Raw genomic sequence first — 144,179 nt, 5'->3', positions numbered from 1 at the left:
TGACTCCACCTATACTTCTCGCTGCCTCGGGAAGGCAGCCAACATCATTAAAGTCCAGTCCTACCCTGGTTATAATCTCTTTCAGCCTGTTCCATCAGGCAGAGATTACAACAGCTTAAACGCACATATCATCAGATTCTTCCCTGTCTGATTGGATCTCTCAAATTTCACACCTAATGTTGACCTCACTTTTTGTGCACCTTCTCTGCAGATGCACCATTATATTCCTCGCTCTGTTCTATTACCTTAATGCACTATGGTATGATATGCCTGTACTGTGCTCAAAACAAAATTTCTCACTGTAACTAGGTACTTGTGACAAGAAGAAACCCAAATTAAATCAAATCTTAGAAAAAACAATTTACTTGACCAGAACGGCCCCCTAGACCCCTTTATTACCTTGTTTGTGTCATAGGTGCAGCTTGTCTGTGGACATATCTGATAGCCACATGGGTTGCAGCAGTGAAAGCTGAAACGGTCCATGCAAGCAGAGTATGAATTCATGTGAGGCCTGGAGTAATCAATGCATGGCTTGATGGGAGGAACGCATCCTCGATAGTGATCCATGTAGGTGGTTGGGATGTTTGGGTTTATATTTGGAATCTTCAAAGAAGAGAAATATAGACTGTTAGACACTCATAAGGTGGGATTTCATTAGGAGCACTAGAGTATGCAAAATAAGCAGCACAAATTCATCCACACAGCACTGGTAAAAGCTTATCCTTACCTTCCCTTTTATTTTGTCCTTAAGTGCGGTTCAGCAGCATCCTTAGAAGGATGCAGATAGCCAGGGAGAATGGGCAAGACTGGGACAGTTGTAATTTTACAAAGGGAAGTGTGAACTAATACCCTTCCACTTAGGAAGACTTGGACAACAATCAGGCTTCAGCTGGTAAATGACAAGCAGCATTGATGCTACACGAGTCCAGGTAATGACACTTTCCAATAAAATCGAATCTAACCATTCCCCCTCGACATTTCAACGCTGAGTCACCTTCCATGGAGATCATGGGAGTGACCATTGGTCACAAACTTGCAAAAGCATGTCAGAAACCGGGCATTCTGCAACTGGACCCTGACTCCCCAAAGCCAGTGCACCATCGACGTGCATACGTCAAGCTTGATGGTCTCCATTTGCCTCATGAGTACAGCTTCAAGTACACTCCAGAAGCTTCAAACCATCCATCGTTTAACATTCAACCTGATTGGCACCTCATCCACTTCCCTGATGGTAAGACCAGACGAGCCAGATCCCAGGTTGAAACTCGACTTGATAGGTCCAAATTTTAATGTTTGTGGTTGGTTGCTGCGGTAGTTCATCACTGATCATATGTACATTTAAGGCTTCAAATGTTGTTTAACAAAAAATCAAAAGATTATTACATTGTATAGCATATCTGAAAGTGAAGAAAAGATATTAACACAAACAGCAAAACAAAATTTCAAACTATTTCCCAACATCATCCTTTCACAGATTAACACAACATCAGACAAAGAAACACTCCTATCACAGGATAATAAAATGTGAGGCTGGATGGACACAGCAGGACAAGCAGCATCTCAGGAGCACAAAAGCTGATGTTTCGGGCCTAGACCCTTCATCAGAGAGGGGGATGGGGTGAGGGAACTGGAATAAATAGGGAGAGAGGGGGAGGCGGATTGAAGATGGAGAGTAAAGAAGATAGGTGGAGAAGGTGTGGGTGGGGAGGTAGGGAGGGGATAGGTCAGTCCAGGGAAGACGGACAGGTCAAGGAGGTGGGATGAGGTTAGTAGGTAGGAGATGGAGGTGCGGCTTGGGGTGGGAGGAAGGGATGGGTGAGAGGAAGAACCGGTTAGGGAGGCAGAGACAGGTTGGACTGGTTTTGGGATGCAGTGGGTGGGGGGGAAGAGCTGGGCTGGTTGTGTGGTGCAGTGGGGGGAGGGGACGAACTGGGCTGGTTTAGGGATGCAGTAGGGAAAGGGGAGATTTTGAAACTGGTGAAGTCCACATTGATACCATTGGGCTGCAGGGTTCCCAGGCGGAATATGAGTTGCTGTTCCTGCAACCTTCGGGTGGCATCATTGTGGCAGTGCAGGAGGCCCATGATGGACATGTCATCTAGAGAATGGGAGGGGGAGTGGAAATGGTTTGCGACTGGGAGGTGCAGTTGTTTGTTGCAAACTGAGCGGAGGTGTTCTGCAAAGCGGTCTCCAAGCCTCCGCTTGGTTTCCCCAATGTAGAGAAAGCCGCACCGGGTACAGTGGATGCAGAATACCACATTGGCAGATGTGCAGGTGAACCTCTGCTTAATGTGGAATGTCATCTTGGGGCCTGGGATAGGGGTGAGGGAGGAGGTGTGGGGGCAAGTGTAGCATTTCCTGCGGTTGCAGGGGAAGGTGCCGGGTGTGGTGCGGTTGGAGGGCAGTGTGGAGCGAACAAGGGAGTCACAGAGAGAGTGGTCTCTCCGGAAGGCAGACAAGGGTGGGGATGGAAAAATGTCTTGGGTGGTGGGGTCGGATTGTAGATGGCGAAAGTGTCGGAGGATGATTCGTTGTATCCGGAGGTTGGTAGGGTGGTTTGTGAGAACGAGGGGGATCCTCTTAGGGCGGTTGTGGTGAGGGCGGGGTGTGATGGATGTGTTGCGGGAAATACGGGAGCTCCGCTCAGTTCGCAACAAACAACTGCGCCTCCCAGTCGCAAACCATTTCCACTCTCCCTCCCATTCTCTAGATGACATGTCCATCATGGGCCTCCTGCACTGCCACAATGATGCCATCCGAAGGTTGCAGGAACAGCAACTCATATTCCGCCTGGGAACCCTGCAGCCTAATGGTATCAATGTGGACTTCACCAGTTTCAAAATCACCCCTTCCCCTACTGCATCCCTAAACCAGCCCAGTTCGTCCCCTCCCCCCACTGCACCACACAACCAGCCCAGCTCTTCCCCCCCCACCCACTGCATCCCAAAACCAGTCCAACCTGTCTCTGCCTCCCTAACCGGTACTTCCTCTCACCCATCCCTTCCTCCCACCTCAAGCCGCACCCCCATCTACCTACGAACCTCATCCCACCTCCTTGACCTGTCCGTCTTCCCTGGACTGACCTATCCCCTCCCTACCTCCCCACCTACACTCTCTCCACCTATCTTCTTTACTCTCCATCTTCGGTCCACCTCCCCCTCTCTCCCTATTTATTCCAGTTCCCTCTCCCCATCCCTCTCTCTGATGAAGGGTCTAGGCCCGAAACGTCAGCCTTTGTGCTCCTGAGATGCTGCTTGGCCTGCTGTGTTCATCCAGCCTCACATTTTATTATCTTGGAATTCTCCAGCATCTGCAGTTCCCATTATCTCTGACTCCTATCACAGGAGTTGTCTTTTAGTTATTTTTGGATGGGGGCCTTGCTGACTGGGTCAGCATTTATTGCCCATCCCTCGTTGCCCTTGAGAGAAGGTGGCAGTGATCTTCCTTCTTGAACCACTGCTGTCCATATGCTGTAGGTGGACCCTCAATGCCATTATGAAGGGAGTTCCAGGATTTTGACCCGAAGGAACCTATGGCCTAGAGTCATAGTCATATGGCATTGAAAAAGGCCCTTTGGTCCAACTACACCAATTATGTTCCCAATCTAAACTAGTCCCACCTACCTTCATTTGGCCCATATACCTCCAAACCTTTCCTTTTCCTGTATTTATCAAATATCTTTTAAACATTGTAACTGTACCTGAATCCCCCACTTCCTCTGGCTGTTCTTTCCATATATTAACCATTCTCTGTGTGAAAACGTTGCTTCTTGTGTCCCGTTTAAATCTTTCTCCTCTCGCATTAAAATTGCCCCATAGTTTTGAACTCCCCACCTCAGGGAAAATACCTTTGTTAATCAATTAATCTATGTGCCTCATGATTTTATAAGTCTCTGTAAAGTCACCCCACAACCTCCTATGTTCCAGGGGAAAAATCCCAGTCTATCCATCCTCTTCAGCATACCTTTATGACTCAAATCCTCTATTCCCGGCAACAGCCTGGTAAATGTTTTCTGAACTCTTCCCAGAATAATAATACTCTTTCTATAACAGACGACACCAATCTGTTTTGTCTGAACGTTTTTTCAATTCTGATAGCCTCTTTATAGTTCTGACAGTTCTGCAAATTCTCAAGCCCTCACACCCTGGAAATTCCACTAATTCTAAGAGCCATTCAGGACTGAGATGAGGAAGAATTTCTTCAGAGAGTTGTGAACCTGTGAAATTCTCTCCCACAGAAAGCTGTTGGGGCCAATTCATTAGATATATTCAAAAGGGAGCTAAACATGTTCTTTGTGGCTAAAAGGATCAAAGACTATGGGGAAAAGTTTTGCATCAGTCTTTCCCATGTCAAACCCACCTACACTCCTGAACACTGGTGGCAATTTAGCATGGTCAATCTTTGGACTGTGGGAGGAAACCCACGCTGACACGGGGAGAACGTGCAAACTCCACACAGACAGTCACCCCAAGCTGACATCAAACCCCAGCCCCTGGCACCGTGAGGCAGTGGTGCTAACCACTGAGCAACCGTGCCGCTCTGATTGTTTCATACTAGAGCCGCTCTGATACAACACGATAGTTCCGTTCTTGTGCGATCTCGCGTTACAGAAAAATGGCGCAATTGCCTTTCCTTTAAACAAGTGGGGCCAGAACTGTGTTGTAGCCAGTACAGGTGAGGAAAGTTCGTGTTCTATAAATAACGGTCTAAGTTCTTCAATTGTGTTAAAGCCAATTCACATTGAAGAAACGCGCGTTACTGCAGCATCACCCATACCTTTGGAAGAGAAGGTCAGCTGGATTGCACCTTAGATCGTGTGACTCTGTCTTCATGCCTCAGAGGGTCTTGGCCTTTTCTTTGACTTGACCAGCACTAGACAGTTGTCAGTCCACCGCATCTGCTGAGTGGGCTGCAGGCAATTGTGACATCACCTCGCCCTCCCCTCCCCCTCCTCACTTTTGCCAGAAATATATGTTATCCTTTAATTATCCTACTAGGCTTTCCAGGAGATTTTAAGTGAGGGGAACCATCCATGGAATCATTGGAAAGACTACTGTCTTTGAGTTAGAAGGTGCAAGGTTCAAATGCCCTTCTTGAACTGAGTATAATATCAATTTTAAAAACTCATTCATGGGATGAGGGCGCTGCTGGCCAGTTCAACATTTGTTGCCCATCCCAGAGGGCATTTAAGAGTCAACCACATGTAGTCTAGACTGGGTAAGGATGGCAGTTTACTTCCGTAAAGGGCATTTGTGAATCGGATGGCTTTTCCCAAGCAATAATTATGCTCTTAAATCCAGACTTATTTTTAACCTTTTCAAATTCCACCATCTCCCACGGCAGGATTTGAGCCCAAGTCCACAGAGCATTAACTAGATTGCCAGATTAAGAATCCACTGCTAATACCACTTGGCCATTACCTCCTTGATGCATCAACAGAGGTTTGGGGAATGGGTTACCATTCACCAGAAACTCAAATGGACTAAATTTATATTCATAATGTCCTTTAAAGAAGAAAATCTGCCATCTTTGGCTTGCCTGGCCTACGCATGTTGCAGAGTCACAGCAATGTGTTTGACTCTTATCTGCCTCTGAAATGTACCTTACAAGCCATTCAGTTCAGTAGGCAATTGGAGATATTCAATCACCTCAATGAGCCTGCTCCACCCTTTAATCTAATTGTAACCAACTCCATGTTCCAGCCTGCCCTCAAAATCTCACAACTCCCTTGTTAAGAATGTTTCTAAATTTGCCTTAACAATACTCAATGAGCCTAGCTTCACTCTTCCCTGGGGAAGAAAATTCCACAGACACACGTTCGGGGGAAGTTTCTCCCCTCTTCTTTGTCTTAAATGCAAGAACCCTTATTTTCAAACTGCGCCTCATTATAGTCTCCCCGATAAGGGGAAACACCTTTTCAGCAATCATCCTATCACAGGGTCAAATGAATCTTTTCTGAACGGCTCCTAATGCAATTATTTCCTTCCTTAAATAGGAGGCCAAAGCTGTAGGAAGTGTGTGGCCTCACCAATTGAGCAAAATATCCCTCCTTTATGTATTCCATTTTCTTTGCACTCAGCAACAATATTCCAATTGCTTTTTTAATCATCTGCTGTAACTGCTTACCAACAATAATGCAATTCCATATTGCAGAGGATCGAGATCTATTGGAACTGCAGATCTCTGTTTATGTCTCTGTTAAAATAATGTGCTACTTTCTGTTCCACCTGCCAAAGTAGCCAACTTCACATTTTCCCACAATATACTCCATCTACCAATTTTTGCCTATTCATGATTCTGCTGCAGACCTACCCCTTTGTGGACTCCTCATGTTGTCTTCACAACTGACTTTCCTATCTTTGTGTCAAGGGCAAATTTAACTACCATACCTTGGTGCCTTCAGCCAAATCATTGGAACAAGCTGTAAACAGTTGAGCCCCCAGGCGGCAGCAGTGTTGGGTTGAGGATGATCAAATCAGCCATGATCTCATTGATTGGCAGAGCAGACTTAATGGGCTGAATGGCTTCCGTCGCTCCCAAGTTTTATGGCCTTAATGTCACTGATCCCTGCGGCTCTTCATTTCTTTCATCCTGCCTGCCTGAAAATGGCTTATTTATGCCTACTCTGTTTTTCATGTTAGTTAACCCAATCCTCTCTTCATGCTATTGCAATCCTTGCCACACGACAAAGTCTTACCTTGTGTAATCACCTGTGATCTGATACCTTGTCCGAATGAATGTAAGTGCTTTCTTTCCTATTGTAACAGTGGGAGCACATGCTTGTGGTCAGCAAGGTGGGGCTCAGCTCTGGCCAATAATTATTGTAAATTAGCTAAAGTAATTTTCAGACCATGTCCCATTGCTCTCAGCTGCATGAATATTGGTTGCTATAGGTTTTAAAATACATCAGTGACTATAAAGGTACTTCACAGACTGAAAAGCACATTGGACACCATGAGCTCTTAAAAGGCACTGTAGTTCTCATTCCCTTTCCTTTTTGGAGGAGATGGACACAGGACTGATGGGCTGAAGTTCTCTTGTGTTCTGAGATTCTGAGTGAAGAGGGAGTCTTGGTCCCCGGTTCAAATTCCAGAGCAGGGGTCCCTGGATGGCTGTAGGTATGGCTGTAAACGGCAAGGTGAAGCAAAATGAGGTTCATAAGGGAGGCAATGTCCTGGTGGGATTGTCACAGACCCAGATAATGTCCTGGGGACCTGGGTTTGAATCCTGCCATGGCAGATGTTGGAATTTTAATTCAATAAATGCTGAGCACAAAACCATTGCTCGGGAAAAGCCTTTGTGGTTCACTAATGCCATTCAGGGGAAAGAAATCTGCCATCTCGCCTGGTCTGGCCTACAAGTGACTTTGGACACACAATATTGGTTGACTCTTAAATTCTCTCTGGGCAAGATAGATGGACAATAAACCTTGGTCTAGCCAGGGATACCCATATCCTGTAAATGAGTGAAGGAAAACGATTAGTGGAGACATGGTTGCATTGTAGGGGATGGAAGGGTTTACAGTGACAGATAGAAAGGGCTAGGCAATTTTAAAAAAAATTTCAACAGTCACCACAGCCAACCCTGACACCTTAGCAGCAGCACCACTAGACCACTGTCAACAACCCACACTCAATTGCTGTTCACAACAGGGATTTAAGGCTCAGTTGCTCTTTCCCTTCTTGAGTTAACCCCGAGGACTGGGAAGTCCAGTTTTAGTTTATTCCTTCAGTATATGGTATCTTAGCTTATTCCTTGTTACCTCAGGATTGATGTGTTCCTTGATTTTCCCAATGGGAAGGTTATAAATTTGCTGCCTCCGACGTTCCTTCAGTGGTTTATAATCATCCATGTAAGTAGTTGGATACGATTCCTTGTAGTCATCCTAATCGGAAAACCACACACAGATAATATTAGATATAGAGATAACAAGGTGTGGAGCTGGATGAACACAGCAGGCCAAGCAGCATCTCAGGAGCACAAAAGCTGACGTTTCGGGCCTAGACCCTTCATCAGATGACCCCTCTCTGATGAAGGGTCTAGGCCCGAAACATCAGCTTTTGTGCTCCTGAGATGCTGCTTGGCCTGCTGTGTTCATCCAGCTCCACACTTTATTATACAATTTGTGCATCTCCTCGCTGACCTATCTGGCCCACCCTTCCCATGTCGTATCTCCACAATCCCCCAACCCCAACCACCTATCTCCATCTCACTTACCTTCCCCTAGCCCCACCCTCCTCCCTCAATTTATTTCTGAGTTCCCTTCCCCCTCCCCATTCCTGATGAAGGGTGTAAACATGAACCGTTGACTTTCCTGCTCCTCTGATGCTGCCTGACCTGCTGTGTTCCTCCAGCTCCACACTGTACTGGCTAAAGGGTTAGTAACCCGACCGCATGGGTTTCAAAGGATTGACAACAGAAACGGAGATGACACGGGGGAAAAAGAAGTCACCAAGTTTTATGCAACATGTGATTATGATTTGGTGGAAACAGATTCAAAAGCAGCCTTCAAAAGGGAATGAGGCAAATATTTAAAAGAGCATAGCCATTGCAGGAATATGGTGGCTGGGGGTGGGGGAGTCCCTTCTGAAAGGGCCACCTTCTGTGCTATAATTTGACGATGACATATGTAAAACGACCTGGAGGTGTCAGCTTTTCGCAGAAGGCAGGAAGTGGTGGGGACAAGGAAGTTGGGTGTGGGTTGACTTCCCAATGCATTTTAGGAGATGCCATCTTCCAGCTTGAACCAAGGTCGCATCTTTCCAGTTGGACAAATGGAAAAGTCTCACAGGCCTCTTTTGGTTTTGGGAGTAGTAGCCATGTTCTCCAAACCCAGGCCCTGGCTTTCTGAGCCACACGTGTTTCTGCTTCCAAGACACCAGTTGTGGTCTTAGAGCAGGTCATCTGGTGTAATTTGCCCACCTTGATTTGCCTGGAGAAGGAATAAGATACTACCCATCCAGGGAAGAGGTGAATGGTGGTGAAGCATTACATAGAAATTAGAACAGAAGCAGGGCTTTTAGCACAACTAGTGTTTATACTGTACACAAGCCGCTCTTGTGGTCTCTGTCACTCTTTCTTCTCCATTACCATTGGAATTGTCAAGTTGTCACCCTTCGGTCTGGCTGGTTCATCTTTTGCCAGTTTGGCAGCAGACACCGAATATTTCTTATAATCATGCATGTACGTTGATTCTGGCTCTGAATCCTTTATTTAGAAATATAAATATAAAAAAACCATTGGTTAAAGAAATGAATATATTGGAAAGCAATTAAATTGAAGAGTCAGGATTTTCCTCCTTTTAAGTGAGGCAGGTTTTGGAGGGATTGAGGGAGTTGGAATGAGAGTTGGAAGTGGGGTGGGGGCGATAGTAGGTGTGTAAAATCAGGAGGGCCCCATTCTAAAGCCAGCACACTTTACAGGGTTCGCATAGCGTGTCCCGCGGAATGGGCTCGCAGATCTGAAAATAAGGGACATAAGGCGATCTAAGGGCCAACCTTGATTGGGAGTTCACCGAGACCGAGAGCTACTTCTGCACAAAGTGCACCAGGGCTTCACAGCCCCTCGGCCTATCAGGGTGACAAGGAGGCGTCAGTTCAGGTCGGTTCTGAGTTAAGCAGCTGTTGCTTAAGGGAGCAGGCTTTCATAGGTAGGTCATGCCTTAGGGAAAAGGCACCGGAGCGGGTCATTTAGACCTTTGAGCCTGCTCCACCACTCAGTATGATCACGGCTGATCATCCAATCAGTCCCCTGTTCCTGCTTTCTGCCCATACGTCCCTTGATCCCTTCAGCCCTAAGAATTGTATCTAATTCTTTCTCAAAACATTCAATGTTTTGGCCTCAACTGTTTTCTGTGGCGGGGAATTTCACAGGCTCACCATCTCCGGATGAAGAATTTTCTCCTCAAGTCAGTCTTAAATGGCTCTACATCCTTAAACTGTGGACCTTGTTTCTGGGCTCCCCAATCATCAGGAACATCCTTCCTGTGTTACTGCTATGTAATCCTGTTAGAATTTTATGGTTTCTATGAGATAACCCTGTCATTCTTCTGAACTCCAGAGAATATAGTACAAACTGATCCAACCTCTCCTCATACAGCAACCCTGCCAACCTGGGAATCAGGATGGTAAGCCATTGGTGCACTGAACTCCCTCTGTAGCCAAACCATCCTTCCTTATATATGAAGATCAGAACTGCAAACTGTATATCATATTGCAAAGAGGCAGTATGTTCAAATTGCTAGGCTTTAGGGCTGAATTCCCACGGGGATAAGGGGCTGCTGGCATTTGGTTACAGCGTAAGGAAGCTCAGTGAAGACGTGTGGGGTGGTTAGATGAAGCATGTAGGAGAGTGACCCTCCAGGGAGAGAGTGTCCAACAAGATCCGAGTGATTACCTGCCTGGCATTACCCACTCTAAGTGGTTCAGATGGTAACAACCCTGTCACCATCTGCAGTGGGACCCTTGTGCTGGGGGAGCTACAGGAGTCCTCAGGGAAGATTAGAATTAAAATTAGAATAGGTTTATTGCCACGCGTATTCAAGTGCAGAAGTACAGGAGTACAGTGAAATAATGTCACCCCACTGTGGCACCATCACAGGGAGGTGATGGCCTAACGGTATTATCACTGCACTCTTAATCCAGAGACCCAGGCAACATTCTGGGGACCCAGGTTTGAATCCTGCAGATGGTGGAATTTGAATTCAATGAATATCTGGAATTAAGAGTCTAATGATGACCATGAATCCATTGCCAATTGATGGGAAAAACCCATCTGGTTCACTAATGTCCTTTAGGGAAGGAAACTGCCATCCTTACCTGGTCTGGCCTACATGTGACTCCAGACCCACAGCAATGTGGTTGACTCTGGGCTATAAATGCTGCTTAGCCAACGACGCTCCTATCCCTTGAATGAATAAAGGGTCTTAGTTGCAAAGTAACTAGGCACAAATCTCAGAATACGAAATAGAGAGATAAAAAAAAACTTACATTTCCTTGCAGTTATTCATAGTATAAGTTAGGAATGATAAGAACTAAACTTAAAATGATAAACATCTCCAAAGGAGATCAATGCAGGAGCCTTCCACTCATGGTGTGACTGGGCTCACAAGTTGCAGACTGCTCGCACTGGTCCCCAGTCCAACTGCCCTCCCTGCTCTGGGCACACTGGTCATCCCCGTTCTGGTCCAGACCTACAGACCACTCAGATGATGTCATCGCCACTCCAAGGTAAGTTTTTTAAACAAAAACACTAAAACCAACCTTTAAAAAAGAGAAGAAGAACTAGAAAAGAAAAGAAAATCAGATGGAATGAGGCCTGAGTTGAGGAGGACAGACTCTGTTGCTGCCATCTTGGAACAGCTATCAGGATAGGGAGACATCCACCCGCCCAGCAAGGGTCCTTCGAGAGGGGAGTGGCTAACACCAGAAGCCAAAACATCCCTGTTCTGAAAGACCATCACACATCTTTGCACCATGATAGAAGTAAAGGCAAGACTTCTCATGGCCAATCTGCCATTATTCATTGTTGGTAAAGTGTTGGAAAAAGTTGTAAGGGGTAGGATTTATAATCATCTAGAAAAGAATCAATTGATTAGGGATAGTCAGCACGGTTTTGTGAAGGGAAGGTCGTGCCTCACAAACCTTATTGAGTTCTTTGAGAAGGTGACCAAACAGGGAGATGAGAGTAAACTGGTTGATGTGGTGTATATGGATTTCAGCAAGGCGTTCGATAAGGTTCCCCACAATAGGCTATTGTACAAAATGCGGAGGAATGGAATTGTGGGAGATATAGCAGTTTGGATCGGAAATTGGCTTGCTGAAAGAAGACAGAGGGTGGTAGTTGGTGGAAAATGTTCATCCTGGAGACCAGTTACTAGTGGTGTACCGCAAGGGTCGGTGTTGGGTCCACTGCTGTTTGTCATTATTATAAATGACCTGGATGAGGGCGTAGAAGGATGGGTTAGTAAATTTGCAGACGACACTAAGGTTGGTGGAGTTGTGGATAGTGACGAAGGATGCTGTCGGTTGCAGAGAGACATAGATAAGCTGCAGAGCTGGGCTGAGAGGTGGCAAATGGAGTTTAATGCAGACAAGTGTGAGGTGATGCACTTTGGTAGGAGTTACCAGAAGACAAAGTACAGGGCTAATGGTAAGATTCTTAGTAGTGTAGATGAGCAGAGAGATCTCAGTGCCCATGTACACAGATCCTTGAAAGTTGCCATCCAGGTTGACAGGGCTGTTAAGAAGGCATACAGTGTTTTAGCTTTTATTAATAGAGGGATCGAGTTCCGGAACCAAGAGGTTATGGTGAAGCTGTACAAAACTCTGGTGCGGTCGCACTTGGAGTATTGTGTACAGTTCTGGTCACCGCGTTATAAGAAGGATGTGGAAGCTTTGGAAAGGGTGCAGAGGAGATTTACTAGGATGTTGCCTGGTATGGAGGGAAGGTCTTATGAGGAAAGGCTGAGGGACTTGAGGCTGTTTTCGTTAGAGAGAAGAAGGTTGAGAGGTGAATTAATTGAGACATATAAAATAACCAGAGGGTTAGATAGGGTGGATAGGGAGAGCCTTTTTCCTAGGATGGTGACGGCGAGTACGAGGGGGCATAGCTTTAAATTGAGGGGTGAAAGATATAGGACAGATGTCAGAGGTAGTTTCTTTACTCAGAGTGTAGTAAGGGAACGGAACGCTTTGCCTGCAACGGTAGTAGATTTGCCAACTTTAGGTATATTTAAGTCATCATTGGACAAACATATGGACGTACATGGAATAGTGTAGGTTAGATGGGCTTGAGATCGGTATGACAGGTCGGCACAACATCGAGGGCCGAAGGGCCTGTACTGTGCAGTAATGTTCTATGTTCTATGTTCTATTCCGGCATGGGTAGAAATTGTGCACGGAGACCCTGTGGAAGTCCAGTGTGCCCACAGCAGGCTCCAAAGGAATTGCCTGAGAAATTGAAGATACCACTGGGAAATTCCTCTGTCCTTGCAAATCTCTGAAAGTACCCATTCAAGTCAGAGAATTCCAATGGAGGGCTCAGTGAGGTACAACAGTTACTCAGGAATTAAATACACAGTCTAACTCCTGAGCAACTATTCAACTGAACGCATAATTAGTTCACACGCCCCCAAATGATCCTCCAATTCTCTGGACCGACTCCTGCCTGCAGACTGACACTGTTCGTTAACGCACTCTGGACCCGAACCCTCCTTTTGCCTGTTGCAGATCTGGCACCCTTTCCTCGCCTCCCACACCACCCTATTCATGCACCCACACCTTCCCAGGCAATGGGCATGACATCTCTTTCCACTGACCCACCACTCTCCCCAACCTACACTGAACATCACGTCCCTTACTTGGCATCCTTCCTACCTTGCATCCTGGCATTTGATCAACTGGCACTCTGTCCCTGGCCATCCACTCCTTTATCCCTTCGCATCATACATCCACTACATATCTGCAGTTCTACTTACCTGGCACCCTACTTATCCAACACCTTAACCCCCCTCACTCACTCTCACCCTACCCTCCTGACACTTTAAAACTATGCCTAACTTATGTACTTAACAGTTCAGAACATACGTCAAAGTTGTTGTCTGTGATATTTTCTTTTTTATCCATTCATGGGATGAGGGTGTCGCTGGCCGGGCAGCATTTATTACCCCATCCCTAATTGCCCAGAAGGCAGTTAAGAGTCAACCCCATTGCTGTGGGTCTGGAGTCACATGTAGGCCAGACGAGGTAAGAATAGTAGTTTCCTTCCCTAAAGGACATTAGTGAACGAGGTGGGTTTTTCTGACAATTGACAATGGATTCACAGTCATCATAAGATTGTTAATTCCAGATTTTTATTGACTTCAAATTCTGCCATTTACCGTGACGGGATTCGAGCCCAGGTCCCCAAGACATTACCTGGGCCTCTGGATTAACAGTCCAGCAATAATACCACTAGGCTGCTGCCTCCCCGGAGGATCTTTGCATTTAAGGATATGGAGGTCACTGCGGTAACGCGGTGATGTGGAGCACTTTCAATGTTACAAGGGGACTGTCAGAATGGAAGTGCAGCCTCATATTTGTGAAGGAGGCCTGACTGGAACCTCCTGTCAGAAATGTGGTGTTCTCTCTTTTCACAAAAAAAGGGGCAGAGTGGCATTCTGTCTGAGCTTGCCTTCCTTAGAAAACTCTGCTTATAGAAAATATGAGCAAGAGTAGGCCATTCAGTCCATCGAACAATTCAATGTGACCATGGCTGATCCTATCCTTTATCTCCACATTATACTCTCACTCTCTTTGTATGTTCCTTGACTCCTTCACTGTACAGAAATCTGTCTATTTCTTTTCAAAACATATTCAGTCACTTGGCCTGTATTGTTTGATGTGATAGAGAATTCCAAAGGTTCACCTCCCTCAAAGTGAAAAAAAATCACTCCCCATCTCAGTCCTAAGTGGTCTACCTGGTGTCCTGAGACAATGAGGTGTCCAAAACTGCACACCACATTCCAGATGTAGTCTCACCAAGGCCTTGTGGCAAGACTTCTTCTTGCAATGAAGGCCAACATACAAGTTGACCTTCACTTCTGAAGAAGGGTCCCACCAACCTGAAGTGTCAACTTTCCTGCTCCTCTGATGCTGCCGGATCTGCTGTGTTCCTCCAGCTCCACACTGTGATGTCTCTGACTCCAGCATCTACAGTTCTTGCTATCTCTAACATACAAGTTGCTTTCCTAACTATTTGCTGCACCTGCCTGCTTGCTTTCTGTGACTAATGTGCAAGTACTCCCAGGTCCTTCTGTGAAATAACTCCATTAAGGCTGGTATGCCACACAAAGTCATCCGTTAATTACACGTGTATAATACATGACACTGACCCAGCTAGCAAGGAGCTAGCTGCAAGAATGAGCAAAACCCCAACACCCCTGTGTCTATCTGTCAGCCAACACTCCTTAATTGGACCAAGTTAACAGACCCAATCAGGGAACTCATATTCAATGGATCCACCTCATTCCAATCACTACACTTTGTAGATCAATGTTTCCCAATGTATAACTATTTAAATAATACTCCACTTTCTGTTTTTTCCTACCAAAGTGGGCATTCAACGGTGTTACCATCACTCAACTCCCCCACTGTCAACATCCCTGGGGGTTATCATTGACCAGAAACCTAACTGGACTCAACACATAAACACAGTGGCAACAGGAGTGGGTCAGAGGCTAGAAATACTCCCCTCCTCACTCCCCAACGTCTGTGCACCATTTACAAGGCACAAGTCAGGAGTGTGATGGAGTGACTCCCCACTTGCTTGGATGGGGCCAGCCCCAACAATGCTCAAGAAACTTGACTTGACAAAGTAGCTCCCTTGATTGGCACAAAATTTGCAAGCATTCACTCTCTCTAGCACTGACACTCAGTAGCAGCAGTGTGTACTATCTATAAGATGCACTGCAGAAATTCACCAAAGACCATTAGACATCACTTTGCAAACCTACAACCATTCCCATCTAAAAGGACAAGGGTGGCTGCTAGATGGGAACACTAGCCCATGCAAGTGCCTCTCCACGCCATTCACCACCCTGACTTGGAAATGTAGCACATTTCCATCACTGTCACTGGGTCAAAATCCTGAAATTTCCTCCCAATGTGCATTGTGGGTCAACCCACAGCAGGTGGGCCATGGCGGTTCAAGAAGGCAGCTCTCCATCACCTTCTCAAGGGCAACTAGGGTCAGGCAATATATGCTGGCCCAGCCAGTGACACCCACGTCCCACAAAGGAATTTAAAATGATCAGACAGATCCACTTTGTATTGCATCTTCCATGTATTTACCCTCTCAATCAACTTGCTTAAGTTGTCTTGAATCCCCTTTACTCTCTCCTCACTGTTCAAAATTGCTCATAATCTTGTGTCATCAGCAAACTTGGAAATATAACACTTAATTCCTTCATTTAAATTATCAATCTATATTGTGGAAAGCTCAGGTCAAAGTACCCCACCAGTCCATCAGTCACCAATTTACATTGTGAAAAGGACTCATTTATTCCTGCTATCTTTCCTGACTGCTAATTAATTCTCAATCCAAGCAGTATACTACTCAAAGTCCCTTTGAGTTTGAATTTGATGTTGCACACTAACCTCTGACATGGTACTTTATCAAAAGTTTTCTGAAAATCCAAGCATATCATATCCATTGGCTTTTCTTTCTCTGCTAGTTATGTTTCCAAAAATCACCAGTACGTTTGTCAAAAATGATAGCCCTTTCACAAATCAGTGTTGGCTCTGTCTAATCCTGTTGGTATTTTTGACATATTATCACATGCTTTATAATGGAATTTGGCAATGTTAGGCTAACAGAAACCAAAAGATCTATGGATACATCTGCAGTTCTTTCTATCTCCATGTCCATCATTTCCATGGCCACCTCCTTTTTCTATCCTGGAATGAAGATACTGAGGCCTGGAAGATAATGGGAACTGCAGATGCTGGAGAATCCGAGATAACAAAGTGTGAGGCTGGATGAACACAGCAGGCCAAGCAGCATCTCAGGAGCTCAAAAGCTGACGTTTCGGGCCTAGACCTTTCATCAGAGAGCTCTTCATCAGCTTTTGTGCTCCTGAGATGCTGCTTGGCCTGCTGTGTTCATCCAGCTCCACACTTTGTCATACTGAGGCCTTGGGTCTTTTTTTGTTTTAGTTCTATTAATTTCTTGAACACTTTGTTGTTAATCAATACTAATTTCTTTCCCTTCATAATTCTCAGTCGACTTTTACTTCCCTAGCATTTCTGGGAAGTTATTTCTATCTTATTCTGTGAAGACAGATCTAAGTCAGTCATTTAATTCCTTTGCCAGTTCATTGTTCTCCATTATCAATTATCCCTTTCCAAACTGTAAATGCCCTCCATTTGTCCTCACTAATCCTTTTCTTTTTACCTACTAATAGAATTTTTTACAGTTCATTTTTATGTACAGGAGAAATTGAATATTATTTTAATACTCAATTACTCCTGTCTTAAGTAATGTTTTTGTCCACCTTTGTTGAATTCTAAATTGCTCCCAGTCCTCAGGCTTGCTATTTTTCCTAGCAACTTCGTATGACTCCTCTTTAGATCGAATAATATCCTTAATATCTTTTGCTGAACATGGTTGTATCGTGCACCAGAAAGGAATGTACAATTGATAACATTGCATGCATTAGTTCTTTAATTGTCAGCATTGCCTATCCACCATCATGCCTTTTAATGAAATTACCCAATCTATCACAGCCATTGCGCACCTTCATAACTTCTTTATTTTTAGGATCTGAGCTTCAAATTGGATTACTTCACTTCCTATTCCATAGAAGAATTCTATCAAGTTATGATCACTCTTCCCTAAAGGACCTCAGTCAACAGTATTCACTCCTTTTCATTGCATAATATCAGTCAAATATAGGACAGCATGTCCCCCATCCGTTTCCTCGATGAAAATCTTGATCACTCTCCAGGAATCCTTTCACCACCTGATTATTGCACTGCAGTTTGCCCAATCTGTGCATGGATTGTGATAATGAATGAGCTGAGACACTTTGACATTGGTGAACATCTGAAGTCACTGCAAGTAAAAGTCAATGTGGCTGTTAACTTCCCCTGCACATTGCCATCCCTAGATTCCTCCAGGTACAGGGTGGTGTTTAATTGTACTCAAGTGACCATCACAGCTCTCACAGGTCTTCCTGTAGCCTTTGTTGAAAAGGATTGCATTACCTCAACATCCAATACATCCTGCAGGTATTTGCACTGTATCCATGAAGGAACCAGAATATACCCTTACACTCCCCGAGTTTTTCACTCCCACTTCACCAGGTACCTTCAAGGAGGGATGTCCGTTAATGAGACAACACCTAACTCCAGCGAGGGAGTCTAGGACACAAACAGTGAGGAAACACGACAACAGACCCATGGCTGACCTGGGCCACCATCGAGCAGGGCAAACACTCTCCTGAACACAAGATTCAGATGCCTGGATTATTCTGGTGAAGCAATTTGACCTGTCCCAGGGACAGTCTCATGTGGGAAAGTGGTGATCTCCTCTTCATACAAAACCTGGCAGAGCATGTGTGTGTGTGTGTGTGTGTGTGTGTGTGTGTGTGTGAGAGAGAGAAAGAGAGATGGATGCCCCATCCAATGAGGATATACTGGGTCATGAGGCATCCTTAGATGAGGACAATGAGAGGGCTGATAACTAGCCACACCATTTTAAGACATATTGTGTGAAAGGCGAATGACATATGCACGATGTAATTTTGGCAGAGACTCACACACACACCCGTATCACTGAGCACTTCTGCAACTTCTTACAGGCACTTTGCACCTCCCCAAATAAACATTGTAGCAAGTCAGATAGTGCCAGCATTAGATGGAAATGAAGCATAACGTGTTTGTTACAAATGTAAGCAAACACAAGCAGTAATGGACTAACAATCTGTGCGACCCAAGTGTTTACAGCTAAAGTTTTTAACATTTTTGTTCCTAATGCTGCCAGTTCTTCCACATTGCAGGGGGGCTGATGACTGTAAAAACCACACCCACCCCTCAACTCCAGCCAGGCCTGGATGACCTTGGCAGATGTCCTCTGGCTGTCTGAGACTTGGTGGGCACCGACCGACCAAGGGGCACAGCCCCGAACTGGCAGAGGGGCTCAGCAGTTGCACTCCACACTCTCAGAGTCTTGACAAACCGCTAGGTGCAAAAAGCAATCGCCCCTCACCCCTCCACTGGAAAGCTGGGACCTCTCTGTTGTCTTGAGATGCACAAGGAACTATTGGAGATCCACAGCACCTTGCCCACCTCTTGATGACAATACACCATTGAGCTGATGGCCTGGGTCTCCATGAAGGCTCCCAATTTCTCAATGGAGGAGGGCTCTCAAGCAGATGAGAGGAAAATGGCCTGAAGGATCTCCTCACATTGTCCAAACCAGGCCACACATACCCTCTGCTGATCATACTGAGCATCCAGCATTTACTGACTCAGTGAAGGCATGTCATCAGCAATAGCATGGCTGCCCATCGTCCTCCAACTGTCAGAGACCATGATTATCAAAGCTCCAGACAACTGGTCCGGCCAGAGAGTGGTGATCGCACCAGGTTGTGACTCGATGTCCAACCACAAACTGACGTGAGAGTATCTGCAGTGGGTGCAGGTTGCGAGAGAACAGTTTTACATTGCACCCTCCGAGACTTCTTCCTCCCACTCAGAGGTGGTGACCTCAAAGTCAGCAGCTTTGGTTTTTGTTGTTGCCCTACATGAGAGAAAAGAGAGGTCAAATGATTTTGCCCTTCCAAACACGTGCCTTTAGAAACGGCCAACGCTCAAATTGATGTATATCACCTGGAGACACAGGGCACACCATCCCTGCAGCACAAGTGTTATGAAGATGTTTCAATCCTAAATCTTTTTGAGGATTCATTTTAAAGGACTTTGGACAGTGGTTCATTTGCACGACTGAACCACTTTTTTACCGTGAAGGTTCACTGAAAGGACAATGGGAATTCCCCTCTGGGATTTTTTTAGAAAACACTTGGAAATCACATGGTTTAAGCTTGTTAAAGTTGATTACAGAGAATCACTTGTCTTGGTTCATAGCTTTTTTTGGATGTTTTTGAGAGAGAAGCTATTCAGCCGTTTTGGAGTGAAATACTGAATAAAAACCGAAAGAACTGCGGATGCTATAAATCAGGATCAAAAACAGAAGTTGCTGGAAAAGCTCAGTAGGTCTGGCAGCATCTGAGAAGAAAAATCAGCGTTAACGTTTTGGGTCCAGTTCTGAGGAAGGGTCACCGAAACCGAAATGTTAAATCTGACTTTTCTTCACAGATGCCACCAGACCTGCTGAGCTTTTCCAGCAACTTCTGTTTTTGTCCCTTTTGGAGTGTTCAGGCCTAAAACAAAATTGATGCAAATGTTCTCCTGAAAAGTCCCTGAATTAATCATTTCTTCAAAATTAACCTTCATAGAGAGGGATCTTTCCCTTTTCATTTAATTAGTGTGTGACGTGTGCATAGGTGCTGTTATTTCATGTAAATGTTTATGCTTCCAATTTCAAACTTTGTCTAAATAAGCTTTACAACTTCACCGAATAAGTCCTGTTCTTTTATTTTTTATCTCTCATTTTATTATTTTTTTTTATTAAAGAAAGCTGGTTGATCTTTTAAAATTCAAAACCTAATGTGTAGAATTGTATATATTATCAACTGGGCAAAGCATTTACATTTATATGATGACCAGTGGAGCTTAGGGACCAGGCACTTTTCAGTCTTGGCTGTGATACCAATGATGAGGATGCTCACTCTTGCTCTTGCATTCCTCCCTTGATATCTGAGGTGGAGTAGCTACTGTGCTGTGCTGCCACTTGTAGATCCTCTTTCCCGTGCTGCTAGACCCATGGGAAATGAGATTGCAGCATCAATCCTTACCTTCTTTCTTTGAGCCTATCCAGCTCTCTCTTCATGCAGGAGAAAAGGATGAGGGATATTAATTACCCCACAGTAATTTCTAAGTGTGTGGGTGTCTAGCCATGAACTCTGGGTTGGTGGGGTGGGGGGGGGTGGCACCTGAGTGTTTTAGGCATTTAGCCACTCTGTCATGACGTTGCAAGGGCCGGTCAGACTAAGAGAAGTTCCCATTGACTAAACTGCATCCATTCCCTATATAGAGGCCCTGACCCCATTGCACTATGAATGGGCTCTCCCTCCCCAGCAACCTGTTAATGTCTGGACCTGTTCATAAACAAACAGGAGCTGAGCTGGAAGGTACTCACCTTGGCGTAATGAAGAATGCTATTTATTTGCTTGCAGCTCTGCCTCCATCTCCACAATCTCCTGAGAAACGCTGTGGGAATATCTGTCCAGGCTTGCTTGGACAAGGAAGTCTCTAGTTTCTGTCCTGGGGAAATGGGCCTCCCACCTTTCCCCAGTCACTGGGGTAGAATGTGCTGGGAGTCACCACTGAATTGCAGGGTTACCCAGGGATTTACTTTCTACTTTATTGACAAGCCCCCTCAATCTTCAGGCCCTCAGCACACTGCTGCACTACCTTCACAGCCACTGGAAGGTTGGGTTGGATCTCCAGGGAAGATTCTTAAAAGACGGCAACAACACATCTCTCAGCATCGAATGACTCCACAGCAGCCTCCTCACTGCCTTCCTCTACCCCCAGAGTGAATGCTCTGGACATGGGAAGAAAGACAGGGAGAGATAGTGATAGTGGCATGATCGGGAATCAGACCAGAGGCCCCAGGACCACCAGGTTCCACATTTGGCAGCTGTTTCTCGATGCAGCACAGAAAACTGCTACAAAGCGTCCAAAGGCAGCGCTGTCATGAAAACAAGTACAAACCTCTCAGTGATGCTTGAGATTTAACTCATTTAATTCCCATAGATTTGATTTGAATGATTTGATGTATTCCAGTCGCATGTACCTAAATACAGTGAAAAGCTTTGTTTTGCAAGCAGTATATGGAACTGATTGGCCTCATTCTGCACCTCAGGACTCCGTTCTGTTACTATGATTTAGGCTAGAAACCCATGAAAACCTTCCTGCTCCCTTGTACCCATGACACCCTTATCCAACTGAAACCTATTGATCTCAGTTGTGAAAGTGTGAATTGGCCCTTTCAGCACCTTTACACCATGGACACAGTGACGCGCATTTGTATCAGAGAGTTCCAAACTTCTACCTGTCTTGGCAGGTAAACTTCACTCCAATCTTTAAAGATACAGTTCCCTAGACTCCCTAGACAGTGTAAATAGCTTTGAAAAATAGTTGATCAAATGACTGCCCAACTTTATGAATTACAGGAAGCAGCCTGTGGTTTGCATAATCTCTAATCAATAAAAAACAGGAAGTGTTGGAGAAACTCAGCAAGTCTGACAGCATCACCGGAGAGAGAAACAGAATTAATGTTTCAAGCCCAATGCGACTTGTTTTCAGCAGGTGCTGCCAGACCTGTTAACCTTCTCGACCATTTCAAGTTCTGCATCTGAATTACCATCCCTTCCCTGGTCATCCTCCTATTCTTAATGAACTAGTAGAATGAAAAAGATCTAAGGCTCATACCATTGATCTTTTGCTTATAAATTCTGCATCTGGTACGACCTCTCTCGTTAACACCTGAAGAACGACTGACACTCCGAAAGCTTGTGTTTTGAAATAAACCTGCTGGACCATAATCTGTCGTTTGTGTGGTTTTCGACCTCGTCCACTCTAATCCAACACTGACACCTCTACATTATGGCAATATCCAGAAAATGTTTTTGTATATTCTCTTTGCTGTCCTAATTTCCTTTCTCATTTCCACCGTATAATTTCTATCTTCCTCTAAGCTTAAGGTACTATTTTTCTAAGGTTATCACAGCCCTGTTTTTCTGCTTAATTCTGTGCTCTTTTATTCCTGTGTACTTATGGATAACCTGGGGACTCTGGATTGGTATTGCCACTTCTTTTAAATCGAGTATGTGTGCTGTGTCGTTAGAATCTCACTTTTAAATGTCTCCCTCTGATTTTCTCCAGATTGCCTTCACGTAGCTGTAACTGTTCACATTCTCTAGGCCATCTCCATAAAGTTTGCCTTCCCCCAATTTAAATGTTTTTATTCAGTCATGGGACGTTGGCTCTGCTGGCTGGCCAGCATTTATTTTCACTGGAGCTGCACCCATCTAGGCAAGTAGGGGGTATTCCAATCACACTTTTGACTTGTGCCTTGTAGATGGTGGACTGGGTTCGAGGAGTGAGGAGATGACTTATTCATGGTATACCTACCCTGTGATCTCCTCCTGTAACCACTGTATTTAAAGGTGAGCCCAGCAAGTTTCTGGTCAATGGTAACCCTAAGGATGTTGAAAATGGGGAAATGGTGGCACATTGAACATCAAGGTTCAGTGGTTAGATTGTCTGTCATTGGGAATGATGGCTGTCCAGTATTTTTGTGGCTTGAATGTTACTTTCCACTTGCCAGCACAAGCATGATCTTGTCTAGAACTTGTTGTATTTGAACATGCACTTTTTCAATATCTCAGGAGGTAAAAATGGTGCTGAACATTGTGCAATCATGAGTGAACATCTCCGCTTCTGACCTTATGATGGAGGGAAGTTAATTGATGAAGCAGCTCCAGATGATTGGATAGATGATCATTGGATAAACATATGGATGATAATGGAATAGTGTTGGTTAGATGGACTTCAGTTTGGTTTCACAGGTCAGCACAACATCGAGGGCCGATGGGCCTGTACTGCGCTGTAATGTTCTATGTTCTATTTTCTGTTTTTATTTCAGATATGCAGCAGTATTTTGCTTTTATTTGTTCAATCCCTATATTGTGTCTCATTTAATCCTGGGAGCCCAGGTTTCATTCTGGTAAATTCACGCAGCATAAGACTGACTTCTCTCCCTAAGGCTCTCAAAAGGAAAAGGAACTTTCTGCAGAACAAACAGCTCAAAGTGCATTGGGAGAAATGTCAAGGAATTCCAACTGGGCTGAAGTGAAAGGGATTGTTTACCTTGAGGTGGAATAACAGAGGGCCATCAGCGCCGACTCTACCCAATCCTCCCACAGTAGTCTGACCCTGGCCTGCCTCTTTTGGGATAAAATTACACTGACAGAGAAAGAAGCCATGAACATGGGAGAGCTTTGGGATCTTACCATAACGTCTGTTGAAAAGTTGCAACTGGTTTGGAGAAATTCAGATGCCAATCGCAGATGAAGGAAAAGAAAAACATAATTAAAATCACATCATCTCAAGGTGCAGAAGCAAAATGAAAATGCAAGAAAGAAGAAACATTTATTAGGATTATTCCACGGCACAACATCGTGGGCCGAAGGGCCTGTACTGTGCTGTACTTTTCTATGTTCTATGTATACCAAGGGGAATTATTTTTAGCCCTGTTTAAAAATGTGGCATCTATTGCCTATCCCTAGTCGAGTACTTTGCAAGGCCATTATTCATGAATGACACTAATGTAGGAATGTTGTCTATAGCTCCCCTCCAGATGAGGACAACAGATTTTCTGACAGATTTGAGCCATATGTTTGGCTTTTTTGATGTTATAACAGCTTCATAATCAATTTACTGGACCGGTTTTTCTGTTCAAATTGCCTTGGTGGAATTTGAGCTCATGCTCTAACTTGAGGGCGGCACAGTTGCTCAGTGGTTCGCACTGCTGTCTCACAGCGCCAGGGATCTCGGTTTGATTCCATCCTCAGGCAACTGTCTGTGTGGAGTTTGCACGTTCCCCCTGAGACTGTGTGGGTTTCTTCCCACTGCCCAAAGATGTGCAGGTTAGGTGGATTGGCCGTGCTAATTTGGCTGTGGTGTTCAGGGATGTGTAGATTAGGGGGATGGGTCTGGGTGGGATGCTCCGAGGGTCAGTGTGGACTTGGGCTGAAGGTCCTGTTTCCACACTGTAAGGATTCTATTAAAATTAAAATAGATACTGGTCCAATTAAATCACTGTGCACCTAATTCAGATATTCCTCTGCAAACTGTCATGTAGCCATGATATCAGAATATCACAATAAGGAACTTGTTCCATTAATGGAACCCCAGGGACCAGCCCACCAGTGTCTGGATATCCTCCTACAAAGATTACCTTTCTCTTTAATATGTCTCACTTTGAAGTACTAAATCAGCAGATGCTTGGGAACACCATCACTTCAAGTCACACTGCAGCCTATGTAGAGCTGCTTTGTCACCATCGCAGGGTTAACATCCTGGAACTCACTACCTTGCAGCAACATTCTCATCTGGCCTGTGGCAATACAGTAACACTTACCATCTCCTCTGCAAGGGATACCTGGGCAATAAACCTCAGCTCTGCCAGCAATTCCCACATCCTCTGGAATGATTTGTCTTTTTAAAAACAACAATTAAGGGACAATGTTAATCTGAGGTGTTTCTTTAGAGATCATGGATTACCTCCTTGCAAATTGTCCGAGTAACTCTGCAAGTCTCTTTGTCTTGCTTCTTCAAGGATTTATGTTTTCTTCTGAATTATCTGGCATGAGTCTGTGTGTGTGCTTATTTGTCTGGAGATGAGCTGTGCTGTTACATTTTATTTTACAGCAAGAAATATAGTGCATTCATTATGATGTCAGTGCCTACTCCTGTGACATCATTCCCCACAGCAATGTATTTTGCCAATTTTTGTTCCCCTCTTGTGGAGCTCCTGTCTCTCCTATGGGGTGGGGCTCCCGTTGTACACTGCTATCCTGCCCAGATGGGCACTCATCATGCATTTAGGTGGCTAAGTAGGTATCCCAAATCCCAAGAGTCAAAAAGTCACGATTCAAGTCTTATTCTTGTGGCCTCGAACGTGCAGACCAAACTAAAGATTCCAGTGCATGACTGAGGGCACTGTACTTGGAGCGTACACATACTGTGGTGTCATCTTATGCGTGCGTCTTATTCTGCAGCAGCAGCAGCAGAGGATGCTGGATCACTTAATTTTAAACGTTAGATATCTTTGCTTAGCAAAAATTTATCAACGGGTTTGGGCCAAAGCTAGGTGTAGCAGCCAGGCCACAACTCATCCATGATCTTGTTGAATGGTGGAATGACCTTCAAGGCCTGAATGACCTGGGATGGCGCAGTGGCTCAGCGGTTACTGCTGCTGCCTCCATAGCGCTGGGGACCTGAGTTTGATTCCACCGTCAGCAGACTGTCTGTGTGGAGTTTGCGTGTTCTCCCCACCTCTGTGTGGTTTCCTTGGGTGGTCCCGTTTCCTCCCATGGTCCAAAGATGTACAGGATAGGTAGATCGGCCAAGGGAAATACAGGGACATGGTAGGATGCTCTTCAGGGGGCTGAATGGCCTGCTTCCACACTGTAGGAATTCTGGTAATCTGTGATCTGATTTTGTTCCTAAATGTTAAACTAAGACCAAACCTGCCCTCTTGTGCTGATGTAAAAAATTCCATGGCACTATTTTGAAGACTACTTCTTCAAAATTGGCTGGCACATTTCCCACATTACATTTCATCACTTCAAAAGCACATAAGTCTAAAATATTGTGGGCGCTGGGGGGGGGGGGGGGGGGGTGGGTCTGAAATAAAAGGCATTTTACATGTATTTTCAATTCATTATAATTTATTCACAATTTATGTTGAGCTGTCATCTGCATTAGAGAAATTAAAGAGAGATTGGATGATCACATTGCGAAAAATCTTTTCTTAAATTTACTCATTCAACCAACGTGATTTGCTGATCTAGAATTTTACTGCCTGTCCCTAGCTGCCCTCGAGAAGGCGGTGGTGAAGTCAGTGTACCATGGGTACAATGTCATTAAGAGTTACAGAATATTGATCCAGCCTCACTGAAGGAACGTCACACAGGGTGGTGAGGTTCCCATGCATCTGCTTCTTTGCAGACAGCAGTGGTCATGGCCTTGGAAACAGCTGGATAAGCAGCCTTGGTGAATTTCTGCAGTGCATCTTTTAAAGCATACACACTGCTGTCAACATGCATCAGTGGTGGAGGGAGTGACTATTTGAAGATGTGATGCCAGTTAATGGTCCGAGATGGTGTTACGTTTCTTGAGTGCTGAGTTACACTGACCCAGGCACATGGGGAGTATTCCATCACACACTTGACTTATGCCTTGTAGGCAATGTACAAAAACTTTGAATAAAGTGTCAAACATAATTCCTGTCACACAACACTGCGTACACTGCCTGATTGTATTGTCATTTTCTCTTAATAATAGGTTCCAGCATTGACAGAAGCTTAACTGGTGTGCAGCTTTCTCTGTACTATTTTCCACCTTCCTTCAACAAAGGTTTAACATTTGCTTTTCTAATTCACCAGGGCCCTTTCAAAATCTAGGGAATTATGCAAGGCTTTGATCATGGATTCATTCATTTTCTCTGCAGCCAATTATGTTTACATTTAAAGATGCATTCCAATTAAGTGCACGTTAGGCGAGTCTAAAACTAGCAGGCATAGTTTTAAGGTGAGAGGGGAGAGATACAAAAAGGTCCAGAGGGGCAATTCTTTCACACAGAGGGTGGAGAGTGTCTGGAACAGGCTGCCAAAAAAATAGTGCTAGAAGCAAGTACGATTTTGTCATATAAGAAACAATTCGACTTGTACATGAATGGGAAAGGTACGGAGGGATATGGTCCAGACATGGGCAAATGGGACTAGTTTAATTGTGGAAACGGGCCAGCATGGGCAAGTTGGGCCAAAGACCCCGTTTCCTCGCTGTTGGCCTCTAAACTCTAAGTCAAAGGAATTCATCAGCCTTTGCTGCTACTTTTTCCTCTCACAACCACGAAGCTCCTCCTGCATTGTTGCCCTTTCGTGTTTCACTTTTTTTGGGATTGTTGAGACTTTTACCACAAACACTGCTGCTACTCGCATCTACTCCTCTCAGATCTATTGTCATGGTATATTACTATTTTGCATTGCACTGCATCATCCCATTTACTTCTTTCTCATTCATTCCCATTTTATCCTCAAAAGAACTAGTTTACTTTAGCTACTCTCTTCCTTTTTATATACACTTGCCAAACATCTTGCTGTTTATTTTTAATATTTAGCCTTACTCACATTCTAATTTATCTCTGTTTGCAGGAGTGCACATTTCCTCTGGTTCAATCAACTTCCTTCCTTAGGCTTTGATGGCGCATACTTCTTGTAGAGTTTCTCCACAGAATTTCTTTGTTGTTTTACAAAACATCTCCTTAAATGCTTGCCACTACTTATGTACTGTTTAATTTGCTTTCTCATTCTACGTCTAGCCAACTGGAGCTTCATTCCTCGTAACTACCTTTGTTTCAGTTTAAGGCTTAAGGTTTAACATTCATAGAACATAGAACAATACAGCAAAGAACAGGCCCTTTGGCCCTCGATGTTGTGCTGACCTGTGAACTAATCTAAGCCCTTCCCCCTACACTACCCCATCATTATCCATATGCTTATCCAAGGACTGTTTAAAAGCCCCTAATGTGGCTGACTTAACTACATTGGCAGGCAGGACGTTCCACGCCCTTACCACTGAGTAAAGAACCTGCCTCTGACATCTGTCTTAAATCTATCACCCCTCAATTTGTAGCTAAGTCCCCTCATACAAGCTGACGTCATCATCCTCGGAAAAAGACTCTCACTGTCCACCCTATCTAATCCTCTGATCATCTTGTATGTCTCTATTAGATCCCCTCTTAGCCTCCTTCTCTCCAAATGAGAACAGACCCAAGTCCTTCAGCCTTTCTTCATAGGGCCTGTGCTCCAGACCAGGCAACGTCCTCGTAAGTCTCCTCTGCACCTTCTGCAATGCTTCCACATCCTTCCGGTAATGGGGCGACCAGAACTGCACGCAATATTCCAAAATGAGGCCGCACTAGCGTTTTGTACAGTTGCAGCATGACATCGCGGCAAAGTATTCTTCCTTAGCTGAATGTATATGAAGAACCTTTTGATATTTTTCATTGGAAAAAATCTCTCTTCCATCTGCGTGTGCAAAACAGAGAAAGAGAGATAGTATCCTCATAGAGAGCTTGGTAATTGAGTCAGACATTTTACAGGTGGTGAATTCTCTGATCAGGAATGTGTACGATGCAATTAGATCTCAAGTAAACTTTTTTTTGTCAAAGCGTGAAAATATACAAAAACCAATCAATTTTATAAAAAAGGGCAGGTTGAACGATATCACCATCTCTGATTTCCAAGACCATGACTTCACTGGTCAGAGCTGATCACTTCTCTGTCTCTAGAGTGTGAAGCAGTGTTCGAAGAAGATATCTACATTGTCCGCATAGTTCATCGGTAAATTATAACCAACGTGCCTAGCACCAAGACTCGTTGCACCCACTGCTGAAGAGCATTTCAGCTTCATCATGGTAAACTTGCACACGTTCTTTGCCATTGGTCTTTCCTTCAACACTTCTAGAAAGCCTGGAAGAAAGGAAAGAGTTTGCATTTATATAGCACCTTTCACAACCAAGGCATCCCAGAGTGCATTTATTTTAATGCCAATCTGCTCACAGCAAAGTTCCACTTTCAACCATTTTATTTATGAATGGACATTGCCTGACTAAGACACTGGAGAGAGAGCCTGGCTCCTTTCCAGACATACTCAGGGATCTTTAACAACACCCAAGGGGACCTGGGCTTACAGACGTTTCTAAAAAGGAGTTTTATTAATCCGGGGATAAGAAGCTTCAGCTCTGTGGCGAGACTGCGGCAGATGGAGTGTTTCCTCCCTGGAGCACAGGTGGTTTTATGAAGAAAAAAAAGGTGAATGAAATATTGAGGAATAATATATTGGAGAAACTCAGTAGGTCTGGCAGCATCTGTGGAGCCTGAAACAGAGTTAACGGTTCAGGTCCAATACCACCCCTCAACATTGCGGCCTCCACCATGTTTTGCATTTATTTAAAAATGTTGAGGAATTTGGACAGCCAATAAGAAGCCATTTCCGATCACAGGAATCAAAGTCCAAAGATTTAAGCTGACTGGCAAAGGAAACATAAGAAATAAGTGATAATGGGAACTGCAGATGCTGGAGAATCCAAGATAATAAAATGTGAGGCTGGATGAACACAGCAGGCCCAGCAGCATCTCAGGAGCACAAAAGCTGACGTTTCGGGCCGAGACCCTTCATCAAAGAAATAAGGTTCTTTAGATCAGTGATTATTGATGATTTGGAATGCACAACCTAATTGAGTGGTTTGGAGCAGATTTCGTGATGACATTAGATTCCCTACAGTGTGGAAACAGGTCCTTTGGCCCAACAAGTCCACACCACCCCTTGCAGCATCCCACCCCTATAACCCACTCACCCCTGAACACTACGGGCAATTTAGCATGGTCAATCCACCCTAGCCTGCACATCTTTGGACTGTGGGAGGAAACCAAAGCACCTGGAGGAAACTCACACAGAAATGGGGAGAATGTGCAAACTCCACACAGACAGTCACCCGAGGCCGGAATCGAACCTGGGTCCCTGGCACTGAGAGACTGCAGTGTTAACCACTGAGCCACCGTGCCGCCTTTTATTTCCACAATGCTGTGGATCTGGACTTAAGGGGATCTGGGTAAACAGTTGAACAGGATAAAAGAACAGAGCTATGGGAATGAGTCGGACAGCAGAACTAACCCAGTACACAGGCAATGAGCAGAATGGCATTTGGATGTGCTACAAGGTGGCTCAGTGGTCAGCACTGCAGCCTCACAGCACCAGGGACCCAGGTTTGATTCTTGCCTCTGGCGACTGTCTGTGTGGAGTTTGCACATTCTCCCCGTGTCTGCGTGGGTTTCCTCCAGGTGCTCCGGTTTCCTCCCACGGTCCAAAGATGTGCAGGTTAGGTAGATTGGCCATGCAAAATTCTCCATAGGTTCAGGGAGGTGTAGATTAGGTGGGTTATAGGGAGATGGGTCTGGGTGGGATGTTCTGAGGTTCAGTGTGGACTTGTTGAGCCGAAGGGCCTGTTTCCACCCTGTAGGGATTCTAATTCTAATTCTAAAAATATAAGGTTCTGGTATGTGACCAAAGCTGAAATCAGATGACGAGGTAGTTTGAGGAGGGAATCAGCTTCAGCAAATTACTTACACTACAGGTTGATCACAGCAGGCCTCCTCCAGCACACACAGGGCTGCCCATCACCACTTACCATTTTTCAGCAGGTCCCAGCTGTTCCACACGGATCCCACACAGACTATAGGCAGACCAAGCTTCCCATCAAGCAGCTTCTGCAACACAAAGTGGAGCACAGTTTAAACCAAAACACACACTCAAATCATTCCAACAAAACAAAAAGCCAGAGCTGGTTCCAACAGGCACCTACTCTCAGAGATGGAGATGTAACACAGACATCTCAGCGATTCTGTCTCAAAGTTCAACCTTCGGGGGGGCGGGAGGGGGGTTGGTGTGCGCCCCGAGCGATATCAGACCGAGGTCCCATGAATCAGTCCCCAGCCTGACTTCACCAGCAGCACAGCCTCTGCAGTTTTTGTTCTTTATACACAGTCACGGGGTGTGGCATCTCTGGCCGGTTCACTATTTATTGCCCATCCTTAGCTGCCCAGAAGGCAGTTCAGATTCAACCACATTGGTGTGGGTCTGGAGTCACATGTAGGCCAGATCAGGTAAGGATGGCAGAATTCTTTTCCTAAAGGACGTTAGTGAACCAGATGGATTTTTTCAACAATTAACAATGGTCATCATTAGACTCTTCATTCCAGATTTTTTATTTTAATTTAACCAAATTTAAGTAGCACCATTTGCCATGGCAGGATTAGAACAACGCCCCCTGAACATTACCTGGGTTAAGAACCTAGTGATAATACCGTAGGGTCAACACCTCCCCTTGTTCAGCCTGCCTGTTCAGATTGACAGAAGATTCACTGCTGTTAAACAGGAGGAAGACCAAACCCAATGTTTTTGTTCTCTCCCACAATTTCTGTTTTCTACCCACTTACTCCTCACCTCTTCCTGGGTGAGGACATTCAAACAGACTTCACAGTCTCCCACAGTAGCAACCAAAACAGAATCCCCCTCATCCTCACATACCATCCCACCAACCTCCGGATCCAACGCATCATCCTCCGACACTTCTGCCATCTGCAATCTGACCCCACCACCAAAGACATTTTTCCCTCCGCACCCTTACCTGCTTTCTGGAGGGACCACTCTCTCCGTGTCTCCCTTGCCCGCTCCACACTCCCCTCCAACCCCACTACACCCAGCACTTTTCCTTGAAACCGCAGGAAGTGCTACACCTGCCCCCACACCTCCTCCCTCACCCCACCCCAGGCCCCAAGGTGGCTTTCCACATCAAGCAGACATTCACCTGCACATCTGCTAATGTGGTATACTATATCCGCTGTTCCCGTTGTGGCCTCCTCTACCAAGCGGAGGCTTGGGGACCGCTTTGCAGAACAACTATGCTCGGTTCGCAACAAACAACTCCCCCTCCCACTCCTTGGACAACATGTCCATCCTGGGCCTCCTGCACTGCCACAATGATGCCACTCGAAAGCTGCAGGAACAGCAACTCATATTCCGCTTGGGAGCCCTGCAGTCCAATGGTATCAGTGTGGACTTCACAAGTTTCAAAATCTCCCCTCTCCTGACCGCATCCCAAAACCAGCCCAGCTCGCCCCCGCCTCCCTAACCATTCCTCCCACCTCAAGCCCCACCCCCATCTCCTACCCACTAACCTCATCCCGCCTCCTTGACCTGTCTGTCCTCCCTGGACCGACATATCCCCTCCCTAACTCTCCCCACCTACATTCACCTTTACTGGCTCCATCCCCACCTCTTTGACCTGTCTGTCTCCTCTGCACCTATCTTTTCCTCTATCCACCTTCTATCCACCTCCCCTTCTCTCCCTATTTATTTCAGAACCCCCTTCCCCTCCCCCATTTCTGAAGAAGGGTCTCGACCCAAAATGTCAGCTTTCCTGCTTGGCCTGCTGTGTTCATCCAGCTATTCCAGCTATTAGTGTGAAATAACATCCTGCTTTCCTACTCATTCTGCCAAAGTGGATGAGCTGATGTTTTGCCACGTTATACTCCATTTAGCAAATGTTTGGCTAATCACTTGATCTGTTTGTATTGCTTTGCAGGAAAATTACTCTCCTTGGTAGCATCAGTCATATTAGTAACATCTATTTGACTTCTCCATCCAAGTCATTTGTACAGATAATAAACAGTCAAGAACCTAGCACTAATCCCTATGGCACTGCACTGGTTAAAGATTGCCAACTCGAACTTTACTCATTTCGACTGATCTCCATTAACTGACCAAAGCTCTATTCCTGTTAATATGTTAGCCCCTAAATCACAAGCTCCTACTTTGTCCAGTCATTTTCATGTGGCACCTGCCCAAGAGGTTTTTAGAATTCCAAGTACATCACTTTCAGAGGTTCCTCTATCTATATCACTTGTTGCTTCCTCAAAACAATACTAAATTACTCAAAAGGACTTCCCCTTCACAAAGTCAAACTGACTCCATTTAAATTCATTACAATGTTCTTAGTGCTCTACTATATCCTCCTCACTAATAATACGATTCTAATGCTTTCTCTGTGTTAAGCTAGCTGCCTGCTAGCTTTGTCTCCTACCTTTCTTGAACAGAGAAGTTACATTGCTATATGATGGGGCCCCTTTAATCTAGAAACATAAAAACAAACCTATCTACCAAGATAACAAAGTGTGGAGCTGGATGAACACAGCAGGCCAAGCAGCATCTCAGGGGCACAAAAGCTGACGTTTCAGGCCTAGGCTCTGATCACAATTTTAACCCCTATCTACCATGCTATATTTTTAATCAGGAAGAGAATCAAGGTTTGTGGGGTAAAGGCAGGGAAGCAGAGCTGTGAATTATCTGATTAACCACGATGTCACTGAATAACAAAGTGGACTCGATGGGCAGAATGGTGTACTTCTGCTCCTATGTCTTGAGATCCAGTGGTTACCATATCCATGGCCATTTCTTTCGGGACCCTGGGGTGAAGTGCTCTGTAATTTTTCAACCTAGAATTAGGCTATTTATCCGTGGAACCCCCTTTTATGTTTAATTTCCATTGAGGGATGCTTCCCCTTCTGTCCATTCTACCGGAGGTATCTATATTTCTTCTTGGAGGAATGGCCACCCATGGGGTGGGACTGGCAGTGTGTAACACTAAACCGCAGCGGATACAAAGTTCAACCACTGTTCAGAAATGGGAAGAAAACCCTATAATCTCACCATATTCTGCTGTGGACGAGTGGGAGGCAGTCTTGCTCAGGTCAGAAAGTCATAGATTGAATTCCCACCCCAGCGACCTGAGCATACAGTCTAGGTTTGCTTCTCGTTGTGGACCCGAGAGCACGCCACACAGTCACAGCTCCTGTCTTTCGGCTAAGATGTTAAAGCAAGACATTGTCCATTCCTCAAGCGAATACTAGATATCTGATTGCCGGACAGAAACAGGTTTGGACAATATTTAGCCCCAAATCTAATCGTTATCACATTTCTATTTGTGCAAGCATGCTGGGCTTTGGAGTTTGGTGAAATACAGTGTGGAGCATTGAACTAATCTAACCAGTCCATGCCACTGATAGAGTTGCATTCGAATCTTGCCTCATTCAGCTCAATCAGAATAAGCACCTATTCCCATCCCCTTCAAACACTCCCTGAGCATCCGCTTAATTGCATCAATCACTTTCTGTGGCAATGAGCTCTACATTCCCACTACATTCTCTTGGTGAAGACGTCTCTTCTGAATTGTGAAGCATTAAGACAGAAGACGTTAACTGGTTCAAAAGCCCAACTTTGGAAACAAACCTACACTCAATGGTTACATTTCATTTTTACCTGGTCCACATGCGGTAGCACAGCCACGACATGCTGGGCAAGTTCCTGACCCCCTCTTCTGAAGATGTGACAAGACAAATGGTCTCCAGCTCGTGCCGCTGAAATAAATAACTTTTAAATGATCACTTTTAAAGGGGCTTTCTTCTCCCCAATCACCCCCATCCATTAAGGTTGCCCCTGCAATTAAAGAAAAGAACATAGGAACACAGGAAACCAAAGAACAGGAGTAAGACATTTAGGGTCTTGAACGTGTTCCATACCAGGTCACCCCTGATCCTATCACTTTCTACACACAGATAATGGGAAATGGATGGCCAAGTGATTATGTTACTGGGCTGCAACACCGAGACCTTGAATCTTATCCCTCTTAAGTGGAGAGTGAAGATTGAGTTCAAGTGTTAAATGAAAGAACTTGCATTTATTCTAATGGCTCCCAAAGTGCACTACAGCCAAAAACAAAAGGACTTTTTGAAGAGGAATCATTATTGTCATGCAGGGTGTTGAGTACAGTAAACATTGACAGTGTAGTAACGGGTAGTCAGAGAGCTTACTTCACCAGTATTGGCAGGAGGATAACAATATTTGGCCTTCATCAGCTGGGAGGACAATTCTTTGAAGTACTGCTTTGAGATCTTTTACAACTGCCTGGGAGGATAACGGTGTCAAATTAACGTTTCCTCCCAAAAACCTCTGACAGTACAGCAGTCCCTTGACGCTCCACTACGAGGCGAGTCAAGATACTTGAGTCTAATTCTGAGGGAGTCAGATCTGAACTTGGAACCTGTAGACCCGGAGGCAACAGGTGCTGCCCACAGATTCTTGGTTAATATGTTCATTTGGCTTGTGATCTACGACTTAAAAAAGGTGCAACAGTCATCAAAAATTATGTTCACCTTCTGCCAGCTTTCGACAAAATCCAGCAATTTTGGATTTGTCAAAGGTACGATACAGGTGAGTGAGAAGGGCCATTCGATTAGACACCTGCATAAGAAAGAAAGGAAAGGTTTAAGAGACAAATCTGTACAGTTCACATAATCACAGAACAGGTCAGAGGCTAGGAATGGAAACCAAAAAAAAATGCTAGCGATCACAGCAGCTCAGGCAGCATCCACGAAGAGAAAGGGAGCTAACATTTCAAGTCTAGATAACTCTTCACTAGGGCTTTGTTTTCAATGCAGATTCCAGCATCTGCAGTAACTCGCTACTACACAGGCTAGGGATACTACACATTCCATCACATTCCCAACTTTTGCCAAATAAATGGTGGAAAGTCAGGAGATGAGTTACTCGCTGCAGGATTCCTAGCCTCAAACCTGCTCTTGTAGCCACTGTGTTTGTGTGACAGGTCTAGTCGAGTTTCTGGTCAATGATAACCCCCACGATGTTGATAGTGGGGAATCAGTGATGGTAACTTCTTTGAATGCCAAGGGACAGTGGTGAGATTGTCTTGGCATTTGTGTGGCGTGAATGTCACTTGCCACTTTGAGCCCAAGCCTGGATATTGTCCAGATCTTGTTGCATTTGAACACAGACTGCTTCAGCATCTGAGGAGTTGCAAATGGCAAAGATTATGCAATCAGTAAACAACCCCATTTCTGACCTTATAATGGAAAGGACAGACACGATGAAGCAGTTGAAGGTGGTTGGGCCGAGGACACTACCTGAGGAACTCCTGCAGAGATGAGATCGGGCTAAGATGACTGACGTCCAGCAACCGCGACCATCATCTTATGTGTCAGGTATGACCGCAACCGCAACTGACTCCAATTTTGGAGCCAATTTTACAACGAAGACTGTGGTCAGCCCAGGAGCTGAGTTTCATCATTTTGTTTTCTCTATTCATTCATGGGATGCAGGTGTCACTGGCCAGGCAGCATTTGTTGCCCTTCCCTAATTGCCCAGGGGGCAACTGAGAGTCAGCCACATTGCTGTGGGTCTGGAGTCACATGTAGGCCAGGCCAGGTAAGGGTGGCAGTCTCCTTCCCTAAAGGGAATTAGTGAACCGGGTGGGCTTCTCCCTCCCCCCCAACCCCGGTGGCAGTCTCCTTCCCTAAAGGGGATTAGTGAACCGGGTGGGCTTCTCCCTCCCCCCCCCCCGACAATCGGCAATGGATTCATGGTCATCAGACTCTTAATTACGGATATTTATTGAATTCAAATTCCACCATCTGCCGTGGCAGGATTTGAACCCAGGTCCCCGGAACACTATCAGGGTCTCTAGATTAACAGATCAGTGATAATACCACTAGGCCATCACCTCCCCCAGTGGCTCTGGCGGAGCCCAAAGTGGGTGTCACTGTTCAGATGCTGCTTGATAGCACTGTCAATGACACCTTCTATCACTTTAATGTTGATCGAAAATAGACTGATAGGAAAGTAATGACATGCTAGAAGATCTTTTTACATGCTAACATTCTCGATAAATGTAATGATAGCATGGTGTCTGAACAATCTTGAACACATTTTTCTACTTAAATATGTTACGAGAGATTAACTGTCCTACAAATTGCTGTCCAATAATGACCAGATGATAGGTTTTGGTAATGCTGGATGAGGAATAAATGCTGTAGACCACCAGAGAGAATGTTTGTTCTTCTTCATGTCTGATAATGGGATTGCTCATCTCCACCTGGGGGCAAATGCTGGGATTCTGTTTAATGCTGCATCTGAATGTCAACATCTTTGACCAAGCAGCAGTCCAGCAATCCTGTATGAGTTTTTGCCAGCCAGGAGTACGCATTCAGGTTTGGGTGGGTCTTCGGCACACATTTCATCAGTGACTGGAGAAGGAGGAGCAGTGACCGAATCATGCCAGACCCATCAAGCAGACACCACTCAAGATACAGTGGGCCACAGATTTTATCCCCCGCTTCAAAGAGGGTACTCAATCTAATTAACAACTGACCTCAACACACGTTGCTTCAAGAATACAAGGCAAAGGCATCAGATCAATATTATGACAAATGACATCATTTCAACATATCCAAAGCATTTCAACAGCACCCTAGTCCACATCATTGGTTATTTTACACGTAAGCTTTCTCCAACTCATCTACTTCCACCAACAGAACCACCTAATCCATTCTCCATCTTATGCCTGTGCAACTTCTCCCTAAATGACAACAGTCACATTAACTGGTCTGTGTGGTAGTGATTCAACGGTAGATGTCTGAAACATGCAGAGGATAAGGGGGACTTTGGAGTCCAATGTCAATCAACACATGGCTCAGGATTACTCCTAGATATCATCACTTTTGAGGTTCTGTTTTTCCAGTTTAGCCCCGAACGTTGCATACTCCTTCAGCAGAACCTCTGGCTTCATTATACGATGTTGATTTTAATGTTAATGTGGACCGTGATCACTAAATGCTCCATGCTCACATAGAAGTTCTTCTCCAGCCCTAGAGCAGATACTCCAAACCCTGGCACTGGCAGGCAACACTCTCTGCTGCAGAGAACAGTGTCAAATTCGCCCCCACAGGATAAAAAAGGTTTTTCCTTCACCACCACCTCCCCCCCCAGGCCTTCTTCCATTGCTTCCTATACCAATTACCTTATATTTGTGCCCTTTGATTCTCAACCCTTCCAACTATGCCCCTCCATCTATGTGACTCCTCATGATTTTAAATATCTCCAACAGATCTCTCAACTTTCCCTCCAAGGAGAAATGTCCAAACTATACCTGATGAACATTATTCCCAAATCATTTTGCTTGTACATTTCCTCAAGTCTTTTTTGGCCTTTGCCGATACTTGCATGCCCTTTCCTTCCCACATAAAGAAGACCAGAGCAGTGCCCTGTACTTGAAACGCAGTCCTCCTATAAAAGGTCCTGATGAAACAACTCACACCAGCAGTCAGTATTATGACAACTTCTAACCTGGAAGTAGTCATACATGGCATCCTTCACCAGACAGATGTTAAATGGCGTGCGCTTGAAGTTGTCAATAGCGTCAAACACAATCTTTATAGCCAACAGTGACATCCAATAAGCTGCAAAGAAAGAGTGAAGAATTCAAATTACTGAGAAAACCGCCATAAATGTAGAAATACAAAGTAAGAGTTTCTAACAAATAACTTAAAAAAGTGAGCATTGGTCCTACAGAAGTGAGTCCGCAGAATTAATAGTGGAAAATAAGGAACTGGCAGGTGATTTGGAGAGACATTTTGAATCAGTCTTCACTGCAGGAGACATTAAAAACGTCCTCAAAGCAGCAGAAAATCTGGGAATGGAAGGGAGGGTTGAATTCAGGAAAGTTACAATTGCCTGAGAAGTAGTACTGAATAAATTGTAGGAGCTATTGACTGACTGGGCCCAGACTGACTTTGTTTGGAAGAACTGGTCAGAGAGATAGTCGATGCACTGATTTTGCTTTCCCAAAACTGACAAGATTTGGGAACAGTCTCACTGGATTTGAAGACGGTACATGTAATACTTTTGTTTAAAAATAAAGGGTGTCATAAATCAGGAAACTTTAAGCTAGTTAGCTTAAAACTTGCTGAACAAGTAATAGTAGGTCATTTAGATACGTTCAAGGTAATTGGGCAGAGTCACCGTGGTTTTGCAAAAGGGACTCATTGGAAGCAAATCTGAAGTCCTAGGAGGAAGAACCGTGTGCATTGGATAAAGGGGAACTGGTGGTAATGTACTTAGATTTCCAGAAGGCATTCTGTGGTGGCACAGTGGTTAGCACTGCTGCCTCACAGTGCCAGGGGCCCAGGTTTGATTCCACCCTCGGTGGCTGTCTGTGTGGAGTTTGCACGTTCTCTCCGTGTCTTTGTGGGTTTCCTCCGGATGCTCCGGTTTCCTCCCGCAGTCCAGATAAGTGCAGGGTTAGGTGGATTGGCCATGCTAAGTTGCCCATAATGTCCAGGGATGTTTAGGTTAGGTGGGTTAGACATGGGAAATACACGTGTAGGGGAATGGGTCTGGGTGGCATGCTCTTCAGAGGGGCAGTATGGACTTGTTGGGCCGATTGTCCTGTTTCCAAACTGGAGGGATTCTATGATTCTCATTCAACATGTAACATCAAAGGCTATTCTGAAGAATATAAACTCATGCTGTAGAGGTTAGTACCTTGGCATGGACAGAATTTTGGTGGGCTAACATCAAGTAGATTTTCATAGAACTCCTACAGTGTGGAAACAGGCCATTTGGCTCACAAGCCCACATGGACTCTCTGAAGAGCATCCCACCTAGACTCAGCAGCATCACCAACACCCCACCCCGGGTAATTTAGCATGGTCCAACCAACCCTAGCCTGTACATCTTCGGACTGTGGGAGGAAACGGAGCACCCGGAGGAAACCCATGCAAACATGGGGAGAATGTGCAGACTCCACACAGACAGTCGTATGGGGCTGGAATCGAACCCGGTCCCTGGTGCTGATAGGCAGCAGTGCTAAACACTGAGCCACCATGCTGCCTTGTAGGCATAAGCAGGTCTTTTTCAGGTCAGCAACACGTGGCCCGTCACAGGGATTGGTGCTGGGAGCTCGACTGCTTAAAACTTACATAGACAATTTGAATGACGGGACCAAATAGCGTGGTACGGTAACTAAGATTGCTGATAACCACAACAATAGGTAGTTGTGAGGAACATTTATGGAAGTTGTATAAGTGGATTAAGTGAGTGGACAAACATCTAATAAGTATGATGTAGGAAAATGTGGAACTGTTTATCAAATTTGGGAGGAGGAATAAAGCATTAACTGCTTTTCTCTCCAATTCTTCTCCAGCACTTTCTGCTTTTATTAAGTATATTATCCAACTGGTGAGAGATTGCAGAGCACCAAGATGCAGAGCAATCAGGGTGCATCTTGATGGTGCCTGAATCACAAAATTTTGGTACACAGCAAGTATTTGGCAAAACAAATAAAACGTTACACAAATTAAATTTGATGTGTGATAACTGAATGCAAAATTTAGGAGGGTATTCTTCAAGTTACATGAGACACTGAGAAGACCACATCTGCAGCACTGAACTCCTTCAAGGACAGATATCAAATTACAAAAGGCAAGACAGAGAATTAGTAGTAAGGTCATGGAATGCCCTGCCTGCAACAGTAGTAGACTCACCAACTTGCAGGACATTTCAATGGTCATTGGATAAACATATGGATGATAATGGAATTATGTAGGTTAGATGGGCTTCAGATTGGTTTCACAGGTTGGCGCAACATTGAGGGCCGAAGGGCCTGTACTGGGCTGTAATGTTCTATGAGAAAGTTTAAGGGACTAATACCTGGAATGGGCAGTTTGTCTTGTGATGATATGTCAGAGAAGTTAGATTGTGTCACCATGGATTTAGAAGAATAAGAGGCAACTTTGTTGAAATGTGTAAGATCTACGGGGATTTCGACAGGGCAGTACAAAAAAGGATATTTCCTCTTATGGGAGAATCTAGAACCATAAGTCACTGTTTAAAAAATAGGGGATTGCTTATTTAAAATGGAGACAAGGGGAATTATTTTTTATCCTCTCAAGAGGGTCAAGAGTCTTTGGAACTCTTCCAGAAAAGGCAGTGGAAGCAGCAGCTTTGAGTATTTGTAAGGCAGAGGTAGATTGATTCTTGTTAATCAAGAGGTAGGCAGGAATGTAGTTTTGAAGTTACAATAAAATCAGTTATGATCTTATTAAATAACTGAGCAGACTCAAGAAGCTGAATGACTTCCACCTGTTCCTTACCTGTATTGAGCTAATTATCACGTCTCACCATCGCATCTCTCCCAACTCCCCCCCACTCCCACCCCCACCCAAAAGGGCTGACTGTAGCTGGGGAAAGAAGCAAGGAAGTGAAGGCATAGGTGGGGATGGGGCATATCAGCATGTGGGATAATGGGTCAGGCAACAGCAGTTCACAGGATTGGGATTGGGAGGTGTAAGTGAGGAAGGAACATTTTGGGTTGGGGGAGATGTGGAATAGTTGGAAGTGGGGGGCTTCAGCAGATATCAGCAACACTTTGAGCAAGTGTTAGCAGCTTGACTGACACAGACCGCCAATTGGCAAGCCCATCAACAGAGCACTGATGTTCATCCTCAATACCAAGCAGAGCTTCTTCCCAGGGAGGATACAATACTGAATTGGAGATAACAAAGTTTGGAGCTGGATGAACACAGCAGGCCAAGCAGCATCTCAGGAGCACAAAAGCTGACGTTTCGGGCCTAGACCCACCCGAAACATCAGCTTTTGTGCTCCTAAGACGCTGCTTGGCCTGCTGGTGTTCGTCCAGCTCCACACTTTGTTATCTCGGATTCTCCAGCATCTGCAGTTCCCGTTATCACTGAAACAATACTGAACTGCCCTGATGAATCAGCATCCATGACTAAGTGTGAAACTCTCTGGGTTTGCAATATTGTTGAGCTCCACACTGTAACTGCTCTCTTGGTAAAGATTCCCTCGGAGGTTGTTACCGTGTATTGATGAAACCCAATCTTGGACACCCCAAGGGCAGAAAGACGATGTGTAACTATATCTGATCAATCCACTTCACAACATTTTTTGTTTTTTCACATGCTCTATCAGACCAGCCTCTCAGTTTTCCCTGTTACAGAGAAGAGAGACATACTCTGAGACCCAATACCATCCTTGTAATTTTCCCCAGTGGAACTGGATTCAATCTTGTCCTCAAATGGTGTACATTTCCAAGCTCTGTGCGTAAAGTGTAAAGCAACAGAGCTTGTGAAAAAACAGAAGGTGGGTCAATGCACATGCATCCTCATAACCCACCCCCTCAAAAGCCCATGCTTCTTAAAACCACTATTCCCCCTCACTCACCAGATCCCTCATCTCCGATCAGGTGACCCCAGCCTCCACACCCGGTCACTGAACCGTCCGGATTGATGAGCTTGCAGTTGGAACCAGTTCCCGAGATTAATACAATTCCACCTGGTGTGTGTGGGTGTTTTATTTTTGGCAGGCGGCAGGACAAAAAAAAAGACTAGGGTTAGGTCCTGTTGCAGATGGGTAACCTTTGCCAGCACATCTTTCAAGAGAGTACTGACAGTCTACAAAGCAAACCTCAGCTCACTCGAGCTGTTTGTACATCAATGCAGAAAGCCAACATCTACCATGAGAGCGACAATCAGAAGACAAGGACACACACGTTTGAGGGAAGGTCATGGTGCAGCAAGATCAAACAGTGGCTTAACTACACTCGAGCACAGCCTGAGCACAGTTCATCTGCTATCACTCTCATTCATCCAAGGGAAAAGGCAAATTGCCTCTTTCTGGGAACATTAGAAACAGAAGAATAGTAGTTGGCCATTCAGTTCATAGTCAGTTCCATCCTTCAGTTGGGTGATGCCTGATCATCTATCTCAAGGCCACTTTTCCAGATTATCCCAATTTCCCTTAATGTCATCATTAGTTTCCAGAAACCTATTAATTTCCAATCTGTTCAACTACTGAACCTCTGCAGCCCTCTGGGGAACAGCATTCCAAGATTCACCACCCTTTAAATGAAGAAAATTCCCCTTATCTCAGTCTTCAATGACCTATCCCTTATCCTGAGCTGATGTTTCCAGTCTTAGAATCACCAGCCAGGAGAAACATCTTATTTACATTAATCCTGTCGTGCCTTGCAAGAATTTTCTATGGTTGAATGAGATCACCTCAATCTTTGAAACGCTCAAGAATACAGGCCCGGTTTCCCCAACTCTCCTCAGGAGATAATGCAGCTAATGCGGGGATTAACTGGTGAACATCCACTGCACACCCAAGGAGACCAAAACTGTCCTGCAATACTCCAGTCTCGCTGAGACTGTATATAATTGCAGCATGACATCTTTGCATCTGTACTCACATTCTACTGATGAAGTAATAAAGGCCAGCATCGCATTTGCCTTCCTGATTGCAGGCAGTTCCTGCATGTTAGTCTTGACTAACTCACGGACAAGGACACCCAGGTCCCTTTGAATACCTGCACTTCCCAACCTGTTACACCCATTTAAATCCTCTTGGCCTCTCCTTGCATTCGCCTCAACTTACAAGTTTGAAAATATTACAATTGGTCTCAATATCCAAATCATTTCTATAGAATGTGAAGGGTTGTAGATCTAATAATTGATTCTTGTGGTACCCCACACTTAACAGCACGCCATCTTGAGGATAAGCCATTCATTCCTACTTTCTGCTTATTAACCAATTCTCAACCTTTACCAGTATATTCTCCCCAATCACAGCTGCTCTATTTATATTTATAATTAAGAGTGGCACCTTAACAAAAGCCCTCTGAAAATCCAACCACCACCACAACCACGGGTTCTACTTAGTCTATGCTACAAGTAATATTCTCAAAAATTCCCAGTTTGTCAAGTATGATGTTATTGCACTAAAACCCAAAGGACACAAGTTTATATCTCAATGTGACGGCTTGAGAAATTGAATGCTGCGAAGTGAAAAGCTGGTGCTAGTAAAAGTGACTGTGATTCATAAAAGGTCAAGTTCACGGAGATGTCCTGTTTGTTAAGGAAAAACAGCTATCCCAAGTCTAACTGGGCCCATGTGGAACTCCAGTTTTAGAGTTTTTTTGAGGAGGTTATTTGTACCAGAGATAAAGGAAAGCCAGTGGGTGTGGTGTAGTGGTAATGTCAGTGGACTAGTAACCTAGAGACCCAGGCTAATGACCTGGAAACACACATTCAAATCCCACCATGCAGGCTGGTGGAATTTCAGCTCAACTCAGTAGAGGAGATGGTGGGGTAATGTCACTCGATCAGTGATCCAGGCCCCAGGCTAATGTACTAAGGTCATGGGTTCAAATCCCAGAAGGGCAGATGGTAAAGTTTGAATCCAACTTAAAAATAAATTTAATGTGATCACGCCGATTGTTATAAAAACCCAATTGGTTCACTAAGAAAATCTGACCTGTTCTAGCCCACACATGACTCCACAGTGACATGCAATTAACTTAAATGCCCTCTGAAGTAGTCTAGCTGTCCAAGGGCAATTAAAGATGGGCAAAGGCCAGTGATGGCCTATGAAAGAGCAACTTTTTTAATCAGATGAACTACTTTCACTAGGGATTCTAGAACTGAAAGTCTGAGAATTAGGGCCAGATTGTTCCGGAGAGATGATTGGGAGCACTTCAATGCACAAAGGATGGTAGATTTTGGAACTCACTTCCACAAAGGGTGATGGATGCTGGATCAGTTGCTAGTTTTAAATCTGAGATAGATAAATTTCCGTTAAGCTACAGTATTAAAGCATATGGGCCAAAGGTAGATATATGGAGTTAGGCCTCACAAAATGGTGGAACAGACTCAAGGGGCTGAATAGCCTGGTCCTCTTTGCATTGGGAGCTGCGACTTGAGGAGACCTTCTTGGGACATTTAGGGGTGATCAAAAGATGCTGGACTCCTGAAGCAGGGGCACGTTGCCAGGAGAGAGGTGTTTTAAAGTTTAACCACTGGGTGGAAGGGAAAGCTCTCCATCCCCCAAAATACAATTTCATGAACTTCAACAGAAAAACAAAATCTTGCCTGCACTGCAGAGCCTTACCTGTGTCAGTGGCTGTCGATATGCCCCCTATTGCATCTGTAGTGATGAAGTAGTTTTCGCTCAGGTTTGGGAACCTCTCCTGCAGCAACTGGACCAATGTGCTGATTGCTTCATCCTGATCTCCTCCACTTAGAGTCAACCCCTGAGAAGGAACAAAGATACAGCCAATTAACTCAAGGCAAACACCCATGGTTTGCGCAGAAGAGATAGTGAGCTCAACAACAAAACTTTTTTTTTCCAGAATAGCAATCTATTGCCACTTGTATTTATGAAAATGCAGTGAAATGTGTATAAGTCACAACAATTCAACGTCAATTATAGGAAGTAATAATTGAGACAAAGTTAGGACAAAATTCGTCTTTTGTCCCCTCCGCAGTTCCCGGGTTTCTGGGCTGGCCATGGGATGCCACCCCCACAGCCACCCAAGGCCAAAAAATGCAAGGATTTCCGGACCAAATCTGCCACACAGCCACTGCCTCGCTGACTTAGCCGGTGGGGTCAGACCAGGCACATCCATTTGCCAACAGCGAAACCGCCGCACCATCACCAGGAAGAATGGACCATACCCACCAACAATTTGGCCAAAAAGCCTTGACAAATAGGTGGGTTTCAAAGTTAGCTTTAGTGGGACAAGGGAGGTAGACGGGGCAAAACGGCCCGGGGAGGGGAGGTGGAGGGGCAAAGGGGAGGCAATGGTCTCACTGTAGTATTGCTAGACCAGTTTTCCAGATAATGTTCTACAATCTTTGGTTCGAATCCTGCCATGGAAATTGGTAGAACTTGAATTCAACAAAAATCTGGAATTAACAGTCTGACGATGACCGTGAAACCATGGTCAGTTGTCGGGAAAATCTGTGTTTTTTTTTTAATATTCACTTGTGCGATTTTTCTTTCTTTATTCATTCATCCATGGGGTAAGGGTGTTGCTGGCTAGTCAGCATTTATTGCCCATCCCTAATTGCCCAGAGGACAGTTGAGAGTCAACCTCATTGGAGTCACATGTAGGCCAGACCAGGTAAGGATGGCAGTTTCCTTTCTTAAAGGATAATAGTGAAACAGACGGGTTTTTCTGACAATCAGCAATGGATTCATGGTCATCAGTAGATTCTTAATTCCAGATATTTTACAGAATTCAAATACCACCATCTGCCATGGTAGGATTCAAACCCGGATCCCCAGAGCATTAGTGATAATGGGAACTGCAGATGCTGGAGAATCCAAGATAATAAAGTGTGAAGCTGGATGAACACAGCAGGCCAAGCAGCATCTCAGGAGCACAAAATCCTCTCTGATGAAGGGTCTAGGCCCGAAACGTCAGCTTTTGTGCTCCTGAGATGCTGCTTGGCCTGCTGTGTTCATCCAGCTTCACACTTTATTATCCCCAGAACATTATCTGAGTCTCTAGATTAACAGTCCAGTGATAATACCACAGGTTATCACTTCTCCCTATGCGCTGGGCCAGCATTTATTACCTGTCCCTAGTTGTCTCTTGGGAAGGTGGTAGTGAGCTGCCTTCTTGAACTGCTACAATGCCCTTAGAGAAGGGAGGAATTCCAGGATTTTGACCCAGCAACAATGAAAGAATGGCGATATATTTCCAAGTCAGAATGGTGGGGAACTTGAAGGTGGTGTTCTCATGTAACCTTACCTGGTCTGGCCTACTAGTGATTCCTGAGCCACAGCAACGTGATTGACTGTAAACTGCCCTCTGAGCAATTCGGGAAGGGCAATAAATACTGGCCTGACAACTGATGACCCACATTCTTTGAAGAAACACTACAAAAAGAGGCAGAGAGATTCGGGGAGGGAATCCCAGTGGTGAGATCTCGTGAGCTGCCAACAGGTAGCAAGGGCAAAGGGCAGTGATAATGGGAACTGCAGAGGCTGGAGAATCCAAGATAATAAAATGTGAGGCTGGATGAACACAGCAGGCCAAACAGCATCTCAGGAGCACAAAAGCTGACATTTCGGGCCTAGACCCTTCATCAGAGAGGGATATGGGGAGAGGGAACTGGAATAAATAGGGGGAGATGGGGAGGCGGACCAAAGATGGAGAGAAAAGAAGATAGATGGAGAGGAGAGTATAGGTGGGGAGGTAGGGAGGGGATAGGTCAGTCCAGGGAAGACGGACAGGTCAAGGAGGTGGGATGAGGTTAGTAGGTAGGAGATGGAGGTGCGGCTTGGGGTGGGAGGAAGGAATGGGTGAGAGGAAGAACAGGTTAGGGAGGCAGAGACAGGCTGGACTGGTTTTGGGATGCAGTGGGTGGAGGGGAAGAGCTGGGCTGGTTGTGTGACACAGTGGGGGGAGGGGACGAACTGGGCTGGTTTTGGGATGCGGCGGAGGAAGGGGAGATTTTGAAGCTGGTGAAGTCCACATCGATGCCATTGGGCTGCAGGGTTCCCAAGCGGAATATGAGTTGCTGTTCCTGCAACCTTCGGGTGGCATCATTGTGGCACTGCAGGAGGCCCATGATGGACATGTCATCTAAAGAATGGGAGGGGGGAGTGGAAATGGTTTGCTACTGGGAGGTGCAGTTGTTTGTTGCGAACTGAGCGGAGGTGTTCTGCAAAGCGGTCCCCAAGCCTCCACTTGGTTTCCCCAATGTAGAGGAAGCCACACCGGGTACAGTGGATGCAGTATACCACATTAAGCAGAGGTTCACACATCTGCCAATGTGGAAAGTCATCTTGGGGCCTGGGATAGGGGTGAGGGAGGAGGTGTGGGGGCAAGTGTAGCACTTCCTGCGGTTGCAGGGGAAGGTGCCGGGTGTGGTGGGGTTGGAGGGCAGTGTGGAGCGGACAAGGGAGTCACGGAGAGAGTGGTCTCTCCGGAAAGCAGACAGGGGAGGGGATGGAAAAGTGTCTTGGGTGGTGGGGTTGGATTGTAGATGGCGGAAGTGTTGGAGGATGATGCGTTGTATCCGGAGGTTGGTGGGGTGGTGTGTGAGAACGAGGGCAAAGGGCACTCTGGCTTCAGACAGCTGTGGGTCAAAGTCCCATTCTAAGGACTTGAATGCCAAACCAAGGCTGCGCTACTGAACAAAAACAGTTGCTGGAAAAGCTCAGCAGGTCTGGCTGCATCTGTGGAGGAGAAAACAGTTAACGTATCGGGTCTAGTGACCCTTCTATATGCAGAAAATAGGGAGGTGGGTGGAGTAGGGAGTAAACGATAGGATAGAGCCCAAAGAGAGAGAAAGACAGTTGGACAGACAAAGGAGTTGCTAACGATCAGGCTGGGAGGGTGAATAGTTGTTAATGGGGACGGTTAGTGACTAACCACAGTGGGGTGTGTAGTGACGGGCTATGTGGGAACAAGGCCTGGTGTGTGGGGTGGGAGGCTGGGCCATGCGAGGTTGTAGGGCCTAAAATTATTGAACTCAATATTGAGTCCAGAGAGTATTGAGGCTGTTATTGAGCCATACTTGTGTTCTCACCCCATCTGGTGGATGTGAAGAATGCATCTTAAAGATTGTAACTTACTTTCAAAGATGAGCAGAGGAGTTCTTTAACTCTGAAATAAACATCACTAAATCAAATGGTCATGTTGAGGTATTTAATGGTTACAGAAAGATTAAACAGCAAGGAACAGCTTCCATTAGGAGGAATTCATTTTCTTCACAGGGGTGTAGGGATGAAAGCTCACTGCCTGAAAAAGTGGCAGAAGCAACTCATCTCCCTTCACCCAACTCCACTCGCCCACCGTTCTCCCCGTTCTGCATATACCTCCCTCCTCCAAAACCCACATTCCTCTACCTTTTGCCACAACACTGTACCTCTCTCACTACATTCCCCTTCCCTCACAGTCCATATTCCTGTTTCTCTTCTCCAGAATCCATTTCCCTGTTCTCCACCCCGCCCCCACACACCATCACCCCGGGCTCCCTCCCCATCTCGACAACTCTCACCTCCTTCCACACCCCCCTCCCCTCACCTGCCTCTTCTCTTTCTCTTATGGAAGAGAACGATTTGCCTGTATAGCAAAACTACTTTTCACATGTGACAATAATAAATCAAATAAAAAAACTCTCAACTTGCCCCAAACACCCCACCCCTTTCCCAACACCTTTCTGTCTTCCTTATAGCTTGGCTTCCAGAGCTGAGTGCAACACTCCAGCTGATCCAGGTTTAACATAATCTTGGAGGAAGGAAAGAAAGGTCAACAGTAAAACATAAGCACAGTGAAAGAACTGAGCCCACGCCTTCATCATCACTCACTGTTCATCTCTCCTTTCCAACTTTTCTCAGTCTGATTTATTACTCACCCTCTTGCACTTTGAACCAGCAACAAGATACTCCACACAAAGTCCAAAGGGATCAGCAGTGAGACAAAAACAAGTGTAGGTCAAGAGACGACAAGGTGTGGAGCTGGATGAAGACAGCAGGCCAAGCAACATCTTAGGAGCAGGAAAGCTGATGTTTTGAGCCTAGAGCCTTCATTAAAAAATGGGTCTAGGCCTGAAACGTCAGCTTTCCTGCTCCTAAGATGCTGCTTGGCCTGCTGTCTTCATCCAGCTCCACACCTCGTTATCTTGGATTCTCCAGCATCTGCACTTCCTATTATCTCTCTCAAGTGAAGGTCAAATCTGTTTTATATCGCATATGTGAGAAACAAAATACTGCTCCAGAGGTTGCACTCCTCATGTCTTCGTGGAACTGCAGCTTCCCAATTTCTGGTAACAGCACTGCCTGCCTTCCTACAGCCAGACAACAATAAACTCTGACCGTGGCCTTCACAGTGTCTTTTCCTGTACAGAGTCATCGTTACTCTACAAAGTTGAGTATCACCAGCTCACATTTCACAACAGGAAAAAGTAGCTTCCTGAGATGGATTAGGTTCACACGGCAGACCCAGGCATCACACAAGATTACAGAGGGAAAGTGTGTGCAAAATTTGCAGCTTAGAAATACACACTGTGCACACACAGAACAAAGGGGCCAGAGTGAGCAAGGACAGAAACGGATCTGCCACAATCTTATCAAATGATGGAGCAGAGATAACAGGAACTACAGACGCTGAAGAATCTGAGATAACAGGGTGTAGAGCTGGATGACCACAGCAGGCCAAACAGCATCAGAGGAGCAGGAGAGCTGACAATTCAGGCCTACAGCCTTCATCAGAGAGGGGTCTAGGCGCGAAACGTCAGCTTTCCTGCTCCTCTGATACTGTTTGGCCTGCTGTGTTCATCCAGCTCTACACCCTGTTATCTATAAACAATGGAGCAAGTTTGATGGACAAAACAGCCTACTTTTCCTGATAATTCATATGTTTGTATGTGTGTTCAATTTGATCATCAGACAATATTCTGTCCTTGTATTCTGAGCAGCACTGAGGAAGCTGGATTAACGTCGGCCAGGCTTAAGTTCTATAAAGTTTACCTACCAAGGACTTGAGTGGTACATTAGGATCTGCGCCGGCTGCCTTCTTAGCATCCAGGACCATATTGTTGATGCTTTCCAAGCATTGGTCCACCCCAACCAGCTGCAGATAATGAAACAGACACCATTGTCCAGTCAAAACACAAGACGACAAGCCACCGAAACAACCAGGCATGCTCATCTCCCCAGAACCCATTCTCACCAATCTACCACTCTCCTCGCCCTATCTCAGACAGCCAGCAGCGAGAGGCAGGGGCCAAACAAAAATTTATTTATTCACAGGTAGTGGGTATCACTGGCGAGGCCAGTATTTATTGCTCTTGTGTTGCAGTGGTAGCAACTCTACCTTCATTGGTGGCTGCTCTGAGGAGGTTACCAAGCCCGGTGATGAAACGTCTGCAAAACGACAAACCAGCTCAACGAGCTAACCAACCTCAACACCCACAACCAGAGCTACAGATCTACTCCAAAACCTTAGATATCCCTACCTTTGTAACAGAAGGCCCTGCTTCCAGTCCCACCTGTTCTGGAGGTGCTACTAACATCTGTGAACAGGTTGATTAGAAAATAGTTTTTTTTTTCAATAAACTACCCATTCCCCAAGCAGGAGTGAAGAGTTAACCACATCGCTGAGAGTCTGGCATCACACATAGGATTAACCAGGGTAAGATTGACAGGCTTCCTTCCCTAAAAAGGTGTTAGTGTGCCAAAGAGGTTTTTCTGATAGCTGACAATGATCATCATTAAGATTCTTAAATTACAGATATTTATTGAATTCAATTTTAATAAATTACCATCTAGCCTGGCAGGATTTGAACTCAGCTCCCCAAAACATACTACATTCTTTGGATTAATAGCCTAGTGATAATACCACTAGCCCAGTGCCTGAGTAGAAACTTCTATAACACTGTGCCTGAGACTGTATTCAAATGAAAATGTATTTAAGAATTAAGACTGAGAGAAATTTGAGATAGAATTAAAGCAAACCTAATAATCTCAAAGCAGAATTCTTGGCCTCATATTTAGGTCTAAAAAAACAAAATCATTAGTGATTATAATAAAAGCACTGTAAACGCTGGAAGATAGAAGTTTTTTTCTACAAAGTACTGGAGAAAGTCAGAAGCTCTAGCAATGCATGTGGAGAGAACACCGGAACCAGGCTTGGAAGAAAGGTTATACAATTGGTTCTTTGGTGGTCAAGAAATTAACTATTCCTTACCCAGTGGTTGGTGGCTGGACCATTCACCTTGGCTTTGATTGTCCCGTCCTCAGCAATCAGCACCACGTTCGAGCTAGTTGCTCCTCTAACAGGAGAATTGAAAATGCAATAAGTCCAGTTTTTTTTACATTGATGTAAACGATTTGGATGTGAATATAGAAGGTATGATTGGTAAGTTTGCAGACGACACCAAATTGGAGGTCTAGAAGGCAGCAAAGAAGTTACCTCAGAATCAACGTGACCTTGACCAGATGGGCTGATGGGCCATGGAGCGGCAGACAGAGAGACTGGGGCCGGAAGATGAGATGGGCGCCGGGGAAAGTTGGGGGGTGGCTGGGGTGTGGTGGAGGGGGTGGGGGGGGGGGGGGGGTGGGCAGGGTGAGATACGGTGGCGGGAAGAGGTTAGCGAGTGGAGACAGAGGGACGAAGGTGTGACAAGCCAATCCAGGGCGCATCCCATTACCAACAATCTCCTGAGGCGGAGCCGGAAAGCGGCCCAGCTACCGGGGGGGAGTAGTTACTCATCGGGACTCTCCAGCTAGGGGCAACCCTGCCCAGACATTCATTCATTCATTCATTCATTCACTCACCCCTCCACTCCGCCGTACAGACAAACCATTTTCCGGCTCCACTGAGTCTGATCAGGTGACAAAGGGAGGTGTAACAATTGCGATCACGTGACAGCCGGAGTCACATGATGTCGAGGATGGCTGGTGGTGGGTAGTCGGGCGGAATTGTTGAGGAAAGGGGTGTGAGTGGGAGCGCTGAGGAGGGACAACTTTTGCTTCTTTACTCGCAACATTGCCACTTCATCCGGCATCGCCAAATATTTTGTTATTTGTTTTCTCCTGTCCGTTTACTCCCCAAATTTCCCCGCAGAAGGTGGTTTTAAGCCACCCTTTTGAACGGCAGCAGACCGTTCGGTGTAGATAACAAAGTGTGGGGCTGGATGAACACAGCAGGCCAAGCAGCATCTCAGGAGCACAAAAGCTGACGTTTCGGGCCTAGACCCTTCATCAGAGAGGGGGATGGGGTGAGGGAACTGGAATAAATAGGGAGAGAGGGGGAGGCGGACCGAAGATGTAGAGTAAAGAAGATAGGTGGAGAGGAGAGTATAGGTGGGGAGGTAGGGAGGGGATAGGTCAGTCCAGGGAAGACGGACAGGTCAAGGAGGCGAGATGAGGTGGTAGGTAGGAGATGGAGGTGCGGCTTGAGGTGGGAGGAAGGGATGGGTGAGGGGAAGAACAGGTTAGAGAGGCAGAGACAGGGTGGGCTGGTTTTGAGATGCAGTGGGGGGAGGGGATGAACTGGGCTGGTTTTGGGATGCAGTGGGGGAGGGGAGATTTTGAAGCTGGTGAAGTCCACATTGATACCATTGGGCTGCAGGGTTCCCAAGCAGAATATGAGTTGCTGTTCCTGCAACCTTCGGGTGGCATTGTTGTGGCACTGCAGGAGGCCCATAATGGACATGTCTGAGGAATGGGAGGGGGAGTTGTTTGTTGCAAACTGAGCGGAGGTGTTCTGCAAAGCAGTCCCCAAGCCTCTGTTTGGGCTCCCCAATGAAGAGGAAGCCACACCAGGTACAATGGATACAATATACCCCATTGGAAGATGTGCAGGTGAACATCTGCTTGATGTGGAAAATCATCTTGGGGCCTGGGATGGGAGTGAGGGAGGAGGTGTGGGGCAAGTGTAGCACTTCCTGCGGTTGCAGGGGAAGGTGCCAGGTGTGGTGGGGTTGGAGGCGAATCTGGAGCGGACAAGGGAGTCACAGAGAGAGTGGTCTCTCAGGAAGGCAGACCAGGGTGGGGATGGAAAAATGGCTTGGGTGGTGGGGTTGGATTGTAGATGGCGGAAGTGTCGGAGGATGATGCGTTGTATCCAGAGGTTGGTGGGGTGGTACGTGAGAATGAGGGGAATCCTCTGGGGGCGGTTGCGGTGGGGGCAGGGTGTGAGGGATGTGTTGCGGGAAATGCAGGAGACACGGTCAAGGGCGTTCTCGACCACTGCGGGGGGGATAGTTGCGGTCCTGGAAGAATGTGGATATCTGGGATGTACGGGAGTGGCATGCCTCATCCTGGGAGCAGATGCGGTGGAGGAATTGGGAATATGGGATGGAATTTTTGCAGCTGGGTGGGTGGGAGGAGGTGTATTCTAGGTAGCTGTGGGAGTCAGTGGGCTTGAAATGGACAGCAGTTGCTAGCTGGTTACTGAGATGGAGACTGAGGTGTCCAGGAAGGTGAGGGATGTGTTGGAGATGGTCCAGGTGAACCTGAGGTTGGGGTGGAAGGGTTGGTGAAGAGGATGAACTGTTTGACCTCCTCTGGGAAGCAAGAGGCAGCGCCGATACAGTCATCAGTGTAACGGAGGAAGAGGTGGGGTTTGGGGGCCTGTGTAGGTGCGGAGGAGGGACTGTTCCACGTAACCTACAAAGAGGCAGGCATAGCTTGGGCCCATACGGGTGCCCATGGCCACCCCCTTTGTCTGTAGGACGTGGGAGGAATCGAAATAGAAGTTGTTGAGGGTGAGCAGCATTCTGAGATGCTGCTTGGCCTGCTGTGTTCATCCAGCCCCACACTTTGTTATCTTGGATTCTACAGCATCTGCAGTTCCCGTTATCACATTACGACCATCACATCACGTTCGGCGTAGGTTCACTCACATTGCTGTTAGGGAGGGAATTCCAGGCTTTTGACTCCGTGATGGTGAAGGGAAGGTGGTAGTTGCAGCAAGTCCGAGTGGCGTATCAGTGATTATGGGAACTGCAGATGCTGGAGAATCCAAGATAACAAAAGGTCCAGGCCCGAAACGTCAGCTTTTGTGCTCCTGAGTTGCTGCTTGGCCTGCTGTGTTCATCCAGCTTCACACTTTGTTATCCGAGTGGTGTATGACTGCCAGCTGTCCCTTGGATCACCTTCCGCAACTTGTATCCAAAACTTTATTTGTGGCACGGAGCAGAATCTAATAGAATAAAACAAAGAACTGCGGACACCTGAGGTCTGACACAAAACCAGAAATTGTTGGAGAAATTCGGCAGGTCTGGCTGTCTGTGGAGAGAGAAACAGAGTTCACATATGGAGTCTGTCTGATATGACTCTTCTAAAGAACTGAAAGATGTTGGCAAGTAGGCTCTTTAAAATATTTTAAACAGGCAGAGGTGGAGAACAGGGTGTTGGTACTGAGGCCCAGTGGAAAAGATAAAGTGGTTTTCAATAGTGGAGGAAGAAATATGTGCAAATTAAGGTCAGGAAGTTCACTGAAGATTGTTACAATTTGCCATGTAAAAGAAGTCTTGATTCCCTGTGGTTCTTGTACTGATTATTTTTAGATCTCTTCTATGGTTATTAACTCATAAGTCATAGAGATGTATGGTGCAGAAACAGACCCTTCTGTCCAATGTGTCCATGCTGACCAGATGTCCCAAATAAATCTAATACCATTTGCCAGCATTTGGCCCATATCCCTCTTAAACCCTTCCTATTCGTGTACCCATGCAGATACCTTTTAAATGTTATTGTACCTGCCTCCACCACATCCCCTGGCACCACCCTGTGCATGGAAAAAATTGTCCCTTTGATCCCTTTTAAATCTCTTCCTTCAACTTAAGCCTATGTTCTCTAGTTTTGGACTCTTCCTCTCTCCTCCCACCCCCACCTTGGAGAAAAGATCTTGTCTATTTACCCTATCCATGTCCCTCATGATTTTATAAACTTCTATAAGGTCACCCCTCGGCTTCCATTGCTCCAGGGGAAATAGCCCCAGTCTATTCACTCAACTCCTATACTCAATGATAACAGTGTTGGAGCTGGAGGAACACAGCAGGCCAGGCAGCATTAGAAGAGCAGGAAAGCCAACATTTTGGGTCTGGACTCTTCTGCAGAAATGGGAGAGGGGAAGTGGGCTCTGAAATACCTGCTGAGGTCTTTCCAGAGGGAGGAGGGTAACTTCTTCAAGGTATGCATCCCAAGAAGAGGCTTTGCAGTGAGGTTATAACTCATTCAGAGATGGTAAGAACTGCTGATGCTGGAGTTTGAGACCTGTACTCAATAGCCTGACCAATAAAGGCTAGAAACATACAGGGAAGGCGATGGTTTAGTGGTATTATTGATGGACAGTTAATCTAGAGACCCAGATAACATTCCAAGGACCCAGGTTTGAATCCTGCCATGGCAGGTGGAATTTGAATTCAATAAACATATCTGGACTTAAGAATCTAATGATGACCATGAATCCATTACTGATTGTCAGGAAAAACCCATCTGGTTCACTAATGTCCTTTAGGGATGGAAACTGCCATCTTTACCTGGACTGGCCTACATATGACTCCAGACCCACAGCAATGTGGTTGGCTCTTAACTGCTCTCTGGGCAGTTTGGGATGGGCAATGAATGCTGCCTGGTCAGCAATGCCCTCATCCTGTTAATGAGTAAAGGATACCAAATGCCTTCATTGCTACCCTGTCTATCTGCAACTCCACTTTCAAGGAACTACGTACCTGCACTCCAAGGTCTAGAAAGATTTTCTGTGTTTGTCCCATCATAGCCTTTCATATCCTCCATTAAATCATCTTTTAACCTTTGCTGCTGTAAGAATCTGAGAACAGTTTCAGTTTCTCAAGTCTCTCCCTCTAACTGAAGGTATCCATCCACAAATACAAGCGAGTGAGGAAAAACTGTATGACCTGTTTCAGTACCTCAGCCTAGGAAGATGTTACAATCCACACGTCCCTGATAACAGCCAATCGTTTTGTCAGTGAGGTGGGGGGAGCTAATAGGGAGGGTGGAGCAAGTTTTAGGTTACTCACTGCATATTTGGGTTAGAAAGTGAAATCCCTGAAACCATGTTGAGGGATTAGCTGTAAAACTGCTGAGGAAGACCTAAACACTGCACCCCCAAACCCTGAATGACATGGATAATTTGAAATTTAAGTGAAGGCAATGGCCTGATGATATTATTGCTAGGCTATTAATCCTGTAACTCAGCTAACTTCTGCAGACCTGGAGCGTGTCCAGCAGGGATTCACACGGATGATCCCTGGAATGGTAGGTCTAACGTATGATGAGTGGCTAAGGATCCTGGGATTGTATTCATTAGCGTTTAGAAAGTTGAGGAGAGATCTAATAGAAACTTACAAGATAATGTATGGCTTAGAAAGGGTGGACGCTAGGAAGTTGTTTCCGTTAGGCGGGGAGACTAGGACCCGTGGGCACAGCCTTAGAATTAGAGGGGGTAAATTTAAAACGGAAATGAGGAGACATTTCTTCAGCCAGAGAGTGGTGGGCTTGTGGAATTCATTGCCACGGAGTGCAGTGGAGGCCGGGATGTTAGATGCCTTCAAGGCAGAGATCGACAAATTCTTGATCTCACAAGGGATCAAGGGCCACGGGGAGAGTGCAGGGAAGTGGAGTTAAAATGCCCATGAGCCATGATTAAATGGCGGCGTGGACTCGATGGGCCAAATGGCCTTACTTCCACTCCTATGTCTTATGGTTTTACGGACCTGGGTTCAAATCCTGCCTTAACAGATGGTAGAATTTGAATCCAATAAGTAATTGGAATGAAGGGTTTTATGGTGTCAATGAAACCATTGTCAATTTTCTGAAAAAGAATACATCTTTACCTCATCTGGCCTACATGTGACCCCAGACTCACCGCACTGTGAATGACTGTTAACTGTGCTCTGGGCAAAACAGCGATGGGCAATAAATGCTGCCCTAGCCTGAAATGCCCATATCCCTTGGGTGAATTGAAGTTAAATTGTGCTCTGCTTGAATTTAAAGAAACAAGACATTCTAATGCCTATACTGTTTGAAAGTTGGGCTTTTTTTTAATAAGCTCTATGTAAATTCAAGATGGCATCAGAACTTCAGTCAGAGCTCATCTGCTTCTTTCTCTTTTGGTTTCTCTCTTTATCCTTTGTGTTTCCTTTTATTCAATGAATCCCTACAGTGTGGAAACAGGTTCTTTGGCCCAACAAACACCAACCCTCTGAAGAGCATCCCAACCAGACCCATCCCCTCCCCCTTTTCACTATGGGTAATTTAGCATGGCCAATCCACCTAGCCTGCATATCTTTGGAGTGTGGGAGGAAACCCACTCAGATTATGTGCAAACACCATACAGACAGTCACCTGAGGGTGGAATCGAACCGAGATCCCTAGAGCTGTGAGGCAGCAGTGCTAACCACTGAGGCATCCTGTACCTTGCCCTTTCTTCTCCCAGCCTTGGTGCTGATTCCAGAGGCATCCTCTCCACATAGCACTGGGAGTCTTCGGTGGCTCATGGTGGTCTATCAGCAGCCTGCAGTGATCTCTTGGCTCGGACTGGGAGTCTTTTGGCTGTCCATGATGGTGTCTCAGTGGCCCATGGCAGTCTCTTGGCCGGGCGTTTGAGGGAGCCGGCGGTGAGTGCAGGTCCCAGTACCTACCTGGTGATCGGATTCTGCGAGCGGGTCCTGCCTGGGCACGTTCTGGAGGCAGCAGGAGGAGATCAGAGAGGACAACTTCAGCAGCAGTGGCACCGATCATTTCAGCCTGACACGGGAAGAGCGAGCATTTGCTGTGGTGGCAAACACGGGCAGCTGAGGTCTCTTAGAGAGTGAGCTAAGCAAAGGAGATTGGGTCCCAAGCAAGCACTTATCAAAAACTGTTGAACTTTTAACTTGTATCAGTGATAATGGGAACTGCAGATGCTGGAGAATCCAAGATAACAAAGTGTGGAGCTGGATGAACACACCAGGCTAAGCAGCATCTCAGGAGCACAAAAGCTGACGTTTCGGGCCAGACCCTTCATCAGAGATCTAGGCCCGAAACGTCAGCTTTTGTGCTCCTGAGATGCTGCTTGGCCTGCTGTGTTCATCCAGCTCTACACTTTGTTATCTTGAACTTTTAACTTGATTCCTTTATTTTTCTTGTCTATATTAAGAAGTACTTTAATGTTAACTATTACCTCATTTATTTATTTTTCTACTTATTCGATGAGTGTCTGTAATGTTTAACTTTTTAACTTTGTTTCTTTTACTACTTTCTACCCAAGGATTTTGTACCCATTACCTTTGTATCTAAGATGGGTCATTGGGGTCATTTAAGAGACTGCTGGATATGTATATGGTCACAGAAATTTGAGGGTGCATACATGAGGATCAATGGTCGGCACAACATTGTGGGCTGAAGGGCCTGTTCTGTGCTGTACTGTTCTATGTTCTATGTTCTATGGTGCTGTGTGGTGACATTAGACACTTTTCGCTATATTCCTGTACTTCTGTACTGAGTACATGTGACAATAAAACTTAAATCTAAAATCTAATCCATTGTTTGTGTTCATTTGAATAGTCTGTGGGGTCCAACTTCAGGTCTGTATTCCTGGTCCTGTAATTGTTAAACTCTCTTCACTGCAGTACCAATTTTAACATAAGAGCCCCTTTTCATTTGAATTAACATTGAAGACATTTCCACTTTGCTTTACCCTCCCTTCTCCAAAACCCCCTACCACACCCCGCACCCCCCACAATCACCTATTCTCTAAACTTGCCCTACTTTTGTTATTTCCAAGTGGCAAGTTCATACACACTTTTGTTTCACTGTGTTTAATAGTAGAATGATTTCACTCGCAATACATTCTATTCTGTCTCCTCCAGAATTTGAAAACTTTACTACATCTTAACAGATTCAACTTAAAATATTTTTTGCATGAGTTTTGTGGTGAATATTCCCTGTTAATATAGTATGTGTCTTCCATCACTCCTGCAAAGTAAATTTCATTTTTCTTATGATCTATAAAAATATAGAAATGTAAAATGTAGGAGCAGAAGTAGGCCATTCAGCTCTTGAAGCCTATTCCACCATTCACTATGATCATGGCTTATCATTCAACTCAGTCCCCGATTCCCGCTTTTTCTCCATACCATTTATCCCTGTAAGTTTGTATGTTGCTATCTGCAAATCACAAATTTGGGGATTGAGTCATTATACACAGATTTGACCACATAATCCAGGCCATGTTCTGAATTCTGTTTATCTGCTTTTCTCCTTCAATGCTTTGCATCAGCAAGAACACAAATATGCAATGTCAAGAACCTTGAAGATAATTTAGACGAAAAATTGATAAAGAAACTGGCTTCCTTTCTAAGCAACTATTATTCATCTGCACAAAATGTAAGCTGATGCTCCCAGCACCAGTCCCGAGGAAGTGCTGAACTAAGATGTTGCCTTTACGGAATGAGTGGAGGTCTCATTAGTTTCTTTTTAGGTGAATGTCAGACGTTCCATGGTACTTTTTGGACAAAAGACAATTTCTCACTGGTGCTCATTTTTAAGACGTTATTAATGGGAAGTGAGCAGCACTAGCGAGGTCAGCATTTATTGCCCATCCTGAATTGCCCTACAGAAGGCAGTGGGGAGCAGCCTTCGTGAATTGCTTTGGGTTGTAGGTTGACCCACAATATTGTACAGGGAGTTCTGGGTTTTTGACAATGACAGTGAAGGAACGGCGCTATATGTCAAAGTCAGGATGGTGAGTGGCTTGGAGGGGAACTGGCAAGTGGTGCCTCCATCCTTGTATTTGGTAGAGGCAATATTGGCACTATTTATCCTTCGTTCAACATAAATAACACGGTAATTATTTGTGGGAGCTTGCTGTACAACCTGAGTGCTTTCAATCCCATGTTGCAACAGTGGCTACACAACAACTATTATTTGTTGGCTGTAAAATGCTGTGGAATGTTCTAAGTTATGGAGTCCTGGAGCACAGAAACAGCCAGTTTTGTCCAACAGTTTCCCAAACTAAACCCATCCCATTTGCCTGCATTTCATCCAAATACTTTTAAATCTTTCCTATTCATGCATCTGTCTTTAACTGTTGTAACTCTACATGCGTCTATGACTTTCTCAGGCAGCTCATTCCACATACAAAACACTCTCAGTCTGAAAACGTTGTCCCTTGCGATTTCTTAAATTTTTCTCCTCTCACCTTAAAGTTGTGACCTCTAATTTTGCATTCCCCAAGCCTAGGGAAAAAACCTTGTCCATTCACCTTATCCATGCCTCCCATGGTTTTATAAACCTCTATAACGTCACCCATCAACCTCCTATGCCACAGTGAAAAAAATCCCAGGTTATCCAGCCTCTCCTTATAACTCAAACTCTCCAGTCCCAGTAACATCAATTACGAAGAAAGTAATAACCGCACATTTGGACAATGAAATGGAAATCCTATCTGACTAATTTACTAGAGATTTTCAAGTAAGTCTCAATCAGCATGCCATGTCAGTCACTATAAAACTGGAAATCCTTCATATGAGTGTGTACCTTTGCCAGTTCAAAATCTACAATGTTTCTTGCACCAGATCCAATACATCACCATCATCCATTGTGAGTCAAAAAGGATGGGGTGCACAAGAGATCAAAATTATCGGAACACAAAGCTCTTGGAGGATTATGGGTCTTGAAGATGATGGGTTGAAGTCCAGGTAAACAACATCAATGGCTTTTGGCTAGATTTGGAACAGTGAGTTGGGGGAACTCCTAAAACCACCAGGTGGATGCTAGACCGGCTCCTACGCCTCTCCCCTCACCTCCATCCCAGGCCCCAAAAAAACCTTCCATGTTAAACAGATGCTCACCTGCACCTCTGCTAATGTGGTATATTGAATCTGCTGTTCCCAATGTGGCCTCCTGTACATTTGGGAAACCAAGTGGAGGCTCGGAGACCGCTTTGTGGAACACCTGCATTCGGTTCATGACAAACAACACCTCCCAGTTGCGAAACACTTCAACTTCCACTCCCACTCCTTGGACGACATGTCCATTCTGGACGTCCTCCACAACGATGCCACCCGAAGGCTGGAGGAACACCACCTCATATTCCGCCTTGGAACCCTGCAGGCCAATGGTCTCAATGTGGACCTTACAAGCTTCAAAGTCTCCCTGCCCCCGATGTCATCCAAAGACCAGTCCCATCTCGTCCCCACCTCCTTGACCTGTTCATCTTCTCTCCCACCTATTCACTCATCCTACCTCACTGACCAAACCCCACCCCCACTTTCTATCTACAAGCATTATCCCCACCTCCTTGGCCTGTCCATCTTCTCCCCCGACCTACCCACCCCTCCCTCCTCACAGATCAACACCCATCACAACTCCCTACCTACACTCACCTGTACTGGCGTCATCCTCGCTTCCTTGACCTGTCCGTCTTCTCTCCACCTATCTGCCCCTCTATCCATCTTCTATCATCACCTCCCCCTCTCTCTATTTATTTCAGAGCCCCCTTTGCTTCTCCCATTTCTGAAGAAGGGTCCAGACCCGAAATGTCAGCTTTCCTGCTCCTCTGATGCTGCCTGGCCTGCTGTGTTCATCCAGCTCGACATCTTGTTATCTCAGACTCCAGCATTGGCAGTTCCGACTATCTCTACCAAGATGCAGTATTGTTTTCCATCCTATCCAGTGTGAAACATCTGAGTGTTGTTGGAACTGTAGGCATTTAGGCAAGTGAAATTTATTCCATCACATTCCTGACTTTGCCTTGCAAGTAGGTGAGCACGTAAATCCTGTGCAGGCCAACTGATGGAGGTATTCACCAACATCTTCAACCTCTCCCTCCTACAAACTGAAGTCGCCAGCTGCTTCAAGAGGACCACCATCATCCCAGTACCAATGAAAACACATACAGTGTGTCTTAATGACTACCACCGAGTCGATCTGACTTCAATAATCATGAAGTGCTTCCAGAGGCTGGTCATGGCCCACATCAACTCCAGTCTCCCAGTCTGCCTTCATCCCCCACAATTTGCCTACCAACACAACAGGTCCACAGCAGATACCATTTCCCTAGCCCTGCACTTACCCCAGAACACCTGGACAACTAGGACACCTATGCCAGACTCCTGCTCATCAACTACAGCTCCAACCTCAATACCATTATCCCCTCCAAACTGATCTCAAACCTCCGAGACCTTGGTCTTGGCTCCGCCCTCTGCAACTGGATCCTCAGCTTTCTGACCCATAGGCCGCAATCAGTGAGGGTAGGTAACTGTACCCCCTCCACAATAACACTCAACACTGGAGCCCCCGAAGATGCATCCTCAGCCCCCCACTGCACTCGCTGTACACACACAACTGTGCTGCCAAATTCTGAATGAATGCTATCTATAAGTTTGCTGACAACCCCACCATGGTAGGACAGATATATAACAATGATGAGTCAGTGTACAGGAAGCAGATAAGGGATCAGTGGCATGGTGCAGTGAGAACAAGCTCTCTCTCAATGTCAGCAAAACTAAAGAACAGATCATTGACTTCAGAAAGAAAGGAGGAGAACATACTCGCATGTACGCCAACGGAGCTGATGTTGAGAGGATGCACAGTGTCAAGTTCCTAGAAGTGACAATAACCGACAGCCTGTCCTGGCCTTCCCATGTTGATGTGATGGTCAAGAAGGCACAACAACGTCTCTTCTTCCTCAGACGGCGCAGGAAATTTGGCATGTCCATAAGGTCCATCACCAACTTCTACAGATGCACCATTGAAAGCATACTATCTGGGTGCATTTTGGCCTGGTACGGCAACTGCTCTGCCCAGGACCCTAAGAAACTATAGAAGGTGATGTGCGCAGCCCGGACCATCAGAGAAGCCAACCTTCCATCCTTGGAATCCACTTATGTGGCTCGATGCTGTGGAAAGGCGGCCAACATCATCAAAGACCCATCACACCCCAGCAATGACCTCCTGCAATCTCTTTTGTCAGGCAGAAGATACAGAAGGTTGAACACACACACGTGCAGGTTCAGGAACAGCTTCTTCCTAGCTATTACCAGACTGTTGAATGGACTCTCTAGCATCAAATAACGTTGATCTTGCTAACATCTGTCTCACCCAACACACGGCCTGTGCAATGTATATGCCTCTAAGACAATAAATAAATCAAATCAACTCACGTGATGAGCAGGCTTTGGAGAGTTAGAGTGATGAGTTATTTCTAGAATTCCAGTCTCTTGTAGCTGTAATATCTCTGTGGCTAGTGTAGTTCCTGATTAGTGGTAATCCGCAGGATATTGATGGTATGGGATTCAGTGATGATGATGCCAATGGGAGCCAAGATGAAATGGTTAGGTTCTCTCTTATTGGAGATGGCTACTCTCAGGCACATAAGTTGCCACTTAGCCGTTTAAGCTGTATGGTAGCTCAGTGGTTAGCACTGCTGCCTCACAGCACCACAGACACACCCTCAGGTGACTGTCTGTGTGGAGCTTGTACATTCTCCCCTTTTCTGCTGGGTGCTCAGGTTTTCTCCCACAGTGCAGAGATGTGCAGGTTTAGGTGGATTGGCCATGCTAAATTGTGCATCGTGTCCAGGGATGTGCAGGTTAGATTGATTAGCCATGGATAATGCAGGGTTACAGAGTAGGGTACGGGGTCTGGATCTGGGTGGGATGCTCTTTGGAAGGTTGGTGTGGACTTGATGGGCTGAATGGCCTGTTTCCACACTGTGGGGTTATGTGATTCTAAGCCTGAATGTTTTCCATAACATGTTAACTGCAGGCACTGATCACATCTGTATCTGAGGATCAGCAAATGGTGCTAAACATTGTGCGATCATTGGCAAATGTCCACATTTTTGACCTTATGATAGATAAAAGGTCATTGATGAATCAGCTGAAGATGTTCGGGTCTAAGACACTACCCTAAGAAGCTCCTGCAGTGGCATTGTGAGACTGAGATGTTTGACCTTCAAACTATCTTCCTTTGTGCTAGGAGCCCAATCAGTGGAGAGATTCCCTCGACTCAGTATTGACTTCTGCTCTGCTTGGGCTCCTTGACGAGATGCTTTTGTTAAACACTGACTTCATATTAAGGGCAGATGCTCTCAGCTCACTTTGCTTCTTGAATTCAGCCATTTTGTTCAAAGCTGCACAGCGATAAGGTCTGCAGCTAAGTGTCTTTGGTGAAAGGAAATCAAACTGAGCATTGATGAGCTGGATAGTGGTGTGCAAGTGTTATTTGATAACACACTGTTGACACCTTCGATCAATTTGCTGATGAACAAAAATAGACAGGAGTGCTGGCAATTGGCCAAATAAGATCTGTCAAATATTTTGTGGCCAGGACATGTTTATGCTAACTGCTAGTGCAGTCGCTGTAGTGGAACAGTTTGGCTTGGGGGTGCTAATTCTGAACCACAAGTCTATTACTGGAATGGAAATATAGAAACATCAAAAATAGGAGCAGGAGTAGGCCATTTGGCCCTTTGAGCTTGCTCCACCATTCAATGCGATCATGGCTGATCATCCAACTCATGCCTCTCTTTCTTATTTCTCCCCCACTACCCTTTAACCCCTCCAGCTCTAAGAACTAAAGCTCCTATAACTCTAACTCCTTGAAAACATTCAATGATTTGCCTTAATATCTTTCTGTGACAGTGAATTCCACAGACTCACCACTCTGTGGGTGAAGACATTTCTCCTCATCTCAGTCCTAAATGGTCTACCCTCTATTATTAGACTGTGGCCCCACGTTCTGGATTCACCAGGCATCCAGGATATCCTGTGGCATCTCAGGAACACAAAAGCTGACATGGGTCTAGGCCCGAAACGTCAGCTTTTGTGCTCCTGAGATGCTGCTGGGCCTGCTGTGTTCATCCAGCCTCACATTTTGTTGTCTTGGATTCTCCAGCATCTGCAGTTCCCATTATCACTGATCCAGAATATCCTTGTGTTTATCCCATCTAGTCCTATCAGAATTTCGTAGGTGTCTATGAGAACTCCCCCTCCCAACTAATTCTTTTGAATTCCATTGAATATAATCCTCACTAATCCAGTCTCTCTTTTTACATCAGTCCTGATGTCCCAGGAATCAGTCTGGTAAATTTTTTTTGCATTCCCTCCATTGTCAGAACATCCTTCCACAGATAAGGTGTGGTCTCACCAAGGTCTTGTACAATTGCAGTAAGACATCCCTGCTACTGTACTTGAAACAACTTGCTATGAAGGCCAGCATAAAGCCAAGTTTTGTTGCCGCTCTCCCTTTCCTGCCCTATCAGCAATCAGATAATAATCTGCCTTCCCATTTTTGCTGCCAATGTGGATTACCACACATTTATCCACATCATTCTCCACCAGAGCTGGATGAACACAGCCAGCCAAGCAGCATCAGAGGGGCAGGAAGGCTATCTTGGGCCTGAAATGTTAGCCTTCCTGCTCCTCTGATGCTGCTTGGTCTGCTGTGTTCATCCAGTTTACACCTTGTAATCTCTGGGTTCTTAACTCCCAGTTCTTAGTATCAAAGCGCCTAAAAAGATGAGGACATTCGGTCCATTGTTCTAGTGCTGACCTTATGATACCAAACTAGTCCTACCCCTCTCCCCGTGCTGTTTCGAATTCTGTTTTTCAAATATTTAACCCATTTCGTTTTGTTAATCTGCTTTCCTTCAAATAGTTCATTCCAGATCAAATTTGGAGTGTTGAAACCAGATATCTTAACATTTCTAACCTCCCCTTCGGTGTGGCTGAACATTGTGGGCCATCTACCTATAAAAAAATTACATTAATCGCGTTCAAATGGGAAAGGCAAGACTGTTATTTTGAAACAGACGGGAGCGTAGTGGGAGGAGACAGCCCCGCCCAGTGGGTTAGTTTCAAACAAGCCTTGCAGTGCAGAGAGAGAGAGAGAGAGAGATAGGGCTGGAGCTGGAGCAGGAGCAGGAGCAGACCGAGAGGAAGAGAAGGTATTGAAACCAGCCACGAACCCCAGTTTAAAAAGTGGTTCAACAAACTAGGTCGAAAGTGGATACTTTAACTGGCCTAACGATGCGGAAGTAGCCAAATGCGCGGAAGTTTGGAGGAGAAACTTCGGAATACTTCACAGTAAGGTTTTATTATCAGAGAGAGAGACGAGACTGGAAGATGGACAAAGCCATCAAAGAGGGACAGTTGCATGTCTTGCTCCCCAAGTTCGGCAAGGTAGGGGCTCCAACTGATACTCGTTGATTTGGCATTTCAACTCAGTCGATTTCAGTCACAAATGAATTTGTTACTTGGGACAAATATGAAGTCACGGGAACCTCGACTGGTGGGAGCGCTGTTACGTTTAAAAGCAGATCGGCGGAACGTGTCGATCTGTGTCTGTTTACTTTTTATGACACTTTATGACAGATTTTAATGTATTATTTGTGAGCCTTTTCCCTCCCTTTATTATATACATCTGGAGTGTTTGACGGGAGGTTTTGAGCTGAGGGTAAGAAGAGCAGGTGTTTCCAGAACTGATTTGTGGAGAAATGTTCGGAATTTAGTTTTTTTTCTTGTGCTATAATTACTAATCCACTAGACACTAAAACGTCCGAATATGTTTTGGTGCTCAGTTCAGGGTGGATTAAGGTTAGTTAGGTGTATTAAACATTTTCTTTGCAGACTGTTATCTCTGCTCTGCAGAACAGTTGGAAAGCATGTTTGTGATTTGCCCCTCAGGTCTGGGGAATGGGGGTTGTGGGTATGTTGTGGGGTTACTGGGAGGGGAAGTGGTAGGTTCGTGGCCGCTGTCCTTCAGATGTGGTTGCTGCTGGCAAAGGTGGGTGTTTAATGTGTGAGCCTCGTCTCGCGGACAGTGGTTGCGGGGGTGGGGGCTGACCTTGTGAATCACTGAGGAGGGTCTTTCGACACTCTGTTCCTGAAGTCTGATCAGAGTCCCAGCGTAGTGGTGTGGTTCTGAATCCCATCTAGGCCCAGACTGGCTCAGAATAGCACCTTTCCTTCCCCAAAGTACACCAGTTGGACCTTTATGATAATGTACTGACTTGGGAGGTATTTGGGGCGGGGGTGGGGAAGGGGTGTTTTATGTGGTCACTTTTTTTTGTTTTTCTGATGAAGGGTCTAGGCCTGAAACGTCAGCTTTTGTGCTCCTGAGATGCTGCTTAGCCTGCTGTGTTCATCCAGCTTCACACTTTGTTATCTCAGATTCTCCAGCATCTGCAGTTCCCATTATCTCAGTCTTGTTTGTGGGATTGGATCTGTGGCTGTTAAACAAGTAGGGCCCTTGCAGTACAACAATATCTTTTGTAATTCATGTGCATTTTCAGAATGGTCACTAGTTAGTGATTTGAATAGCTTTCCTCATTCCCTTCTTTTCAAGTTTGATTTTGGGAGTTGGCTATTAATCACCATCAGCTGTTGTGAGATGTTAGAGAATTTCCTTGGACCACTGCGGTTGGAATGGTGAAAGTGGCATTTCAGGATAACTCCACCCCTCTCTTTTTCTTTAAATTAGTCCACGAGTCTGAAGGCTGATTGTAACAACTCCAACTTAGGTTAGCTGGTCTTGGAGTAATACAGATGTACAGCGTGGAAACCGACCCTTCAGTTAAACTCATCCATGCCGACCAGATACTCTAAATAAATCTAGTCCCGCTTGTCAGCATTTGGCCCATTTCCCTCTAAACCCTTCCTATTCATGTCCCCATCCAGATGCTTTTTAAATGTTGTAATTGTACCGGCCTCCACCACTTCCTCTGGTAGGTCATTCCATACACGCACCACCCTCTGGTACAAAATTTCAGTTCTTAGGCCCCTTTTTATATCATTCCCATCTCTCCTTTAAAGCTTTGCCCTCTAGTTTTGGACTCAACTACCCTGGGAAAAAGATTTTGTTTATCCACCCCATCCATGCACCTCATGACCTTATTGAGGTTTATAAGGTAGTCCCTCAGCCTCCGGTGTTCCACCAGTCGATTCACCCTCTCCCTATAGCTCAAATCATCTAACCATTGCAAGTTTCAACATCCTTCCTATTAGCAGAGAGGCCAGAATTGAATGGTTCGGCCACTTTTGGAATACTGCAATGTACTGTTAGTACTGAACATGACCTCCCAACTCCTATACTCGGTGTACTGACAGTGTAATGGCAAGTCTATCAAATACCTTCTTCATTACCCTATCTACCTGTGAATTTGCCTTCAAGAAACTGTGAAACTGCACTCCAAGGTCTTTTTGTTCAGCAACACTCCACAGGCCCCTACCATTAAGTATATATCTTCTGCCCTGATTTGCCTTATGAAAATGCAACACCTCACATTTATCTAAATTAAACTCAATCTGCCACTCTTCAGCCCATCTGATCAAGGTCCTGTTGAAGTCAGAGATAGCCTTTTTGACTGTCCATCAGTTTTAGTGTTATTTGTAAACTTACTAACCATTCCTCCCGTATTCGTACTCAAGTCAGGCAGCACGGTGACTCGGTAGTTAGGACCCAGGTTCAATTCCACCCTCTGGCGACTGTCTGTGTGGAGTTTGCACGTTCTCCCCGTGTCTGCGTGGGTTTCTACTGGGTGTTCTGGTTTCCTCCCACAGTCCAAAGATGCGCAGGCTAGGCTAAATTGGCCATGCTAATTGCCTGTAGTGTTCAGGGAACTATAGATTAGATGTGTTAGCCATGGGAGATGCAGGGTTACTGGAGAAGTGTAGGGGGTTGGGGATGGGACTGGGTGGGATGCTCTTCAGAGGGTCAATGTGGACTTATTGGGCTGAAAAACCTGTCTCCGCCCTGTAAGTGTTCTGTGATAAATGGCAAAAAGCAGTGGATCCAACACCGATCCTTGCGGCATACTGTTGGCCCCAGGTCTCTTTTCTGAAAAACCTATACTCCCAGACTATTTGTCTGGAACCAACTGGAGCCAATTCCACTGTGTCTTCCCGCTCTTTGATGTGATTTACGTTACTCTGAGCTATCTGCAACATTTTGTAATGAGTGCTTAAAAAAAAATGAAACAGTCATCAAGAATTTGCCAAGGTGAGAAAGTCTTGGAATTGTTTTACAGCTCCTCGCCTCATGCCTCTCGTCTCTGTTCAGCAATGCCTCTCTGACTCAAATTAATACTACATCCTGAAGAATTCCAACCTAACTATTTACTCATCAGGGTTGAACCACAGTTCCCATATAACTCAACCTGCTTTATTAATGGTAGGCGAAAGTCCTTGCCTTTATTTAGTGCCTTTCATAATCTTGGAACATCCCCAAATACTCTAACTTTCTAAATATGAGCTGTTGTCACTTTTCCAATGTAGAAAATGTGGCAGCCAATTAGCAAGCCAAGGTCACACAAACAGAAGTGTAAAAATAGCCAGATAATCTGTTCCAGTGATGGTTCAAGGAAAAACAAAATGGCCCAGGACACCAGGGGAGGCTGCCCCCTTCTCTGTCCATGAGAGAACATTTGGGCCTCAGTTTGATTTCTTGTATGATAGAATGCAGAACTCCCTCAATGAAGTACCACTGCGGATTATGGGGTCAAGATTCAAGAGTGGGACTTCAATCCACAACTTTCTGACTCCAGAGGGAATGCTACCAACGGAGCAATGAGGGTACTGATTTACTTGTTGCTCAACTCGACTCTAAATCAGAGGCTTCTGGGTTTGAGAGAATGGTAGGAACTGCCGATGCTGTAGAATCTGAGATAACACGGTGTGAAGCTGGATGAACATGGCAGGCCAAGCAGCTTCAGAGGAGCAGGAAGGTTGACGTTTTGGGTCAAGAGCCTTCTTCAGAAATGGGGGAGGGGAGTGGGAGAGGAGATAAACAGGTCAAAGAGGGAGGGATGGAGCCAGTGAAGGTGAATGTAGGTGGGGAGTTAGGGAGGGGATAGGTCAGTCCAGGGAGGACAGACAGGTCAAGGAGGTGGGTTGAGGTTAGTGGGTAGGATTTGGGGGTGGGGCTTGAGGTGGGAGGAATGGTTAGGGAGGCGGGGACAAGCTGGGCTGGTTTTGGGATGCGGTCAGGAGAGGGGAGATTTTGGAATGTGAAGTCCACATTGATACCATTGGGCTGTAGGGTTCCCAAGCAGAATATGAGATGCTCTTCCTGCATCTTTGGGTGGTGTCATTGTGGAAATGTAGGAGTCCCAGGATGGACATGTCGTCTGAGGGGGGGTGTGTGTGTGTGTGCGCGTGTGTGTGAGTGAGGCGGGGAGTGCTGGTGGAGTGTGGGGGAAGGGGGGAGTTGAAATGGTTCCCGACTGTGAGGTGCAGTTGTTTGTTGCAAACTGAGCGTAGGTGTTCCGCAAAACGGTCCCCAAGCCTCCGCCTGGTTTCCCCGATGTAGAGGAAGCCATAACAGGTACAGCGGATACAGTATATCGCATTAACAGATGTGCAGGTGAACATCTGTCTGATGTGGAAAATCTTCTTGGGGCCTGGGCTGGGGCGGTTGTAGCACTTCCTGTGGTTGCAGAGAAAAGTGGTGGGGCTGGAATCAAAAATGGCAGGTTTATTTTTAGATTAATTAAGGCATGGTCAGCACAGGCTTGGAGGGCTGAAGGGCCAGTTCTTGTCAGCACTTTTTCCTTTGTTCATGACACCAAAACTGGAGGTGTAGTGGGCAGCGAAGGAGGTTACCTCAGTGTACAATGCGATCTTGATCAGGTAAGCCAATGAGCTGAGGAGTAGCAGATGGTGTTTAATTTAGATAAACGCGAGGTGCTACATTTTGGACGGCAAATCAGGGCAGGACTTATACACTTAATTGTAAGGTCCTTGGGAGTGTTGCTAAACATAGAGACCTTGGAGTGCAGGTTCATAGTTCCTTGAACATGGAGCTGCGGGGGGATAAGATAGTGAAGATGATGTTTAGTATGCTTGCCTGTATTGGTCAGTACATTGAGTATAGGAGCTGAGATATCACGTTGTGGCTGTATAGGACATTGGTTTAGCCTCTTTCGCAGTATTGCATGCAATTCTGTTCTCCCTGCTATAGGAAGGATGTTGTGAAACGAGAAAGTATTCAGAAAAGATTTACAAGCATGTTGCCAGGGTTGGAAGGGTTTAGCTATAGGGAGAGGCTGAATAGGTTGGGGCTATTTTTCCTGGAGCATCGGGGGCCGAGGGGCGACTTTTATGGAGGTTTTATAAAATCATTAGGGACGTGGTTACGGTAAATAGGCAATGTCTTTTTCCCTGGGTCAGAGAAGTCCAAAACTAGAGGGCGTAGGCTTAAGGTGAGATGGGAAAGATATAAAAGGGACCTAAAGGTTGGCGTGTGTTTGTGGAATGAGCTGCCAGAGGAAGTGGTGGAGGCTGGTACAATTACAACATTTAAAAGGCATCTGGCTGGGTATATGAACAGGAAGGGTTTAGAGGGATATTGGCCGAATGCTTGCAAATGCGACTAGATTTATTTCGAATACCCGGTCAGCATGACCAAGTTGGTTCAAAGGGTCCTTTCTGTGCTGTATATCTCTGACTGAAAAACCAGAACGTTTGCTCTGATTTCTCTGCACAGATGCTACCAGATCTGCTGAGTTGTTCCAGCAATTTCTGTTTCAGTGGGTGATTTTTGGTTTTTATATAGAATTTGCTTTGCCTAGCTAGTTTATTATTGCTTGAGCCCATTAAAAGAAAGAAAACACTGCATAATTTGGACCTGCCCCTCAGGCTCAGATGCATTTGGAGGTGGAAGGAGGTGAAGAGTTCTAGGAAGGTACTGGATTGGATTCTCTTTCGATTCCTCCCACTTCCTACAGACAAGGGGGTGGCCATGGGTACCTGCATGGGCCCAAGCTATGCCTGCCTCTTTGTAGGTTACATGGAACAATCCTGCTTCTGCACCTACACAGGTCCCAAACCCCACCTCTTCCTCCGTTACATTGATGACTGTATCGGCGCTGCCTCTTGCTCCCCAGAGGAGCTCGAACAGTTCATCCTCTTCACCAACACCTTCCACCCCAACCTCCAAGTTAACCTGGGCCATCTCCAACACATCCCTCACCTTCCTGGACCCCTCAGTCTCCATCTCGGGTAACCAGCTAGCAACTGATGTCCATTTCAAGCACACTGACTCCCACAGCTACCTAGAATACACCTCCTCCCACCCACCCTCCTGCAAAAATTCCATCCCCTATTCCCAATTCCTCTGCCTCCACCACATCTGCTCCCAGGATGAGGCATTCCACTCCCGCGCATCCCAGATGTCCATGTTCTTCCAGGACCGCAACTTTCCCCCTGCAGTGGTCGAGAACGCCCTTGACCGCGTCTCCCGCATTTCCCGCAACACATCTCTCACACCCTGCCCCCGCCACAACCGCCCAAAGAGGATCCCCCTCGTTCTCACACACCACCCCACCAACCTCCGGATACAACACATCATCCTCTGACACTTCCGCCATCTACAATCCATCCCACCACCCAAGCCATTTTTCCATCCCCACCCTTGTCTGCCTTCCTGAGAGACCACTCTCTCCGCGACTCCCTTGTCCGCTCCACAATCCCCTCCGACCTCACCACACCTGGCACCTTCCCCTGCAACCGCAGGAAGTGCTACACTTGCCCCCACATCTTATCCCAGGCCCCGAGATGATTTTCCAGATCAAGCAGATGTTCACCTGCACATCTGCCAATGTGATATATTGTATCCATTGTACCCGGTGTGGCTTTCTCTACATTTGGGGAAATCAAGCGGAGGCTTGGGGACCGCTTTGCAGAACACCTCTGCTCGGTTCGCAACAAACAACTGCACCTCCCAGTCGCGAACCATTTTAACTCCCCCCTCCCATTCTTCAGACAGCATGTCCATCATGGGCCTTCTGCAGTGCCACAATGATGCCACCCGAAGTTTGCAGGAACAGCAACTCATGTTCCGCTTGGGAACCCTGCAGTCCAATGGTATCAATGTGGACTTCACCAGCTTCAAAATCTCCCCCTCCCCCCACTGCATCCCAAAACCAGCCCAGCCTGTCTCTGCTTCCCTAACCTGTTCTTCCTCTCACCCATCCCTTCCTCCCACCTCAAGCCTCACCTCCATTTCCTACCTACCACCTCATCCTGCCTCCTTGACCTGTCCATCTTACCTGGACTGACTTCCCTCCCTACCTCCCCACCTATACTCTCCTCTCTAACTATCTTCTTTTCTCTCCATCTTCGGTCCGCCTCCCCCTCCCTCCCTATTTATTCCAGTTCTCTCTCCCCATCCCCCTCTCTGATGAAGGGTCTAGGCCCGAAACATCAGCTTTTGTGCTCCTGAGATGCTGCTCGGCCTGCTGTGTTCATCCAGCTCCACACTTTGTTATCTTGGATTCCACAGCATCTGCAGTTCCCATTATCACTGGATTGGATGTTACAGCTTTTGAATTTGAATTTGTCGAATGGGCACTTTACTGCCATTTATTGCATATCCCTAATTGCTTGCAAGAAGGCAGTGGGAAGCTTCCTTCGTGAACAGCTGCAGTCCATGTGCTCTAGGTTGACCCACGATGCCCTCAGGTGAGAATTCCAGTGGCAGTGAAGGAACAGCAATACATTTCCAAATCAGGATGATGAGCATCTTAGTGGGGAGCGTGCAGGTGATGGTGTTACCGTGTTTCTAATACCCTTGTCCTTCCAGATGGAAGTGGTAGTGGGTTTGGAAGGTGCTTATATGGATTTTTTTGAATTTCTGCAATGTATCCTGTACATGGGCAGTCTACTGCTGCTGAGCATTAGTGATGGAGGGACTGAATGTTGATGATGATGCTATGCCAATCAAATAGGCTGCTTTAATCTGCACACTTGGTGTTTTTTTGCGTGTGTTGGGATGCACATTTTTTGTTTGCTTTCCATTTCCTCAAGTTTGCTAAACTGGTACGTTTGGAAAGTGTGAGATTCCATGGTTCTACAGGGGTATTGAATTATTGAAGGAAGCGGTAGGACCAGGCAAATAAGCAACAAATTGCTCTTTTTGTCTGACACATGCAGTTTGGAAGTTGTATATACTGCATGTAGTGACTGTTTAACAAAGGGAAATGATGAGTTATGTAAATTATGCTGTTGCAAGATTTGGTTAAGATGTGCTTAAGATTTGCAAGCACGGCTGATGATTTCCTGCACGTGACACCTTTTTGGTGCCCTGTGCTCTGCGTTCAAAACGTAGTTCTGTTTTTCATGTATGGTGTTTCAAAGTTAGTTTTGCATATACAGTGGATTAACATAAGCTTGCATCGGTGCTTGTGACCAAACATTTATTAAAACATAAAACAAAGAACTGTGGATCCTGGAGGTCTGAAACAAAAACTAAATTTGCTGGAGAAACTCAGCAAATCTGAATTATGGGAAGAAAGTGGGGGGTGTGGGGTGCAGTTGATGAAAGAGAGGTGGGGATGGACCCCCAAGAGAGCGAGATATGACCAGAGTTTTTTTATTCTTGTCACGTGTACTGAAATATAGTGAAAAACTTTGTTTGCGAGCTGCACCGGCAGATCATAGTAAGCAAGGACATGCAGATCATAGGGTGAAAAACAACTAGACAGAGGCATACAGGTAACGTTGCACAGGGCATGTGCTAGGCAAGATCATCATTAACAAGATCAGCATTATTTGAGGCTAGTGTCCATTCATCGGCCTAATAACAGCAGGGAAGAAGCTATTCTTGACCCTGCTTGTGCATGCTCAAGCTTCTGTATCTTCTGCCTGATGGAAGAGGTTGTAGGAGAGCATCACTAGAGTGTGATGGGTTTTTGATGTTGGCAGCCTTTCCACAGCAAGATAAGTAAACCAGGAGATAATAGATAGCAGGTCAGAGCAGAAGGAAAGCTCAATAATTGATAAGAGCTAAGAGTAGCTGAAAATGGATGAACTGTACTAAATTTGGCCCATAATATTGATGATAGGCCTAGGAGTACATAAGCATGAGTGACTGCACTAAAATCAGCCCATGTGATGATAAGACCTTGTATGGGATGGGTTTTAAAAAAAATAAATGGAAGGATGGATTCAGGCCCTAAAGATATTGAGCTCAATTTTGAATCCCATAGGCTGCAGGGTCTTTAAGTGGAAAATGAAATGTTGTTCTTGCAGCTTGTGCTGATGCTAACTGGAAAACTGCAGCAGACCAACAGATGTTGGCCAGGGAACACTGTGTTGAAGTGGCAGGCAACTGGAAGCTTGCGATCGCTTTTGTAGACTGAAAGTAGATGTTCTACAAAGCAGTAACCCCGTCTGCAGTTTGTCTCCCCTGATGTCAAAGAGACCACATTGTGTACACTGAGTACAATAGACTAAATTGAATGAAGTACAAATAAATCCCTGCTTCACCTGGAGGTTATGTCTTGGGCCTTGGTGAGGAGGGAGGAGGTAAGTGGGCAGGTGTTACACCTTCTATGGTTTCATGGAAAGGTACCGTGGGAGTGTGTGGAGGCGTTGGAAGAGGAGTGGATGGAGTGGCCTGGAGGGAATTGCTGGTTGGAATGATGGCAGAGAAGGGAAAATGTGTGTCTGGTCATGGCATCCTATTGGAGGTGACAGAAGTGGTGTCTTACATTCCTTTGGATGCGGAGGTTGGGAGGGGGAAACTGAGGACCAGTTGACCCTTTCAGTGGTGAGGACAGGAATGTGGGAGATGGGCCGGACCCAAGAGTCTTGTCGACCAGGGTAGTGGGGAATCTTCGGTTGAGGCAAAAGCCAGGTGTCTGAGAACGCCCCACACACCATGGCAGGTGGCATTTTCAGAACAGATGTGACCGAGATGGGAAATGGGAAGGAGTCCTTACAGGAAGCAGGTTGTGAGGATGCACTGTCAAGGTAACTGTGGGAGTTGGTGGGTCTGTAGTGAATATTGGTGGCCAGTCTATCCCTGAAAATGGAAACGACTGGTGAGAAATGGAAGGGAGGAGTCGGCGATGGACCAGGTGAAGGTGAGAGTGTTTCTGAGATTGGAAGCAAAAAGTTAACCAGTGGGCGGGGGCCAGATAAGGACTGCAACAAGGAATACTCCAAGTGCCCAACAAAGAGTCGGGTATAACTGGAATTGCTGTAGGCATCCCTTTTGACCTGAAGAAGCTCAGGAGTTAAAAGGAGAAGTTGTTCCAAGTCAGGATGAGCTCAGCCAGGCGGAGGAGGGTGGTGGTGGATGGGGATGGTTCAGGCCTGCTTTCTAAGAAGTGGAGAGCCCGGAGATCACCCTGATGGGTGCTGCTTTCCTGTCTCACTGTTTCTGTGAATTTTCTGCTATGTTTCCTACATTGCGACATTGACCACTCGATAAGTGCTTGGACATATCCAAGTTGGGATAGGGGCTATATGAATGCAAATTCTATGTTTCTATCATCTCTAGTGACTGCTTGTCTCGTTGTATTCATTCTGTATGATTTCACCAGCCGCCCACTGTGTTTCCTCCGTTTTGTTTAATTTTGTTTAATGGTAACCACTTCCCTAAAGGGGATGGATCTGTGTTGTAGGCTGTTCTCTTTTCTTTTCCTTCCTAATTTCTGCCCTCTTCTCTCAAAGTTGCTGACTAATGATGGTATACAGCTCCATAACTTGAGCAAAATAACCATTCTATAAATTAGCTTGAGTTATTGATGCCTTTCCTACCCTTTGGATATCTCGGCACCTCTGAACACTTTTTTTTGTCTAAGTAATTGCAACATCCCATTTTAAACGTGGTATAACATCTCTACAATATGTTTTGGGGCTTAAGGTGGAATGTTGATGTATGGCTTTGGATACATAGTTAAGACCATAAGACATAGGAGTGGAAATAAGGCCATTTGGCCCATTGAGGTCACTCCGCCATTTAATCATGGCTGATGTTCATTTCAACTCCACTTCCCTGCACTCTCCCCGTAGCCCTTGATTCCTTCTGAGATCAAGAATTTATCAATCTCCGCCTTGAAGACATTTAACGTCCCGGGCTCCACTGCGCTCGTGGCAATGAATTCCACAGGCTCGCCACTCTCTGGCTGAAGAAATGTCCCCTCACTTCTGTTTTAAATTTACCCCCTCTCTAATTCTAAGGCTGTGCCCACGGGTCCTAGTCTCCCTGCCCAACGGAAACAACTTCCCAGCGTCCACCCTGGTTGAAAGGGAGAGATTCGCAGGGCCCTGGGTGAAGGCGAGAATGAGCTATTTGTCTAGTTCTTGGAAAGAGCTGGTATTTGCACAGTGAGCTGAATTGCCCCTTCGAACACTGTGATCTCCAAAGTGCCTCAGACTGGCACCTTATTTAGTGAAAGGCGTCTACGGCAAAAGGCAACAGTCATGTGAAGCACCACAAATCCCCCTCTCTAACAGATGAACCGATTGATCTGTATTGGGTGGGATTTGTTATCAGGACATTGTACGAAGATTCCCTGTTTTCTGGTATAAGGCAGATGGGGCCTTGATTTAAATTGACAGGTGGTGGTTCTATGGCTTGAATTTTCTTTTTATTTTTCAAACCATTTGCAAAATGTGGCGGTCATTCGCAAAACTAGCACTTAACTAGTCCAATCCCAATTCATGGTGTTCTGACCCGCCATCTTGAATGAACTAAGTGGCTTGTTAGACTATTTAGAATCATACAATCCCTACAGGTGTAGAAGTAAGCCATTCAGTCCATTTAAGTCATTGCTGATCCCACCCAGACCCACCCCATCCTGAAACTCTGCAAATCTCATGGCTAACCCACCTAGCCTGCATATCCCTGGAGACTATGGTCAATCCACCTAATCTGCACGTCTTTCAACTGCAGGAAACTGGGACACCCAGATGAAACCCATGTGGATGCAAACTCCACATGGACAGTTGCCCAAGGGTGGGATGGAAACCCTGGTGCCTGGCGCTGTGAGGCAGCAGTGCTAGCCACTAAGCCAGTTTGCTGCTCCAGAAGGAAGTCCAGTGTTAATTACAGGAAAGATGTGGCAGTGTTGGGAAAAGGTGCAGAGGAGATTTACCAGGATGTTGCCTGGAATGGAGGGAAGGTCTTGCGAGGAAAGGTTGAGAGAGCTAGGGCTTTTCTCTTTAGAACGGTAAACGATGAGAAGTGACTTGGTAGAGGTGTACAAAATGATCAGAGGTATAGACGGAGAGGACAACCAGAGACTTTTTCCTAGGGTGGAGGTAACTATTACAAGGGGGCGTAGTTTTAAAGTGAGTGGAGGTAGTTATAGGGGAGATGTCAGAGGTAGGTTCTTTACTCGGAGAATGGTCGGGGTGTGGAATGCTTTGCTAGAGAGGGGAGGGGAGTGGAGTTAACCTCATTCAGGTCATTAAGCAGCTATTAGATAGGCATATGGATGATAGTATAAGGTAGGGGGTGGAGGTTAGATGGACCTTAGGTTTAGGGTAAACGTTTGGCACACCATCGTGGGCCGAAGGGCCTGTACTGTACAGTTCTATGTTAACCATATTGGTATGGATCTAGAGTTCATTATAGAGCAGGCTGGATCAGAATGGCAAATCCCACTCCCTAAAGCATGACAGTGAGCCGATCATGTTGCATAACAAGCAGGTGGCTGAGATTTTGATGACTAATCAAGTCACATACTTACTACATTGCCGAGCCCACATTATTATTAATTGAATCTCGTCTTGATCCTGTAACCTTTGTACCGAGGGTGGAGAGCTGCTTATGTTTTTCCAAAAAAACTTCATAAAACCCATCCCTTTTAGCCAAGCCTTGGGAAGAAGGAACTTTGTTTTGAGTATAGCACACTATTACGCCATTCAACCCAACATGATCACACTCCTAATTAGCCGCTTCCTTTCTTCCACCTGTCATTATAACGTTCCTTTCTCTCTTGTACTGATCCATCATTTCCTTAATTATATCTGTTCTTTCCACTCTCCCTGTGTGACTGAGTTCTGTTCTCTGAGGAGAGAATTTATGTCTAATTTCCCTGAAAGTAAGCCATTCACAACCTCAAAGTCCAAATGTGTTTCACAGAGAATTCTTAGTTATCCTCTTTTTCTCCTCCTTCGGGATAGTATCAACTTTTTTTATGTATATGGTTCATCTTATCTGAAGAGTCTTGGGATGGTTTTTTTTTGTATGAAATGCATAATGGAATGTGCATGTTGTTAATTTGATTTTATTATTGTCAAATGTACTGGGATACAGTGAAAAGTATCTGTATTGCATGCTAACCAGATAAATCAGACCTAAATACATCAGGGTAATAGAGCAGAATGCAGAATATAATCTTTCAGCTACAGAGAAGGTGCAGAGAAAGACCAGCTCTAAAAGACTAGAGGCTGGTTCATAAATCTGATAATAGAGAAGAAAAAGCTGTTCTTAAATCTGGTACATGTTTTTGAACTTTTGTACCTTCTACCGGGAGGAAGAGTGTGTAACGTGATGGGAGGGTCTTTGATTATGTTGGCTGTTCACCCTAGGCAGCAGAAAGTGTAGACAGGAGGAAGACTGGTTTTCATTATGGACGGTCTGTAATTTGTTTTGGGTTCTTGGGCGGAGCAGTTGCCATATCAAGCTGTGTTGCATCTGGATAGGATGCTTTCTGGGGTGCATCTATAAAAACTAGTAACAGTCATTGTGGACATGCTGAATTTCCTTAATTTTTTTTGAAAAAGTAGAGGCATTGGTGTACTCTCTTGACAGTGGTGTCAGCGTGAATGGACCAGAATAGATTGGTGATATTTACTCCTAGGAACTTTTGAAGCTTTCAACCATCTGTTGTGCCATTAATATAGACAGGAGGGTGTCCCCCACTCCACTTGCTGGAGTTAATGACTGGGTCCTTCCTTTTATTGACATTGATGGAGGGAACATGGCTCTAAGGTAAATGGTAAAACTTTAAATGTAGTGTGGGAGGCAAGTTTTCTATACAGGGTGATAAAGTGGGTACAAGAGCCATGCTTAAGAGGCATCTTGACAGACATAGGAATAGGCAGGGAGTAGAGAGATATGGGCCACTTGGAGGCAAAAGGTTTTTTATTGTATTGAGAAGTGTCATATTTTGCTGCAGGTGTAGTGTCACTGTTTTTAATTTGAATTCATATATCTCAGCTGTGAATCTTGGGAGGTCCATGCTGTGCTGGTGCCTGTGGGAATGGGTAAATGGCCTCCCCATGCACTGCAGGTGGTGAGTTTGGGTAAATAGCCATTGTATGTGAACGGTGCCATCAAACATCGTGGCTTGCATTTTCTGATCCCGACTGGCTTCCCTGCCATTGAGCAATGCTGTGCTTCTCTGCTGGCTGTGAAAATGATGGCATCAGGGCCACTGGCCAAGTGTGCTAGTCAAACAAAGGAGGACTGAGAACATGTGGCATAATGTGGATCGAGAGAGAGAAACACACATGAGCAGAAGGAGAGGTCACGTCAACCTATGATATTCACTGGGAAGGCTCTTGTTATGCACTGGTCACATCCCTACCTCTGAGCCATGGCTCAGTTCCCACCTGTTCCAGAGGTGTGTAATGACAGTTCTGAACAGGCTGTTAGTGAACATCAGACATATTTTTCTGTTTTACAATGTGTTTTATTTTGGCAGTTAAGTCAATCAGTCAGTGAACTGAATTATATTTTGTTTTCACTTTATTTTGCTAACTTGCTTTGTATTGTTTAAAAAGTCAGAAAATTCTACGAAAACTTTAGTCTGAAGTTATTTATAAAAATGTTTTTGCTGAATCAAAGGAATTAACTTGTTTCTTATTTTGGCAGAGTATCTGCAGAATGAGGTTTTAAATAGAAGCATTGCTTACATTTAAATCTTCCTCCTCTTTGTGAATTGACTAAATATTTACGGCTGAGAATGAGGCAGTTTTCAGCCAATTCAATTGCTGCAGGCCAGTAAAGAGCTGCCCATCTTTAAGAGATAGTAGGAACTGCAGATGCTGGAGAATCGGAGATAACAAGGTGTAGAGCTGGATGAACACAGCAGGCCGAGCAGGAAAGCTGATGTTTCGGGTCTAGACCCTTCTTCAGAAATGCCCATCTTTAATCACGCTTTGCAGCTCTTATTCCATCGCCCTGTAGGTCAACTGCACGTGAGTCTTCTGGGTGACAGTGTTTCTCCTCCAATTCCTGGCTAGTCAAGACGCAAGAAATAGGAGAAGGACTATGTATGTCCCTTAAACCTACACTGCCAATGAATATGATTGTGTAGTTTTTAAATGAGTTACATTCAAATCTTATACCCCTGGCTGTTGACATGTAAAATGCCATGTGAACAAGTCTGTGGGAACACCTCAAACTAGGAGTGCTCCATATTGAGTGTATAGATTAGCTCTGAGGAAGCGTCACCAAATTCACTGATTTCTCTCCAGAGAGGCTGCCAGACCTGCTGTCTAGCAACTTCTCTTTTTGAATTTATAGAATACTGATACTTAGTTATAGTAAGTTAATATGATGAATCGTTTTGTTATAATCGTGGTTTCTGAAGCAGAGCTGCCGATTCTTAACTGAACTCTCCAATTTTAGCTGTGGGTTTACTTTAACCACCAATGGAGTGAAAGCAGGCTCAAACTAAAGAAAGGCAGATACAGCTCACTGGCTATCATAGAATTTTAGACCACGAGGAGACCATGCCACCTACACATTGCACCTGTGCCAGCTTTTTGTAGAATTAATCAGTTAGTACCATCATCCTCTGCTCGCTCTTCATAAGCTCTGTAATTATTTCCTTTTCCAAAATCTATTCATTCCCTTTTTGGCTGTTTTCTATTGAATGTATTTCCAATGTGTTTTAAGTAATGCATTTAAGATTACCTTAACACACTGCAGGAAATCTCGCAGGATTTGTTTGATTGCCCATCCCCCGAATTTTTTGAGTGCTGCCTCTTCAGCTGCTGCAGTCTGTGGCATAGGTCCAGCTACAGTGCTGATGAAGGGTCTAGATCTAGGCTTGAAATGTCAGCCTTCCCGCTCCTCTGATGCTGCTTGACCTGCTGTGTTCATCCAGCTCTACACCTTGCGATCTCGGCTACAGTGCTGTTGTGTTGAGAGTTACAGGATTTTGATTCTGTGAGCAGCACTGATAAATTTCCAAGTTGAGTTGCTGTATGTGACTTGGATGAGCAATGGTACATCCATGGGCACCTCATGCCCTTGCATACCACAGTACAGCACAGGAACAAGCCCTTAGCTCACCAAGCCTGTGCTCGTCATGGTGCCTTCATAAACTAATTCCATCTTCTTCCATGTACTCTGCATCTCTCTATTTTCACCCTGTTCTTGTGACTGTCTAAATGCCTCTTTAAATGCTACCATCGTGTCTGTTTTGATCACTTAGTCTGGCAACATGTTCCAGGCACCCACCACCCTCTGTAAAAGAAGAAAACTCACCGTGCACTTCACCTTTTGAATTATTCCCCCTGACCCTAAAGCTATGCCCCTAATTTTTGACATTTCCACCCAATCCATGCTTTGCATAATTTTACATACATCTATCAGGTCACCTCTCATCCCCTGACGCTCCAGCAAAAACAATCCAACCTCTCCTTAAAGCTAATACATTCCAAACCAGGCAGTATTCATCCAGCTCCACACTTTGTTATCCCCAATATTCTAGTCAACCTCTCTTGCACCCTCTCCCAAAGCCTCCACATGCTTCCTTTAGCGGGAAAGCCAGAACTGCATGCAACACTCCAAATATGGCTGACCCTAAAGTTTTATACATAGAACATAGAACATTACAGCACAGTACAGGCCCTTCGGCCCGCGATGTTGTGCCGACCTGTCATGCCAATCTGAAGCCCATCTAACCTACACTATTCCATGTACGTCCATATGCTTGTCCAATGACGACTTAAACGTACCTAAAGTTGGTGAATCTACTACTGTTGCAGGCAAAGCGTTCCATTCCCTTATTACTCTGAGTAAAGAAACAACCTCTGACATGTGTCCTATATCTTTCACCCCTCAATTTAAAGCTATGCCCCCTCATGCTCGCCGTCACCATCCTAGGGAAAAGGCTCTCCCTATCCACCCTATCTAACCCTTTTGATTATCTAATGTCTCAATTAAGTCACCTCTCAACCTTCTTCCCTCTAACGAAAACAGCCTCAAGTCCCTCAGCCTTTCCTCGTAAGACCTTCAGATGCACATAACTTGCTAACTTTTATACTCAATGCTCTGATGTTGCTGGATAATCCTGAATGGTTATTAGTGAGCAATAAATTACAATGTAGTATTGTCAGCCAGCTCAGTGTGGTGTGATTTGCATATACCAGCAGCTAGACATATTAATCAGTCAGGGGATTGATGGTTATGGGGAAAAGGCAGGAGAATGGGATTGAGAAACATATCAGCCTTGATCGAATGGTGGAGCAGACTTGATAGCCTAATTCCGCTCCTGTATCTTATGGTCTTAATACACAGGGCCAGATCTTTGTATACAGAAAGTGCATGGACATATTCTGTTTGTTTCTAATCTACAAAGTAGTTGACAGTAATTTTGCTGCTTTATTTTTCAGGGCAATACCCTGACCAGTCAGAGGCAACCTGTCTGCTTTAAAATTTTAAAAATCTGCCTCTTATCTGTCACTCAGTATGAATGGATGCCGTCTCCATGTCAGTAACTCTGTCAATCATTGTCCACTTGCCAACTAATGAGTCTTCTGTAGTATGAAAGATAACAAGGTGTGGAGCTGGATGAACGCAGCAGGCCAGGCAGCATCAGAGGAGCAGGGAAGCTGATGTTTTGGGTCTGGACTGTTTTTCTCTGTGCTTTAATTTTATCCCCCTCCTTTTACTAATTGTTGGGTTTTAAGTTGCTGTTCTACATCTTCCAATCTGCCACACATCTCTTTACAATCATATGTTTTTTTTTCTTTTAAGTTTAATGGTATCTTTAACAACAGTCTGATATGGTTATGCTCACTGAATTTCATTGTACAATGTTCCAGTCACTCATTGCTGCCATAGGTGTGTCCTGTCCCACTAGCACGACAGGCTGAGCAGAGGTCTAGGCACGGTGGGATACGGTTAGGAGAGTGTTACCCTGGTGTCCAAGTCATTGATTTTGATTTATGGACCCCATGAAAAGTCTTATGGTCTTGGGTCAGACTTGGGTAAGGAAATCTGCTGATTACTACCTAAGGCACATCCTCTGCTGCTGAATGCATAATTCTCAGTTTTGAACACCATCTGGAAGAAGCACTGAGGTTAGCAGAAGCTCTGGGTTCTGGACCTCTTTTTCAAGTGTGACTCTGTGTAACACGCTACAAACAGCCTGAAGGACATAGCTTCTACACTGGGTCTGAGGCAGATTGTGAGGGATCCAACAAGAGGGCAAAATCTACTTGATCTCCTTTTTGCCAGTCTGCCTATTGCAGATGCATCTACAGCAGTATTGGTAGAATCAACAACCATACGATCCTGATGGAGACTAAAGGCCCATCTTTACAATTGAGATTCACTTTTTTTTTGACTTGGGGTAGCATACAATCAGAATAAAGTGAATGGATTTTAAATGGATCAAACAGCTGAAAACTGGGTAGCCACAATGTGAAGTGGCCAATGTCATCATTAGCAGTAACAGAATTACATTCCAGCAGTTTGTAACCTCATGAGCCATTACGTCCCTCAGTTTATCATTGCCAACAAGCCACAAAGTCAAATTTGTTTCAGTGAAGAATGTGGAGTATGCCATGATGTGCACCAGTGTTCTTAATAATAAGGCACCAGTTGGGTAAAGCCATAACATATGATCACAAGTCCTTTCTGCTATTTAGTGAAGCTGCATCGCTCTCTTTTTGGCTAAGCAGTCTTACAAAAATAGCTCACATACAAGCAATGTATTCCAGCTTCATGCAGTTGTGAATCGTGATGGACCATTTAATGGCCAATTAGAAGAGGAGGCTCCTTGAAGATGAGCATCCCCAGTTTGGCATGAGAATTGGGGCAAGAAAAGGCATAAATGTTCACAACATTTTTAGTCAAGTGTAAAGTGAATGATGTAACGCAGCTGAGTTCTCCAAGATTGTGAAAGCCGTGCTTCAACAATTCAGTCCGCTTCTCATGATATCAAGAAATGATTGAAGGCACAAGATGTGTCAAGATTCTGACAATGCCCTGATTGTAGGTGCGTTGGATCTTCAGGCTGTAGCCAAGCTGTTCCAGAACAGTTAAAAGGTAAGAGTAATGTCACGTTGTCCCAGAGGACCACCGGGTTGCTTTCCTCATTAGATGCCCACCACACCTCTGGCAAGGGCAAGAGGTTGAGAAGCAGATTCCATCATGGTAACCTTAGCTGGTGAGGGAATTGAATCCACACTAATGGCAGCATTCTGCATTTCAAACCAGCTGTCCTACCAACTGAGCTAACTGACGACCAATTCCAGACTATGAATGAATTTAAAAGAAGAATTTTCCTTCCTATGATTGCCTCTGCTGCTATGGTCTTGATTAATCACAGACAAAGCAATCTCTAACAGCTTCCCCTTTCCAACAAACTTATCTTTATCGTGCTTTTGCAAAAGAAAGTATGGATTCCATTGCAGAATCAATACCCCAATCCAGGAGCATGCGGCCCTGGAATTCCATCCCGAAACATTTCTTCATCCTCGTCCTCCTCATCTCCTTTTTAAAGATGCTATTTGAGTTGTCTTTGACCGAGCTTTTGGAACCCCTGCTTATGTGGCTCAGTGACACTACTTTGGTTTGTCTCCGGTGACCAGTCTTGGGAAGTTTGACCAAGTTTGAAGGTGCTGTGTTTATAAAAAAAAAAAAAAAAAAATTAGAAGCAAAAGCAAGAAATGCTGGAGGAACTCAGCAAAAATGGATAGAGAAGAACAGATTCGTCATCCATGCTGTCAGCTCTGCTGAGTTCCTCCAGCATTTTGTGTTTTTGTTTTCCTTTCCCAGATTTTCAGAATCTGAATATTTTGCTTTTATGTACACGTATGTTGTTTTTAGGAGGAAAAGTGGCATTTAGCTTCTTTTCTGTACCTCTATGGTGGGATTTCTGTACCCAGGATGCATGTCACATCAGACTGAGACTCTGCCTGTTGTGGATATAGAGGCTGATTCACAAGTGGCCAATTTTCTGTAGCTGGCCCACTGAATAGTATAAGCCTGAAGTGGACTGGTCTCTTGCATCTGAGAGTCTCTTTAAACCTCCATCCAAATGAGTTTGTGGAGCTGTTTGTCTCAGCCACTTGCTTGCTTTCTCATGCCCTCCTAACTAAACCCACGTCTTCCCAACTTTGCCTCGTGTCCTTTCCAAGCTAATCATCTTTGGGGGATCAACCTCCTGCTCCCGTGACCTTGTTCTCACTGACCACTTCATTGTGTTGTCATAGTGTTATACAGCACAGAAACAGACCCTTCAGTCCAACCAGTCCATGCTGAACATAATCCCTAACTTGCATGTCAGGACGCTGTTAACGTTAGCAGGGGAGGGGAGACAGAGCCTCCCAATTTTAGAAATCCTGCAGTGACTTTCATTTCCACAGTTGTTAGTTCACAGCCCTGACTCTCCCACAAATGGAAAGGAAAGCTATGCTATGCTATGCTTGTGCAATGAAGGCAGGGCTTGTATGGGCTATAGATTCAAGATGTAACAAATCCAAGAAGTGCTTATTTACTATGAGCTGTGACAATGTGGAACTCTGCTATCACAGGGACTGATTGTGGTGAATAAAATGGATGCCTTTCAGGGGGAAATGGTTATGTTGGGGGGTAAATGGTGACATAGCGATAAGGTCATCAGAATAGCAATCTGGATTGCAGGCACAATGGGCCCAATGGCCGCCTGCTGTGCCATAACAAATCTATGACTCACTGAAACTCGGGCTAATACCCTGGGAACTGTGGTCCAAATCCATGACCACAGCAACTGGTGGAATTTGAAATCATTGGGATTGAAAGCTAGTCTCAGTGACACTTCCATCAATAATCATAAAACTGGGCACTCCAGAAGGGAAGGAAATCTGTTGGCCTACAAGTGACCTGTGAATCCCCATCAATGTGGTTGGAGCTTAACTGCCCATTGAAATGAGTGAGCAAGGCAGTCTGTTTAAGGGAAGAGAGTGGGGCAGCAAGTTCTGGCTTTGACAGTGGCTTTGTCATAAAGTAACATAAATTCTGAAGAAGAGTCATTGGACCAGAAACACTAACTCTGCTTTCTTCTCCACAAATGCTGCCAGACCTGCTGAGTTTTCCCAGCAATTCCTGATTTTGTTTCTGGTATTTGCCTAGTGTCTACGTGTAACATTTAATCCTCTGTACTTGTGATTAAAATTCTAAAGTGAAACAACGAGCTTGCAATTGATTTCTAATTGGTGTGAATGCTGGATGGTTTTTGCTCAGTAAATAAGCAAAATATTTATCTGTACTGTGTGGAAGGTGTTCTGTGCTGCAATCTTTCAGATAAGTCACTTACCCATGCCTCATAGTATGTAAAAGATCCAATTTATTTCCCATATTTAGTTCCAATGTCATTTGCTGAAGGACACCAGATATCCCTGGTGTTTTTAACCAATGTTTTGTCCCTCATCACTTCCTCATTATCACATTGCAAATTGTGGGATCATTGGTAGTGAAATGTGTGATATAATTGCAATTGTGGTATTTTTATTTTATAATTTTAGTTCGTGAATTCAAAGCTGTCATTGTTTTCCATCTGTATCTAGTCATTGACTTATTGGCTAACTGACCTAACCTATTGGTTGAATGAAAAGGCACACAAGCAGTGTCATACTGGAGCACATTTTGTTTTTAGGACATCATTCCTTTAGAAACTCCTGTAAATTTTGTTTAGGTACTATCCAAACATGCTAACTACTGACTTTTTGTCTTCTGAAGAGTTTTTTGTCTAGGAAATAAAACCATGTGCGCTTGCCCAGTAACTATCTGTGTGCAGTCATGCCCAGGATGTCTCAAAGTGCTTCCCCGCCAATTTTAGTAATGTGCAACTACAGTTGCTACAATAGGAAATACATCTGCCAGTTTATGCACAACAAGATCCCACAAACGGCAACATAACAGATACTGGGTGGAAATAAATACCGGGGTGAAGGCTGTTCTTTGGTGCCTGTAACTTCGAGAGTTAGATAGTTCATCCAACTTTCAGCAGTGCAGTGGCCCTTCACTCCACTTGAGGGTCAGCCGCTTACTTTTTGTGCAGATGTCTCTGGGATGAGGCATGAATGCCACATCTTCTGACTCAGCTTGGGGCTCCTACTTGCCAATCCATGGCTGACACTGCTGTAGGGGTAGTACTCGTAAAAGAAGAATAACGCTCAAGACACCAGCTGGGAGTGCAGCTGTGAACCTGGTTAAAGAGTGTGTGGTGAAAGATGTTCGCCAGCTAGTCCTGGCTTTTGGAGCATGACGTCTGGGAGTGAAACTGCCTTCAGGGTTCAATGGACAGAAGAGAGTGAGTGTTGGTTCAATTACAATGTTTCTATAGATTGTTCACAGCTAATGCTACGTCTGTGAGCGGGCAGTACCAGAGGTTCCCCATGGTAGACTGATGGGGAAAGTGAAGTCACATGGGGTCCAGGGTGTACTAACACTAGATGGATAGAGAACTGGCTGGGCAACAGGAGACAGAGTTGTAGTGGGAGGGAGTTTCTCAAAATGGAAAACTGACCAGTGGTGTTCCATAGGGATCTATGTTGGGACCACTGTTTGTGATATACATTAATGATCTGGAGGAAGGTATGGATGGTCTGATTAGCAAGTTTACAAATGACACTAAGATTGGTGGAGTAGCGGATAGTGAAGGGAACTGTCGGAGAATGCAGCAGAATATAGATAGATTGGAGAGTTGGGCGGAGAAATGGCAGATGGAGTTCAATCCAGGCAAGTGCGAGGTGATGCATTTTGGAAGATCCAATTCAAGAGGGAACTATATGGTAAATTGAAACGCCCTGGGGAAAATTGATGCACAGAGAGATCTGGGTGTTCAGGCCCATTGTACCCTGAAGATGGCAACGCAGGTGGAAAGAGTGGTCAAGAAGGCATACGGCATGCTTTCATTCATTGGACGGGGTATTGAGTACAAGAGTTGGCAGGTCATGTTACAGTTGTATAGGACTTTGGTTCGACCACATTTGGAATACTGTGTACAGTTCTGGTCGCCACATTACCAAAAGGATGTGGATGCTTTGGAGAGGGTGCAGAGGAGGTTCACCAGGATGTTACCTGGTATGGAGGGTGCTAGCTATGAAGAGAGGTTGAGTAGATTAGGATTAATTTCATTAGAAAGATGGAGGTTGAGGCAGGATCTGATTGACATCTACAAAATCATGAGCGGTATAAAAAGGGTGCATAGCAAGAAGCTTTTTCCCCCCCCCAGAGTGAGGGACTCTATTACTAGGAGTCACAATTTCAAGGTGAGAGGAGAAAAGTTTAAGGGAGATGTGTGTGGAAAGTTCTTTACGCAGAGGGTGGTGGGATCGTGAGGACAATTTTCAAAACTTTGAAATGATGTTGTGGGATTCTTAAGTGGGACTGGAATCTGGAACCTTCTGACCCTGAGATGAGAACGGTGTCTACTGAGCCACAAATAACCTGTGTTGCATTATTCTGAGCTTCTACCCCATTTGTTGTAAGCATAATGTGTTCTTGCATAGAACAGTCAGAACTTTCTAAATTTCACCGATTTCACCTGATGATATTAAATTTTATTTTCAAATTTAAAACAAAACTAGTTTGACAGGATCGGACAAAGTCGGCATGGATTTACAAAAGGGAAATTGTGGTTGAAAGTCTACGAAGGTATCTGAGGAAGTAACCAGTAGAGTTGAGACAAGGGAGCCAGTTAATGTGATTTATTTGGATTGTCAGAAAGCTTTCAATAAGTTCTTAAAGCATGTGGGATTGGGGGTACTGTACTGACAAGGGTAGGGAGCTGTCTTTTGTATTCTACAGGATCACAGCTTGGACCCTAGCAGGTATATGGAGTGAGGCCACGTGTCAGCCATGACATCATTGGAACCGGCTCAAGGAGCTGAATGGCCTACTATGGCCTACTCCACAAGGAAGCTAAATGCAATATCTCCAAATTTAAGGATGGTACAAAGCTAGGTGGGAGGGTGTACAGTGAGGAGGATGTAGAAATGTTTCCATATGATTTGGACAACTTGAGTGAGTAGGCAAATACATGGCACTTGCGGTATTATGTGCATAAGTGTGGGGCTATCTATGTTGATTGCAAAAATGGGAATGATTATTATCTGAATGTGCGAGACCCAGCTTGTCCTTATAAGCCAGTCACTGAAAGTAGGCATGCAGGTGCAGAAGAAAACCAATGGTATGTTAGCCTTCAGAACAAGGGGGTTTGAGTAGAGCAGCAGGGATGTCTTGCTGCAGTTGCACAGGGCCTTGGTGAGACCACATCTGGAATATTGTGTGCAGTTTTGGCCTCATTCACTGGGACTGTGGGGTGGAAGGGGTCCAGAACCAGGGGTCACAGTTTAAGGATTTGGGGTAACAAGGTGTAGAGCTGGATGAACACAGCAGGCCACGCAGCATCAGAGGAACAGAATAGTGTAGGTTAGATGGGCTTCAGATCGGTATGACAGGTCGGCACAACATCGAGGGCTGAAGGGCCTGTACTGTGCTGTTATGTTCTATGAAAGCTGATGTTTCAGGCCTAGACCCTTAAGAAAAAAATGGATTTGGGGTAGTCCATTAAGGTCTAAAATGAGGAGAAATGTCTTCACTTGGAGAGCGAAGAGCCTGTGGAATTCTGTAACAAAATGTGGTTGAGGCCAAAATATTGATTTCACGAGGGAGTTAGATGTAGTTTTTAGGGCTAAAGGGATCAAAGGATACCAGGAGAAAGTAAGAACAGGTTACTGATCAACCGGATGTAGCACAGACTGAAAGGCAGAGTCGGGGAGTCTGATCCACTCCAGAGCCTGCCGCCTGGATCTGCCACTTTGGCCACACTCAGGAGCAGACCAATAAGGGGCCCTTTGACCTACTGTTGACTAAACTGCTACTAGTTCATTAATGCAGCTTAGGGAAGGAAACCTGACATTGTGTATAGACTCAGGCCGGCTTGAAACTGCTCAACCATTTCCTGGTCATTGTTACTGACTGTATTTGCAAGTTCCTATGAGAAAACTGAATTTGAAAGATCAAACTACCTTGGGAAGTGGATCTCATAGAGTCTGTGCCACCATTCGATTGTGACTGATGTTTTTCAACCCCATATTCCTGCCTTCTCCCTGTTATTAATCCCTTACTAATCAACAACCCAACTATCTCTGTCTTAAATACACTCAATGACTTGGCCTCCACAGCCCTCTGTAGCAATGAGTTCCACAGATTCACCACCCTCTGGCTGAAGAAATTCCTCCTTGTCTCAGTTCGAAAGAGTTGTGCATTCACTCTGAGGCTGTGCCTGCAGGTCATAGTCTGTCCTGGTATTGGAAACATCATCTCCATGTCCATGCTATCCAGGCCTCTTAGTATTCTGCAAGTTTTAATCAGATTTTTGGATATGGATGTCACTGGCTTGACCAGCTTTTCATACCCTTTTCAGACATCTGACTCTTTCCCACATAACCCTGATAATTTTCTACCAGTACAGTACATGCATCCAATCCTGACTGAATTGAAATAAACTTTTTCTTTTATTTCTACCACATGTTCACTTTTCAAGTTTCTTTTTCTCTTTACTATGGGCTGTGGGCCTACTACCAAGGCCTTTTCAGAAGGTATTAAGAGTTAACAACATTGCTACACGACTGGAGTCACATGAAGGCCAGAACTGGTAAGGGCCCACTAAATTTCCTTTCTTAAAAGACATAGAACATAGAACAATATAGCACAGTACAGGCCCTTCGGCCTATTATGTTGTGCCGAACTTTTATCCTAAACCTAAGGTCTATCTAACCTTGATAATGAAATGAGGCTGGATGAACACAGCAGGCCCAGCAGCATCTCAGGAGCACAAAAGCTGATGTTTCGGGCCGAGACCCGAGGGTCTAGGCCCGAAACGTCAGCTTTTGTGCTCCTGAGATGCTGCTGGGCCTGCTGTGTTCATCCAGCCTCACATTTTATTATCTTGGATTCTCCAGCATCTGCAGTTCCCATTATCGCGTCTATCTAACCTCCACTGCTACCTCAAACAATCATCCATATGCCTAACTAATAGCTGCTAAATGCCTCTAGTGAGGCCAACTCCACTATGCTGGCATTCTATGCCCCTACCACTCTCTGATTAAAGAACCTACCTCTGACATCTCCCTAATATCTACCTCCTCTCACTCACTCACTTTCAAACCATGTCCCCTCGTAAAAGCTACCTCCATCCTAGGAAAAAGTCTCTGGCTGTCTACTCTATCTATACCTCTGATCATTCTGTACACCTCTATCAAGTCACCTGTCATCCTTCGTCGTTCTAAAGAGAAAAGTCGTAGCGCTCTCAACCTTTCCTCGTAAGACCTTCCCTCCATTCCAGGCAACATCCTGGTAAATCTCCTCTGCACCTTTTCCAACACTTCCACAGCTTTCTTGTAATGAGGCCACCAAAACTGGACACAATACTCCAGATGTGGCCAAACCAGGCTTTTGTATAGCTGGAGCATAACTTCATGGCTCTTGAACTCAATCCCTTTATAAATGAAAGCTAACACACCTTACGCCTTCTTGACAACTCTATCCACCTGTGGCAGCTTTCAGGGAACTGTGAACATGAACCCCAAGATCCCTCTGCTCCTCCATGCTGCCAAGAATCTTTCCGTTAACCCTATATTCTGCTTTCAGGTTTGTCCTTCCAAAATGAATCACCTCACACTTTTCAGGGTTAAATTCCATCTGCCACTTCTCAGCCCAGCTCTGCATCCTATCAATGTCCTTTTGTAACCTAGAACTGTCCACAACATGACCCACTTTTGTATTGTCTGTGAACTTGCTAATCCATCTTTCCAGTCCTTCATCCAAATTTATTTACAAAAATCACAAATAGAAGAGGACCCAGAACAGATCCTTGTGGTACACCATTCATAACTGAGCACCATGTTGAGTATTTTCTGTCCATGAGCACCCTTTGTCTTCCAAGGGCGAGCCAATTCTGAATCCAATCTGCCACATTTTCCCCCTATCCCATGCCTCCTTACCTTCTGCATGAGCCTACCATGGGGAACCTTATCAAACGCCTTACTTAAATCCACGTATACCACATCCACTGCTCTCCCTTCATCCACGCATTTGGTCACCTCTTCAAAGAATTCAATAAGGTTTGTGAGGCATGGTCTACCCCTCACAAAACCCACTGGTGATCCAGATGGATTTTTATGACAACTGACAGTGGTACACAGTCGCCGTTAGAGAATTAATTGCCATTGTCCTCAAGATTATTGCCACTGTATCGCTGTCTTCCTATGTAGTGCATTCCAATTCACGACAATGTCACAAAATCACAACTGTTACAGTGCATAAAGGAGGCTGTTTGGTCCATCATACATAGTACCCATCTGCTCTTCCCGTATCCTTGTACATTTTTTCTATCCAAATAATCATCCACTGTCATCCTCCACATTTCCAAACAGTGCCTTCCATAGCCTGAATACTTGCTGTGTGAAAATGTTACTTCTCACATCACCCTTGCTGCTTTTACAGATCACTTTAAATCTATGCCCTCTCGTTCTTGTATCTTTAATGAGCAGTACCAGCTTCTCCCTATCTATTCTATCCAGATTGCTGAAGTTTAAAATGAAACAATCCTCATCAGCATGCCTTCTTTTGATTCTTTTGACAACTGACTTAAACTTGCGTTAATGTGGTCACTGCCTCCTCCACGTCGATGGAAGTAATGAACAAGGTGTCATTCTTTCTGCTGTTTGTCTTGGCAAAAGTCGACTCCAGATGCTAACAGGTTGGCCAGGTGCCCTGGTTAGCACTAGACCTGTCTGGCAACAGTCTGATTACCAGATTGCTTCATATCTCATATTTTGACCGTTTGTCCACTGACCTTGGCAAAGCACTGGTGTGGCATTATGCCCATTCTTTGTCCTGTCTGTAGCGAAGCCACAAAGGCTTTTGTTTTCCTCACTCTGTTCTCCTATCTGTCTTGCCAACAGCGTGGAATATAGGAGCATTAAGGTATCACTCGCACATGTCTCAATGGTAGGAATGTAAGGACAGGAATAAGCCCATTGAACCTCCGCACCGTTCAGTTAGATCACGGCTAAACTTCAACCACAGTGCCACTTTCCACACTATCTTCAAATGTCCATTTACAGGAACCTTTCTAGTTCTGTTTTGAACACACGCACCAAGATTCCAGAGCCTGCTCTGGTAGGAAATTTCAAAGATCCATCACCCTCTGAAGGTGGGGGGGGGGGGGAAATAAAATATTCCCCTCATCTCAGCCTTAAATACCTTGTGCCTTTTCCTAGAATCCCTACAGCATGGAAGCAGGCCATTTGGCCCACCCAGGCCCATTCCCTAACCCTGTAACCCTGCATTTCCCATGGCTAATCCACCTAACCTGCACATCTTTTGTCGCTGGAAGGGAAACAGAGCACTGAGGAAACCCACGCAGAAATGGGGAGAATGTGCAAATTCCACACAGACGGCCAAGGGTAGAATCCACTCTGGGTCTTTGGTGCTCTGAGGCAGTAATGCTAACCACTCTGCCTCTGTGTTTATGCAGAGCTTGCGTCCCTGTTTCTAGAGTCACCCACAAGGGGAATATATCCTAGCTGTATCCACCCACTCGTGCCCTTTAAGATTCAATGAGATCACCTGTCATTCTTCACACCTCTAGCATGTATAGACCCAATTTCCTCCAGCTCTCCTTGGAAGTCAGTCTTGTCATCCGAGAGATTAATCTAATGAACTCAACTGTGCTCACTCTATGGAAGGAAATTTCTTCCTTGGGTAAGGGTTGGGAACTCCACATCTGGTTTCAACAGGTCTCCTGCTTTGGTTGCACTAAGTTGTAATTTCTGAAACCAAATAGTAATTGACGGGGTTAAAGATCTTTTTAATGTATTCAGGGCAGCATGTATACACGAAAAAAAATCTACTATTCACCGTTAACAGTATCTTGTTCCAAAGTCCCTTACAGAAAGTTAGTCATTTCTGAAAATTTAGTCAAGTGGAAAACACAGCCATCAATTTCCACACAAGATCCAACAAAAAAACACGGTCTTAATTATGAGAGAATCTGCTGTTGCTATGTTGTTTGAGGGATAAATATTGGCCAGGGTGAGCTCTTGTTTTCCTTTAAATAGTGCCCTGGGTTCCTTTGCATCCCCTTGTGAGGGGAGATGGGGCCTCGGAGTAGACCTCCACTATGGTTTAATACACCCCTGACACAGCAGCACCCCCTCAGCTGCAATGTTAGGTTTTCAAATCAAGGCATTGAGTGGTGTGAGTTAATACTGAATTCAATTTAAAAACAGAAAGAGCTGCCGATGCTGTAAATCAGGAACCAAAAAAAAATTTGCAGAAGCTCAGCAGGTCTGCTAGCATCTGTTAGACAGAGTTAACGTTTTGGGTCCAGTGACCCTTCATCAGAACTGATGGTGGCTGGGAAAACCCAGTTTTCAGTTCTGAGGAAGGGTCACTGGACCTGAAACATTAACGTTAATTGACGTAATTAATGTTTAGAAGCTGACTCAGAACTGATTTGTAAGCAGACTATTTAATCTAAAATTTATTTCTAATTACAGCTGCACAGTCATAGCGCATAGGAACAGTTCAGGTTTTCCTCGTATGAAATAAATTTGTTGCCTTTATGGCTATAATCTCGGGACCTCAAACCCCTCCATTTCACTGGCTGTCCTCTGCGACAGTTGGAACAGTAGTACCAAAGGATGAGTCTGGCCACATGGCAGTGGAAAACTCTCTATCTATTTGGTTAGCTTGTGACTACATAATCTGTCCTTTGGTAGAAAGGTCTGTGCAGGAAAATACCCCGAAGACCCTCAACATTGTTGAGGCTCTGCAGGAAAATGACTGATCCTGTTGGATTCTGAGCACACTGCCAAAGTCTTCCTCCCCATCATCAGATCTTTCAAGCCAGCACGGTGTATTGCCTGGCTGTTGGTGAGAAAAGATCCATAAGGGAGTACCTAACGACTTTGAATATCTCCATCAAACCTCTTTTTGATCTTGTTTCTGAGGAGAACAGCCTTAGCTACTCCAATCTATCCAGACCCAGTCGGAAGTTCCTCATTGCTCCAGCTGTTCTCTATCCTGTCTGCACCCTTCCCAAAGTCCAGCACTCCTGTCGAGAAACAATAATCCAGTTTAGACTAAATCAGTCTTTGACCAAGGTTGCTGCATTTGTACTTGTGTTTCTGCTTAAAGCTTCTGTATAAGCAAGGTTGGGACTGAAACCTGCTGACCATCCACACACAATCTGGATCACTGATAATTGTCCAGTCATTCAGCAAATTTTACAAAAATTCTTTTTTTTCTAATATCTGTTACTGTGTGGCATTGAACTGACAACATGTGATGAAGGCAGGAAAAATGTGTCCAGTTCTGGCAGATTTATTTTTTGTCCTCCTTTTTAGTGTAGGAAAATGCAAAAATACCACCTCTAGCACAATCCTTTGTGAAGAATAATATTGTATTTTCCGTAAGTGTGTGTGTGTGTGACCAGGGGAGAATTGCATGGCAGTGTAGTCGTTAGACAAGCAATCTGCTTTGTGATACACTGCACAATTGTGGTAAACATTTCCTCTGTGTAAATGTTTTACGTAATAGAGTTGGAGACACTCCAGATCAAAGTTTATCTCCGTTTGGAAATACCAGTCTAAGCCATTACACTGAGTCAGAAGATTGTGCATTTCCATTCTAAGAATTTTGAGCACAGAATCCAGGTTGATACTTTAGTTCAGTACCAAGGAGGTGTCACACTTTACATATTACTACTCAGGCGAAATATTAAACTAATAATCTGCTGTCTTAGGTAGACCTACAAGATTCTAAGGGAATTTTCAAATAAAAAAAGAAATTCTTTCCAGTGTCTTGCTGAATGCATCGTGTTTCAAAGATTAAGACATTTACTGATGATGAAAGATAAATCAATAAACTGGACATTTATCTTGCCTATTAGAGATGGGGCAGCACTAGATCTAATCCCAATGAATGAAGCTGGTCAAGTAGTTTGAAGTTTGTGGGTTAGCATTTTTGGGAATACTGATCATAACTTTAAGTTTTAAAGTCATCACGGAAAAGGATTAAAAAAGGGCAAAATTGTTTAAATTGGTGGAAGGCTGATTTCAATATCATTAGACAGGATCTGGAAAACAGTCTGGGAGCAGCCACTTGCACGTAAGTCTGTATTTGGAAAGTGGGTGTCTTTTTAAAACTAATGTAGTGAGAATTTAGGGCCACTATCTTCCTATGAGAGTAAAGGGCCAGCGCAGCAAGTCCAGGGAACCCTGGATATGAAGAGTTGGATAAAGAGAAAGAAGGAAGCATATATCAGGCACCATGGATTTAAAAATAGTGCAGGCCCTTCAAAAGTATAGAGTATATGAAACTGTTTTAAAGAAGAAATTAGGGAAAGCAAAAAGAGGAAATGAACGATCCTTGGCAGATAGGATGAAGGAAAATCCCAATAAGTGTCTTAAAAGTAAGAGGATTAGCAGGGAAAGAGTGGGAGCTATGAGAGACCAAAAGCACAGACTGTTGAGCCAGTGGGCGTGGGTGAGATCTTAACTGAATACTTCTCATCTGTATTCACAGGAAAGACAGTCACTGTAGCTGGAGACATCAGTTCGCATGGTGAGGTTCTGAAACATCTTAAGGTTAAGAAGGAGGTGGTATTAGATATTTTAGTGGACATGCAGGTACATAAATCGTCTTGGGAGGTAAGGGAGTAGATTTCTGGGGGCTAGTAGAGATATTTAATACTTAGCTGGCCACGGGTAATATGCCAGATAACTGGATGATAGCTAACGTAGTTCCTTTGTTCGAGAAGGGCAGCATGGGTAGGCATGGTAATTACAGACCAAATTGTTGTAAGAAGTCCTGAAGGACAGGATTAATCAATACTTGGAAAGGCAGGGATTGATCAGGGATAATCAACACGGGTTTGTTAGATTGTTTACTCCTTTCTCTCTCTTTCTCCTCCCCCCCCCCCCCCCCCACCCTATCTTCTGCATAAAAATCAACATTTTCCTAGCTACTATCAGTTCTGAGGAAGGGCCACTGGACCCAAAACGTTAACTCTGATTTCTCTTTGCAGATTCTACCAGACTTGCTGCGCTTTTCCAGCAATTTTTGTTTTTGTTAGGGAGAGATCCTGTCTGACAAATGTACTTTTTTTGAGAAAGGGACCAGTATATTTATGAGGATAGTGCAATTGATGTGGTTTACATCTTTCACATAAAGAAAACTGGTCCAAAAAGTAAGAGCCCATGGGATCCAAGGCAGGTTGGCAGAATGGGTCCAAAGTTGGCTTGCAAACAGGAACAACTTGCAAAAGTGGTAGTGGAGGGATGTTTTTGTAATTGGAAGCCTAAGACCAGCAGTGTACCACAGGGATCGGTGCTAGGATCCTTGTTGTTTGGTACGTATATCAGTTGGATATGACTGTAGAACAATTTTCAGAGAATACTCAGTAATACTGAGGTGCAACAGGAAGCTTTATCAACATTTATACATGTTTAATCTGCGCCCTGAAAAGAAGGGTGAACTCCAGAGGGGTTCCCTCTTTGCTTTATGAATAGCTGATCATTCAAGTGGATGGCAGCTGTCGGCTCTTTTGAATTCTGGTGGGTTTTTTTTTGTTCATTTGCTTCAATCGTGTGTTACATTTGGATCTATGGTTAATTCCGTTACTGATTTATAATCACTTCAGTTTGGGTGTTTTTTTGTTATCGCTGAAGGTGTCAACACAGGGTGGTGAAGAAGGCAAATGGGATGTTTGTATTCATTAGCCGGGCTGTAGAATATCGGAACAAGGAAGTCTTGTTGCAACTTTATAAAACACTGGTCAGGCCACAGATGGAATACTACATACTGCTCTGGTTGCCACACCTGTCGGAAAGAGATGATTGCACTGGAGAGAGTGCAGAGAAGATTCACCAAGATATTGCCTGGGACGAAAATCTGTCATGAGGAAAGGTTGGATAAGATAGTTTTGCTTTCTTTGAAGCAGAGGTGGTGGAGGGTGGATCTGACCGAGGTATACAAAATTGAGGGGCACAGATAGGGTGGAAACACGAGAATGTCCTCCCCACGGCAGATGCCTCTAACTCCAGAGAGCAGAAGTTTAAGATGAGGATTCGAGAGTCTGTAAAGGAAATTGTTTTCGCCTAGATGGTGGTAGAAACATGGAGGGTGCTGCCTGAGACAGTGGTGGAGTCAAGTACTCTCACACCATCACCCCCCCAGACCTCCCCCTTACTGAGGACGAACGGTCAGTCCTCAGCAAGGGGCTCACCTTTGTCCACCTCCACCTACACATCAACGAATGCCAGTCACATTTGGACGTTGAGCAGTTTTTCCACCACTTCCGCCTCCGTGCTTACTCCATCCCCGCCTCTTTAACTTGTCTGTCTGCTCTCCACCTATCTTCTCCTCTATCCATCTTTGACCCGCCTCCCCTGCTCCCTCTATTTATTTCAGAGCCCCCAACCCCCCCCCCCTTTCCCATTTCTGATGAAGGGCCTAGGCCCAAAACATCAGCTTTTCTGCACGTAAGATGCTGCTTGGCCTGCTGTGTTCATCCAGCTCTAAATCTTGTTATCCGGGATTCTCCAGCATCTGCAGTTCCTCTTATTTCTATTTCATTTAAATAGCAGCTGAATGAGCATTTAAAATGGCAAGGTATAGTGGATGACGTATGAAGTGTAAGAACATGGGATTAGAGTAGTTTGGAGTTTATTGATTGGCATAGACATGGTTGACTGAGGGGCATGGTTCTGCGCTGTATGGCTAAATTATGGAACATTGGTGTTTTGCAAATTGAATGCTGTGTTTCCTACAGAAGTCCACAGTGACTAAACTTTAAAACTATTGGCAAGGTACTTCATAAACACAAATAAGACTAGAACAAGGGGCATTATTTTAAAAAAATAATAATTTCAAGTGGGAATCAGTTGCTTTTATTTCTGTTCTGGTGTGTGGCCGCATTGTCCCAGAGGCAGTGGAAGTGGCATCACTGGGACGTTCCTAAGACCGGGTTAGATTGACCGACTTGCTTGTCAGTCAAGAATCTAGGAGTATATGGGAGCGCCAGGGTGGTTTAAGCCACAATAGAATGAGCCTTGCTGGTAGCAGAGCAGGCTCCTGTGTTTACAACTCTGTCTTTTCACTACTCAGCCTTCTTTTGAGGAAGAATGTGGAAATATAGGGATGGGGCAGTATTACTGGAATAACTCCACAGAGCCCAGTATACCATCACCAAATCATACACATAGTCCTTGACTCTAGTATTATGTCTTTACAGCCAGATCTGAATGCCAGAATCTCCAACTCCTTTTTGTGTCTCAGCCAGGGCTCCCTGATTGGACCCGGTTAACAGCCTAATTCAGGGAGCTTGTATTATAAAGTCCAGCTGGCTGACCTCATTTTAATCACAACAATTACTGAGGCAGCCTCTTCGTAGTTGGAACCATCATTTTCACATTCATTTATGGGATAGGAGTGTCACTTGCTTAAATTTTACTGCCTGTGCCTAATATGACAAATAAGAGTGTGCGTTGTTGGTCTGGAGTCATGTGTAGTACAGACCAGGTAAGGATTGCAGATTTCCTTATGAGGAGCACTAGTGAACCAGATGGGTTTTTGCACCAATTCCAATCCTTTTGCAAACACCCTTGGGCCATCTGTCTCTCCCAGATTTTTAATGAATTCACATTTTACCATCTACCATGGTGGGATTTGAACCTCTGTCTCCAGAACATTGTCTAGGGTCTGGATTGCCGGTGTTGTGACATTATCCTATACCTCCACTGGAGGTGTCTGAGATACCACAGAAACAGCACCAAGGACAACAAAATTAAAAAGAACTTTTTTTAAATGTCTTCAGTTACAGATTCAGTACCTATCTGTGTTTCTGCCAATATTTTTGAGACAAACCACCTGCAGTACTGTGCTTTAGTTTTTTTGTTTTCTTGCCCACGGAAGGACATCTTGATCTGAGACGGGTATATCAGAGGTTCATCAGGTTGATTCTTGGTTGTGTGGTATTAGAAGTGGTTGAGTGGAAATGTCATAAATCTTCTCCTGAAGTTTAGAAGAACGGGAGGTGATTATTATGTTCAATTATGGTCGCCACACTACAAGAAGCATGGGGAGGCTTTGGAGAGGGTGCAGAAGAGGTTTACCAGGATGCTTTCTGCATCAGAGGGTATGAGCTATTAGGAGAGGCTAGAAAAACTCTTTGGTTGTTTTCTCTGGAGCAACAGAGGCTGAGGGGAGACTTGATACAATTCTATAAAATTGAGATGCGTAGATGGAGTTAACAGTCAGAATCTTTTTCCCAGAGTTGAAGTGTCTAAAACTAGGGGACACACATTTTAAGGTGGGGGGGGAGTTCAAAGGAAATGTGAGGGGCAGGTGTTTTTTTTTAAAGAGTGTTACAAGTCTGGAACATGCTGTCAGAAGTGATCATGGAGGCAGATGTGATAGAGGCATTTCAGGGGCTTTTAGATAAGCACGTGAGTATGCAAGGAATGGGGGCATATCAACCAAGGGCAAGCAGAAGAGATTGTTTTAATTTGCCATCGTGTTTGGCACAACATCGTGGGCTGAAGGGCCTGTTCCTGCGCTGTTCTGTCTTCCATGTGATCTCGCTGTAATCTAGGAATTTGAATGAACTGGAGGGTGTAGATGCTGAGACTGTGTTTGCCTCTAGCTGAAGAGTGGAGAGAGAATCTCCTAATAACAGGCAGCTATTGAGTATGTTCAAGACTGATCTTGACCCAATATCTACGTATTTAAAAATATCAAGGGTTAATAAAGATGGTGCAGGAAAATGGTATTGAGGTAGAACAGCAGCCATGATCTCATTGAATGGTAAGCTTAAAGGGATAAATAGTCTCCTAATCTTTAACCATGAGAACCCTGTCCTTTCGTTCCAATTTCTTGTATTTTTACTCATCACTCTCATTGCTCCGTAATAGCCATGTTTTCAGACTGTGTGAAATTCCCACCCTAAATCCTAACCCCGCTTCCCTTTAAACTCACTCCTTTGGCCAAACTTTGAGACATCATCTGACTTGTTTTTTCCTTCCAATGTCTAATTTTCTCAGTGCCTCTGCAAAATGATTTTCTATCTTAGTCCCCAGATAACTGAGCTGTTTTTGTTGGTGATGATTCTTATCCACTGACAAAGAAGAAAATTATTAGATGAAGTGGGAGTTTTGGGGGGAAAAATGGTTCTAATCCTCAGTTATTACGGAGGAGGAGAGATCAAGATTGACAGGAATCTTTCACAGACAATCCAATTTTCCTCCTCTTAGGAAACAAAAATCCTTTTGAGTCTGGTTAAATTTCACAATCACAACATGAAAAGAATTATAGCTCAGACTGATAATGAGCTACATTGAGAAACTTTAAAGCTACAACCTCAGTTTGATTTGAACTTTCTTTTCGCCACTTGTTCATCTGCTTTTTCTTCTGCCTGGCATTTGAAAAGCCAAGGACATGTGCCTGGTCAACAAAATGCGAGGCTGGATGAACACAGCAGGCCAAGCACCACCTCAGGAGCACAAAAGCTGACGTTTCGGGCCTAGACCCTTCATCTTGAAGGGTCTAGGCCCGAAACGTCAGCTTTTGTGCTCCTGAGGTGCTGTTTGGCCTGCTGTGTTCATCCAGCCTCGCATTTTGTTGACTTGGATTCTCCAGCATCTGCGGTTTCCATTGTCTGACGTGTGCCTGGTGATTTGTTAAACAGGTGAAGAAATTCAAGCAGTTGAATATGTATCAGAGATAATAGGAACTGCAGATGCTGGAGAATCCGAGATAACACAGTGTGGTCTAGGCCCGCAATGTCAGCTTTTGTGCTCCTGAGATGCTGCTTGGCCTACTATGTTCATCCAGCTCCACACTTTTTGTTAACAAGCTGTTGGATAGTTTTTCTTTATAGCCTCACTCACAGGATGAGGATGTTGCTGGTCAGGCCAGCATTTATTACCCATTCCTAATTGCTCAGAGTTTTGTTTAGTGTCAGCTTCATTGCTGTGGACTCACATGTAGTCCAGACTAGGTAAGGATGGCAGTTTCCTTTCCTAAAGGGCATTAGTGAACCAAATGGGTTTATCCAACAGTCAGCATTGCTCAACCTAATTCAACTCACAATTTCAGAGATTCTTCAATTAAAATTCTGCCATCTGCCATGGTGGGATTTGAACCCTACCCCAGAAAATTACAAGGGTCACTCAATTAATAATTTATCAATAATGCCACTAGGCCATCACCTCCCCTGTACAAACATGCAAGTGTCTGCAGTGTCCAACTCCTCTCATCAGAAAGATGACCTTCCTACTTCAACTCCATTTTTCCATCTGCCTCGATTTCACTTGATTCCCAAATAGAATGAAAGTCTGATACAAAATGCATTAGAGTGTCATTATCCTGCAGGTGGTTTGGAGCATTTGAAAAGGGGATGTGACTCATTGCACAAGAATGCCAATGATGTGTTCTGTACAGTCTTGTTTGTAGACTTCTCCCATTGGCGCCGCACTGAATTTAGATTTTGGAGCTGCGAAGTGGTTCTTTCCTTGCTATTAATGCTTACTGTGTCGAAGGATCCTAATCGTTGCCCATCTGTGCATCATCACCAGCCAGTTCTTTTCTGTGTAGACATTCGAGAGCTCCCACGGTTAATTGTAGGAAAATCGCATTGATTTTTATTTTGCAGTTTTATTTTCCCACGTGTTAGCACTAGATTGGCTCTATAGTGTTCCTCTGTACTGTTTGATGCACTGATCTGTAGAGTTGAAACAGTTTATGGGATCTTGCAGTGTGGAAGTTGCCTGCCACGCTTTGTAACTTGAGCATTTTAGGATGCCTCGAGATTATGAAAGACGATGGTAGGAACTGCTGATGCTGGAGAATCTGAGATAACAAGGCGTAGAGCTGGATGAACACAGCAAGCCAAGCAGCATCAGAGGAGCAGGAAGGCTGACATTTCTGGTCCAGACCCTTCTTCAGAAATGGGGGAGGGGAAGGGGGTTCTGAAATAAATAGGGAAAGAGGGGAAGGCAGATAGGAGACAGGTGGAGAGGAGACAGACCAGTTAAAGAAGTGGGGATGGAGCCAGTAAAGGGCAGTGTAGGTGAGGAGGTAGGGAGCGGATGAGTCAGTCCAGGGAGGATGGATAGGTCAAGGAGGTGAAATGAGGCTGGAGGGTAGGAGATGGGGATGGGACTTGAGGTGGGGAGAATGGATAGGTGGGAGAAAGGGCTGGTTGGGGAGGTGGGGACGAGCTGGGCTGGTTTTTGGGATGTGGTCGGGGAGGGGAGATTTTGAAGCTGACGCCACTACCAAAGACGTTTTTCCCTCCCCACCCTTTATCTGCTTTCTGGAGGGACCACTCGTTCTGGGACTCCCTTGTCTGCTCCACCCATTTCCCCCCCCCCCCCCCCCCACTCCCCCCAAACACCGCCATCCAAGCAAGGAACCAAAAAAAACCTTCCACATCAGACAGATGTTCACTTGCACATCCGCTAATGTGGCCCATTGTATCCGCTGCTTACGATGTGGTCTCCTCTACGCCGGTGAGACCAAAGCGGCGGCTTGGGGACCGCTTTGAGGAACGCCTCCGCTCAGTTCACAACAAACTACTGCACCTCCCAGTCGTGAACCATTTCCACTCCCCCTCCCACTCCTCAGACGACATGTCCATCATGGGCCTCCTGCAGTGCCACAATGATGCAACCTGAAGGTTGCGGAACAGTACTTGATTTTACTTGGGATCCCTGCAGCCCAATGGTATCCATGTGGACTTTACAAGCTTCAAAATCTCCTCTCCCTTGACCGCATCCCAAAACCAGCCCATCTTGTCCCCACTTTCCCTAACCTGTCTGTCCTTCCACCTATCCACTCCCCCATCTCCTATCTACCAGCATCATCCCATCTCCTTGATCTGTTTGTCCGTCCTCCCTGGACTGACCTATCCCCTACCTACCTCCCCACCTATACTCACCTTTACTGGCTCCATCCTCGCCTCTTTGACCTGTCTGTCTCCTCTCCACCTACCTTCTCTTCTATCCATCTTCTATCCGCCTCCCCCTCTCCCTATTTAGTTCAGAACCTCCTTCCCCTTCCCCATTTCTGAAGAAACAAAGAAACCTACAGCACAGGAACAGGCCCTTCGGCCCTCCAAGCCTGCGCCGATCAAGATCCTCTGTCTAACCCTGTCATCTATTTTCTAACGGTCTGTGCCCATTTGCTCCCCGCCCATCCATGTACCTGTCCAAATATATCTTAAAAGACGCTAACGTGTCTGTGTCTACCACCTCCGCTGGCAACGCGTTCCAGGCGCCCACCACCCTCTGTGTGAAGAACTTTCCACGGGTCTAGACCTGAAACATCAGCCTTCCTGCTCCTATGCTGCTTGGCCTGCTGTGTTCATCCAGCTGTACACCTTGTTATCTTATGAAAGAGGAGTTGTTTTACTCTAATTTGCTTACTGACCAATCGAGTTCCTCTTGCTCATTTACTGACAGACCCTGACCTACACTGTTTCTCCTGGCCCGTTCCAATTGATCTAAGTGATTGATCAGAGTGACTTATTGGGCCTTTTGGAGTCTATTAAGTTGGTGTGCGGCAGGACCAAGGCAGATTGAGTGAAGAAGACAGGATTTTTTAACTCTCATTACTGTTTAGCATTCAGTTTTCTTTCTGCAGATGCTGTCAGAGCTGCTGAATCTTCCCAGTATATTTTTTTTGTTTCAGATATCATAGAATCCCTACAATGTGGAAACATGGCCCTTTGGCCCAACAGGTCTACACTGATTCGCTGAGCATCCCGCCCAGACCCATCCCCCCTGTAACCCACCTAATCTACACATCCCTGAACCCTACGGGCAATTTAGCATGGCCAGTCCACCTAGCCTGCACATCTTTGGACTGTGGGAGGAAACTGGAGGACCTGGAGGAAACTCATGCAGACATGGCGGGGGTGGGTGGGAGAAATGTGCAAACCCCACGTTAAGTCACCCGAGGGTGGAATCGAATCTGGGTTCCTGGCGCTGAGAGGAGCAGTGCTAACCACTGAGTCATTGTGCTCAGCATCTGCAGCTCTTTGTTTTATTTTACTATTTAGCATGGTTTGTGTGTTTTGTAGCCCTAAGTCCCTTTGTGTTTGTGGCTCGAAGATCCATTTTCCAAGGACTATGTTGCCACCATGTTCTTGCTACTGAAATGTACAAGTCATACTCATTACCTACATTGAAATGAATGTGCCGTTTCGGCACCCAACATGGTTTATTTATTTCACCTTTTTATTTGCATCTTGCTCAGTATCAACAAGCTATTGTCACAGGAGTCCCTCCGTGTAGTACTGTAATGATACTCCCAAGATGTTGCTGGTGGGAAATTCAGTAATGGTGATTGTTAGATTTGTTTTTGTTGGAGATGGTCATTGCCTAGCACTTGTGTAATGCAAATGTTAATCGTCAGCCCAAGCCTGGATATTGTACAGCTTTTCCTGTATTGAACATGGACTTCTGCAATATCTAGGGAGTCATGATTCATTCCGAATGTTGTCCAATCATTAGTGAACGTCTGACCTCAGGATAGAGAGAAGATCATGGCATATTCTTGTCAGGCAATGACCATTTCCAACAAGAGGTTCTAGCCATTATTTCCTGAGGCTTTACCATAGCTAAATCGCCCTGGGAACTACCAGTGACCAGAAAGTGAACTAGCCACACAAATCCTGTGGCTACAAAAGCAAATCAGAAGCTATGAATCCTGCAGCAAACAATTCATCACCTGTCTCTGCAGTATCTGTCCACCATCTACAAGGCACTAGTTGAGAGCGTGATGCCAAGATTGCGCCACTTCAATGAGTGCAGATTCAGCACTCAAGAAGCTTGATAATATCTGGGCCGAAGTTCACTTGGGACTATGTTAAACTTACACTTACCCCATCGCCACTACATAAGAGATAATCTGCAACATGAACTTAAACAACCTTCCAAATCTCCTTCGACAGATCCTTCTAAATCCCCTTTGGCAGAACCTTCCAAACAAGTGGCTTCTATGCTTGAAGTATAAGGTCAACTGATGTATGTCAACCCAGCCATTTGTAAACTTCCCTTCAAAATAAACACCATCTTAAGTTGAAACTGTATTGCTGTTCCTTCATTGGTATTAGATCACTACCTTAGAACTCGTGTCCTAAAAGCAGCACACCGGATGGACTGCACTAGTTCCAGAGGACACATTGGTTTTTAGTGGATGGGCACAAATGCTGACTTTGCCAGTGATGCATCTCGTGAAAGAGCATCGTCCACTCCCTGCCAGTTTGATACAATCTGCAATTTTGGTTATGTTACTTCTGACCTCTGGCTTCGAGTCATCAATTATAAATAGTGAATGACAGCATCCCAGATGTCTATTACTCATTTTCTAAATTGATTAATCAAAATGCAATTTAGTCCTGTTTAGGTTCTTAATCAACCACATGACGATACTTTGCGAAGAGTTTTAGTTTCTCCCTTATCTGCTCCATAGGTAAAACTTTTGAGGTTTTGACCATAATGCGTACACTTGGTAGAATGATTTAAAGTGTGATGAAGAAATAGTCTTGTGATCTGTTGCTTCAGCCTGAAGGTTCAACTTCCTTCTTGCTGTAATGTATCATTTCTAAAAGTTTGAATTTGTTTCAGTGTGTATATGTAAAAGGGTCGTCTGTTAGAACGGACTCTCTGTGCAAGAGGTTAGATGAAGCTGGACTTTCACCGTTAGATGGAACATAGCACAAACTCGATTTGCCAATTTATCTTATTCTCAGGAATGTACACCACTGTTGACTCTCTTTACCGGAGGATACAATTTCAGAAATAACTGTGTAAATCAGGAATTGAAAGTGAGGGATGAACTCAAGAAAATTACTATTGCTAGAGAAGCAGTACTGAGTAAATTGTTGGAGTTGAGTCGACAAGTCACCATATCCTGAGTTCGTCTTTAGGTCTTAAAAGAAAATGACCAATGGGATGAACAATTATTGGGGAGATGTAGGAATGTAGAGTTGAGGTTAAAATCAGATCAGCCATGGCCTTATTGAATGGCAGAGCAGGTTCGAAGGATCGAATAAACAGTTGTTCCTTGTTCATATATTTATGGTGAGGCTGATGCTTGGGAGAGTGTGCTCACTTTTTTTTATTGTTACAGACCACATGGTAGCGCTGATTCAGACTCCTATGATATTCACGAAGTGATGTCATCGATAAGAGTCATCTACGACTCCTAAGTAAGGCTGGAGTGTCGCCAATAATAACTCAATGCACTGGTTCTATGGGTTTCCTACCTCAGTCCAAAGATGTGCAGGTTAGGTGGATTGGCCGTGTGAAATTGCCCATAGTGTTCATGGTGTGTGGGTGATAGGGGAATGGGTCTGGGTGGGATGCTTCAAAGGGCGGTGTGGACTTGTGGGGCCGAAAGGCCTGTTTCCACACTGTAGGGAATCTAATCTAATCTTAAAAAAAAAAACCTTCCGATCTTTTGTGCATGCTTCCTCTAATCCAGTTAAATATTTGTACACGTACACTCACTCAACAAACATCATCCACCACTTCAAAGCCAAGCAAATTAAAGCAGTCAATTTAAAAAGTGAGAATTCTCTGCTTTTAGTTTGAATATTTTACCAAACAAGCCAACAAATGTAAATTACACATGTACACCAGAGTTGAGGATCATCAGGTCTGTCATAACCCCGTTAAATAGTAGAGCAGAACTCAATGGGCGGAATGGTTTATTTCTGCTCCTTTGTCTTATTGTCACCAGGTTATAGTCCAACAGGTTTATTTGAAATCTCAAGCTTTGGGAGTGCTGCTTCTTCGTCAGGTGAAGTCAACCTGTCCTATTGGCCTTGTGGAAGGTAGCAGTTTTGTAACAATAATCCAGAGAACATCAATTCAAAGACTGTCATAGCAGTCTACAAATTGAATTCAACCTTTGTTTTTAAACTGATGTAAATCTAGAAAGCTGGAAGTCAAAAGTGACTAAGAAGTTATTGAATTCTAGCAAAATCCAGCTGATTCACTGATATCCTTGTGAAGTCAGCAGATGTGCTTCCTTAAATCTAGTCTATTTGTAACTCCAGTTTGAAAACCGTGTGACCTCTTAAACACACTAAAATGGAAACCAAAGCAGAAAGTTTTAGAGAAACTCAGTAGGTCCGGTAGCAACAATGCAGAGAAAGCACAGTTCTTGAATCTTGGTTTCATTTTAGTGTGTAAAATAGAAGTTCATCTCTCCGTTCCTTGGAGAACAATGACCTTGTCCGCAGTGCTGACTTGTCAAGAATGATTAAGTAAAAAATTACACCCTGTAAGGTCAAGTGCCCAAGGATAATATCTGTGGTTCATTGTTCGATTTGTGATTCACAAGAACAAATACAGTCTGAAATTCCCTCCCAAAACTGCATTACCTCTCCTTCCATAAACTCCCTCTTTAACGCCTACCGCTTTCGCTTGTAGAAGAGAAGTGAGTCTTTTTTTTAAAAGTAATAAATATTATTAAAAGGAATGGCAGGCCAGCACTATCCCCTGGATCGCAAGCCCTATTTCATGTGGATATTTTCCTGCGTCCTGGATAACTACAATTGCAGGAAGTGTCAGCTGCAGCAGCTAGAGTTCTGGGTTTTGGGCATTGTGCAGAATTTGGTATTACTGTAGCAAATCCACATGGATGAAAATTTATGGATAACACTTTTGAAAGTGTGGTCACACCACAAGTTAAGAACGTGCAGGGTGAGACCAAATGGGTGAGCCCTAAGCAGTCATGAAGAAATCAGGATATAATGTAGGCGGCCTTTTGAGTACATCTCACTTGCCAAACAGTATTCAATTCCAAATACTGATAGAAATGATGATTTACGTGGGGAGTGCAGCCATAGCCAAGTCCGTGCCACAGCTATACAGGAGGCATTTTTAAAAAAGAGACTGGAGGAGTAGGGGAAATTTCATAGGAGATTAGGGGGAACTGACAGTCCTTTTGGCAGCAAGGTGACTCAGTGGTTAGCCACCCAGCACCAGGGACCTGGGTTCACTTCCTCCCTTGGGTGACTGTGTGGAGTTTGCATGTTCTCCCCATGTTTGCGTGGGTTTCCTCCCTTAGTCCAAAGATGTGCAGTTTAGGTGGATTGCCCATGTTGAATCTTCTGTTGTGCCTAGGATGTGCAGGCTAGGTTGATGAGCTATGGAAAATGCAAGGTTCAGGGATAGCGTTATGTAGGATGCCCTTGGAGGGGCACTATAGACCTCGTGGGCTGAATGGCCTCCTTCTGCACTGTAGGGATTCTCTGATTCTATTTCTATGGTCAATGATGTGAATCCAAGATGGTATGTTGCCTCCCTGGTGCCAGGATTAAAATTGTCACTAACTTCAAAACCACTTTGGAGATGGAGGGTGAACTGGTATTGGTCATGGTCCTCTTCGATGCTAACAGATGGTAAAAGAGGGATGCTGTACTACAGGATGAATCGAAGCATCTTGAAGATCAGCAGTAAGATCATCTTGAAGATCAGTAAGCTGGACCACAAAAGTAGCCATCTCCAGTTTACATTTATAACCGCACGAGTGCAGATCTGGGAGGACACACTTAGAGCAGTTTTGCCTTGACAGATGGTGGCGGCAGGAGGACCTTCAGATTCTTGGGATATTGGGATCAGCTATATACCTGTAAATGCCTAGATGGTTGCATATAAACAACTGGGACCAAATTCCTTGTGGGGTGATTTGCTATTACTATCGAGGAGGGTTTAACCTCACTTGGTAGCTTTGGGAACTATGGGGTATTACGAGGAAGGGATACCAAGGTTTAGAGACTATTGTGAGAGAAAGACAGTTCTTTGGAAAGAAATGGTGGCGTATTAGGTGGGCTGAGCATAAGAGGGTAAGCAATAGTCAGATTTCATAGAATCTCTAACAGTGTGGAAACAGGCTAGTCAGCCCAACAAGTTCACAGTGACCCTCCAAAGAGCATCCCACCCAGACTCATCTCCAAACCTCTACCGTTTCCCTGTAACCCTTCACTTCTAATGGCTAATCCACCTAACTCGCACATCCTTGAAAACTACGTACAATTTAGCATGGCCAGTCCACCTAGCTTGCACATCTTTGGGCTATGGAAGGAAACTAGAGCACCCCAAGGAAACCCACACAGACACAGGGGGAATGGACAAACTCTTCGAAGACCCGAGGGTAGAATAAAACCCGGATCCCTGGTGCTGTGAGGCAGAAGTACTAACCATTGAGCCACCAATGTGTCCAGCTGTAAATTTTTCACTATCAATCGTCTCAATTTATGGTTACAGTTCTTGTTTGAGTTTTCAATAATCCATTATCCATAAAGGAAAAAGTGCAGGGCTGTGGGGAAAACTCAGGAAAGCTGCACTAAAATTTTACTTTCAGTGGCAAACGGACACTCAATGGACCACAATGCCTGCTCCGCTGCAATCGTTCCAATAGGACTGCATTCTACGATTCTAAGTTTCAGCCGTTTGACTGATAGTGTGGCTGTATGTTAACTTTTGTTTGATTGCAGTCTTGAGAAGAGCTTTGGGTGAACTAAAGGTTCAATACAAATGAACATTGCTGTTACAGTGTAGGAATGAGGATAGGTCAAAAAGTCCTTAGAACCTGCTCCACCATTCAGTAAGCCCATGCGAGATGTCTCACTTCAACTCCATTTTCCTGTCTCAACCTCAATTCTTTTACATTCCAAAATTTCATTCCTCTCTGGCATGGATATGTTCAATAACATGGATCATAACCCTTTTCAAAAATTTCAAGATTTCAAAAATACACAAGCTTCTCAGTAAATACATTTTGCCTCAATTCTGTCCTAAATGTCCAACCTATTATATCCTGTATTTTCAGGCTGTCTGGCTGTAAATCTTTCACTATCGTCCCTCTCAATTTATACATGTCAATGAGTTCACCTCAAATTCTTCTAATTTTGGAATAAAAATCCATTCTACTCCATTTATCCCCGCAGGACATCCAATCACAGAAATCTGTTAAGGGAACCTTCATTTACGCTCCCTGTCTAAAGCAAGTACATCTTTTGACAAAAATATCAATGCAGTACTCCAGGGCTAGTCTTGCCAAAATTCTACAGACAGCCATACTTACATATGCTAACCTTCTTGCCTTTAAAGGCTAACCTATCATTTGCTTTCTTAATTGTTCACTATACCTTCGTGCTTGGATTTTGTAGTTTATGTCCAAGAACATCCAAATACCAATGTTTATCAGTTTCTCTCAATTTTGCTTTTTCTATTGTTCTGATCAATGTGGATAATTTTGCTTTTCCCAGCATTACACTCCGTTCCCAGCCTGTTCACTTCACTTTGTTTATATCCCTTTGCATGTTATTTATAATTCACTTTGTTCTACAGTAATGTGTGCACAATAACTTGCACACTGAGCCCTTTCATTTATCATATTCATAATTAGCTTTTACTGTTTTGGGCAGTGCCTCAATAGAACCGTGCAAAAGATTTAATGTATGTATCATAACTACTTGACCTTGTGTGCTGAAGTCGACCATGGTTCTATTTATTTAGTACTTTTTAGTACTTACTCCCAGAGTATCATCAAATAAATTTGACATTGAATCATGCAAAGAGAGATTGGAACAGAGATTAGTTTAAATCAGAGTTTTAGGAAGGGAATTTGAAAGCTTGGCAGTTGAAGAGAGGATTAATTTTAACATGCACAATCCTCAAGAACCCAGAACAGGAGGGGAGCCGAGGTCCAGAAGGATTTATAAGGCTTGAGGTTACAAAGATAATGCAAGATGAAGGAACAAGGATGAGCATCTCATGATTGACGAATTGTCAGTTCAGGGGTCCCCAAAACTTAGTAAGTGTAGTGGTGATAGGTGAATAGATGCAAGTTAGGATCTGGCAGCAGAATTTGGGATTGACTCAAGTTAAGGGGAGGCGATGGTCTAGTGGTATTATTGTTGTTAATCCAGAGATCCACACAATGCTTTGGAGACCCGGGTTTGAATCCTGCCATGGCAGAATTTTAGATAACAACAAGGTATAGAGCTAGATGAACACAGCAGGCCAAGCAGCATCAGAGGAACAGAAAGGCTGACATTTCGGGCCTAGGCCCTCCCTTCAGAATTCCTTTTTCTATTTGTTTGTGGGATGTGGGCATTGCTGGCTGGCCAATAGTTATTACAAAATACCACGCAAGGACTGAGAGAAACATTACGTAGACCAAAATGGAAACTGACAATAAGGATGCATGTTCCTGATTTACAGCATCTATAGTTCTTTCGGTTTTTATCAAGGATACATGAGCACCAATTAACCACCAAGAGACGTGACCAATTCTCACTGGTCTTGATACTCACGAACGAAAAGGACACAGCCAACTGGGACAACACATCTATAATCGCACAAGCCAAACAGAGACATGCCAGGGAATTCCTGGAGGCCTGGCATTCCAACCAGAACTTCATCAACAAACATGAGGATGTCATATCCTGGCATTTGTGTGCCGCGAATGTCACCTTACCACTTGTCAGCCCAAGCCCGGATATTGTCCGGATCTTGTTGCATGTGAACATGGACTGCTTCAGTATCTGTGAAGTTGCAAATGGTGCTTAACATTGTTTATCATTGGTGAACATCCCCAGTTTTGACTTTGATGAAGGGAAGGTCATTGATGAAGCAGCTGAAGATAGTTGGGCCCAGGACACTAACCTGAGGAACACCTGCAGAGATGTCCTGGAGCTGAGATGATGGAATTTGAATTCAATAACAATCTGGAATGAAGAGTCTAATTATGATCATGAAACTATTGGTTGTCAGAAAAAGCCCATCTGGTTCACTAATGTCCTTTTTAGGGAAGGCACTTGCCATCCTAACCTGGTCTGGCCTACATGTGACTCCAGGCCTGGTCTGTGATGCCTTCGTAATATGCATAAAAGAAAAGTTTGTGCAAGTTTAGAGATTAACCATTGCAGCAAAGCTGAGGTGTGTGTGTGTGTGTGTGTGTGTCTATATACACGGCCGCTGTTATAGATGTAGATAATACTAGTATGAAACTAATAGAAGTTCTTCAGTGTCAAATTTATTTTTAATCTGTTTCTTTTTATTCATTTATGGAATGTGGGCATTTGAGAAGACATGTCAATATGACATCAAGATTGAAAATTATCATGTTGAATCTCATACAGCTGTCAGGAAGATCAGTTGGCTTGATGGATCAAGGGAGGAACTTGTGGCAGAGACTGAAAGCAATAGTTTTCTGTCTTCACAAAGTTTAGTTCAATTCAGTGGGCGAAGTAGCTGAGCAAGTGTCTTGGCTAGATACTGCAGTCAAAGTAATTCAATTTCCTCATCTGTGTAACCTTTCCAAAAGTTTAAATTGATTAATGTCTGTCTTTTGTAAGAAGCTGGTTGCTCGAACTGATTTCATTTGAGTGGGTGTTTAGAAAAGCCTGACCTTTTTACCTTTCTGTATACATTGAAACCTGCACTGATCCCTTTTGGGTATCTTCTGTCTTTTCAGGAAGTGGTGAGGAATATAAACAAATGTCTAAAATTTATAAACTTCTATAAAGTCACCCTTCAATCTCCTATGCTCCAGTTTTAAGAAAACGTCTCAGCCTATTTTTATAACTCAAACGTGCCTTTCCTGGCAACATCCTGATAAATTTTTCTGAATCCTCTCCAGTTTAATAGACCGGGCAGCATGGTGGCTCAGTGGTTAGCACTGCAGCCACACAGCGCCAGGGACCTGGGTTCGAGCCCAGTCTTGGGCGACTGTCTGTGTGGAGTTTGCACATTCTCCCTGTGCCTGCATGGGCTTCCTCCAGGTGCTCCGGTTTCCTCCCACAGTCCAAAGATGTGCAGGCCAGGTGGATTGGCCATGCTAAATTGCCTGTAGTGTTCAGGGGTGTGTGGATTACAGATGTATGGGTCTGGGTGGGATGCTTCAAGGGGCGGTGTGGACTTGTTGGGCCGAATGGCCTCTTTCCACACTGTAGGGAATCTAATCTAGTCTAATAAAGTGCTTCCTATAACAGGGTGACTAGCACTGCACACCATACTCCAGAAGAGGTCTCATCAATGTCCTGTAAAACCTCAACATGACATTCCCAACTCCAATACGCAAATGGTCTGAGCAATGAAAGCAAGCACTCTAAATGCTTTCTTAACCACCCAAAGGTAGAATTAGATATCTTGCCCCCTAGGTCTCTCTGTTCTAAAACACTACCCATTATTTGTATAAGTGCTGCCTTTGTTTGTTTTACCAAAATGCAATACCTCACATTTATCTGCCACTCTTCAGCTCATTGACCTACAAGAAAAAATGTGATTGCATGATATTCTGGCTTTGTAGACATAAATATTGGCCAGGAGATTGGGAACAATTTCCGAATGATATGGGATCCTTTATTTATACTTGAAGTCATAGGAGATGTGTATTTAATATTGGTGCTAAATGATACTGTCTCCAACAATGTGACATTCTTTCTTAATGCTATGCTGGGATAGGTGCCTGCCCCTTTTTTTTTGTTAATTGGTTCAGAGAAGTGGGCTTCACTGGCAAGGCAAGAATTTACTCTCCATCCCTAATTTCCTGTCTGCCTGAATCACTGCAGACTGTGGGGTACACTTAGTCTTTGCTTAATATTGTAGCTGAGCGTGTGAGAAGTACAATTTGAAATTAAGCAAGTTGAGCAGATCTGATTTTCCCATTATAAACAATGTAAAATACCCCAATTGCATGTGGTGTTTTGAATGCCACAAAGGACTGTGGACTCTGTCTGTGAATATGTTTAAGTAGTTATTGTCAAAATATGCTCCTTTTCTGCACAATGTCACCAGGACTGGAGGGTTTGAGTTATAAGGAGAGACTGATTAGCTGGGGCTTTTTTTCCCCCTGGAGTGTAGGAGACTGAGGCATTACTTTGTAGAAGTTTTATAAAATTGTGAGGGGCACAGACAGGGCAGATAGCCAACATCTTTTTCCTACGGTAGGGGACTCCAAAACTAGAGGGCATAGGTTTAAGGTGGGAGGGGCAAGATTTAAAAGGGACGTGAGGGCCAGCTTTTCCAAGGGAGATGCGCACGTGGAATGAATTGCTGGAAGAAATGGTATTGGGGGATACAATTACTAAGACATTTGGACAGATAAATGGCCCATCTAGCTGCAGCAGGTGTTGTTTTTAATGGGTCTCATTGTCTTTCACAGTCCCTTATGTTCTTGCACTGTGTTCGTTTGTTTTTCAGAAATACTGGAAGAAGAACTGGTTTGTTTTGTATCCGGCCAGCCAGAATGGAATCTCCCGGTTGGAATTCTATGACAGCAAGGATGGGGCCAACTTGTCAGAGAAGCAGGCCACCAAAAAAATGGACAAAAAGATTATCCGGCTGTCTGACTGCATACGCATTTCTCACATACCAAGTGAAGTGTGTCCGAAAGAGTCCATGTCTGCTTTCACTGTTGAAACAGCAGAGAAATTGTACACCTTTGCTGCAGAAAAACAGACAAGTGCAGAATGGGTTGAGAAACTGTGTGAAACTGCATTTCCAGTGAGTCCAATGAATGTAAATTGTATTGGAGAGGGTGCAGAGGAGAATCACTAGATTGATACAGCGCTAAAGAAACCATTTATTTCCTTGTACCTTTCTTGGCTCTGTGGTGTAGCTAACCGAATAATCACACTTCCTCACTTTCCTGATTGTACTGAAATTTTGCTTTACTCCAACTATTTATTCAATTCACTTTCCAATCTTACCATTTGAGATTACTTCCACCAGCCTTTCTGAAAGGGCATTCCAGATCATAACTTTTAATTCCTGTTGTGATTCCAGTTTTTTGATCAATGTATATTCACTGGTTCCAGATGTTTCTGACATTGGAATTATTTTCTCCTTATTTGCTCTAATCAAAACAATTCATGATATTTGAGTATCTCTTAAACCTCGTCCTAGTGTTTTTCTTTTACTTGGTCTTGGGACATGGGTGTCACAGGTTAGGCCAACATTTGTTGCTCATTGCTAATTGCCCAGAGGATAGTTAAAAATCAACCAAATTGCTGAGGGTCTGGAGTCATGTGTAGACCAGACCAGGTAAGAATGGCAGATTTCCTTTCCTAAAGGACTTTAGTAAGCCAGGTGATGTTAATAGTAGTGTGGTAGCCATTAGGCTAGATTTTACTTCGATAAACACTACAAGGAAAACAACTTGTACTTCTGGTCACAGTATTGCCTATTTCTCCCACACAGGAGTGCTGATCCAGCAAGAACTATCTCATCCAGGAAGGGAAAAGGGAATTTTTTTTTGCCTTCCACACGTGGCAAGCTTCTGGCCAGACATATGTCCTAGAACTGGAAGCTATAACGATGTTTTGATGTAATTAAGATGGAAAACTCTGACTGGGCAGAGGGATATAGTTATCTTTTTTATTTATTCTCCAGGATGTGGGCAGTGTCATTATTTATTGTCCATCCCTGTTTGCCTTGAAAAGGTGGTGGTTGGGGGCTGCTTTCTTGTCGCTACTGACAGCCAAATGGAACGTCTGGTTTGATTAGTCAAGCCACTGGCTACAAGGGCAAGGAGGTTATGATGGAGTTATATACAAAGTTAATTAACTCACGGATAGGGTGCAGTTCTGAATACCATACTGTGGGAAGGATGTGATTGCGCTATACAGAGAGCAGAAGAGATTCACCAGGATTTTGGTTGGGCTAGAGAGATTCAGCTATGAAGAGAGACTAGATAAGCTGGTATTGTTTTCCTTCGAACATAGAAGCTTGAGGGGGGACGGAATCTGTTTGGCATGCACAGAGTTGTGAGGGCCATAAGCAAAATGGATAAGGAGAAATGTTTCCCTTTAGTGGATGGGGGAATGATCAAGGGTACAGTTTTTTTTTAAGGTAAGGAGCAGCAGGTTCAGAGATGATTTAGGGGAAATATTTTTCCAGAGCATATTGGGTACCTGGAACTCATTGCTTTAAAAGAGTAGTAAAGACAGGAACTCTCAACATTATTTAGATGAGCACTTGAAGCAATGCTACAGGCCAATTGCTGAAAATGGAATTGGAATAGATCGACGTTTGACTGCCGACATGAAGGGCCTAAGGGCCTCTTTCTGTGCTGGAAAAACTGTGACTTTATTGTCCACCACTCCACTTCAGAAACAGTTACAAGTCAAGGTGAGGGCCCGTGGTGTTCGATGTGAGCTACTGGTTTGGATTGAGGATTGGCTGTCTGACAGAAGGCAGAGAGTTGGGATAAAAGGCTCTTTTTCGGAATGGCAACCGGTGACGAGTGGTGGCCCACAGGGTTCAGTGTTGGGGCCACAGCTGCTCACCTTATATTAATGATCTGGATGCAGGGACTGGGGGCATTCTGGTGAAGTTTGCCGATGATACAAAGATAGGTGGACAGGCAGGTAGTACTGAGGAGTTGGGGAAGCTGCAGAAAGATTTAGATAGTTTAGGAGCGTGGTCCAGGAAATGGCTGGTGAAATTCAATGTGAGTAAATGTGAGGTTTTGCACTTTGGAGAAAAGAATACAGGCATGGACTATCTTCCAGATGGTGAGAAAAGTCGCAAAGCAGAAGTACAAAGGGATCTGGGAGTGTTGGTCCAGGATTCTCTAAAAGTTAACTTGCAGGTAGAATCTGTGATTTAAGAAAGTGAATTCTCAAGATGGTTGGAATATAAAAGCAGCAATGTGCTTCTGAGGTTTTATAAAGCTCTAGTTAGGCCCCATTTAGAATACTGTGTCCAATTTTGGGCCCCACACCTCAGGAAGGACGTACTAGCCCTGGAGCGTGTCCAGTGGAGATTCACACGGATGATCCCTGGAATGGTAGGTTTAACGTATGATGAATGGCTAAGGATCCTGGGATTGTATTCATTAGAGTTTAGAAGGTTGAGGGGAGATCGGATAGAAACTTACAAGATAATGTATGGCTTAGAAGGGGTGGACGCTAGGAAATTGTTTCCGTTAGGCGGAGAGACTAGGACCCATGGGCACAGCCTTAGAATTAGAGGGGGTAAATTTAAAACGGAAATGAGTCGACGTTTCTTCAGCCGGAGAGTGGTGGGCTTGTGGAATTCATTGCCACGGACTGCAGTGGAGGCCGGGACATTGGATGCCTTCAAGGCAGAGATCGACAAATTCTTGATCTCACAAGGAATCGAGGGCTACGGGGAGAGTGCAGGGAAGTGGAGTTGAAATGCCCATCAGCCATGATTTAAATGGCGGAGTGAACTTGATGGGTCGAACGGCCTTACTTCCACTCCTATGTCTTATGGTCTTATGATGTGGAATGGTAGTTCTGGCCCAGATTAGTTAAGTAAGGGAAGTTTTATTTTTCCCCCGATGAGAGGACATCTGTGAACCAGCTGGGATTTAGTGCCAGTTCAATGTCAAGGTCACCTGTTACTGAGATTTGCTGTTTCATTGCAAGTATTGCCACAAGCTGAATGGAATTCATGGTATCTTGGAGTTGAGTTCAGATTCTCTGATTTTTTTTCTAGTCCATGCTTTCAGAATCTTACTCCAGTAAGATAACCATGGCAATAGTCACCATTCCTGCCACATTAGACCCCAGATACTCTTGGATCTCTGTTAGGTAGCCTTCTATTTAAAGTTGTGTCACTCTCTCTTTCATTGTAGACTCCTGATCCTTGTTGTGGTGCAAATTCAAAACCTCTGGAAATGGCAGAGAACAGTATCTACTACTCTCGATCTGAAGGTAAGGAGGATAGGTTGCCTGGGATTCCACCGTCAGGATTCATGTCTCATTATTTACCTTTCTCCAAGTCACCGATGCTTTTTGCAATATAGGACTTAAAATAGCAATGAACAAACTGAATTTACCATTTATGACTGAACTGTTTGAAAATTGTGAACTCACTGTAGTGTGGCATTGATTATCTTTAATAGTTTATGATGCATATCTTAAAGAATGCTTTTGCATTTATTTTAGTGCCTTTTATAATGTAAACACTTTAACATGTTCTAGACCTAATAAAGTACAATAAAATTCTTTGTTATCTGGATCCCAGCTTCCAGAATTCTCATGCAGCCTGCATCTGAAATTCAAAAGTGCTGATAACAGAGATTTTACTATTATCAGCTATTCAAAAGGAATAATAGGTCCAATGCTTACTTAAAGCTAGTTCAAGGCTTGCCTTACTGATGAAGACAGAATCACCTATCATGGTCAGCTGTATTGTTATTTATGAGCAGTCTTGGCCATTAGTTAATAAACCACACATTTATTTGTAGCTGGGAAGAGTTGAGTTCTCCCAGCCGCCACTTGTATTTCTCATTCTCTTTCCGGGGCATTCCCTCCCTTTATAGCATTGTAGGCCTACTCGCAGTAGGTGGATTGTAATGGTTCAAGAAGGCAAATAGGGGTGGGGAATAAATGTTGTCCAGGCAGTGACACCTACGTCCCACAGTAATCTTCCACCCTTACCTGGACTGACCTACATGTGTCTCCAGAACTATGGCAATGTGACTCTTAACTGCCCTTGAAATAGCATAAGAACTCATTCAGTTCAAGGAGGGAGTTGAAATGGGGGACAAAAGGTGACCTTACTAATGATGCCCAGATCCTGTGAAAGACTTGCAGGAAAAAAAATTTTAATCTCTCATCAGGGAGATGGCATCTCCCACAGTGCAGTATTCCCTCAGTGCTGCATGTGACTTTTAGTGGGGCTAGACCCTGTGCCCTTCTGATTTCAGAAGTGAAGAGTGCTACCCACTGTAACAACTGGCATAAATGTGAAGAGTTGGTTGCTAAACGGTGATTGAACTTTGGTAAACTGTGTAGACTGGGGCTGTTCTATTAATGGGCATCCAAATCTAAACAGTCAAACAGGAGATTAATGTTTTTATTTAATGCTCCTACACAAAACCGTATCCTACCAATAAAGAAAATTACCTGTCCATGTATTGGCATTTCTTGAAGATTTTCCTGTTTTTCACTGAACCTAAACCGTCAGGTATATATTCAGTTGGCAGACCATTTCCAAACTCCTAGACTGGAGTCGGAGCTTGTTCTTGGATTTTCTCTGCAGAGGAAGCCAGACCAAAAACCCATGCCTTGACTGAGGTCTGCTGACAACCACAACAAACTTTGACTTTGCGGTGCTGATCAGCACTGACACAATACAGCAGTAAGATGAGCCTCAATAAAAACCAGAAGAACTGCAGATGCTGTAAAGCAGAAACAAAAATAGAAATAGTGTGGAGCTGAAAAATTTCTGAAGAAGGGTCCCGTACTGAAACGTCAACTTTCCTGCTTCTCTGATGCTGCCTGGTCTGCTGTGTTCCTTGAGTTCCACACTGTGTTATCTGACTCCAGCATCTGCAGTTCTTACGCTCGCACAAAAATAGAAATTGCTAGAAAAGCTCAGCAGATTTGGCAGCATTTACAGAAGAGTCACTTGAACTGAAACGTTAACTCTGATTTCTCTTCACAGATGCTGCCAGACCTGCTGAGCTTTTCCAGCAATTTCTATTTTTGTCCCTAATTTACAGCATCTGCAGTTCTTCCTATTTTGTCTATAGCTGAGGAGGAAGCTAAGCTCAAAAAGGCAAGGCAGGGATGTTGTATATACCCAGCTAGGACCAAAATGAGCAAGAGAGCAAGTAAACAGCCAAGAGATGCAACCTGACCCAGTCATGAACTGGGTGTGTGCCCCGAGCACAGAACATTATTGCTGCGGCATTATATTGATATTTACCAGTAAGCCTTGAGATGGAGGTTTGAAGTGCAGGTGCGTCTTGTGCAGTGGATTGGAGATGTGACATGAGGGTTCATGGAGGTTGGCACATGTCACGACATGCGGTCCATGTGGCTGTTGCCAGTGGAGCACGCCTATGACTTCGGACAGAGCCTTCATAAGCACTTCATAGTTACTGTCGCAATGAGGTAGCCAACTGGCAGAGTGTGATCCCACCATAACAGGAAGAAGGTGAAAAAACAGTTAATCCTTTCTAATAACCCACGTTGGCAAGGCTATCAAGTGGAATCCCTACTCCTTATCTTCAAATAGTGATGGGGGGTTTTATACTGAGGAGGCAGACTTGGCCTAAGTTTAATGTCTAGGTGAAACAGCGCTCCCTCTCATTTACTCAATGCAATTTGGAACTGTTTATCGGGAACAGTTTCACCTCAATCACTTCTTTTCCTGATGACACATTCTAGATGTTGAAATGCCTCGTGCCTAAACTTGCTCTTCACACCCTTGAAATAGCTTTGACTTGAGCTGCAGTCTTGGCGTTCCAGAAAATTTTGAGATTTTGTAAAAGATCTGTTTGCTGCACAGAAACTGGTATTTCCACCCAGGAATTCTTCCGTTTTTTTTTTCATCATTTAAATACCCCCTCTCTCTTCACCCCCCATCTCTCTCTCTCTCTCTCTCTCTTCCCCAACCTCCTCTCTTCCACCCCTCCCTCTCTTTCTCACCCCCCCCCCCCCCCCCCCCCCCATATGAGCTTTAAACCTGTCCCCTTTAACCCTATTTGCAGTAGAATGTTCTAGGCAATCAAGTTTTTCCTGAATTCCCTGTTGGATTTACCAGTAACTATCTTGTGTTTGTAGCCCGTAGTCCTGATCTCCTCTGCAAGTAAAAACAGATTCTCCAATCTCGGCCAATCCAAACCTTTTTCCAAATTATAGAATCCCTGTAGTGTGACAAGAGGCCATTCACCCAATTGAGTCTACACTGACCCTCAAAGAGCAGCCCACCCAAGAGGCAGCCTCCCACCCTATTCCCTGTAACCCTGCATTTACCATGCTACTCCACCTAGCCTGCACCTTCTGTGGGAGGAAACTAGAGCACCCAGAGGAAACCCATACAGACTTTTGGAGAAACTTCTCAGTCGTCCGATGCTGGAATTGAACCTGGGTCCGTGGTGCTGTGAGGCAGCCACTGTGCAGTCAAAAATGTTAATAGGCCTAGGCCTCGGCTAAGAGTCATTTCCCTGCCCTCACCCAGCTTTTTCTAGAGAAAAGAGACTTTGGGAGCTCCATCTTTCCTGATCCATAAGCCATCTTGTTCTGCTATCATTCTAGTAAAAGTATTTTTTTCTAATGCCTTTCTCTCCAATGCTTCTTACATCCTTTTCATATTGGACTTCAAAGCCGTTCAGTGCTGCAAGTGTGCTCGAACCAAGGTTCTGTGCAAGTTTAATATCACTTCTCTCTCTCTCTTCGTTGTAGAAATGAATGCCGTGCTTGCCTTTATTTTTTAGCTACCCTTTCAACTGCACTGCTACTTTTTAAGTGATGCATATACCTGTACCCTGAGATCTTCCTGTTCCTCTACTCCATTATTTTCCAATAGGTACCTCTTTCCTGCTCAAGCTACATTGTTGTATATTTCGTGCAGAGGCACTTTTTTTTTCCCCCGAGGTCAGAGAACAACAGTTTAGCTTGTACTTTCTTCAGTTTGCTCCTGTAACACTAGTGACAAAAACAGGATCCTTGTAGCATGGGGGAGGCCATTTGGCCCATCATGCCTTTGCCAACAGCTGTCCAATCAGTCCCCTGTCTCTTTCCTGTTTTCTGTGCAAGGCTTCCAAGTATTTCTATCTAATCGTCAAGTTGTATATCTTTTAATCAAATAACCTTTACTCTTTCAAGCCAAAAGACAAGAAATATCAAATTCTTTGAATTAAAAAGAAACTGAGACAGGAGCTTATACATTAAAAACTTGTACACAAAAAAAAGTTCTCAGAAGGTGAGCAAGGTTGGGAGATGGACATTGTCTCAGAGCAACTCTGAACGGATGATCAAAGAGCTGGATTTTATGGTGTCTGATGGCATGAGCAAGTTGACCAGAAACATGGGGTTCGCTTATACCCTCTCCTGGTGAATCGACCATCCAGCCGCCAACTGGCAATGATGTTGCAGGGGGTGGTGTTAATGGTGTTCTGTGTCCAGTCAGGAATCTGGTCTGTGTCTGGTGCGAGAGGGATTACCCTGGGAACCAAAAGATGGCCTTGGGTGTCAATTTAGAAGCGACTGCTGTCTGTCTTTATTTCTTACTGTAGGCTTAAAATAGAATTATACATACAGCACAGAAGAGACCCTCTGGCACACCATGTAGCCACAGGTATCGGAAGCTTACCCACCATTTTTGAAATAAACATTCAACAAGATATTGAGCCTTGTGAAGATCTTAACTGAATATTTTTCAACTATTTATCTGCTTTATTTACCCACTTTTTAAAAAAATAAGTACACGGGTGAATGCTTGAAGTGTCCTATTCATGGAGTTATAGTAATACAGCACAGAGCTATTTATTTACACAAATCTCATTTTCCAGCTCTATGCCCGTATGACATTTCATATGCTCACCCACGTATGTTTTAAGCAAATGAATAAAAAAAGGTCTTACAGTTCAGTTGTACCTTCAATAGGATCAATAGTTTGTTGACTGGTTATTTCCAAAATAGTGGGCGAGCTTCTGATGCCTGCACACGCTTGCGTTCCGAAATATGGGGGAATGGTGCAATGTGGATATTTGCATTGCTGACCTGACACCATCATGCCGTAATCTGAGTGAGCAGGAGAGGAGGAGAACTCCTACAGATTCCCATCCATAAAACCCAGCCCAAAGTCCTGCTGCTTTCTTTTTGTCCTCTCCTTCCTTTCTTTCTCCTTAACTCATTCTTGTGATTAAACTGCCTTGTTTCCTCCTTTCCCATGCACAGTGAATGAGTTTTGGGTGAATGTGCAGAAGACAGAAGCAGCAGAGAGGTGCAATCTTCACGGGACATACATCCTTAAAGCAGACAAGGAGAAGCTCACTCTTAAAGATACCAAAACCAATCAAGTTCTCTTCAACTGGCCCTACAAGCTTCTGCGGCGCTATGGCAGGGACAAGGTAAAATTGGACACAATCCAGTTTGGCAGTTTTCTGATTTAAAACGTTATAAGGAATGTAATTACTGTGTGCCTGTTAAAATCATACAATATTGTATTGCAAAGCCTCAGTTTAAGTAATCCACCTATGCCAGTCATGTCTCCAACTGCTTGGGCCGTGCACCGTGGGCCCCCATGTTGTTTCACCTAACTCTCAGCCTGTTCACTTCGTTCTTCTCCTCTTGTTAGATAGGAGCAAGAGAAGGCCATTTAGCTTCTAAACCTGCCCTGCAATTCAACACAATCATGGCTGATCTCCAACCTCAACTGCACTGCCCCTGTTCACTCCCCTCATCCCTTGATTCCCTGAGAAAGTAAAAATCCTATCTGTCTGGGCCTTGAATATACTCAATGATGGAAAAACCACAAGCCTCTGAGACAATTCAAGTATTCTACAATCCTTGGGGGGTAAAAACATGTTTCTTCACCTCCATTCTGAGACAGTGGGCTAATGGCATCCATTCTCTCTAATGTTTCTGCCAATTTCAGGTCATGGCATGGCAGTGGAAGCCAATGGAAACAAAGAAAACAGGAATAGGCCATTTGGCCCTTTTTTTGAGCCTGCTGCACTATTCAGTATGATCATGGCACTGATTCGCTGATCAGCCGTGTTCCCGCTTTCTCCATATATCCTTTGAAAGCATTCACTGTTTTGGCCTGATCCCCTTTCCTGTGGCCAAGATTTCCGCAGACTTACCACTTTCTGAGGGAGAAGACATTTCTCCTCATCTCAGTCCTAAATGCCTTATGTAGTAGTCAATATGTCTACAAACCAACTGGCATGCACAGACCTTCCGAACAACTTTATGACCATATAGCTTAGAGGGAACATTGCTGATGGCGAGGGAAAACAACCTCTTGATATCCACCCTGCTAATCACACACAGAATCTTGTACGTTTCAATGAAATCTCCCCTGGGCAGCTTTAGTTGTCTAGGTTGAGCATTTGAGAATTCTGGTTGTCTTGCTATAGGAAACACGTTATTGACCTGGCAAAGGTGCAAAAAAGATTAACAAGGATATTACTGAGAGTGGAAAGTTTGTGTTATAAGGAGAGGCTGGGTAAGCTGGGACTCTTTTTTTTTTGTTTTTCCCCCTGGAGCATAGGAGGCTGAGGAGTGACCTTATAAAAGTTTGTAAAATCATGAGGGGCACAGATAAGATGAAAAGTCAAGGTCTTCTTCCCAGAGTAGGGGAGTCCAGAGCTAGAGAGAAGTTTAAGGTGAGAGGGGAATGAGTTAAAACTGACCTAAGGGGCAACCTTTTCACGCAGAGGGCAGTGCATATTTGGAATGAGCTGCTAGAAGTGGTAAAGACGAGTACAACATGTCTGGACAGGTACTTGAATTGGAAAGGTTTAGAGGGTTATGGGCCAATTGTAGGCAAATGGGACTGATTCAGTTTAGGAAACTTGATCAGCATGAATGAGTTAAGACAACTCTAATTAAACTCTCTCAAAATGATAGTGTAGGAGGAGGCCATATGTCCCATTGTGTTTGGTCTGTGAAAGAGCTAGTCAAGCTTAGTCTGACTTCTATTGCTTCCCAAAAGTATTTATCTAATTCTGTCAGAGCTACTAATGGGTCTGCTTTATCATCCTCTTGCACAGTGCATTCCTGATTATCATCATTTCTTTTCTTCCAAGCAATGCCCCTTCCTCAACTCACTGCCCAAGTTCCCTTGGCAATTATTTTTAATGTGTGCCCCCTTCCCTGGTTTTCATTCCCCCATTTATGTGAAACATACAAGCAATTTCTGATGCATTTTAACTTTTATAAATGTTATACGAAGTTAGTAGATGGCTCAAAAAAAAATGCTGCATGAGGCTAATCCTTAAATCACTTCAAATATGTCCTTGGATGGAAACTGAAGTACTGCAGGAAAAGCAAATTCACTCTCTTTACATCATTTTGGATATCAGCAAGTTACTTTAGAAAGCTCTTTGGTGCATCCTAATTATAACTCTACTGTGGTTGCAAGGCTGAGAATTAGACAGCCTCCTGATCCTAACACTTGAAGCCAACTGTAACATTGCACATTTTGTTTTTCCATTCCCCAGCTCAAGGCCACGTGGCCTTTGACAGTGTATCACCTGCTGAGTTTAATTTTCCAGCTAGAAGTATTAAGTTTCATTAAAATTTGCTGCGCAGAGGATGTGGCTCACCAGAGGAAACCCAGCTCCAAGTGTCTTGACGCAGACTCTGCGCTTGAGTTCTTCACGATCACTCAGTGACATAAGGCCCAAATGCACTAAAGGCTGAGGCCGCCTGTTTTTGCGTTGTCACACAGCAATAGTTTATTTTTGGTTACGTAGGGCTTGCAGCGCAGAGTCCATTTAGCCCAATATTCTGCTCCACACAAACCACCTCCAACTACACTTACTCCATTTGTTTTTGTCCACATGCATCTATCTAGTTTCGCCTTAAGTGCATCTATACTGTTTTGCATGGTGACACTTGTCACATCCTGATCTGAAGAAGGATCTTGTAATTTGGTTTTTAGGATTATCAGTGACTCTCCTAGCATTTTATTTCCTTCAGGTCTTGGTCTCCTCCAATTGGGAATATCTCAGTTTTTAAAGATAATTATTTAGTGGGATGTAGGCATCACTGGCGAGCAGGTTAGATTAGGCACAGTCACTGGGAAGTTCTGTGCTGGCTGACCGGCATGCCAATAAACAGTGTCTGCTTCCAGGAGTCACTCCCTCGCATGGACCTTGGGGACCTGCACAGCAGCGAAAAGAACATTGCAGGGAACGTTCCTGGCAAGGCCAGTATTCAACCTTCCCTCTTTACCCTTGAACTGAATGGCTTGCTGGGTCATTCCAGAGCGTGGTTGAGAGTGTGTCATGTTGCAACAGTGAACAAGTAGGCAAGTTCAGCATGACTGATTTCCAGGAGCGAGCCAAGTGGGTTTTTGTTACAAATAAAAGTTAGTTTCAGAAATGGTAATGTTGAGAGTTTCACTTCCTGATTCACGAATAGAATTTAAATTCTTCCAGCTACAGTGGCGAGATTTGAATACATATCCCCAGAGCATTGGTGTTAGTCTCTAGATTATTAGGCCAACACCTCGCTGTATCCAGCCTGATAATCTCTCTTCGTGATTGTAAAGATCGTACAGCTCTTAAATTTTTTTTTGTTCATACCATAAGGACAAGCTAGTTCAGCAAATAAGTAATTAAGCAAATACGGATCAGTTATCTGAACAGAGATGGGAGGAGGATAAGCGTGGAGAGCATGCATAGTGGCTCAGTGGTTCACACTGCTGCCTCACACAGCATCAGGGACCAAGGTTTGATTCCACCCTCGGAAGACTGTCTGTGTGCAGTTTGCATGTTCTCTCCTTGTCTACGTGGGTTTCTTCTGAGTGCTCCAGTTTCCTCCCATTGCACATCTTTGGACAGGTGAGGTGGGTTGGCCTGGGGAAATGCAGGGTTACAGGGATGACTGCGTCTGGGTGGGATGCTCTTTCAAGTGTCTGTGTGGACTCAATGTGTCAAACAGCCTGCTTCCACAGTGTTGGGATTCCATGATTCTATGGTCTAATTGACTAAAGATCAATTACACTGAATGGCCTAATTGTCTACTAGAGACTTGACCAAAACTTGAAACACTCTGTTCGTCAACTTCTATTTATGGAGACTGAGGTTCTTCGCAATGAACAGTGTTGTGCTTTTGTATTGCATTATCATGGTGAAAAACAGCCAATGTGCAACCATTATAAATTGGTGTGGGTATCAGTTAACACAAAGCATAGAATAACTTGCTTCAATCTCTCATGTTTCCAAAGCATCACACTTCTCAGCCACAGCCAAGTGGGTAACACTAATACTGTTGAGTCAGAAGACAGTGTTTTCTTTTAACGTTCATTTAATGGACGTGGTCGTCACTGGCTGGGCTAGCATTTATTGCCCAGAGGGCAGTTGAAAGTCAATCGCATTGTTAGGACACTGCAGTCACATGTAGGCCAGGCCAGGTAAAGATGACAGTTTCTTTCCCTAAAGGACATTAATGAACCAGAACAATCGGCAATGGTTTTACGGTTACCATTAGCGTCTTGAATTCAATAAAAATCTGGAATTAAGTTCCACCATCCGCCGTGGTGGGATTCAGATTTGTCACTGGAATATTAGCCTGGTCTCTGGATTAATAGTCTATTAATAGACATGATATATCAATTTACCATTGACTCCCCACAGTCAATATAAAAATCTTGGCTGAGACTTTGGTGCAGTACAGGGAGAGGTGTTATGTAGTCGGGTACAACATTTCGCAAGATGTTAAGCAAAGTTTTCCTCTGCCGCGTTAGGTAAAAGTAAAAGCTCCCATGGCAAGGCATTTTAAAGATGAGCAAGGGAGGTCTGGACATTGTTTTGATTTTTGCTTCTGAAATATTGTGTCATCAGTGTCGTACTGCTGTGGATAGGGTCTGGCTGCGTGCACGTTTGCTGCAACATTTTCTACATTGCAATAGTGACTAAAGAATTGAGGAAGATGCAACATTTCATTGAGCTTTCATGTGAGTTTCTTTTGCGAAAGTAACCCTGTCTCTGGGTGTCACTTTTTTAACTGGGGATTTTTCTCTTCCTGGCAGGTCATGTTTTCGTTTGAGGCTGGGCGCAGGTGTGATTCCGGAGCGGGGAACTTCACCTTCGAGACAAAACATGGCAACGACATCTTCCTGCTGGTGGAAAGCAGCATCCTGGAGCAGAAAGCCCAGGCCGAGGGGAGCCGCCGAAGTTTTCCCCCGTTGGAGGCAGGCGACCACACCGCCCTGAGCTCAGTGGAACGGAGCCCTGAATGTCTGTTACTTGATGCGTCTTCAGTCCTTTCCTCCGAGGTGGTGGGCAACGGCAGCCCTGAACACAAATCCAATTTACCTGAGGGGCCGAAGGCGGTCCCCAAAAAGGAGCAGCGAGGCTCTGAGGAGAAGGACTTGTCCAAACTCCTCAAAAACCGGAGTCTTCCGGAGCCTCCGGGTGTGGGGCCCCCGACTCCGCCAAGATCTCCCAAAATGCCTGCGTCAAATGCCGATCCGGCCTCTATCTACTCCGATCCCGTGGACGCCCTGACTGTCGGCCGGTGCGGCTCAGACTGCCTGTACTCCGAGCCAGTTGACAGCGTCCCGCCGTGCAAAGCCCAAGACCCAGCAGCCCGGAAGGGCTTCAAGGACAGGAGGGCGCCCGGGCAGAGGGCGGAACCTCTATATGCGGACATTTACGATCGGGTAAATCAAGAGTTCTCCAGGCTGGCCGTCACCGGCCTGGCGGAGGAGCACATCTATGACGAGCCAGAAGGCCGGGCATTCCAGCAGGTCCCGGAGGCCAGAGCTCCCTATCCCCTGCCCGCCTTCACTGCTATCTATGACCAAGCTCAGCCTGCAGACTCGGCTGCTTGGCGAAAGAAGGGCTGCGCAGCGGGGCATCCTGGTAAAGATGACAGCTTGGGCCCACCTCCCCCAAGGGGTGTTGAGACGCCAGCCACCAAGCCAAAAAAGCCTAAGCCCTTGCCCGCACCGAAACCCGTCAGCGGGCCGTTTGTAAAAGACAAACGGGCAGACTTCAAGGAGATGGGGAGGGAGCTAGCTAACTCTGAGCGGCCGGCTCTTAAAACCAATTTCAACAGCTCAAATAACTGCATCTACAGTAAGGTTGTGAAGCCCAAAAGGCCACAGAAAGAAGTGTCAGTGGATGACTTTAGCATTAACCCAGAGTCAATCTACGAAGATCTTGGGAACCTTTGACTGGTTTAGTCAGCTTTTCTGGATATTTTTGTTTTGGCTCTTAAAGCAAAATATGGTCCTTCCTTCACGTGTATTTCTGTGAGTGCTGTCTCAAGCAGGGATACAATATTGTTACCTCATCTTATGAGCAGCAAAGATTAAACTGATGGTTATCATTGGTATTTCCTTGTGTTCAACTAAATTGTGAAACTGAGATTTTACACACTGAGATACAAAAGGTTGCCACTGTAGAAAATGTTTTCGCAGATTCAGGTACCAGAATTGACAAATTTCTTCTCTCTATTAAATGTGAAAAGAGCTCTAATATGATTGTGATGTACCCTAGCTCAGTTCCTCTTGGGCTTGTGGTGGTACATGTAGCAGGACATCAACAGTCCAATTTTCTTAGACACCCACGTGGCCCTGCTTCCTAGTTTTGGTGGACCATGTGGAAGGAGGATTTCTCAATTTATCCTGAGCAGAAACTTAAAGTCGGCGCCTGTTTACAATGCACCACCTGCCGTGTGGTGGGACATAAGAGGACTCTATTGAGAGATGGGCGAGACAGAGAAGATCTGATGTTTGGAAACCTCTTGCAAAAGATGGACTGGAGGATTGTGCCACAGAAGTAGATAATGTTTCCTACGCACATGTTAGCAGAGTGCATAAATGGTGATACCGAATTGGGAACACTTTTTTTGTCACCAACTACCCATGGTGAAAGAGACCTCACCAACATGTACTGTGAAGTTTATTTTTTAGAATAAAAGCTTAACTGTTCGTGACAGACTGTTTGTTTGTTTGCCAGATCTTTTCTTTTACAGTGGCCATGTCAACATTTTATTTCCTCTTTATTTACAAGATTATTTTGTTATTCCAGAGCCATTATTGTTTTCTGTTATAACATGTGTACTGTGCTTGGAGGATGTGTGGATTTATAGAATCAATCTGTAAATTCTGTTTTGTGGTCCTGCTTCACTGTTCACAAAGGTAACTCATTGATGCAGTTAGGAGTAAAAACAATATGGGTGAATGACGGTTTAGTTTATCAGTCTCTAAATTTAGTTTCTTGCACCATCAACTTTTTACCAAGTTGCTGCTGCACAGGGTCTCAATGTTGATTTTTGTTTTCTTGTCTACACAGTCTTCCTTTTCTCTAAAAGTGCCAAGTGGTTGAAGGATTGGCAGGCTCATGGGCTGTACTATGAATGCTCCTTCTGTGGCAGTAACCAGACATTGACCAAAAGATGGAGCATTACCCCTAGAGATTGGGAAGGCTTTATGAACTGTTGCAGTCCGTTCAGTGAAATGAGGATATTACTTACTTCCACTCACCGGGTTTTTCATCTAGTAGGAACTGCAGAGACCAGAACCACATCCATTTGCCAGAGCTTTCTGAAACAGTTGGAATACAGACCTTGCTGCACTTGCTGGCTGAGGGATTGGGAAGAGGAAGATAAAAATAGCAACATGTTGCCTTTAACCATCATTCCTGTTTTGTGACCAAGTAAACTTGTTGGAGGTTGACAGCAGCCACCCAGTGATCCTACTTCCGCACAGTTGTAGGCCAAGTTTTATAATTACAAAATACATAACAGCATAGAAACAGGCCATTCAGTTCATCAATCTGTACCAGTTTATTATGCTCCACATAACCCCCTTTCTCCCATCAAATTATCCTTTTAGTGCTTTGTACCCTACTGTTTATTAGCTCTCTTTTTTTCTGCTTTGACTAACCCTTGGTCGCAAGTTCCACATTCTAACCAAACTGTAGCCTATGCCTGACATTTTGAATTCATCTTTGAATGGCTTGTGTTAGAACATCAGAAGAGAAGTGTAGAACTGGCAAGTTTTGAATTTCGGCCTTGAATTTCAAAATTTACAGATGGAGTTACAGGAACAGTGACATCGAGCTGGGGCTGTACGTGCACGAATTGACGGTGGCAAGATAAGGTGACAAAGGTTAAAAGGGCAGAGGGTATCCTGCACTGTACACAGGTTTTTTTTCTTTCTTTCTTCATTCATGGGATGAGGGTGTTGCTGGCTAGGCTGTACTTACTGCCCATCCCTAATTGCCCAGAGGGCAATTATGAGTCAACCACATTGCTGTGGTCTGGAGTCACATGTAGGGCAGATCAGGTAAGGATGACCGCTTCCTTCCCTGAGGGACATTAGTGAACCAGATGGGATTTTTCCAACAATAGATTCACAGTCGTCTTTAGATTCTTAATTACAGGTATTTTTATTCAATTCAAATCCCACCATCTGCCATGGTGGGATCCAACCTGGGTCCCTAGAATGTTATCTGGGTCTCAGTATTATCACTGGACTGTTAATCCAATTAGGCTATTGTTTTTTTCCAAATGATACAAAAGCAAGGAAATTATGATGTATGTTTAGAAAATCCTGGCTGATCCTCAACTGGAGTATTTGAGTATCCTTGTTAAACAAGTTGTCCAAAATTTACTGAAAACAGGTGGGAATGTTAGATCAGCCATGATCCTATCAAATGGTGCAGTAGGCTTGATGGGCTGAGTGACCTCCTTCTGGTTCATTTTTGGGCACTAGTTTGGGATGAATGTGAGGGCTGTAGAGTGGATATAGAAAATATTCATAAGAATGGTTTCAGGGACGAGGAATGTCAGCTACATGGAAAGCTTGGAGTAGGTGGGGTTGCTATACTTGGAGAGGCCTGGTCTGCATTTGACTGCATACCCACAAGCAATGCGGTTGACTTCTAACTGCCCTCTGAAATGCCTAAGAGCCACTCCATTTAATAATTAGGGATGGGCAATAAGAGCTGGTCTTGACAGAAACACACGTCCCATGTACGTTTTTTTTAAAACTTCTCTTTTCTGTTAATGCACTTTACCCAGCCTACTTATTTGACCAAGCTTTTGGATACCAGGCCTAACATTTGTGGGTGTCAAATTTTGTTTGAGCAGTCCTTTGAAGTACACTTAGGGCTTTTTACTAAAGGTAATGGTGCTGGGAAATAAGGTGTTTCACCTTTTTTGGTCATCTTGGACAGCTGATACAGTTCCAGGTGTTCTGTGATCTTTCCAGTATAATTAATGTTATGAGTTTATTTTGTCTGCTACTGAAACAAAGGTAAGTTCCTAAGTGCCTCTGATGAAGGGTCTAAGCCTGAAATGTCAGCTTTTGTGCTCCTGAGATGCTGCTTGGCCTGCTGTGTTCATCCAGCTTCACACTTTATTATCTTGGATTCTCCAGCATCTGCAGTTTCCATTATCTAAGTTCCTAAGCATAAGACAACAAAAATTATTAAAGATTTTGACTACCATTGAATCACTCCTGTTAACCTTTGGCACCCTGTGCTGACATTGCTATTTTTTTTTGGGGGGGGGGGGATAAAATAAACTGGAAGGCTCACAGGAAATTTTACTTTAAATATAGTTCATCAGAGATTAGTTTGTTTCCAAAACGGTATCCTGGATTCATCTAGTTAATACCGACATAGATTGCACCAACAGAAAGTTGTTCAAGTTGACCTCCTTGAGCCCATAATCTATGCTGACATTCCTGCGTACTGTCATTTTTGAGGTGAGATGATAAAATCATAATTACATTTTACAACTGTATTTTATTATTTTTCTCCTCTTATCAGCCCTCAAGGGCAGAAGTGATTGAAGCCCCTGACTCAAAGCAGGTGGTGTCTGATATTTATTTTCAACCAACGTAACCTAAAACAGACCATCACCTTATTGCTGTCTGTGGTACCTGAGCCGTTCAAATTGGCTGCTCCAGTACCTTTTTTTAAAGTCTGTGAAGCCACTTCAAAAAATACTTCAGCAGCTCAGAAATGCTTTCTGGGATACTGATGTGTTGGAAAGTGCTGTATAAGTGCAAGTTCAAAAAAAGGGGGACTGAAATTCTTGTTAAAGGAAGCAAGTATTGAATAGTTCATTCTCTTAGTCTATGTTGCAGGAGCTGGTTGTTGAATAATAGGGTGATGTATTTAAAGCTTGTTAACTAATTTGTCTAAGTTATTTTGGTGTATGACTTTTTGTATAAATGTGTAATGGTTTCTTGTAACAAAAATATGTACTTCGTAAAATGTAAGTTACTGATTGACTAATACTTGTTAACAATAGTTTGTACATCCATACAAAACATTGTCCATTTTAAAAATTGGTGACCAACAAGTACTTGTTACTATCAGAACAGCTATTACATAAAATGGTTTTCTTCAGATTGCTGACTTTGCCTTTTTGTTCCTTTGCTGCATGAAAATCTTGTTTCTTAGCTCTGTTGGGTTATGGGAATTAGTTGGAGAGGAAAATTTTGGTGAATTGGGAAGGAAGAGTGTAGTATTGAGTAAGGAGGCTCATTTAACAAGCTGGTGCGGACACGATGGGTCGAATGGCATCATTACATGCCATAACACTTACGTGATTCTGTGTGAGTGGTAGTGAGATGGGGCAGAATTGCAGGCCATTTCACCTGATTATACAATACATGTTCCATCAGAAATTGTGTGGAAACAAATTGTACAAGAGAACTGAATCTGTCAGAGAAGTTTGGGATGACCTTTTTAGTTTCCTTTTGTGTCGGAAGCATGTGACTTCTCCCATGACCAAATCAAAAGTTTATGGGTTCTCTCTAAAGACTTAAAAGGAAATCTAGACTGAAACACTCAATGCAATATTGTTGGAATAGCTGTCATTTGGATGAAATAAAAATCCGAAGTCCTTACTTTCTATTATTAAAGAGGTTAAAGAATTTGAGGCAAAGGCCTCACATACAGGATGTTGTCAGGAATGAAGTCCTTGATATAAAAATCATCTGGAAAGGCTAGGACGTTTTTCACTGGAGCATAGGAAGTTGGGTGGGTGACTTTTATTGAGATTTATAAAATCCATGAGAGGCATAGACATGGTGAACGAAGAGGGTCTCTTACCTAGCATGGGGGAGTTCAAAACGAGGGGACATATTTTTAAGGAGAGAGGAGAAAGACTTTTAAAAAAGACATGAGGGACAATTCATTTTACAGTGATTCATGCTTGGAATGCACTGCCAGAGAAAGTGGTGGATGCAGGTGTATTTACAACATTAAAAGATGTTTGGAGGGATATGGGTCAAGCTAAGGCAGGCAGGAATAGTTCAGTTTGGGGAACGTGGTCAGTTGGACCAGTACTGGTTGGATCAGAGTGTCTGTTTCCATGCTGTATGACTCTGACTCTCTATCATTCAAGATATCATAGACTGGCAGAACAGATCTGAGTGTTAAATGACTAGTGCCATTCTTGTCAGAGATAATGGGAACTGCAGGTGCTGGAGAATCCAAGATAACAAAGTGTGGAGCTGGATGAACACAGCAGGCCAAGCAGCATCTCAGGAGCACAAAAGCTGACGTTTCGAGCCTAGACCCTTCATCAGAGATGGGGTTGGGGAGAGGGTTCTGAAATAAATAGGGAGAGAGGGGGAGGCGGACCGAAGATGGATAGAGGAGAAGATAGTTGGGCAGGGGATAGGTCAGTCAGGGGAGGACGAACAGGTCAAGGAGGCGGGATAAGGTTGGTAGGTGGGAAATGGAGGTGTGGCTTGAGGTGGGAGGAGGGGATAGGTGAGAGGAGGAACAAGTTAGGGAGGCAGGGACGAGCTGGGCTGGCTTTGTGATGCAGTGGGGGAGGGGAAGAACTGGGCTGGTCCACTTTTCCAGATGAGGCCTATGTTATGTCAGATGAAGTGCTCATCCATGTACTTTTAAAGATTGTGAGGTTACCTGCCTTAACTACCCTCCCAGAACCCTACCACCCTCCGAATCTTTTTCTTCAAATCCCCACTAAAACTCCTGCCCCTAACCTTAAAACTATATCCCCTTGTTGTCGATCCTTTGAATTAGGGGAACAGCTGCTCACTATGTCCATGTCCCTTCAACCTCTAAAGAAAACATCCTGAGCTTATATAGCCTGTCTTCATATCTGAAATGTTCGATTCCCAGACAACATTCTGGCGAATGTCCTCTGCCCTCCCTCCAGTACCTAACTGGCCTAACCAAAATTCTATACAGGTCCAACATAACCTCCTATCTTATAATCTAGAAGTTGTCTTTCTCCATGAAATACAACTTTGTATCTAGAATTATTCCCAGACTCCCAGAGTAGAAATGTTAATTACTAAGGGGCATAGGCTTAATTTATAAGGAAGAAAGTTTTTAAAGGAGATGTGAGAGGCAAGTTTTTGCACTGAAGTTGGAAGTGCTTGGAATGTACTGCCAGAGAAGGTGGTAAAAGCATATACAATAATGACGTTTAACAGACATCTTGATAGATACATTAATAGGCAGGAAATAGGGATACAGACCATGTAGAGGCGTTTAGTTCAGAAAGGCATCGTGTTGGCCCAGACTTGCTAGGTCCAAGGGCCTATTCCTGTGCTGTACTGTTCTTTTATTGTCTGTAATAAAAGAAAAAAAAGACAAGGGAGAACATAGGGACAAGAATAAACATTCAGCTGCACAAGCCTTCTCCCCCTCATTCACATCTACTTTTTTTTCTTGAACTGTCATGCGTGGAGCTGGTTGTTTGGTGAATGGTGGGGGTGGGTGCAGAGAGTTCAAGATTTCCACACTCTCTCTGTAAAGAGCTCCTTTGATCCTCTTAAATGCTTCAATTAGGCCATCTCTTAATCTCCCTAAGGAAATAAAAAATGTGTGTATGTAATTGTAACTAATCCCCAGACTTGACCCCTTACTTAGCTACTTGGAATGAAAGAGGATATAAAATGTGAGGCTGGAAGAAATTGTGAAGGGAGGGAAGAATGAGGAATTGAGTGGAATCAACCTGTCAAGTGACATTATTGGAATAGATGTGAGTGAGTCATAGACAATATTTAGTTTGTGAACAAAGGGCTAATGCCTGATATATCATGTTGTTTAGGATCTGGCCTAAATATGACTCTAGTCATAGATAATCCCAACATAATCCCAAGCTAAACGAGTCCCATCTGCCTGCTGCTGGTCCACATATCTCCAACCTTTTCTATTCATGTACTTATCTAAGTGTTTTAAATGTTGTAACTGTGCGCATGTCCACCACTTCCTCAGGAAGCTTATTCTACACATGAACCACCCTCTCTATCTTAAAAAAAAAATTGGTCTTGATGTATTTTTAAAAATACAATCTCCTTTCACCTGTTAAACATGTCCCCTACTCCTGAAATACCCCACCCTAGGGTTAGTGGTTGATGTCTTTTCCCTATCAATACTCCTCTGATTTTATAACCCTCTGTACGGTCACCTCTTAACCTCCAACACTACCTAGGATTTCTTTATAATTTAACATTCCACACCTGGCAACATCCTGGTAAGTCTCTTCTGAAACCTCTCTTAATTAACAAATTCCTTCCTAGAGCAAGGCACTCAGAATTGGACACAGTACTCCAGAAAAGGCCTCACCAAGGTCACATACAACATCACCATGACTTCCCAACTCCTATACTCAAAAGAGTAAGCAATGCAGGTAAGAATGCTAAACACCTTTTAACCATCATCTCTACATGCGATGCAAACTGTACCTGCGCCACTGGGTTCCTTGCATTTATCCAAATTAAACTTCATCTGCCATTTAGTCCTACAACAACTGACTTTTGCACTCTCCTGATACATCTTTGGATGTTCTACTACCTTAGGAAAGTATATTCTTTGGATGCACCACAGCTTTGTATGGCAACCACTGCAAGGAATTAAGAGTTGTGAACCGCAGCCTAGTCCATCATCCATTGGGAAGAAGATACAAAAGTTTGAACACATTCTAAAAGATTTAAGAACTGCTTCTTTCCCACCATTATCAAACTTACGAACAGACCCCTTTTATATATTAGAGTTGATCTTTCTCTGAACCTCCTCTGTAGCGGTAATGTTATATTCTACATTCTGTGCTATTACCCTGATGTACTTATGTAAGGTATGATTTGGTTAGCATGCAAAACAATATTCTTTGCAGTATCTTGGTACATGTCACAATAAATCAAATCAAATTAAGGAAAAGATAAATAGAACTAGCAATAGAAAAATAAGGCCAATGAATGTGTGGCTCAAGAATTAGTGCAAGAGATTTCTGGATCACTGGAACTCTTTCTGGGGAAGGTGGGATATATACAAAGGGGATGGTCTGCATCTGAAATACTCTGAGACCGATATCCTTGGAAGGAATTTAAGTTACTCTAGTAAGGGGAGGGGTTGATTAAACATCGATAGACATCATGCTGCAGCAAAAGGAAGCAAGTCACAGTGAGTTCAGCTGTGTTGAGTGTCAAGAGAGTAAGGCAAATCTGGCTGGTCTTTAATACTGGGAGTGTAATAATTATGATTGAGTTAATGGCATGGATTGATGTCACAGAAACATGGTTGAGGGAAGGGCTGGACTGGCAATTCAGCATTCAGGGTATAGGATCGTTTAGGCGAGATAGAGGAGGGTGTTAAAAGGGGTGGTGTTGTGGCACTATTAATGAAGGAATCAGGTATTGCAATAGAAAGAAATGATATTTTGGAAGGGTCTTCAAACGAGGCTTTGACAGTAGACCTTACTGAGAGTGTATTATTGGCCCCCAAAGAATCAGTGGGAAATGGAGCATCAAATAACATAGAACATAGAACATTACAGCACAGTACAGGCCCTTCGGCCCTCGATGTTGTGCCGACTTGTCATACTGATCTCCAGCCCATCTAACCTACACTATTCCATGTACGTCCATATGCTTATCCAATGATAGTTCACAGAGGTGTACAGGAGTAATGGTCAGGTAATTATACGAGGCAATTTCAACCTTCCCGACATACAGCAGGATAATCAATATTAAGGGTTTAGAGGGGATGGATTCCTTGAAACGTATCCAGGAGAGATTTTTGTATCAATACACAGAAGGCCTAACAAGGGACAGCGCAGTGCCCGATCTGGTTCTGGTGAAAGAAGCTGGCCAAGTGTTCAATAGCAACCACAACACAGTAAAGTTCAAATTTGTTCAAGCCTAGGGGAAAAAGATGGCTTTGAACCGGCGGGAAGGCAGGTTTTACTAAAATAGACTGGGAACAACTCCTTATGGGTAAGTCTACAGCACAGCAATGGGGTGGGGCGGGGGCATTCAAAAAGGAGCTGGGGAGAGTACAGGTCCAACGTGTACCCGAAAGAAGAAAATGTAGGAGCAATAAATTCAGAGAACCCCGGATGTCTAGGCCAACTCAGGACTGGATAAAGAATGAGGTAGGACTTTAGCGAGTCTAAAGGGAATAATTCAGCTGCAGCCCTAGAAGAATACATTAAGTGTAGGAGAGAACTTAAGAAAGTAACTGGAGCAAAAAGCATGATAAAAGGTCTCCAAACAGGTTTAGAGAGAATTCTAAGATATTTTATAAATACATTAAAGTGAAGAAATTAACCAGGGAAAGAATAGGAGCCATTAGGGAGCAAGTGGGCAACCTGCGTGTGAAACTGCAGGATATTGGAATTGTCTTAAATGAATATTTTTCTTTGGTATTCACGTGGGAAATGGAGAACGTAGGTTTGGAATTCAGGAAAAGGGACTGTGAGGAACTTGCACAGTTTGACATCGGAAATAGAGAGGCATTGGAGGCTTTGTTGGGCTGAAAAACCGACAAATACCCCAGCCTGGATGAATTGCATCCCAGGCGGGCTGTGGGAGGTGAGACAGGAAACTACAGGGGCTCCAACACAAATCTTTAATTTCTCTCCAGCCACAGGGGTAATGCCAGAGGATTGGAGGATGGCTAATGTAGTTCCACTTTTTAAGAAGAGTGGTAGAGATGAAGCTGGAAATTACAGATTGATATACCTTGTGTCAATGATAGGGAAACTATTGGAAAAAATACCCATTTGGAAATGCTTGGGTTAATTAAAGATAGTCAATATAGCTTTGTCAGATGGAGGTCATGCCTAGCAAATTTGCCCGAGTTTTCTGAAAATGTAATCAAATCTGTGGATATGGAAAGTTCAGTTGATGCAGTTATACAGATTTCAGCAAAGTTTTCAACAAGGTCCCACATGGGAAACGGATTGAGAAGGTTAAAGAACATGGAATTGAGGGAAACTTTGAGATGGATCAGGAACTGGCTTAGTTATATGACAGAAAGGGTGGTGGTAGTAGGCTGTTTGCATGACTGGAGACCTGTGTTCAGTGGTGTACCACCTGGATTAGTACTGGGACCCTTTTTTTGTTTGTTGTATAGTAAATGATATAGATGAAAATGTAGGGGGAATGTTAGGCAAATTTACAGATGGCACCCAGATTGGTAGAGTGGTTTAATAGGGAAGAAAGTATTTGCAGGTTACAGAAGGATATAGATGGGTTACTCAGATGGTTAGACCAGTGGTAGATGGTATTTAACGCTGATAATTGTGAGGTGATGCACTTTTGGAAGAAAAAAACGAGAGAAAACTTAATGAAAGGTAGACACTAGGTAACTTAAAGGAATCGAGGGATCTTGGGGTAATTAGTCACAGATCCCTGAAGTAAGCAGAGCAGGTGAATAGGTCGATGGGATACTTGCTTTTCATCAGTTGTGGCATTGAATATAAGAGCAAGATGGTAACATTGGAGCTGTGCAGAGCATTACTCAGGCCACTACTGGAGACTGTGCACAGTCCTGGTCACCCAATTAGAGGAAGGATGTGATAGAACTGGGAGAGGGTCAGAGGAGATTCACCGGGATGTTGCCTGGGATGGAGAAATTGCGCTATAAGACATTAGATAGGTTTGGATTGTTTTCCTTGGAGCAGAGAAGACTGAGGGGGGAAAGATGATTCAGGTGCATATGATTATGAGGGATATTGATGGGGTGAATACAGAGCAGCTGTTCCCCTTGATTGAGGGGTTAATCACAAGGGGGCATAGTTTTAGGGGAAGGGGCAGGAAATTCAGAAGGGATTTGGGAAAAACGTTTTCACTCAGCGGGTGATGGGAATCTGGAATGCATTGCTATGAAGATAGTGGAGGCTGGAAATCTTAACCTTTACAAAAATATTTAAATGAGCACTTCCAATATTATTACATTCAAAGATATGGGATACATGCACTTTTAATGGAAGTTACGTCCATGCTGACTTGATGGGCCTAGGGGCTTTTCTGCACAGTGAATTTATGAAAGTTACAACTAGGCCTATGCCGCATCAGCCTCTTCCTAGCTAACCCTATCAGCACAACCTATTCCTTTCTCCTTTTACATACTTTGTTAGCATCTGCTTAAATCGAGCCACGCTATTTACCACGACTACTACATGTGGTAGCAAGTTCTGCATTTGCACCATCTCCTGGGTAAATATTTTTTTTCTTAAATCCCCTCTAGATTTAAATAATCAGTAAGCAATTAATAATACAATGGTGTATTTATCTGAGCTACATTTCATAATGAAAATGCAAGTAGTTCCAGCAACTCTATAAATAGAATATACTAGCCCTTTAACAAATGTATGTGTTTCAGTTCTCTTTGTAAGCTTCCTTGTTTCTTTCAAAAGTCAGACATACTTTGGTTCCACATTAGTTTCAGATCTTTTTGATTTTAATATTTTTTTTCTTGTTTTACTTCTCTATTTTAATGCTCAGCTGATTGGTTTTTCTCATCAGTTGGTTTCAGACTCATGCAGAAATCTATCATAAGCTTGAGTTTCCAAACTAGACAACTGATTGATCTACATATATAGAGTTTGTTTGCCTGAAAATATTATTTTCTTTGGATGGTTTGATAGATACAAAGTTTAAAGGTAAATCACATTGGCAGTCAACTGGAGGCATGTAGATTAGATTGCCTTTTTCAGTAATTGCATGAGAAGCTGTCAATGTTCAGTTAAAAAGGGGAAATAAATTTATAATGGTTCAAAAGCGTGCAAAAATGCTATGTAAGTGAGGAGATGGGAGGAGGGGTTTCACAATGAAAAATAATCTACACTTAGTCTACTAGTTAAAATGGGTAGTTAACTTTTAGTTAAACTAAGAGGAAACCCATTGCAGAATTGTGCACAAAGGGAGGCCCATTTGTCAACTCTTCAAAAGAGCTGTCCAAATAACTCTAACTTCCCCGCAACCCTGTGAGTTTTCCCTTGTAAATAGTGGTTCAAATTTCCCCTCATATTTGCAGAATATAATCAACAGTAAATTTGCGAATTTCAAGCCTTGCTTAGTGCGTATTGAAGAAGTTACCCCCTCCCTCCAGATAAACCTCCCACCCCAAGCCGCACCTCCATCTCCTACCTACTAACCTCATCCCACCTCCTTGACCTGTCCCAGTTCTTCAAGGGCCACAACTTTCCCCCCGCAGTGGTCGAGAACGCCCTTGACCGCATCTCCCGCATTTCTCGCAACACATCCCTCACACCCCACCCTCGCCACAACCGCCCCAAGAGGATCCCCCTCGTCCTCACATACCGCCCCACCAACCTCCGGATACAACGCATCATCCTCTGACACTTCCACCATCTACAATCTGACCCCACCACCCAACACATTTTTCCTTCCCGAGAGACCACTCTCTCCGCGACTCCCTTGTCCGCTCCACACACCCGCCCCCCCCAACCCCACCACACCCGGCACCTTCCCCTGCAACCACAGGAAGTGCTACACTTGCCCCCACACCTCCTCCCTCACCCCTATCCCAGGCCCCAAGATGACCTTCCATATCAAGCAGATGTTCACCTGCACATCTGCCAATGTTGTATATTGTGTCCATTGCACCCGGTGTGGCTTCCTCTACATTGGGGAAACCAAGCAGAGGCTTGGGGACCGCTTTGCAGAACACCTCTGCTCGGTTCGCAACAAACAACTGCACCTCCCAGTCGCGAACCATTTCAACTCCCACTCCCATTCCTCAGACAACATGTCCATCATGGACCTCCTGCAGTGCCACAATGATGCCACCCAAAGGTTGCAGGAACAGCAACTCGGAAATATTCCGCTTGGGAACCCTGCAGCCCAATGGTATCAATGTGGACTTCACCAGCTTCAAAATCTCCCCTTCCCCCACTGCATCCCAAAACCAGCCCAGTTCTTCCCCTCACCCTACTGCATCACAAAACCAGCCCAGCTCGTCCCCTCCCCCCACTGCATCCCAGAACCAGCCTAGCCTGTCTCTGCTTCCCTAACCTGTTCTTCCTCTCACCAATCCCTTCCTCCCACCACAAGCCGCACCTCCATTTCCTACCTACCACCTCATCCCGCCTTCTTGACCTGTCCATCTTCCCTGGACTGACTTATCCCCTCCCTACCTCCTCAACTATACTCTCCTCTCTACCTATCTTGTTTTCTCTCCATCTTCGGTCCGCCTCCCCCTCTCTCCCTATTTATTCCA

General features: G+C 44.5%; 2 protein-coding genes across 6 annotated transcripts; one reads left to right on the top strand and one right to left on the bottom strand.

The window, feature by feature from the left end:
- Window positions 1-28,594: 28,594 nt before the first annotated feature.
- nagk (N-acetylglucosamine kinase) lies at window positions 28,595-52,109 on the bottom strand. Of its 3 annotated transcripts, none has more exons than XM_048535939.2 (10): window positions 52,020-52,109; window positions 51,430-51,514; window positions 50,215-50,313; window positions 44,835-44,976; window positions 42,111-42,221; window positions 38,214-38,326; window positions 35,228-35,315; window positions 34,335-34,432; window positions 30,646-30,724; window positions 28,595-28,927 (listed from the first exon to the last, which is right to left on the bottom strand). In XM_048535939.2, exons 1-10 carry the CDS (start codon window positions 52,046-52,048, stop codon window positions 28,743-28,745), a joined length of 1,029 nt encoding a protein of 342 aa, XP_048391896.1. In that variant the 5' UTR covers window positions 52,049-52,109; the 3' UTR covers window positions 28,595-28,742. The 3 variants fall into 3 exon arrangements, with proteins under 3 accessions (XP_048391896.1, XP_048391916.1, XP_048391905.1); XM_048535959.2 differs by lacking the exon at window positions 52,020-52,109 and adding an exon at window positions 51,655-51,762; XM_048535948.1 differs by lacking the exon at window positions 42,111-42,221.
- Window positions 52,110-66,120: 14,011 nt separating this feature from the next.
- dok1b (docking protein 1b) lies at window positions 66,121-135,025 on the top strand. 3 transcript variants are annotated; one of them, XM_048539388.2, is made up of 5 exons: window positions 66,121-66,382; window positions 116,465-116,767; window positions 119,868-119,946; window positions 124,927-125,099; window positions 129,734-135,025. In XM_048539388.2, the coding sequence occupies exons 1-5, from the start codon at window positions 66,326-66,328 to the stop codon at window positions 130,880-130,882; spliced, it is 1,761 nt and encodes a 586-aa protein (XP_048395345.1). In that variant the 5' UTR covers window positions 66,121-66,325; the 3' UTR covers window positions 130,883-135,025. The 3 variants fall into 3 exon arrangements, with proteins under 3 accessions (XP_048395345.1, XP_059506531.1, XP_048395353.1); XM_059650548.1 differs by lacking the exon at window positions 66,121-66,382 and adding an exon at window positions 66,445-66,491; XM_048539396.2 differs by lacking the exon at window positions 66,121-66,382 and adding an exon at window positions 66,939-66,986.
- Window positions 135,026-144,179: the final 9,154 nt, after the last annotated feature.

This window comes from Stegostoma tigrinum, chromosome 1, assembly GCF_030684315.1.
Source record: "Stegostoma tigrinum isolate sSteTig4 chromosome 1, sSteTig4.hap1, whole genome shotgun sequence".
Taxonomy (NCBI): Eukaryota; Metazoa; Chordata; class Chondrichthyes; order Orectolobiformes; family Stegostomatidae; genus Stegostoma; species Stegostoma tigrinum.
This window is presented reverse-complemented; position numbering and strand designations above follow the sequence as displayed.

Bases quoted from the DNA above. Each gene is read 5' to 3' on its own strand.
- nagk (XM_048535939.2), bottom strand. From the start codon at position 52,048: ATGGTTTGTCTGTACGGCGGAGTGGAGGG. The intron at 42,222-44,834 runs GTAAGGCTCTGC...CACACACACCAG, and splicing joins ATCGACAGCCACTGACACAG to GTGGAATTGTATTAATCTCG. The intron at 38,327-42,110 runs GTGAGTGAGGGG...CTTTCTTTGCAG, and splicing joins GATCGGAGATGAGGGATCTG to CTTATTGGATGTCACTGTTG.
- dok1b (XM_048539388.2), top strand. From the start codon at position 66,326: ATGGACAAAGCCATCAAAGAGGGACAGTTGCATGTCTTGCTCCCCAAG. The intron at 116,768-119,867 runs GTGAGTCCAATG...CTTTCATTGTAG, and splicing joins TGTGTGAAACTGCATTTCCA to ACTCCTGATCCTTGTTGTGG. The intron at 119,947-124,926 runs GTAAGGAGGATA...TCCCATGCACAG, and splicing joins CTACTACTCTCGATCTGAAG to TGAATGAGTTTTGGGTGAAT.